General features: G+C 46.2%; 3 protein-coding genes and 1 long non-coding RNA gene across 19 annotated transcripts; 2 read left to right on the top strand and 2 right to left on the bottom strand.

Moving 5' to 3' along the window:
• Nucleotides 1-28,118: 28,118 nt before the first annotated feature.
• LOC117203660 (uncharacterized) lies at nt 28,119-36,249 on the bottom strand. Its single transcript, XR_004486514.2, has 4 exons — nt 36,135-36,249; nt 34,523-34,795; nt 31,564-31,788; nt 28,119-28,428 (listed from the first exon to the last, which is right to left on the bottom strand). It is a non-coding gene; the product is annotated as an uncharacterized LOC117203660 (long non-coding RNA).
• A 4,417-nt stretch (nt 36,250-40,666) lies between these two features.
• On the top strand, nt 40,667-108,814 carry SEPTIN6 (septin 6). Of its 16 annotated transcripts, none has more exons than XM_012535196.3 (12): nt 41,437-41,778; nt 47,440-47,520; nt 55,506-55,620; nt 62,968-63,163; nt 81,200-81,386; nt 84,328-84,489; nt 90,374-90,470; nt 93,177-93,345; nt 96,198-96,330; nt 98,820-99,010; nt 101,080-101,124; nt 107,806-108,814. In XM_012535196.3, exons 2-11 carry the CDS (start codon nt 47,461-47,463, stop codon nt 101,081-101,083), a joined length of 1,314 nt encoding a protein of 437 aa, XP_012390650.1. In that variant the 5' UTR covers nt 41,437-41,778; nt 47,440-47,460; the 3' UTR covers nt 101,084-101,124; nt 107,806-108,814. The 16 variants fall into 16 exon arrangements, 14 of the variants coding, with proteins under 14 accessions (XP_049560645.1, XP_033295052.1, XP_012390652.1 ...); XM_012535195.3 differs by having other exon boundaries at nt 104,561-108,814; XM_012535194.3 differs by having other exon boundaries at nt 41,439-41,778; nt 105,795-108,814.
• Nucleotides 108,815-115,828: 7,014 nt separating this feature from the next.
• Nucleotides 115,829-129,949, top strand: NKRF (NFKB repressing factor). Its single transcript, XM_004275808.4, has 3 exons — nt 115,829-116,528; nt 125,788-125,918; nt 126,969-129,949. The coding sequence occupies exons 1-3, from the start codon at nt 116,263-116,265 to the stop codon at nt 128,924-128,926; spliced, it is 2,355 nt and encodes a 784-aa protein (XP_004275856.3). The 5' UTR covers nt 115,829-116,262; the 3' UTR covers nt 128,927-129,949.
• Nucleotides 129,950-132,789: 2,840 nt separating this feature from the next.
• Nucleotides 132,790-142,362, bottom strand: UBE2A (ubiquitin conjugating enzyme E2 A). Its single transcript, XM_004275810.4, has 6 exons — nt 142,124-142,362; nt 141,904-141,984; nt 141,485-141,510; nt 135,517-135,606; nt 134,427-134,515; nt 132,790-134,083 (listed from the first exon to the last, which is right to left on the bottom strand). Exons 1-6 carry the CDS (start codon nt 142,165-142,167, stop codon nt 133,955-133,957), a joined length of 459 nt encoding a protein of 152 aa, XP_004275858.1. The 5' UTR covers nt 142,168-142,362; the 3' UTR covers nt 132,790-133,954.
• Between the last annotated feature and the right edge of the window lie 503 nt (nt 142,363-142,865).

Below are 142,865 nucleotides of genomic sequence, written 5' to 3'. Positions count from 1 at the left end.
TAAAAAAAAATAGTAGAGGGGCTTCCCTGGTGGCGCAGTGGTTGAGAGTCCGCCTGCCGATGCAGGGGACGCGGGTTCGTGCCCCGGTCCGGGAAGATCCCACATGCCGCGGAGCGGTTGGGCCCGTGGGCCATGGCCACTAAGCCTGCACGTCCGGAGCCTGTGCTCTGCAATGGGAGAGGCCACAGCAGTGAGGGGCCTGCGTACAGCAAAAAAAAAAAAAAAAAAAAAAAAAAAAAATAGTAGAGGGCTTCCCTGGTGGCGCAGTGGTTGAGAGTCCGCCTGCCATTGCAGGGGACACCGGTTTGTGCCCCGGTCCCGGAAGATCCCACATGCCGCGGAGCGGCTGGGCCCGTGAGCCATGGCCGCTGAGTCTGCGCGTCCGGAGCCTGTGCTCCGCAACGGGAGAGGCCACAGCAGTGAGAGGCCCGCATACAGCAAAAAAAAAAAAAAAAAAAAAAAGTAGAAATTTATTTTTATGTCCTGGATGCCCAGTTTTTTCATGTAAACTTAAAGAAACTATGACATACATATAGAAAAGTGCACAAATCACAAGTGTACAGCTTGACAAATTTTTACAAACTGAACACACTTGTATAACCAGCAGCCAGGTCAAGAAATAGAATATCGGGAATTCCCGGGCGGTTCAGTGGTTAAGACTTGGTCTTTTCACTGCCATGGCCCAGGTTCAATCTCTGGTCGGGGAACTAAGATCCTGCAAGCCCGGCGGCACAGCCAAAAAAAAAAAAAAAAAAATATCATAGCACCCAGGAGTCTCCTTTGTGCCCCCTCCCTTTCATTACCCCTTTAGTTCTTATTGCTGTGTAATGAATCACCCCAAAATGTAGTGAAAATGACCATTTTTTTATGCTCATGGATTCTGTAGGTCAAGAATTCAGACAGGGCACGTGGGGATGGCCTCTGGGGATTGTCTGGGAAGACACGATGGCTGGGGGTGACTGGACACCTGGCGGCTGAAATCTGGAGATGTCTTTCCTCATGTCCATCATTTTATGATGGCTGTTGGCTGGAACTTCAGCTGGAGCTGCTGGCCAGAACACCTATAGATGGCCTCTCTATGTGGTCTACGATCTAGCATCACTTCCACCATACTATGTTGGTCACTCAGATTCAAGTGAAGGAAACGCAGACTCCTCCCCTCAAAAGGAGAATTTCCAGACATGTTTCAAAACTGCCACAAAAAGTAATCACCATCTTAATGTCTACCGCCATTGATCAGTTAAATAGATGCTTAGATTTTAAAGATCTTGCTAATCATTATAGCTTCATATCATTATTAGCTAATATATCAAGGCAAAGTACACACTTAAAGTGAGTTTATTAACAAAGTGGACGTGAACCATACTTTAATTAGCTTTCTTTTTTTTCAAGTTGAACTTCTCTTTTTCTTTTCATTCCTTTTTTTTTTTTTTTTGGCTGTGCTGCACAGCTTGCAGGATCTCAGTTCCCCGACCAGGGATTGAACCCGGGCCCCAGCAGTGAGAGCGCAGAGTCCTGACCCCTGGACCGCCAGGGACTTCCCTAAGTAGCTTTCTTGATGTTTTCTTTTTCTTTCTTTCTTTCTTTCTTTTCTTTTTGGCTGATTTCTTATCAGAACCAATTTGTTCATTGTTATTTTTATTTTGGAATGGGGCTGATGGAAAACTTATACTAGGAATGGGAGATGAATCAGTTCTGCCACTTTCCTGTTGCCCACTTGTCCTTGTATTCTTCATAGTATCTTCATTCAGGCTGTGGTTTATTTGTCGGAATCTTTTCAAGCCAGTTTTCCATTTGGGGAGGACTGGTTTAGTTAAAACCAGATGATATAATCTTCAAATTCACAACCCAACACAGACATTGCAGAACTTTGCAATAGGCTAAAAATAAAACGAAAGAGGGTGGACGCCACCATCACACCCTTCTGTGTTGTGAAATTCCCATTCCTCCTTCAGGATACCCATCAGCAGCCATGTTACAAATAGACCAAATGAGGGTGCCAGTGTCACCGCATGTCTTGGGTACATTACAGTTTAATTTCTTTTATCCTTTTGTTACAAAATAACTTTAAATAAAAGTTGTAATATTTTCTTCCCACACCTCAATGAATCACCTTGTACTCCTCACTTTAGAGACAACTGGTTTATTGCGTTTGTTCCATTTTACAAATGAGACAACCGAGGTCCCAACAGGTGAAGAAACGAATTCGAGGATACACAGCTAGTACGTGATGGAGCCAGTATTCGAACAGGTCTGTTTGGTTCCAGTGCCCACGCCCCCTCTATTACAACCAAAAGATTCTGGCTGGTTCAGTGACACAAAGTTTCTGGTTTCAGACACCAGAGGGAGGGAAGACTAATGATCTTACTCTCCCAGCTAGGGGCACGTTTCCCTCTGCATGGTCTGTGGCAGAGTAGGGGTCAGGCTTAGAAGGAGGATACTGGCAAAACTGGGATCTAACCGCCAGTCATCGGGCACTTACTATGGGCAAGACCCAGAGCCGAGCACTGAATCCTCCTCACGGCCCTGTGAGAGAGCTCCAAGTGGTACGTCCATTTTTCAGATGACAAAATGGAGTAGGTGGCCCTGCTGGCACTCCAAGCCGAAAATGGAATGACTCCCAAACCTGGGCTCTTAACCAATACACAGTGTAGCCTCTAGTAGACAGTGCCAGGCACTGTGCCAACTGCTTTTCATGTATTATATCTCATTTAACTCTCACAACAGCCTCATGAGAAAGGTACTGTTAGACATTATCTTCATTTTACAGATGCAGAAACTGAGGCTCAGAGAGGTTAGGTAACTTGTCCAAGGTCACCGGGGGCTGCTAGCAAGTGGCAGATCTTCTAGCAGTCTGGCCTCCCTTCCGTCATTGCTTTGGTCAGGGAATGGGCAGAATCTCCCAGAGCCAGCCTTTCTTGCGGAGTCCACATCCATCTGCCAGCATCTCCTCATTGAGCACATGGAGTCCAGAGAGGCCGAGAATGGTGTGGTCTGTGGACAGATGCCAGTCCAACGAGATAAGAAAGGACATTGAGAGCTTGGCAACGTTTACACAACCTTGATACTGCTGCAGCATCCAAGTGCATGATTCATTTTTTAAAAACTTTTACAATAGTATCTGTTCATGACAGATTGGAAATTTAAAAACCAAATAACCTATCTTTCACCACAGATAGTTTGAGAAGCACAGGTATAGACAAATCCTGTCCACTATCCATGCCCATGATCTGTCCCTGTGAGAGCAAGAGTGGTCAGTTCCGAGCCAGGGGAGGGGGTGAGTTGCCTGCAAATGGTTCCCAAAGGATTGTGGGAAAGACTTGGTTCACCCCAAGTTGAACCTGATGCTGAGGGTTTGTGAAAGACAGTAAAGGCCTGATCTTGTTCCTTTTGGGAAGCCTCCAAGAAGAATGAGGCTGTCGGCTTTAAATGATGATGATGCTGGCTTGGAAGATCCAGACTCATTTTTATTTCAAGGGATCCCTCAGGAGTTCTCCAATGACTATCCACCAACAAAGGGCATCAGGGGCTTCCCCGGTGGTGCAGTGGTTAAGAACCCGCCTACCAATGCAGGGGACACGGGTTCAAGCCCTGGTCCGGGAAGATCCCACATGCCGTGGAGCAACTAAGCCCGTGCGCCACAACTACTGAGCCTGTGCTCTAGAGCCCACGAGCCACAATTACTGAGTGCATGTGCCACAACTACTGAAGCCTGCACGCCCTAGAGCCTGTGCTCCACAACAAGAGAAGCCACCGCAATGAGAAGCCCACGCACCACAACTAGAGAAAGCCCACATGCAGCAGCGAAGACCCAACACAGCCAAAAATAAATAAATATATTAAAATAATAATAATAAATAAATACGAATTTAAAACAAAAAACAAAGGGCATCACTGTGACATCCTCCGATCCAGAGATGCCACTGCTGTCCTCAGTTTCGGTAGGCATTGCCATCTCTCCAGATATAGGACATGACCCAGTTAAATGCTGTGGGACAGGACAGGCAGTGAGGCACTGGGAACCAGAACAAGATTGTAAAGTGAGCTTTAGGGGCCTAAGCTAAAGGCCTAGGCAGGTGACCAGACTCGTTTTTCCCTTCCACCTTCTGCCAGCACAGATGCTACCTATCACAGCTCTGCTTCCTCCAGGCAGCTCTAATCCTAATCACTTCCCTCTTCACAGCATCTTTGTTGCCTGTCACACCCAACATTTCATCGTATAGTATCCTGAGTGGTTCTCATATGACTTACATCTCAATTTCTCATCTAGGTTAAAGGTCCCCAAAGCAATCACAGGGGAAAAGGCAAGGATTTAGCAACCAGAACTGAGGCATGATGGGATGTGGGGCTGGGCCTCAGGAGTAAGGGGGCTGCCCAGTTGTCAGAACTGAGGTCTGAAGTCAGGGCTGGTCCAGTAGTAAGGATGACCCCAGGCAGAATCCGAGAATGCTGGGCTGGAACTGCTGACATCCTTCTGAGCTAGAGCCTGGGGCTGGGCTGAGTCTGTAGCTAGAGGGTTGGTTGATCCTCAGAAAGTGGCTCCAGTCATGGAGGGGGAGGAGGAGAGTCTGGGAACCAGGCAGGACCGGAGCCTGCATTGTTCCTTGGCCTCCCATTCAAAGCCCTTTACAATGTGACCCCATCATAATGATAACAGTTAACATCTGGTGAGCACTTCCTATGTGCCAGCCGCTGCTCCAAGTTTACATGTATTAGCTCATTGAATCCTCAAACTAACCTTGTGAGCAGGTTCCATTATTACCCCCATTTTACAGATGAGGAAACTAAGGCACAGAGAAGTTAAGAGGTTAAGTGACTTGCCCAAGTTTGCACAGCTAGCATGTGGTGGAGCTGGGATTCAAACCCAGGCAGTCTGGCTCAAGGGGCAGATGTTCACCCAAAAGCCTATGCTGAAATATTTGCCTTGTGACAGGGGCTTCAATGCCTTAACCTGAAGGATTGCTCGAATGGTGGAGATCTCAGACACGCGGGAGCCTGATAGGGGAGAAAACTCTGATCTTGGAGACTTTAAGTTAGAGACACACTCAACTCTGCCCTGAACCCTAAGTTTCATGGTGGCTACTCTGTGAGACCGTATCTGTCTCTTACATGAGATAGATGAGGAAGAGAATCCCCTGCTTGGGTTTGTGGTATCTTTCTTTTCTTTTCTTTTTATTTTTTTGGCCACGCCACGCTGCGTGCGCGATCGTAGTTCCCCAACCAGGGATCAAACCCGTGCCCCCTGCAGTGGAAACGCGGAGTCCTAACCACTGGGCTGTCAGGGAAGTCCCTGTGGCATCTTTCTAAATGACCCAAGGCCTCCAAGCCATGGCCTTAATGTTTCAATGGCCCTTGTACAGGCTGAGGCTGAGTTCACCTGAACATTGTTTCCGCTCAGATGGGCAGAGCCTGGTGAGATCTCAACTTGAAGCATTTTTGGTAGTATTTTGTATCGTGCCTCTTTGTCATTCATTCTGTTTCTGGAGTTCAAGAAATAGGGCCTGTGCCTTTACTGGCACTGAGTCTATCATCATCTGTGTATTCTGTGGCTTTGGGGAGACCATACTCTGTTTTCTTTCTTTTATTTATTTTTTATTTATTTATTTTTTTTTGCGATACGTGGGCCTCTCACTGTTGTGGCCTCTCCTGTTGCGGAGCACAGGCTCCGGACGCGCAGGCTCAGCGGCTGTGGCGCACGGGCCTAGCCGCTCCGCGGCATGTGGGATCTTCCCGGACCGGGAAACGAACCCGTGTCCCCTGCATCGGCAGGCAGACTCTCAACCACTGCGCCACCAGGGAAGCCCTCTTTCTTTTTTTTTTTTTTAATTGAGGTATAGTTGATGTATACTATTACATGAGTTTCAGGTTTACAACCTAGTGATTCACAGCTTTTAAAGGTTATACTCCAAAGATAGTTACTATAAAAGATATTGGCTATATTCCCTGTGCTGTACAATATATCCTTGTAGCTTAGTTATTTTATACACAGTAGTTTGTACCTATTAATCCACTGCCCCTATCTTGTCCCTCTCCCCTCTCTCTCCCCACTGGTAACCACTAGTTTGTTCTCTGTATCTGTGAGTCTGTTTCTTTTTGTTAAATTCACTAGTCTGTTGTAGTTTTCAGATTCCACATACAAGTGCGATCACACAGTATCTGCCTTTCTCTGTCTGACTTATTTCACTAAGCATGACACCCTCTCTGTCTACTTTCACCTATTGTTAGGGCAGGTATGGGCAGTCCCTCACGACTGGTCTGCTAAGAGCATGATCCCTTTGTTCGGTGTGCTGGGGGTTTGGTCCAGGTTTGTAGAGGGGCAAGGAGGACCTCAAGCTGGGCACGGGCTTTCATGAGAAGACACTGTCCCTGGGTCAGCTCTTCCAGTGGGTGGCTAGGGAAAGGGAGAAGGAGAGAGCATCGCGGCTGGTCGCAGTGCCATTGCTAAGGGATTTGCGTGCCATCTTTGGCAAGCATGTCACAGGTTGCCAATCCCTGGAAGAAAGACAACCCTGCCTGGCCCTGCCAGGACAGTTGAGGGATCAAGGTCAACTGCCTGCTGGGTGCACTAAGACCCTGGAGGCGCCAGTTCAGTAATCCCTATCCCGGGGTGGTTCCCATTCTTTTGGAAGTTTAGCTGCTCCCTGAGGGCACAAGGAAGAACCCGCCCCAGTTTGGCCACCCTTTCCAGTTGGCCAGCTGGCATCATCAGGAGTTCTGTTCCTAGGGTCCCCTGGCAGCCAGTTTGGCAAGAGCGGGCTGGGAAGAATAGTCAGGTGATTTGTTTCCTGTCTGCCAGAAGCTCAGAGCTGCTGGAAATCCAGGCGGATGCAATAACCCGACATGGTTTCATTCATCAAGATCCAGAGGGAGGACACACTCCTTCCGAAGACAGATCGGGCGCACATGCCTAATCTAGCAAGTCGGGCAGGGTTCACATTTCTCCACACATTTCAAATTATAATTAAATGTCAGGGCTGCCTCATGCACCTCCTTCTGTGCTCATAGAACACTTGTTTCTCAGGGGTCCTGGGGACAGAAGATTTTGTAAAGGAACAAAAGAGACCAAAAACACATATACAAGTTATTCATATTTATGAGTGAAAAACGAGTAAGACAACAGATTGGTGAGGCTTCTTTGCCAAGGCAGGAATTGGATTCCAGGCTGCGGGAATGGCAGGACAGCGCCCAGAGCAAAGCGGGTGGGGACACAAGAAGAATATTGTGCTCAGTTTTTGGGACCCATCTACAGGGGTGACCAGCAGTGAAGGGACTTCAGGTGAGAAGTGATTGAAAGTTGGGAATGTTTAGCTGGAAGAGGAGAAGGCTCACAGGGAACATGACAGCTGCCTTTAAAAAACCAGACGGCTGGGCTTCCCTGGTGGCGCAGTGGTTGAGAGTCCGCCTGCCGATGCAGGGGACGTGGGTTCGTGCCCTGGTCTGGAAGGATCCCACATGCCGCGGAGCGGCTGGGCCCGTGAGCCATGGCCGCTGAGCCTGCGCGTCCGGAGCCTGTGCTCCGCAACGGGAGAGGCCACAACAGTGAGAGGCCCGCGTACCGCAAAAAAACAAAAAACAAAAAACAAAACCAGACAGGCTGGCCTGTGGGAGAGAGGAGGGGACTTAAGGCAGAGTGGAGGAGTGGAAAGTGTGGGCTATGGGTTCAGGAACCCTCAGTTGAAGTCATTGCTCTGCAATTTACTAGGCCTGCTCTCTTTGGTCAGTTAATCTCCTTGAGCCTCAGTTTTTCCATCGGTGCAGTGGCTTGGAAGATAATACCTTCCTCCCTGTGCTGTAAGGATCCAGTGAGAGGGGGTCTACAAAAGAGTGCTTGAAATCTGCAAAATGCTTAGCAATTGATATTACTATCAGTCTCTGTGGTCCTGGAGCACAGAGCCTGGTCCAGTGGGTGAAACTGACAGAGAGGCAGACTGTGGTGCAGTACAGTTATGAAGAGGTACCTAACCACTATAGGGGTCATAAATGAAAATAACTGCTTTGGGTAGTAGTCAGTTCATCATCACTGGAGATGTTCAGGCAAAGGCTGGACCAGCATTTTCTGGGAGGCTGTGTGGGGGAATTACTGCATATGGAAGAAAGTTGGAGTAATCACCTCTAAGGTCTTTTCCATCCCTTAGGGTTGAAGATTCTATACTGAGTTTCTGCCAAGACCTGTTGGTGCTCGATGCCATTCCCTCTCACTTACCTCAGGACCTTGCTCCAGCAGTTGCCCTCTCTCTCCTGTGTCATTTTTTCCCTCTCTACTGGATCTTTTCTATCACCACACAAGTATGCTGTTTAAGCTCCAATCGAAGAAAAAGAAAAATGGTTTCCTCTAGCTATTGCCCCATCTCTCTCCTTCCCCTTTTCTAACACTTGCAGAATCATGATCTGCATTTGCTTCCCCCCACTCAGTCTATGTCCTCCAACTCTCTCTTTCACATACTCTCGAAACTGGCTTTTGTCCCCTCCACTCCACCAAAGTTGTTCTTGTTAAGATCACTGTGAGATAATAGAGAATATATATATTGCTCTCTGTCCTGGTTCCTGGCACGGAGCTCCTAAAAACCTCACAATTTCCTAAGTGATAAGAATACTCGGAGCATCTCTTGTTCTAACATCTGTCTTCGACCCCATCCGTGACACAGGGCTCTTAAAACCGTTATAAATTCCTAAGTGACGAGAGCAATGAGGAACATCTTTTGTTCTACTGAGGTGGTTCTGGGTGGGCTCTTGGATGGGGGCTGGTCACCAGAGAGACCAAGCCATGATTAAAATCTTGGGATTTTCAGCTCCTCCCACATTCTCCAGAGAGAGGAGAGGGCCTGGAAATGGAGTTAATCATGGATCATGCCCATAAAATTTATGACAGCCTTCATAAAACCCCAGTTCAGGGGGTTCAGGGAACTTCCAGATTGGTGAACACATCCATACCGGGAGGATGACACATCCCACCTCCACAGGGACAGAAGCTCGTGCACTTGGGATCCTCCCAGACCTCAGCCTCTGTATCTCTTCATCTGGCTGTTCTGTAGCCTTTATCATATCCTTTGATAAACTGGTAAATGTGTTTCCCTGAGTTCTGTGACCTGCTCTAGAAAATTAATCAAACCAAAGAAGGGGGGCATTGGAACCTCTGATCTATAGCTGGTTGGTCAGAAGCACAGGTGATAACCTTGGCTTGCGACTGGCATCTGAAGTTGGGTGTGTGTGGCAGTCTTGTGGAACTGAGCCCTTAACCTGTGGAATCTAATGCTATCTCCGGGTAAATAGGGTCAGAATTGAGTTGAATTGGACACCCCACTGGTGTCCGAGAATTGCTTGTTGGTGTGGGGAACACCCCCCGACACACACACATTTGGTGACCAGAAGTGTCAGAAGTGAAATGTTCTCTCTGTAGGTAAAGGAGACGTACAGGGAAGAAACACACAGTGGGGAAGAACTGGGTTTTTCCCTACATGTGAAGGAAAAAGACTGAGGTTTTCCCTACATGATCATCAACAACTTACATGCTGTCAAATCCAAGGGTCAGTTTTCTCCATCTTCCTGTGACTGGTCCCATCTGCATAACTGACAAAGTTGACCTTTTCTTCTTCCTCCTCCGGGACACCACACTCTCTGGCTTTTCTCCTACCTCCCCGGTTCTCAGACTCCTTGGCAATTTCCTCCTCATCCCCTGACTTGTAAATCGTGGAGTGGCCCAGGGCTGTGTCTTCAGATCTCTGTTCTTTCCTAGTGTTTCCTAGTGGTCTTATCTAGACCATGGCTTTAAATATGTACTGGATATGGTTCTTGCATCTGTATACTGGACAACTCCCACAGTCATAGTTCCACCAGGGACCTCTATCTTTTTTTTAAAATTATTTTATTGAAGTATAGTTGATTTACAATGTTGTGTTAATTTCTGCTGTACTTCAAAGAGATTCAGTTATACATATATATACATTGTTTTCATATTCTTTTCCATTATGGTTTATCACAGGATATTGAATATAGTTCCCTGTGCTATACAGTAGGGTCTTTTAAAAAAAATTATTTTATTTTTATTTATTTTTGGCTGTGTTGGGTCTTCGTTGCTGCGTGCAGGCTTCCTCCAGTTGTGGCGAGCGGCGGCTACTCTTCATCGTGCTGTGCGGGCTTCTCATTGTGGTGGCTTCTCTTGTTGCAGAGCACGGGCTCTAGGCACACAGGCTTCAGTAGTTGTGGCACACGGGCTTAGTTGCTCCGCGGCATGTGGGATCTTCCCGGACCAGGGATCAAACCCATGTCCCCCGTATTGGCAGGCGGATTCTTAACCACTGTGCCACCAGGGAAGCCCTACAGTAGGACCTTGTTGTTTATCCATTCCATATGTAATAGTTTGCTAATCCCAAGCTCCCGATCCATCCCTGTCCCACACTCCTCTCCCTTGGCAACTACAAGTCTGATCTTTATGTCTGCGAGTCTGTTTCTGTTTCGTAGGTAAGTTCATTTGTGAGGGACCTCTGTCTTGAACTCCACACCTGTATAACCAGAGGCCTCCTTGGCATCACCACCCGGATGTCTTGTTGCCGCATCACATTTAGCAGGGTCAGCACCAAATCCTCGATGCCTTCCCCCTAGACCTGCTCCTCCCACAATCCTCTTCATTTCCAAAATGGAGACTCCATGCTTTCAATCACTCAGACCCAAAACCTTGGGGTCATGACGGGGTTCAGGGCAGGCCACCCCCAAATATACCACTTTGGTATATTAATTATTTTGATTTAAAGTTATCTGAGAAACAGCCAGTGCAGAAAGGACCCTATGACCCTCCTCTCTGTCCCCCTGAAAACAGGAAATACACCTCCCAAGGGAAAGGTCCTCTCCCTGCACCAGGAGGTAGAGAGACATCCTTATTGCCAGAGATAGGGAGGTTTCTTCAGTTCTTAGAACAGTGCCTGGCACAGGGTAACAAACTCTGCTTAGTTTTTTCACCGATTAGTACCCAAGTCTAAGTTTCTTTGTCTTGTCAGTTCTTCACACATTTATTGTTTCTTTGTCTAAAAGGTATAAAATCTGCCTGCTTTGGTCATTTCTTTGAGTCTCATATTTCTATGAATTTCTGTAAGTACCAAATTAAAATTTGATTTTCTCCTGTTAATCTGTCGCACTTCAATTTAATGACTAGATCAGCCAGAAGAACCTAGAAGGGTAGAGGAAAGTTTTTTCCTCCCCAACAGTCATTACGCATCCCACAGACAATTCCTCAGCAAATCCCGTCAGCTCTATCTGCAACGGGTATCCAGAGCCCGGCCACTTCTCACTTCTCGGTAAAACATAAATCCGATCAGATAATTTCTCTGCTCAGAGCTGCCCAATGGCTACATCTTACTCCAAAGCCAAAGCCAAAGTCCTCATCTCCAACTATTCTCCCCATCACTCACCCTGCTCTGGGAATCAGTTGACCTTTTTGTTATTCATTTAACATGCCAGCCAAGCTCCTGGCCTGGAATGCTCTTTCCCCAGATGTCTGGTTGACCTGCTCACTCACCTCCTGCACATCTTCTCGGTGAGGCCTTTCCTGACCATTCTATTTACAATTGCAGCCCCTCCTGCCATCCCCTCTCTTTTACTTTCCCTTCTCTGCTTCCCTGCTTTACTTTTCTCCTTAGGACTCATTATCACCTAGCATACTATATGTTTTACTCACTTATTTTATTCCCCCCCTTAGAATGTAAGCTCCGTGAGGGCAGGAATTTTTGTGTTGTACACTGAAGTCTCTCCAGCTCTTAGAACAGTGCCTGGCACAGGATAAGTGCTCAATAGATGTTTGTTAATCTCCCAGACGGACTGGTAAGTGACAAACGCAAGTTGCAGAACAAGAAGAATCAGTGTGATCTAATTTATGTAAAAGAATACCCACAAAGCACCACTCTGTACCTGTATATATTCATGCATATGGATGTCAATGCACGGAATAGGCCCTGGAAGGAGCACACCAAAGCACTAACAGTGGTTATAACTAGGGCTCTTCTCAATGGGCCCAGGAGTGGGAGAGGGGTGTCCAAGGAGATTTTAGTCATATCTGTAATGTTTTCTCTTTTTTTCCAAGGAAAATGTATCCCTGTATTACTTTTGTGGGATTCAAAAGAAATAAAAATGAGTCAATTAAAAGTTATAATTAAAAGTTATATTTTGCAATAGTTTCTGGAAAGTGAACAGAAGAGTTTAAAGGACTCAGTAGTGCTAAAAGCCATTCTCAGGGCTGGGGCATCTAGGAGGCACCCCTCCTCCACTCTCTTCCTACCCCCCCACCCCATAAGACACATGATTTTTGTTTGCTTGTTTGTTTCTTTTGGCCACACCGTGCAGCTTGTGGGATCTTAGTTCCCCTACCAGGGATTGAACCCGGGCCTTCACAGAGTCCTAACCACTGGACCACCAGGGAATTCCTTCTTTTAAAAAATTTATTTATATTTTAGTTATTTTATTTTGGCTGTGTTGGATCTTCTTTGCTGCGCGCAGTCTTTCTCTAGCTGCTGCGAGCGGGGGCTACTCTTCGTTGCGGTGCGCAGGCTTCTCATTGCGGTGGCTTCTCTTGTTGCAGAGCACAGGCTCTAGGCGCGCCGGCTTCAGTAGTTGTGGCACGTGGGCTTCGGTAGTTGTGGCTCGCGGGCTCTACAGCGCAGGCTCAGTAGTTGTGGCGCACAGGCTTACTTGCTCCATGGCATGTGGGATCTTCCCGAACCTGCCAATGCAGGGGACACGGGTTCGATCCCTGGTCCGGGGAGATCCCACATGCCATGGAGCAACTAAGCCCGTGCGCCACAATTACTAAGCCCTCTTGCTGCAACTACTGAAGCCCATGCGCCTAGAGCCCGTGCTCCACAGCAAGAGAAGCCACTGCAATGAGAAGCCTGTGCACCACAATGAAGAGTAGTCCCTGCTTGCCACAACTAGAGAAAGCCCGAGTACAGCAACGAAGACCCAACACAGCCAAAAATAAATAAATAAAATAAATAAATTTATATATAGAAAATATATGTATATACCACCCCAGAATACGCCTCTTTGGCATATTGATTATCTTTACCTGGTTATTTTTTATTTTATTTTTTTGCGGTATGTGGGCCTCTCACTGTTGTGGCCTCTCCCGTTGCAGAGCACAGGCTCCGGACGCGCAGGCTCAGCGGCCATGGCTCACGGGCCCTGCCACTCTGTGGCATGTGGGATCTTCCCAGACCGGGGCACGAACCCGTGTCCCCTGCATCGGCAGGCGGACTCTCAACCACTGCGCCACCAGGGAAGCCCTACCTGGTTATTTTTAAGAAACAGCAGACACAGGTGAAGCTCTGAAAACTGAGTGGAAGTTACCCTTTTGTAAGAGACTTTTACATTTGTAGGGGACGTCTCCAAATGTAAGGATGTCTCCCCCTCTGTACACGCTTCTCTAAGCGTGACTCTAAATCTCTCGAAACTCTTATCAATGCAGAAGGCAATGACTTGAATCTGCATAACACCCTTAATCTGGTTTACTGTTTACTGTGCTTTTCCTGCTAACCTCCCCAAACTGTTTCCCACACCCCCATCTCCCCAATATATTTTGTCTTTAGCTGGAGATGGTATTTAAGATGGCAGCTTGGGCCATTTCAGGGAGTTACTCAGTTTTCCTGGTTATCTCTCACGTGTACAGGAAGCATATATATTATTAAACTTCTGTTTGTTTTTCTCCTGATAATCTCTTTTATTACAGCCTGTCTCAGCCAAGCACCTAGAAGGGTAAAGGGAAAATAATTTTTCCTCCCCTACAGTCTGTAGGGAAAAACCCAGTTCTTCCCCACTGCACGTTTCTTCCCTGTGGGTCTCCTTTACTACTCATGCCAAACACTTCACTTCTGGTCACAAAATGTGTGGATTGTTTTTTTCTTTTTTATAAATTTACTTATTTATAGTAGTGGCACATGGGCTTAGTTGCTCCGCAGCAACTAAGGGATCTTCCTGGACCAGGGATCGAACCCATGTCCCCTACATTAGCAGGCAGATTCTTAACCACTGTGCCACCAGGGGAGTCCCAAATGTGTGGTTTTTTTCCCCACATCAAACAATTCTCTGTGACACCAGCTAGGTGTTCTACAATTTAATTCAGTTCTGATATTGTGTACCAGTGATAGCCTCAGACCCCACAGGTTAAGGGCTCAGTCTCACAAGACTGCCCCCCACCACTTCAGCTGACAGTGGTGAGCCCAGGGTATCACTTCCGCTGCTAGCCAACAGGCTAAAGGGCTATAGGTCTGGGAGGTTCCAATGACCCCCTCCTTTGGTTCAATTAATTTGCCAGAGTGGCTCACAAAACTCAGGGAAACACTTACCTCCGTTTACCGGTTTATCAAAGGATACAATAAAGGATACAGATGAACAGCCCCATGAAGAGATAGGCTGAGGTCTGGGAGGGTCCTGAGTGCAGGAACTTCTGTCTCTGTGGAGCTGGGATGTGTCATCATCCCGGTGTGGATGTGTTCACCGACCTGGAAGCTCCCTGAACCCCCTACTATCGGGATCTTATGGAGGCCTCCTCATGCGGGCATGATCCATGATTAACTCCATTTCCAGCCCCTCTCCACTCTCTGGAGGATGGGGGGTGAGGTTAAAAATGCCAAGCTTCTCATCATGACTTGGTCTTTCTGGTGACTGGGCCCCCATCCAGGAGCCCTTGGGCAATTTGCAAAAACTGGGCCCTCTTCCTCATTCTACACAGAGGAGTTTCCGGTTTGTAGAAGGAAGGTGGTAACGACGATAATACCTACTTCTGAGGTTGTGGTGGCAATTAAATGAGTTTTGTACTGCGTGTAAAAGCTCTTAGAACAACGTCTGGCATATAGTAGGTGCTCAGTACAAGGAGGCAGTTATTTTTACTTTTACTGAAATCATCTTTTATTTAATTTACTGGTTATAGGGATTTCCCTGGCGGTCCAGTGGTTAGGACTCCACATTCCCACTGCAGGGGGCGTGTGTTCGATCCCTGGTCGGGGAAATAAGATACTGAAAACGGCCCCCCCCCAAAAAAATTGACTGGTTATACAGCCCTGCAGGAAAGAATGAACAGAGTGGGCTTTGAAGTCAGACAGACCTGGTTTGAATCCCAGCTTGGGGACTTAACGAGGTGACCTTTGTAAGGCACTGCACGGTTCTGTGCCTTGGCCTCCTCCGCTAGATAGGTCATAATAATTACGTCTGCCTTCTAGCAGTGTCCTAAAAATTGAAGTTGCTCCTCCAAAGACAGCAAATGATGCTGGCGTGTGGCAAGCCTTAGTTAATGGGAGCGGGGTTTGGTTTTGGTTTACGATCTCCATTTGGCTGTGAGCTTCCTGTCTGGCCTTGGGCTCGCCGTCCTCTCCCTGGAGCTTGTCTGCTTCAACTGTCATTCAGAGAGTAGTGCCTGGCTCTCCCCTCCTGCAAACCGAGCCACTCAGCCTCGGCACGCCCCTTGGCTCCTGGGAGAGTTGCTGGCCCTGCCCACCCTCTGGCCCCCTTTCCAGCATCTGGGTCACTCAGCTCCTCCGGGGAGGGGACTTCAGCGCTCCTGGTCTTGACTTGGGTGACTAGACATTGAGTGCTAAGTCTATTTGTCACCGAGATGTCGAGATGGCACAAGTGCGGCCACCTTGCCCTGCAGCCCCAGCTCCTAGCTTAGGAGGAGGCGGGAGCAGGGATCACTGTTGTGCCCCCTGCCATTCCCAGTGACAACTCTCTGCTCAGTTCACTGTCACACAGGAGGGTTCATGTGCGGTTTTCTCCAGAGCCTAGACTGCCCTCCCACCCACTCCCGCCACTCAGCTCAGCTTGTCACTTCCATCCCTCAAGCAGCGCCTCACACTGCCATCCCGATACAGCCTCAACGCGACAGCCACTGTCCTGGGCTCACTTCATGTGTCCCTTTGCCCGCGCCTGCTCAGCAGCCATATAGAGGAGGAGACTTCTCCGGGGCAGAAGCACACAGCCTGAGCTGGTTGGACCCCGGGTCCCTGCAGTGTCCTTCACAGGGCTCTCGGCTCCAAGTGGGTCCTCTTCATGAGCCCGCTGGCTGCCAACTGGCCCACTCCAGGGAGGCAGTCCTGCCAAGGGCTGTCCCGATCGTTGTTGTGACAGAAGCAGCTTGTCCCCCGTAGACACATTGGCTTCCATACTCACGGAAGTGGATATGCCTCAGGAATTTGCTTCCTCCACTCCTCGAGTTTTGAAAACTGGCTAAAATGGGCAGCCGAGGAGAGAGGGAAAGACCTTACTGTGATTGGAGCCCTGTGTGACCGGCTGTGTGATCTTGGGCCATCACTTATCCTCTCCGAGCCTCTATTTTTCCATCTGAAAAATGGACATGAAAGGAATGACTTTATTACCTCCCAGGCCTTTTGTGAGAATCGAACGAGATCATGGATGTGAATGCTCTTGGCCAGCTTACAGGTGATGAGGGCTGCTGCTGTGTGTGTGGTGTGGGTGCAGCATTTCCACTATGACGTAAAATGCTGATTTTGTGTGTGTGTGTGTGTGTGTGTGTGTGTGTGTGTGAACAAGTAAAATTTGCCATTGATTCTCCTCTGAAGTACTCAAAGACTTTGCTCAAGCAAGTGTCCCCTCCTGTTCTTACATCATCAACTCCCCCCAATGGAGCATTGCCATCCATATTCAAGCATACTGTGCTGTTCCCTCTCTTTAAGAGAACCACAACCTTCCTGATCCAATATCCCTGTCTACCCACCACTCCATTTCTTTTTTTTTTTTGAAGTACAGTTGAATTACAGTGTAGTGTTAGTTTCTGCTGTACAGCAAAGTGATTCAGTTTATATATATACTTTCCCGTATTCTCTTCCATTATGGTTTATCACAGGATACTGAATATAGTTCCCTGTGCTATACGGTAGGACCTCATTGTTTATCCATTCTACATATACTAGTTTGCATCTGCTAACCCCAAACTCCCACTCCATCCCTCCCCCACTCCCCTCCCCCTTGGCAACTACAAGTCTGTTCTCTATGTCTCTGAGTCTCTTTCTGTTTTATAGATATGTTCATTTGTATCAGATTTTAGTTTTAGTTTTTCGTTTGTTTGTTTCTTTTGGCCTAGCCTTGAGGCCATCCATGTTGGCCATCATGGCCATCCATGTTGCTGCAAATGACATTATTTCATTCTTTTTTATGGCTAATATTCCATTGTGTGTGTGTATATATATGTTTCCATATAGTCTTGGCTATTGTAAGTAGTGCTGTTATGAACATAGTGCTGTTATGAACATGTACCTTTTCGAATTAGAGTTTTGTCTGGATATATGTCCATGAGCCCACCCCTCCATTTCTGTGCCCTCTTTTGCAGCAGGACTGCCTGGATTTCAAATTGTCTTCTCTGGCAGTCTCTACTTCTTTACCTCCCGTTGTCTCTTGAACACATTCCAATAACGTTCATACCCCACCAAGCCTCAGAATCTGCACTTGCCGAGGCAGGACGGGCTACACCATTTGCAGGGCCCAAGGCAAAGTGAATACGTGGGGCTCTCTGTTCAAAAGTGTATTTTTTCCCTACAGTTATCGTAACAAATTACCACATGCCGGGTGGCTTAAAAGAACAGAAATTGATTCTCTCACAGTTCTGGAAGCCGGGAGTCCAAAATCAAGGTGTCAGCAGGGTAGGTTCCTTCTGGAGGTTCTGAAAGAGAATCCATTCCTTGTGTCTCTTCTAGCTCCCAATGGCCGCAGACAGCGCTTGGCGTTCCTTGGCTTATAGATTCGTCACTCCAATATCGGCCTCTATCTTCACCTTCTCTGTGTGTCTTTCCCCACTCTCCTCCCATTAGGACATCTGTTGCTAGGTTTAAGGCCCACCCTAATCCAATCTGATCTCACCTCAAGATCTTTACCTTAAGTACATCTGCAAAAACCCTTTCTCCTAATAAGGCCATATCCGGGTGGACATACCTTTTGGGAGAGGGGTCATCATCCAACCCACTGGAAAAAGTTGCTTAAGAGTTTCCAGATGGCGACAGAAGAGCATTAGACTAGCGCAAGACCCTGCTGAGAGCGGACTGTCCAACTGCACAGGTTGCGTGCCCGTGAGGCAGGAGCGTGCCAAGGTCATCCACGGCCTCCCTCCCTGCTGTCAAGTCCAATGGTGAGTTCTGAGTCCTCATCTTACTGGAGCTCTCCGGGCATTTGATGCAGTCCATCATTCTGTCCTCTCTTCGACCCTTGCTTCCCTTGGCTTCTGGGACAGCAAGCTCTCCTGCTTTTCCTTTGATCTCATTAGCCAGTCAGTGAATCCTCAATGCCTTCTGCTGGCTCCTCCTCTCAGCATCCTCTAGCACCTGGAGATTGCAGAGCCACAGGGCTCTGGCTTTGGACTGCTTCTCTCTGTGCATTCCCTCCTTTGAGGGTCTCATCTGGTGTCAGGTTTCTAAATGTCCCCCCTGCTGCTCTGAACCCTCCTCTGGGTGCTAGACAGACAGATTCAGTTGCCTGCTCGACAGCTCCCCTTCGAGGTCTAATAGGCCTCCCAAACTCAGCACGTCTAAACTGGAGTCCTCCCCAGCTTTCCCCGAGTCTCCTCCGCATCACTTAATGGCATCTCCAGCCTTCCAGTTGCTTGGGTGAAGACCTTCGCATCACTGTAATGTCGCACTTTCCTCTCATAACCCAACAAGTAGTCTCAGCAAAAGCTCCCCATCCCACTCAGAGGGAGGTCTCCACTTCTTGCTGTGCGTGGCTCACAAGGCCCTCTGTGATCGGGTCCTCCTCTACCTCACCCACCCCATCTCCTGCTAACTTCACCCCGACCTTCACTCCCTCATGCTGTTCTAGCCCTCCCCCACCCCACCTGCTTGTTCCTTGATTATGCCAAGCACACTCCCACCTCAGGGCCTTTGCACTTGCAGTTCCCTCTGCCTGGCGTGATCTTTCTCCATTCATTCAGGATCCTTTTGCTCCCTCACTTCATCCAGTCCTGTTCAAATGTCCCCTGACCACCGTGTCTAAAATGGCACCCTCTGGTCTCTCTCTCGTCCCGTCCCCTGCTTTATTTTTATCCCTTTTGCTCTGTGTCAATCTTTCCAACTAGAATGTGAGCTCCATAGGTTTAGGGACTTGTTTTTTTCACTGCCATCACCCCCACTACTAGCGCAGTGTGTGACACACACACACACACACACACACACACACACACACACACACACACATATTTGGCTGCGCTGCACGACATGCAGGATCTTAGCTTCCCAACCAGGGATCGAACCAGTGTCCCCTGCAGTGGAAGCGCAGAGTCCTAACCACTGGACCTCCAGAGCTATTCCCGTGGCACACGTATATTGAGTCAAAGAGTGACTCAATCTGACCATGTTGCCCTCCCAGCTTAAAATCCAACAATGCTCCTTCACACCTAGGTGCCTCTGCGCATGTTGCACTCTCTTCTCGGAAGGTGCTTCCTGCTCCTAGTCTGCCTGGAAAACTCTTATTCATCCCTTAAGACCCAACCCAGCTGTCAGCAGCTTCGTGAAGCTCCCATGTCTCCAGGCAGTTAGCCAGTCGTTCCTCGTGACCCTGCGGCATCCTGTACAAGCCTCAGTTAATGTCTGAGTCTCATGTGATTGGTCTGTCTGTCTTCTCCAGTAAGCGGTGAGCTTCCTGAGGGCAGGCGCTGGGTCTTCTCATCCCTGTATCCCCAGAGTCTAGTCCGGTGCCTGCACAGCTATCAGTAAGTATTTGGAAAAGGTTTGCTGTCTGAATGAATAAATGAACCAACAGGTGAGGGAAGAAGGGAATAGAAAGGAGGGAAAGGGGGAACTATTTCTATCTCAGTAGGTGTTCTCAGGGTTCCTGGGAGCCCTGTTCTCCAGACTAATCCTGACACGCTGCCCTCATCCAAAGTTTCTAGAAACAGGTGCTAACCTCTCTGCCACAGTGATTTAATTTCCACCACCTCCAAATTAGGACCCACGATCTGACAAGTTTAAGCATGGGTTTTAGAGACAGTAAGACTGAATTCTTGAAATCTGTCACATGCAGGACCTATGGCTATTCAGGTTTATTTTCTGGTGAATGTGACCAAGAATCAGGGCTTGTGGATCTAATATATATTTGCTAGAGATTATTTGAAAATACAGGTACGTGCAGGGAAAACCCACCCACAATCCTACATCCTAGATGCTAAACATTGTTACTATTTTGACATAACTTCCTCTGGCATGTATGTAGGCATCAACATATGTGCATGTGTGTATATGAAACATAATATATACCTGTAAGTGCATATGTGAAATACATGAATGGAATCTCCCTGCACCTTCCATATCATACCAATGGATCATACTGTAGCAGATGCCTGCCCACTCTCTTCATTCCATGAGTAGCTGACAGTTGGGTGTCCACACCAGACACCCCAGGAGTCCTGGCTCTGCCTAGACTCCCCATGCTGCCCCCACCTACAAGCAGGACCTCTAGATGTGCCAATGTGCCCAGAGGGCCAGGGCCAGCTGTGGGTAAATAGAGCAACGGGGGGCAGAACCAGGAGCTGGGGTGACCCTCCCACCTATTCCCCAGATCCTTCCTATGAGGTCCAGGAGCTGAGGCAGGGGATGGAGGGAGAAGACATTTCCACAGAGATGGAAACTGGGACCCTGCTTGGAGAAATCCAGCAGTGGGGGGCTCTGCAGCCTGAACTGTCAGAATGCTGTGTTGCCGTGTTGCTTTTTCCAGACATTTCTGGCGTATCATGCTGGATGGTGTAAGAGACACTCAGATTTTCTCCTCTATGTTAAAAAACAGGCAAAAAACCAGTAACAACAGTCTCCCTCAATCACTCTTTTTCCTTGCCTCTCCCAAGGTAACACCTTTCCTAGAGGGAAATTATGGGAATAAAAAAGATGGTTAAAGAAGATGTGATACAGGGACTTCCCTGGTGGTGCAGTGGTTGAGAATCCGCCTGCCAATGCAGGGGACATGGGTTCAATCCCTGGTATGGGAAGATTCCACATGCCACGGAGTAACTAAACCTGTGAAGCCACCACAATGAGAAGCCTGGGCACCGCAACGAAGGGTAGCCCCCGCTCTCCGCAGCTAGAGAAAGCCTGCACACAGCAACGAAGACTCAAAGCAGCCAAAAATAAGTAAACAAACAAATTAATTAAAATATGGTGTACATATATACAATTGAATATTTCTCAGCCATGAAAAGGAATGAAATTGGGTCATTTGTAGAGGCGTGGATGGACCTAGAGAGTGTCATACAGAGTGAAGTAAGTCAGAAAGAGAAAAACAAATATCGTATATTAACACATATATGTGAATCTAGAAAAAAGGTACAGATGATCTTATTTGCAAAGCAGAAATAGAGACACAGACGTAGAGAACAAATGTATGGATACCAAGGGGGGAAGGGGGGATAGGAGGAATTGGGAGATTGGGATTGACACATATACACTATTGATACTATGCATAAAATAGACAACTAATAAGAACATACTAAAAAAAAAAAAAGAACATACTGTATAGCACAGGGGACTCTACTTAAGACACTGTGGTGACCTAAATAGGAAGGAAATCCAAAAGAAGAGGGGATATATGTATATGTATAGATGATTTATTTTGCTGTACAGTAGAAACTAACACAACATTGTTAAGCAACTATACTCCAATAAAAATTAATAATAATAAAAAAAGATGGTTAGTTGTTTTTTTTAATAAAGTGGAACCTGGGGGTAAGAACTTGGCTGGACACTAGGGGGCAGCAAAGTGCGCCTATTCTTGGAGGAAGACAAGAAAGCCTTTCACATCCAGCCGGTAAGGGGAATCAATCTTTAGCCATATAGCAATAATGGCTCAGGCACTGAATTTACAAATGACTGGCCATCACCCACTCCAGCGTCAATATTTGGAAAAGAAATAAGAGTTTAAATCTCAGCTGAGCCACTTAGGATATGCCCTTGGGCCAGTCGCAATCTTTCAAGTTACTCATTCTTTTATTTATTTATTTATTTTTGACTGCGTTGGGTCTTCGTTGCTGCGCGCGTTGCTGCGCGCGTTAGTTGCGGTGAGCAGGGGCTACTCTTCGTTGTGGTGCACGGACTTCTCATTGCGGTGGCTTCTCGTTGCAGAGCACGGGCTCTAGGCGCGCAGGCTTCAGTAGTTGTGGCGCACAGGCTCAGTAGTTGTGGTGCACGAGCTTAGTTGCTAAGTGGCATGTGGGATCTTCCCGGACCTGGGCTCCAACCCGTGTCCCCTGCATTGGCAGGCGGATTCTTAACCACTGCGTCACCAGGGAAGTCCCAAATTACTCATTCTTAAACTAGGGATACCTGCTTCCCAATATCACACCTTCTTCATATAGTTTTCTTGATAATTAAGTGGATTAACTAAGGTAATAGATAAAATGCTTGGCATAAAGCAAGTGTTCATATGTTAAATATTATTATTACCGTATAAAGAACCAAGGGAATAGTTATTCGAATACCTATTATGTGTGAAGCACTTTGAATCCTTAGAGCAATCAAGTGAGGAATGATGACAAATTAAATGAGAGAGTGAATGACAGATTAGAGGTTAAAGAATATGGCCAAGGCCAAGTAGCTAGCAACAGTAATAGCAACTAATGCGAAGCAGGCACTAATTATGCGCCAGGCACTCACTGTTCTAAGTTGCATGAATTATCTCACTTCTTACAGAAGTCCTCTGGAGTGGGTACTATGATTATGCCCATTTGTCAGAAAGGGAAACTGAGGCACGACAAGTAACTGACCCAAAGTCACTGCTTTTCCCTAAGGTTGGCTCTGTCTTCTTGATCTCCAATTCCCAAGTAAACCCTTATCAAATAATCATCAACGGGTATCTATTGTATGCCAACTATTTACAAGACATCGTGTTGAGCACAGTGAAGACTTGCACTGTTACTGAGGAACATAAAGGAAGACCTGAATGTTTGGAGGGAGGCACCATGTTCAGGAATGGAAAGACTCAATATCATAAAGATGTCAGTTCTGGCATACAGAATTCATAGTTATGAGATAATAAAAAATATAAGTATTGGGCTTTGACCCGGTTGCTGGCACAGAGCTTCTGAAACCCTGTAGTTTCCTAAGTGAAAAGAGCAGTAGGAGCATCTTTTGTTCCAATATTTGGTTTTTAACCCTGGTTTCTGACACAGGGCTCCTGAAACCTTTGTAATTACCTGGGTGGTAGGCGTGTCTTTTCTTTTCATGGGGCGACTCTGGGTGGGCTCCTGGATGGCTCCTAGATGGGGGCTGGTCACCAGAAAGACCAAGCCATGATTAGAAGCTTGGGATTTTCAGCCCTTGTCCCCCATTCTCTTGAAGAGGGAGAAAGGCTGAAAATGGAATTAATGTTCAATCCTGACTATGTGATAGAACCTCCACGAAATCCCAATAGTATGGGCTTCAGAGAGCATCCACATTGGTGAAGAGCTGGAGATGCCGGGAGAGTAGTGCACCTGAAGAGGGCATGGAAGCTCCACCCCCTTCCCACAGAACTCGCCCTGTGCATCTCTTGCATCTGGGTGTTCATCTGTATCCACATCATATCCTTTAATAAAACTGGCAAACGTAAGGAAGTGTTTCTCTGAGTTGTATGATGAGCTGTTCTAGCAGATTAATTGAACCTGAGGAGGGGGTCATGGGAACCTCTGATTTATAGCCGATTGGTCAGAAGCATAGGTGACCTGAACTTGCAATTAGCATCTGAAGTCGGGGTGGGGGGCATCTTTTGATACTGAACCCTTAACCTGTGGGATCTGACACGATCAAATTGTATCAGAACTGATGTGAGGGAGTTCCCTGGTGGCCTAGTGGTTAGAATTATCTGGGCTTTCACTGCCATAGCCTGGTCTGGGAACTGAGATCCCACAAGCCACCTGGCACGGCCAAAAAAAAAAAAAAAAAAAAGAATTGATTTGAATTCTCAGTCACCCTGCTGGTGTCCAAGAATTGCTTGTTGGTGTGGGGAAGCACCACCCCCCACACACATTGGATTTGTGTCCAGAACTGAAATAATAGCTAATGAGGGTTTAAAAAAATGTTGTGCCAGACTGTAAATACTGTTTTGCAATATTTTTTCGTTTAACATTATATCTGAGTTCACGCCCTTTCAGTGCACATATAGATACACATACAGAGTCAGCGCTTTCGAAGGATGTATGTCAAACACTGGTAACCTCTAGGGATGAGATTAGGTTTGGAGATGACTGATGAAAGGGAACTTTTACTTTATTCTTTTGTTTTCTTTTTAAAATAAGAGTGGGGGGCTTCCCTGGTGGCGCAGTGGTTGAGAGTCCGCCTGCCGATGCAGGGGACACAGGTTCGTGCCCTGGTCCGGGAAGATCCCACATGCCCTGGAGCAACTAAGCCCGTGCTCCACAACTACTGAGCCTGCGCTCTAGAGCCCGCGAGCCACAACAACTGAAGCTCGCATGCCTAGAGCCTGTGCTCCGCAACAAGAAAAGCCACCATGATGAGAAGCCCGTGCACCACAACAAAGACCCAGAGCAGCCAAAAAAATAAAAATAAATAGAAGACATTTAAAAAAAAAAGAATGGATTCATGTAGGATGGACCTAGAGATTATCATACTGAGTGAAGTAAATCAGACAAAGACAAATATCATATGATATCGCTTATATGTGGAATCTTTAAAAAAGGCTACAAATAAACCTATCTACAAAACAGAAACAGAGTCACAGATGTAGAAAGCACACTTATGGTTACCAAGGGGGAAGGGGGAGGAGGGATAAATAGGGAGATTGGGATTGACATATACACACTACTATATATAAAATAGATCACTAATAAGGACCTACTGTATAGCACAGGGAAATCTACTCAATACTCTGTAATGACCTATATGGGAAAAGAATCTAAAAGAGAGTGGATATCTGTATATGTATAACTGATTCACTTTGCTGTACAGCAGAAACTAACACAACAGTGTAAATCAACTGTACTCCAATAAAAATTAATTTAAAAGAAAAAAAGAATGGATTCATGTGTTACTTGTGCCATTAATAATAAATTTACATTTATAATATAATGATACAATCTTAGTGAATGGGAATTGGAATCAAAAGGGTTTGCTGTCCTTCTTAGAATGTTCTAAAATGTCAAGGCAGTTGCTTGTGTTTAACTGTGAACAAATAAAAATTTATTGTTTTGTACTAAAAAAAAAAAAGGATGACTCCTATGATTCTGATCTGTGTGACAGGCTAAATGGTGGTACCATGCTCTGAGAGGTGGGACACTGATGAAAATCAGGTTGAGGGTCAAGAGCAGGGAGGAGATGATGTATTTGTTCTTGAATTTGTTGAGTCTGTTTCTTTTGAAATATCTAAGTGGCAATGCCAGACGGGCACCTGCATACATGAGGCTGGAGCTGGACAGTTTGGGCTGGAGGTGCAAATATGTACTATATTGGACATTGTCCTTAACAATACTTTTTAATAGTCAGCAGAAAAGCATTTTACATGACTCTTTATTGTAATGATCAAAAGTGGAAGGTATATGGCCTTCCCTGGTGGCGCAGTGGTTGAGAGTCCGCCTGCCGATGCAGGGGACATGGGTTCGTGCCCCGGTCTGGGAAGATCCCACATGCCACAGAGTGGCAGGGCCCGTGAGCCATGGCCGCTGAGCCTGCGCGTCCGGAGCCTGTGCTCCGCAATGGGAGAGGCCACAACAGTGAGAGGCCCGCGTACCGGAAAAAAAAAAAAAAAAGTGGAAGGTATAACATTAGAAGTAAAACTCAGGGAAAGTGATCCTGCAAAGGTGACCAAATACACAGGTTTCAAGTGCTCTAATTTGACTGAAGAAGAGGACTTAGAGTACCCAGGAGAGTGAATGGACATCCAAGGTGTCTGACACGAAGCTTGCAGACCCAAACATGGCCTGGGAAAGGGGGAGTTGTTGTTTGTGCCTGCCTGAGATTTTTAGCTAAATTAACTAATCTAATTTACTTAATAACGAATACTTAACGGCTTTTATTATATGTCAGTACTGTTCTAAGCATTTTATAAATTTTAACATATTTCATCCTCATAATAACCCCCTAACATAGGTAATCTTATTATCATCACCTGAATTTTACAGGGAAAGAAGAAATTGGGGCACAAAGAGGTTAAGCATTTTGCCTAAGACATATAGCTAGCAAGAGACATACTGAGATTTAAACCTAAAGGGTCTGGCCCCAAGGTCCATGCTTTTTTAAAATTTATTTATTTTGGCTGTGTTGGGTCTTCATTGCAGCATGCGGACTTCTTAGTTGCAGCATGTGGTATCTAATTCCCCGACCAGGAGTCGAACCCATGCTCCCACTGGACTGGGAGGGAAGTCCCCATGCTTTTTTTTTAAGGCCAACGCACATGAATTAGGAGGTCCCAACCAGCTTTTTTTTTTTTTAAAGTATTAACTTTTTTTTTTAAATTTTATTTATTTATTTATTTATGGCTGTGTTGGGTCTTCGTTTCTGTGCGAGGGCTTTCTCTAGTTGCGGCAAGCGGGGGCCACTCTTCATCGCGGTGCGCGGGCCTCTGACTATCGCGGCCTCTCTTGTTGCGGAGCACAGGCTCCAGACACGCAGGCTCAGCAGTTGTGGCTCACGGGCCTAGTTGCTCTGCGGCATGTGGGATCCTCCGAGACCAGGGCTCGAACCCGTGTCCCCTGCATTGGCAGGCAGATTCTCAACCACTGCGCCACCAGGGAAGCCCCTAACCAGCTTTTTTAAAGGACTTTAAAAAGTTCTAAACATGGAAAAGTTCACTTGTTATACATGGAGCGCCTGCTTCGAAAGGCAAATAAGATTTAAACAATGTATTCAAGCCAAGAGAAATTTGGTGGGCCCAGCTGTCATTGCCACATACCTCATGCCATGAATTTTGCAAGTCCAGTTTACCACATGATGGGATGGAGAAAGCAATGAAGATTATGAATTTCCTCTGTGCTCACGCCTTTAATCATGAGCAGTTTAGGAGCTGTTTAGAAGAGATTGATCCCAAGTATGGTGATTTACTGAGCTGCCATCTCCAATCAAGGACTTTTTGGAATGAGTCCCCAAGTCCAATTTGTTAGACTTCCAGTGATTCACAAGCTTATATTTTCTTATGGATGTGACAAGACATCTGAACGCATTGAACTTGAAACTGCAGGGGACAAACAAAAGCTCTGTTGATTTGTTCAAGGAAATGCAGACTCCAACTGGACATGTGGATTGGGCAGATGGTGACTGGAAATCCCTCATTTTCCATCGCTGAGCCTTCTTGAGTTCAAGGCATTCATAGATTTTGAAGAGTTCTGCACTATATTCGTGGAAAATAAGTCACAATTGTGCGAAGATCCCTTCCCTGGGTGCAAGGGGAGGGGTGCAGAGGAGAGTTTAGACCACAGGATCCTGAGAGCCCAGGACTGGAGGAAGGAACCTCTTACCTTAGGCCAGATACGCAGAGTCAGGAATCTGTAAGCCAAAACAGCAAGAGCAATAACAGCATGGTCAGAGGCAGCTTCCAGGCCTGGGCCATGCTTGGCTGGTGCCAGGAATTGTTGATTGTCCTGTATTTCGTGTAGCCCGGTAGGATGCAGAGGGCCCAGGGGAGTTTAAGGCACAGTGGTGAGGTGGTCAGAAGAGGCTGATAGGTTTTATTTTTCTCTAGTATAATAGGATTTTTCCTGGCCAATGCCACGCAGCATGAGGGATCCCAGTTCCCTGATCAGGGATCAAACCCGTGCCCCCTACAGTGGAAGCACGGAGTCTTAACCACTGGACCGCCAGGGAAGTCCCTCTAGTATAATAGTTTTTGTTTTTTGGGTTTTTTTTTTTTGCGGTACGCAGGCCTCTCACTGTTGTGGCCTCTCCCGTTGCGGAGCACAGGCTCCGGACGCGCAGGCTCAGCAGCCATGGCTCACGGGCCCAGCCGTTCTGCGGCATGCGGGATCTTCCCAGACCAGGGCACGAACTCCTGTCCCCTGCATCGGCAGGCGGACTGTCAAGCACTGCGCCACCAGGGAAGCCCTAGTGTAATAATTTTAATGAGATATAATTCACACACCACACAATCCATCAGTTTCATAGGTTTTGGTGAGGACACACAATCCTTTATTTTCATAAACAAACAAAATATACTTTATTTTTTACAATTTTATTTATTTATTTATTTATGGCTGCGTTGGGTCTTCGTTGCTGCGCGCGGGCTTTCTCTAGTTGCGGCGAGCGGGGGCTACTCTTTGTTGTGGTGCGCAGGCTTCTCATTGCAGTGGCTTCTCTTGTTGCAGAGCACGGGGTCTAGGCGCACGAGCTTCAGTAGTTGTGGCACACGGGCTCTAGAGTGCAGGCTCAGTAGTTGTGGCGCACGGGCTTAGTTGCTTCGCAGCATGTGGGATCTTCCTTGACCAGGGCTCAAACTCGTGTCCCCTGCATTGGCAGGTGGATTCTTAACCACTGCGCCACCCTGGAAGCCCCAAAATATACTTTAAAAGACAATTTTATGACTGTCTTGGGAGTACAGGCAGTATTAGGTTGTCATTTATTCATTTATACATTGCTTACAACTAAATTATCAAACCCACTACTAGTGTGTGTCAACGTTCAGCTCAGTGAACTGGATTCACCCAGAATTTTGCAGGTGAACATTATCCCAACGTCTTAGGTTGGATGGCCAAGCTCTAGACAAGGTTAAGTAAGGTCCTCCTGATGCAGCTGAGGGTGTGTTCTCTTTCTTAAAACTGCCAAAATTGAAGCCCGCATCAGGAGTCTGTCTCTGAAGTCAGCATAAGACAGCCCCAGACTGAATTAGGTCTCACTGTTCCAGGTCATTTTGTTAAGTGTCAGTGTTCTACTCTTATTATTGAATCAATCAAAACTGACCAATGACCAACAACAGACTTACAAATGTGCGCTTTTGAATGAATACAGTTGGCTAAACTTTTGGGGGATGCTTTTGTATTACTGTCTCTACAGTCCATATAGTTGACCAGCCAACAAGCCATATTTCACTATTACTATCAATGTATGTAGCCTGTACATATCTCCCTCTTTTATCATGTGACCTACAATGGAAAAAATGTGGATGCCACAACCCAAGCAAACTTTCCTAAAATTTCAGTTCTCTTATTTAGATTTGTGATCAGAACTACATGGCAGGGGACTTCCCTGGCGGGCCAGTGGTTAAGAATACACCTTCCAATGCAGAGGATCTGGGTTTGATCCCTGGTTGGGGAACTAAGATCCCACACGCCGAGGGGCAACTAAGCCAGCAAGCCACAACTAGTGAGCCTGCGTGCCGCAATGAAGAGCCCATGCACGGCAGCTAAGACCCGATACAGCTAAATAAATAAATAATTAATTAATTTTAAAAGAAGAACCGCATGGCAGGCCATTTAAACCTGTCATCTCTGATAATGGCTTAGCTAGTATTTTCTCTCTGTTGTTTATGGAGGACTGATCCATTTATTTTGGAAACCTATAGAGGAGGTGGTTGGTAGATATTCTGTTACGAAAATTGAGAAGCTCGACCTCTGGTCTCACCTAAATGGAAGGTCATATGCCTTCTGGAGGTGGGCCATGAAGCTACTTATAGTGAAGCCCAGATCTTCCTCAGGAAGCTACTTTGACTATTTGCCAACAGGTCAAAAAACACTCCGTTCTGTCCCTGAGTTCTACAATATGGAGCATGACATTAATCAATAACCTGCCATAATCCTAGCAGAACCTCTGTACTATTCCAGCTCAGCAAAGGTCACATATGTCCCCTCTAAGGAGTGGGAATGGGGCATTCCATATAAAAGCAAGCTTCCAGAAAGGGTGTTTGTCCTTTCTGCTAAGATCTTACCTGCACTTGAGGCATGCTTATTTTTGCCTTGCTTACTTTTTTTCAAATTTTATTGAAGTATAGCTGATTTACAATGTTGTGTTAATTTCTTCTGTACAGCAAAGTGACTCAGTTATACATATACATATTCTTTTTCATATTCTTTTCCATTATGGTGTGTCACAGGATACTGAATATAGTTCCCTGTGCTATACAGTAGGACCTTGTTGTTTGCTTACTTTAAAAAGTACTTGCTGAGACTTCCCTGGTGGCACAGTGGTTAAGACTCCGAGCTCCCAATACAGGGGGCCTGGGTTTGATCCCTGGTCAGTGAACTAGATCCCACATGCATGCCGCAGCTAAAGAGCCCGCGTGCCGCAACTAAGACCCAGTGCAACCAAATAAACAACTAAATATTTTTTTTAAAGTACTTGCTCTTCAAAGTCCCCACGCCCCATGTCTCTGCAGGAGAATGAAAGGTTCTTAATTCTGGAACCTACTCCCCCACCTGCAATATACACATCCATGCTCACCCTTTTTTTTTTTTAATTAATTAATTTAATTTATTTATTTTTGGCTGCATTGGGTCTTTGCTGCTGCGTGCGGGCTTTCTCTACTTGTGGTGAGCAGGGGCTACTCTTCGTTGTGGTGCGCGGGCTTCTCATTGCGGCGGCTTCCCTTGTTGCGGAGCACGGGCTCTAGGTGCGCAGGCTTCAGTAGTTGTGGCTCGCGGGCTCTAGAGCGCAGGCTCCGTAGTTGTGGCACACGGGCTTAGTTGCTCCGCGGCATGTGGGATCTTCCCAGACCAGGGCTCAAACCCGTGTCCCCTGCATTGGCAGGCAGATTCTTAACGACTGTACCACCAGGGAAGCCCCACCCTTGGTTTTTGACTCTAGCTCAAGATAATGGACTCACACCACTGGAACCCACCTCTGAACCTTTGCTGACCATCTGGCATTTCTCCACCCATTTCTGGTTACTAGTGTTTTCTTCTTAGACCTCAGCTTGATGAGATGATCATTGCCTTTGTCTTGTTCGCCCAACTCCTACTGCCATTCAGGCCTCAACTTAGTTATCACTACCTCTGGAAAGCCTTACTTAATTACCAGAATTAGGTCCCCATCCCCTGAGGGCCCCGTAGCACCCAGTGGTTCTCTTTATCACGTTGTATTATAATAGCCTGTATGTCTTTCCCTCCACGCCCACCTAGACTGTAAGTTCCATAATAGCACTTGTTCACTGCTGTATCCCCAGCGTTATGTACAGTGCTCTGTAAACCTTTATTGAATAAACAAATAAGTGAATTCATTCCACTGGCTTCCCAACCCTGGAAACCCTGGCCGTATCCATTTTTTTTTCTTTTCTTGCGGTACGCGGGCCTCTCACTGTTGTGGCCTCTCCCGTTACGGAGCACAGGCTCCGGATGCACAGGGCCAGCGGCTGTGGCTCACGGGCCCAGCCGCTCCATGGCATGTGGGATGTTCCCGGACCGGGGCACGAACCCGTGTCCCCTGCATCGGCAGGCAGACTCTCAACCACTGCACCACCAGGGAAGCCCTGGCCGTATCCTTGACTTGATCCTGCAGCTGGTGATTGACACTATGGGATGTCTGATTTTAAGTAACATGAATTACCCATGAGCAGGCTTGGTTGAATTAGCTGCAAGTCAATATGGCCTGAGGTGAATGAATCTACTTTATCAAGTTATTTAATATTGACCAGTTGAGTATGGAAAATATGTGCTAAAGTCAATGGTTACAATTTTACTTTACTTACTTCTATTAGGAGCAAAATACTAGGTCTGATTATCTCTTGAGGTCCTTCTCGGCAGGTGATGATAGAATCACGTCACTAGCTTACTAAAAGTCCCTGAATGTCTTATTTGCCGTGGTAGGGAGAATATCTGTGCAGGTGATTGAAACGCAGATTCAAATTATTGGAGTAGAAATTTTAAAAGAGAGGGCAGGCTCTTGGCAAGTACCTTCTGTCTCAGTATGATATCTGAAATAATGAGTTGAAAAGATGAGGTTAGAGGTGTTACCTGGCCACCAGAAGAACTCACAAGATGGTTAGTACCTTGGTGGATTCACTAAGAGCCACAGTCTGTTCATCACCTTTGAGATTTAAAACACCTCAGCCTCAGGAAAGCTAGTTCATGAGAGCCAATTTCACATAAATCAAAGCAGAGGGCCAATTTACTAATTCACAAAGAAGGGCAGAACACCAAGGGAAAAAATCATAAAGGGAAATACTGATAGATTTTGACTGTACAAATATTTTAAACTTCTTTCCACAAAAGTCTGCTATAAATAAATGACAGTGTTAATATCCATATATATAAAGAGCTCATATGAATTAACAAGGAAAAAAGTGTTCCAGTATAAAAGCAGGCAAAGGACACGTACAAGAAATTGACAAAAGAAAAAGGTAACTGATAAATATTTCAATGCTTTCTGCCGTTGGTGGTGTGCTGGAGCCTACTTGCAGGGCTTGAGAACGCACTCACATTGAGAGCTTGAAATCAGTTGTGGTGAGAATATTTACACCACGGAAATAAGCAAATGCTGCATATCAGGGTTGCTTTTTTCTTTTTTTTCCTTCTCAGAGAACCAGCTGTCAAACATTTAGCAGCACATTACTGCACATCTTCTATCACTCTCTCACCTGGATCCTTTCCAACAACATTCAAACCTTCGCAGGTCTTTTCTGCCATCTTTAAAGAAACTCCAACCTCCCACATCCTTCTCTAGCTACCATCTCTGTTTTCCTTCACAGCCAAACTTCCCCAAATAACTGACTATATTTCCTGAATCCATTTAGTCATTTCCCAATCGTTCTTCCACACGCTCAAGCCATTTTTTGCCACCATGTCTCCCCTGAAACAGCTCTTGTTGAGCTCAATGACCTCCATGGACCCTAAAGTCTGTGAACAGTTTTCCCTTACTTCCTTTGACCTCTTGGCAGTATTCAATTCTGTTGACGACCTTCTTGAAATCCTCTTGTCCTTGGGCTTCGGCAGCCCATGATCCTGGTTTACCTCCAACCTCTCTAGTTTCTCCTTTGCAGTTCCCTTCTCAGGTTCTTCTTCTCGAAATGCTGGTGTTTTTCAGGGATCAGTCTTGGGTCCTTTCTTTACTTTCTCCCTAGGTCATTTCATTTATTCCCATGGCTTTACACACTACCTATACACCAATGACTTCTAGATTTATAGCTCTGGTCCTGGCCCCTCTTCTGGGAGCTCCAGTTGCCTACTCGACATCTTCCCCTTCAATGTCTCAAAAGCATCTCAAACTCAAGCTAATCCCAAACTGGAGCCAAAGACTTTCTCTCTCTTCCTCGAACCTGAGGTTCTCCAGTGTTCCCCATTTCAACGAATTGCAGGACCATATAAGTCAGAAACTTAAGAGTCAACTTCGGCATATCTGTCTTCCTCGTCTCCCACATCACCAAATCTGGGTTGTCTTTACCTTCTAAATAGCTCCCCAATAAGTTCTCTTCTCTCCATCTCTACTTCTACTGCCCTAGTACAAGCCTCCATGATCTTTCAGCTGGAAGACTAAAAAAGCCTCCTAACGGTTTTTTCTTTTTTTCTTTCTTTCTTTTTTTGGCTGTGCCGTGCAGCATGTGGGATCTTAATTCCCAGACCAGGGATCGAACCTGTGCCCCTGCAGTGGAAGCTCCGAGTCCTAACCAGGACCGCCAAGGAATTCCCCTAACTGGTTTTCTGCCTCCATTTTCTTCTCTTCAATATGCTCTCCATACTGAAGCCAAGGAACTTTTCAAAACACGAGTCTGATCATGCCACACTCCTGTCACAAACTCCTCAGTGGCTCCCATTGCTTAGGGTAAAAAAGTCCAAACAGCTCTGTACAATGGCCAAGGGCCCTGATTATCTGGCTCTGTGCCTATGTCTGCAGCCTCATTTCATTCCCCTCCAGTCTGTCTGTACTCCAGGAACACCAGCTTCCTTTCCGCTTCTTTTTTTTTTTTTCCTTTCCGCTTCTTGAACAGAGCCTTCGAACATGCTCTTTCCTTTGCCTGGAATGCCCTTCTCACTCCCGTCCTCCCTTCACCTAGCTGACTCTTATTTAATCCGCAGATCTCGATTTAAACATCACTTCCTCCACGAAGCCTCCTACACTGACAAGCTAGACTAAGTCAAATCTGCACCGCCCCCCCAATAAGTATGTCCTTAATTGCTCTTACTGCAGTTTTATTTCTTCATTTTATGTGTGTGATTATTTGATGTTTGTCTGTCCTCCCTACTAGATCATAAGCTCCATGAAGGCCAGGACCAAGTTTGTTTTTACTCACCAATGATCTCCAGCACCTAGTCTAAGACTTGGCACACAGTGGGTTATCTATTAATATTTGTGAGATTAATGAATCAGGGATCCCTGTGTACAGAAAATACGTAAAACTAAGCCAGCTAGTATTTCTCCTTTTGTTATATCTTCCAAGAAGCTAAGAATCCTATTTAAAGCTTAATCATGGCAATTATATCAACCCACTAGATTCAGCATATCTGAATTCTCCTTTTTGATACCGATGTTCTATTCCCAGTTTATTGATCCATAAAATCTGTTTTGGAATAAGACGCTGTGCGTGTGTGTGTGTGTGTGTGTGTGTGCACATGTACGCGAGCACACGCCTACATGTGCACATGTATATGAATGCAAAGCTAAATCAATACCTAAATGCAAAGCATTGACAGATTGATAAAAAAAGACTTCACCTTAACCGATGACTAATGGTGGTGATGGTGAGGCCAGTATCTCACTGAGTGTCGTTACCATCTTGATTCCATCTATGTGGCTCATTTCAATCCTTTCACAGTGCTGGTGGCTCATCTGTGGAAGACTGCAGGGTCACTGGGTAGAGACCTTCTTTCTCTAGATTCTGTACCATGTCTAGGGGCTGTGGGTGAATGTCATTCAACTCACAGAACTTATTGTCTTTTTAAACCTTCTTTTATCTCGTGAAATGTAACACATATCCCAAAGAGTTCCTAAAGCAGAAAGATAAAGCAAAAATCAATATTTATAAAGCAAACACCCATGTGATCACCACTAGGTTAAGAGCTAGAGCCCTGGGGGAATTCCCTGGCAGTCCAGTGGTTAGGACTCGGCGCTTTCACTGTCGTGGCCCAGGTTCGATCCCTGGTCGGGGAACTGAGATCCTGCAAGCCGCACGGCGCAGCAAAAAACAAAACAAAAGAAAAAGAAAACAGAAATAGAGCATTGTATTTATTGTCTATGCTTCATATTGGATACTGCCTTAAGACACATTTGTTATTTACTATTTGACTTTTAGTGCATATATATCTCGTCTCCCCAGTTAGACAGGAACTTCCTTCAGAACAGAAGCCATACCTCATATTTCTCTCTACCTCTCCCAGTGCCTAGTGCAGTGCCCTGGTAGGTACACAACGCATTTGACATGATTACACATCTTAGACTAACTCTGTGATTCTGGGAAGACCACTGAGGACTAATTGTGGTGAACAAGAATTGTTTGAGGGGGACTTCCCTGGTGGTCCAGTGGCTAAGACCTGGCACAGCCAAAAAGAAAAAAAAAAGAATTGTTTGAGGAAACACAAGATTGTATCATTTGTCTAAGTCTATGTGTACAAATCAGGGTCTAAGGACAATTAGTATCCCTGATATGGGCAGTGTGCCCAGCCTTCTCTTGAGTTCTGGCTCTTGCCCAACAGAGAAAGCCAGCCTAGGACTATGGCAGTAGCCTCCTAACTGGTCTCCCTGTCTTTGGTCTTGCCCTCATTCAATGAGTTCTTCTGTGGTGACTCAAGTGTGCTGTGTAAACATAGATCTCACTGCCATGTCACTGCTCAATAACCTTTACATGGTGGTTCTCCAGCTGCGATGCACCTCACAACCACCTGGAAATCTTCTTACACACCCATACTTCTACCAAACAAAGATTCTGTCTCGGCAGGTCTGTGGTGGGGTCTAGGCCTTGGCCTCTATAAGAAGCAGTAAGGGTGATTCTGATGCAGCTCAGGTACCGTCCACCAAGAAACACTGCTGCAAAGGCTCTTTATTCCCTACAGGGTGAAACCTCAGCATCCTTAGCAGGGCACACAAGGCCCTTAATGGGTGGCCCATTTTAAAGCAGACTCTCTTCCCTCCATGCTACTCCAGTCCCGTGTCACTGTCACCATCATTTCTTGCCTGAACTGCTACAACAGTGTTCTGGTTCCTGAGTCCTAATCGCTTCAATTGCTCTCTGCTCCAATCTTCTCCCCAACCTGGAGCCAGAGTGACCTTTCAAAATTGCAAATGTATTCATATCGCCCCCCTGCTCAAAACCCTTCGGTGGTTCCTCACCATCTAATGGACAGTTTCTCCAACTGGTTCAGGTGGCATGGCAGCTGGAAGTCATGATGGTCTTTCTAGAATGCCAGGAAATAATTGATATAGGATATCGCATCATATGAAATAGAACACTTTTCAAAAGAACACTTCTGCTAGCAGAAAATACGTCTACATTATGTGTGTGCAACACAAAATCATAGCCACAAGCACAGATGTCCATGAAAAAAAATAAACTGTTGAATTAAGCATAATCAGTCTTGGGATTGTCTTTAATATTCTTTTGCTACATGTTCATTCATTTTGTTGCTTGCTAGCAGATAAGAAGGAGCATCTGTCAAAGACTGAGCAAAACTTTATGGTTAAAAAAATTAAAATAGAGAAGTTTCTACCCATTAACTGATTTGTTTTTCACTGTGCGCATCCGTCTCATTTGCACCGGGCCTGGTTCCAGAACGAGCAGGCGTTGTCCCTGGAGAGCACAGCTCGAGAATCCCTACTCTGGAGCATGAAGGCTAAGCTCTTTGGCATATGACCAATGTGCCCCTTCCAGCTCTGACCCCACCTTCTCTTCCAGCCGCATTTACAACCGCTCTCCTCTCCTCCACCATTCCCTCTGGCCAAGAGTTGGAATTCCCTAAATGTTCTGTCCTTTTCTTCTGTGGTTTTACATATAGTGTTCTTCTACTGTTCCCCCCACCCCTTGATGGCCAGATAAGCTACTACTCTTTCCCCCCACCCCTTGATGGCCAGATAAGCTACTACTCTTTCTTCAAGATTCAATCCAAATGGGTCTTTTTTTTTTTTTTTGGCCACACCGCACGGGCATGTGGGCGCTTAGTTCCCCGACCAGGGATCGAACCCACGCCCCGGAAGCGTGGAGCCCCAACCACTGGACCACCATGGAAGTCCCCAAATGGGTCTTGAGGTGCCTTCCCTCACCTCTCTGGGTCTCCACCTCTCCAAGGTCTTGCTCCTGACTGATTATATCACTTATCACGTTACTGGTTGTTTGTGGAACCATCATCTGGCACCTGGCCTGGGCGCTCCCTCAGGTCATGGCAAAGGTGCTTGTCACCCATTTTTCTTGAGTCCTCTGGCACTGAGCACAGTGGCTGATATGCAGCTCATATTTGTGGAATGAAGAGTAAAATTTCAAAGGAAGCAAAGTTTATCTTTAGAAACTTCCAGCTCCCTACAGGGGTCCCCTCTCCATCTTTCTGGTACCTCTTCTCCAACCCTAGGCACTCTGTACTCTCATGCTGCCCACTGGTAGAAATCCACCAGGATCTGCCATTATCGCTACAGCCCAGGCTTCAGAATTTTCCCTCAATATCCTGCCAAACTTTACCCAGTCCTTTGTCCCATCCCTCCATGGCTAGATTTCAGATAAACCAGTGGTTCTCAAACCTTAGCATAAATTAGAATCCCCTGGAGGACTTACTTATTCAAAGGGTCCCAGTCCTCAAGGTTCTGATTCAGTAGGTCTGTCTGGCCTGGGGCCTGAGAATTTGCATTTCTAACTTCCCAGGTGATGCTGAGACTGCTAGACAATGACATATTTTGAGAAGCACTGGAATAAAATAATGTAAAGCCAGGGGCGACAGGTAATGATGCACAAAGGAATCCTTACTTCATCCTGACTCAGCCCTTCACTGAGTTTCTGGTTCTATCAGCACTGTCTGCATTTGGTTAATCTCAGATCATTTTCCCTCTGCTTCACCTTGTCCTCTTCCTCCAGCTTTCTGAACTTACTTTTCAGATGCTTCTCAGAGCGTCTCCACTTTAGACCAACTCTAGTATCCTCTTTCTCCTTTCATAAGGCCACAGTTTCAGGACAAAGCCCTTTGCTGAGCTCTTAGCTCCACTTCACTGCCCTCCTCCCCTGCCCCGTCCCCTTCCCCCATCCAGTCTGAGCACCCCCTGCCCCAGCCGTCAGGGTGACTTTGCTAAAGCGTGACTATAATTAGGCCCCCTCCTATCTAGCAGGGAGGGCCATTTCACCTCCCCGGGGAGTCCGGTTCCACAAACAACATTAGCAAATTAATGACAGTCACCTGCTGGCCTGGGGAAGTCGCTGCTTGCTCCAACTTCCTTAAGGACAGTGGAAACACTGAAAACACCACATTTACAGGCTTCCGTTTATTCATTCACTCAACAAACATTGAGCACCTGCCAGATAACTGTGCTGCGCCCAAGGGACCCCACCAGGACACATCGAACATGAAGACATGTTCATGGCAGGGCCTGAGGGTCCACAGTGCCTCTTCAGGAAGGGGATCTTTTGGTCCCACTCATCAACAGGGACAGACATTCAAGAAAGCAACTGACCACTCGTCAGTTGGTCGGAGCAACTGACTCTTGCCTCGGCCCTCCCGTGTCTGCCCCGTGCCTGGGCAAGTGACCCAGCACCAAAGACAAACCCAGCGAATTTCCAAATTTCTTTGTTTTCATTTTATTTTTTTCCCCTCCCTCCCTCCAAGCTTCTTTGTTTAAATAAGTATTATAATCCACAGCATTCAGTTACTGGCCTCCTGCATTGAGTCAGGTAAGGTATGTAAAGCCCAGAACGCAGTGAGCTAAAACCTCTCTACACATACGCACACAGCCACTGACACACACATTGACATGTACATACTAACACACACACAATACCGGCACGCACACCTTCTCATACATACCAACACACACCAAAAATTCACACTGACACACACACATCGACACAGACACACTCACTGAAACACACACACTGGCAGGTACACAAGAACAAATACAAACATAGGAGTAAGCACATGCCAGTACACACACACACTGACATGCACTGAAACACACAGACACAGCTGACGCACACTGACACAGACAAATGCACGCCTACTCACACATCAACAGCAACCCGCACCCCACGGAAACCGGGAAGCCCAAGCCCCGGGAGGCACTTGCAGACCCAGGTGACAGGTCTTGGAGGGACCAAGGGGTTGAGGGAGACTTGAGTTACACACTTGGTTCCAGTCTGCGAGGTCTAGCGTTTTGGAGGCGGAGGCCTCCGCGAGGTTCTGAGGGTCCCTAGGGACAGGTGGGCAGAGGGGGGCACACTGGCGGGGCACCAAGGGTTCCCCGCTAAGGTACCCCCAGCGTTGGGCCGAAATGCACGGAGCTTTGGGGAGCGTGGAGCGCTAAGGCGGGAGGGCGGTGCTGCTGGGGGCAAGCAGGATTCCCCGGGAGCCCCGCAGTCAGCCAGCCCAGTTCTGCTGGGCCCTCCGCCGGCTCGCCGAGGCTCCGGGTATCAGCTCTCAGCTCTGCTTTCCAAATGTGCGCCTCTCGTCCCGCAGTCACCCAGATCCCACGTCCGGGTCAGAGCTAATGAGCTCCAGCCCCTCCCCGTCCTCCATGCCCCAGTCTTTGCAGGGAAGACCTGTCTCCCTGCCAGACACCCAGTCTGGAAGCGGCCAGTCCCCTCTGACTCCCCGCCCCCATCCGGTCCCGGCCCAACCTTACAGCGGTTCCTCATATACAGCCCTGCGCCCGCACATGGCTGCCACCCCAATCCATGGCCTGGCGCCTCGCCCAGGCCCTGCCCCAGCGCCCTGGTGGGCCTTGGAGACAACAGCCGCCCCTCTTCTCTGCCACCACCATCTGCCCTGTGGGCCTGCGCTGTCTGTCTACAGAACTCCCCTGTACTGTCCCAGATTGTGCCAGGCCCTTCTCTTTCGGCGCCTCCTAGGTCTCCAGCACAGTTGGCACCTCCAATACTTGGCTCTTCTGTCCCTACAGTCACCTCTTGATTGTGTCTCTTCTTTCTTCTGTATCCCTCCTCCCAATCCAAGTCCTCTGCCCGCTTGTTCAGGAAATGCTTAATTGGGCGCTTGGTGGATGCCAGGCCCCGAACTAGGCACTGGGGGACGCATTTTGCGGAGTCCTTGTTCTCAAGGTTCACACGCACGTAAAGAGCTCCCTGAGACAGTGTGAGCAGCACTGTCCCGGCAGGTGGACAACGCCAGGGGAGCGCTTCATATGGCCACCCCAATTTCTCTGCCTTCCCCCCTCCCCGCGCGCACGGGCCTCTGGGTTGGGTCCCTTCTCCTTCTCTCTCGTTGGTTCCCGTTTTTCTTCTTTCCTCCCTCCTGCCCCCGCCTCAGCCGCTCCGCCTTGGGCCATTTCCCACGCTGCATCCCAGCCCCCTCGCGGGCCCAGCTTTCTCCCATGGATCTGTCTCCCCCCGCGGTCCCGGGTTCCACTCGAGGGTCTGAGTTCCTCTCCGAGACCAGGGCACCTGTCCTCTTAAGGAATGGAGTAGAGTGGATTGTCCCGCCCGCTCGGGCCTCGGGCACGCCAAACCTGCCAGGGTTCGCCTGTCACTAGAAGCTAACAAGGGGCCACTCCCAGGAGAGGGGGTGCGGGGCGACAGGCCGGAGACGGGGAGAGGTGCCGAGGGCAAGGGAGGGGACCCGCGGTGGCGGTGGGCCGGGAGGAAAAGGAAAGCAGGCGGGCAGAGCCCTGCCTTCGGAAGGTCTCCTGCACGCCGCGGCCGCCTAGTCTCGGGCTGACCCAAGGTTAAGGGGAAATCAGGGTGCGGGACAGAGTCACCGGAGGCAGCTCCGCGCTCCTCCCCAATATCCCCTTCAGTTGAGCTGGGAGCCTTCAGCCCCAAGCCCCTCCTCTGAGACTCCCCGTTAGTCCAGGCACTACGAGGGAGTGAGTCGTCTGAGCCTCCGTTCACACGCTGAGCGTCTAGGGCTCGGTGGGGAGAGGAGGCGTGGGGTCCGTTTGTATGAAGTACCCAACGGTGGTGAGCTCGGAAATGACAGCCCACAGCACCCGCCGCGTGGAAACCCCAGGGCAGAAGGGGCGTCTCGTCTCAGGACCGCTGGCCTCGGACTCCGCAGGTCACAGCTCAGCTGCTGGGCCCGCAGTGCGGCTCCCCCCAACCGCCTCCTTTCTAAGCTCCACCGTGGGGCGGCAGGTGCCGCAACTCGCCCCCGCCCCAGCAGCACTCCCGGGCCGGGATGGGGGAGGTGAGGGGAGGTGTGGTGGAGCAGCGAGACTCCAGCGGCGGGCACTCCCCTCCAAGCACCCAGAGATCTCGGTGAGGAGGAAAAGGGGGTACAGGGGGCGGGGATGAGGGAGAGGAGGACCGCAGGGCTCAGCCGCCGAGTTGTGCGCGGCGGGGGCGAAGGACGGGGGCTCCCTTCCAGCCTCCAGGGTCTGGGGACTCAGGGATGTAAGGCGAGAGCAGGGGGGTGTGTGACAATTCAGCAGAGGTCGGGACGTACCACGGAGCCCAGTGGCGAGGGGGGGGCAGAGGACGTGGTCACCGAGGGGAGCCCCTGCCCCCCTTCGCAAAGGCCTACAACTGAGGCTGCAGGGAGAGCCGGAACTAGGCTCGCGGGAGAGGGAAGCGGCGCGTTAAATCCGCCCCCTCCCCGCACCCCACTTCCGAGGGGGTGGGCGATAGAGGAGAGGCTGGAGCCGCGGTGAGGGGGCCCCTCCCTTGCACCTCCCCCCACCGGACTTGGTCGCGCCCGAAGTGTAACACTTTCTCTTTGTCGGAGGAGCTCAACGGTTTCCTGTAGCTCGTGCTGAAGCTCCCGTTGCGGAGGCGCCGGTGGCAGCCCTGGCGGAGGCAGGAGCGATGGCAGCGACCGATATAGCTCGCCAGGCGGTGAGTGCGGGGCGTGGGTGCCAGCGCCGGGGCCGGGGGCCTCGGAAGGGCCGAGGGGACCTGGCCGCCGCCACCTCCACCGCGAGGAGGGCAGTGGGCAGCGTCCAGGAGCCAAGGCGCGGGGTCAGCGACTCAGTCCCCTAACCTCCCGTCCCCCAGAACCGTGGTGGCTGGCGTGCGGGTGGGGGGCCTGGTCCGGGTTGCGGGTCAGCGACTGAACTTGCATTGCCCAAGAGCTGCAGTCGGCGCCGCCGCCTCCCTGGCTGCAGCTGCGGCCCCGCCGCTGGGGCGTTGCCGAATGAATGGCCGCACTGGCCGCCAAGCCCTCCGGGTCCCGGCACGCTGGCCTCGCTCCCTCCGGCTGCCGGGCCGCGCCCCTGCGCCCCGCAGCCCGCCGGGACCCGGGCCTCCTCAGCCAGAGGGGCTCGGGGCTGGGGTGAGCCTGGGGCAGGAGGCGGCGAGTGGTGAGGGGGGCGGGGAGGTGACTGGCTGGGGTAGGGTTTCTCCATATGCATTACATATGTGACTGCGTCTGCGTGTGTATCACTGTGTGCGTATGAGTGCACGCGCGCGCGCTCCTGCCTCCCCGGGCGGGCGGCGGTGCCCGGCTTGTCTGTGACCCTAGATGAGTCCGCCAGTTTCTTGGAGTGTGCTCGCCTCTCTGGTGCTTGTCCCTGTGTCCGGACGCTTCTCTCGCCGTCTGCTTGTGCTGTGTGCCTCTGGGTCCCATTTGTGCGTTTTGTGGGGTGCAGTCCGCTGGCCTGTAGGTGGTTGGCTGCGTACTTTGGCGTGTTTCTGAGCACCTGACCAGGGTTTTGCGGGCCTCTGGGCAGGGAGATCTGTCTCCGGTGCGTGTTCAGCGTAACTGGCTTGTGTGCCAAAACCTGTGGAGCTGGCTTCTTGTTATGGGGACTAAGGAAAATCAGTGCGACGTTTGCAAAAGCGGTGCCCTCTCTCTCTTTTTGTTGGCAGCCGACTCTGGAAAAAAAAAAAAACCTTCATTTAACGAACTGAAGTTTTCCAGACTGGGATGTGCAGAGAAATTATACTGAAGTGACCCGAGGCTCCATGTTTGTTTTTTTAGACCAGAAGTTTCGTTGCCAAGGGAGGGGATGATTCCATTTGAGGGAACAACCTAGTCTTTCTATTCATCCATGGGTATCTGGGATTTTAAGAAGCCCACAATTACCAGCACCCTGAGGTGAGGAAGGAGAGTGAAGTAGAGGAAGGTCAGATCCCATGACACTACACACACACACACACACACACACACACACACACACACACACACACACAGTAAACCTTGTGGCTTACTTATTTAAGGAAATACTCCATGCAATGCAATTTCAGTGCAAAAAATATACATAGCCTCTAGGTATTTGGTGTAATTGAAACTGATTTGTTTTCAAGATCTGAATCCAGAGTCTGGTAGCATTTCCTCTCCAGGAAATGGATACATTTATTCCATCCTCTTGTTCTTGTTTGGAAGGGCAAGGTGATTTCTTTGGAACCTCCCCCACCCCCCTGAAAGACCCCAGCATGGAGCTCCTTATGCAGTCATGATGTGGAAGGACCAGCAGAAGATGGGAGGCAGTGCTCTGTGATAATGGAATCTGAGAGAATTCTCTTCTCCCCAAGATTGGCACTGTAATATGTATTGCTTTAGTGTTTTGAGGGTTCCCAGAGTACCTTTCTGCTCCTCCATTATCTGCATTTTAGAGATGGCATGCCTTAAGTAGAGGACTTAGTCTCCTGGATTACACTTGCTCCATCCTTAGTGACCAAGAAGGACACTAGTGATTTTTCTTGTCAGCTAATTAATTTGCATCGACCTGCCCATACTCTCTCACCAGTCCCCCTAACCTGAATTAAGATTGCAGGCCCGATGTAGCAAAGGGGAACATTCCAGAAGGTTGTGTTTCACCTCCGGCAACCCAGAGATCCCTTTGTTCTGCAAATGGAGGTGGGGGTGATTTAGGGCCACTTGGTTTGCTTTGGTTGTTTCCAGTTTGCTCTGGCGGGCCTTGCCCTACTGTATGATGAAGAACATAATTGTATGCCAGATTCTGAAGCTGAAAGAGCAGCCCGAGCACTTGAGACCTTGTTATCGTGATAAATGGGTTTCTGGGAAAACTGACGTCACTCTCCATGCCCCCCTCCCCCAGCCAGTGAAGCCCTTGTTTATGTGTCATTTGTCTCTCTGCCTGCCTTTGTGTCTGCAAGAAGTTGTAATTCACCGGGGGAAGATGGAATTAACTCGGGAGGCCTTTGGACGTCTGGCTGCTGATTGTTTCTTCCTGGGAACTAGTGTCCAGGATTTGGGAAAAGAAGACTGGAGACTAAACCTAAGTGTGCCTGGCTTAGGAGTTCTTTTTAATGAGCTCTGAGACATGGTGCCCTGCAAGTAGTGCTCTGGTGTGTGTGTGAGGGATGGGCTGTCCTTTCCAGAGTCAGTTGAGGGTCACTGGCTTGTAAGGTAACATCATTAGTGACAAAAACAGACCTTAGAGTTGCTGGATAGGATCCTTATTTGGGCATGCATGCAACTTGGAAGTTCAGCTTTTGTGTACATAATACAATCCCATCCCATCTGAATGAACACCACAAAGATTCTGTAGGACAAAACTGTTTCTTCATCATGTCCACAAGTGTTTATTTGATTAACTGCTAAATGTCCAGCACTATGGCTGGCTCCGGTCAACTATACCAGAAAAAAGTAGTAGACAGAGTTCCTGGCTTTTACGCTTATTGCAGTCTAGTTGGAGAGGCAAATTGTGGACACGGTGAAATAATTAGAGAACTATAGAAGATTCTTGGGATGTTTCCATCCCCAACCCCTGCCTGTGAGGTGGCTTGGGCTGCTGTTAATATATACTCTGAGAGGTTCCATGACTTGTCCAAGGTAACTTGGCAAGGCACGGTGCAGCCAGGTAATGGTCTTTCTCCCTAAAGGAAGAGCTTGCAGGGCCTAACGCTGCCCTAGCTGTGCTGGTCCTGGGGCAACTGTCCCGGGGCAGCTATCCCAAGGCAACCGCCTATAGGTGGCTGCACTCTGGTCTTGCTATCAAATGACACTTAACCTTGATTCCCGTTGAAGTGCCCTGCCTCAGCCATCTCCCCACCTCGCACTAAAAGTCATATGGTGCCCCAAGCAGGGAGAGGAAAACCCCAATATCCACCCATACCTCTACTGTGAATACAGCACTGAAGAAAATTTGCATGGCCCCAAATATTAAAAATTCTTGAATCTAGGTCGTGGGTATATGAATGATCATTGTACTATTTTCCAGCTTTTCTGTGTGTTTGAGACTTTTCAAAATTAAAAGTTGGAGGGAAATTACAATGTCCGCCCTCCTCCCCACAAATGCACATGGCCCCTGCCCTCAGGGAGTTTACAGTCTAGTAGTGGAGGCAGACACAAATAATTATAACTATCTTTGTGATGTGCTGCAGAGGAGTGCTCCTGCCCGTTAGGATAATGCATTACAAGGGGACCTGATCCAGCAGTGGACAGGGGCGGTGGGTGACAGGAAAGGCTTGCTGAGGGTTTTAACTAGGAAAAGGGTAGGTGTGAAGATGGGTGAGATCTCACTTCTGCTCCCAGGCTGGGAACATTTCATTTGTTAATTCACGCACTTTTATTTTCATTCATTCCTTCAACATGTGTTTATTGGGCACCGACTCTGCCAGGCCCTGTGCCAGGTGCTGGGGATATAGTGGTGGCCACGGCACACACGACAGCCCTCTCAGAGCTTCCCCGTGAGAGGCCGGTATAAGCCCCATTTCCTCTTCATATCCTAAAACCTGGAAATGTGAGTGTTCGCGGCATTCTTATTACAAAACTGCATTACAGCCAAGCGATTTGTCTGTATAGTATAATGAGATTTTGATCTGTAGTCATGTGCACAGCATTTACTTTGTAGAGTCTCTGCTGTAAATTTTCTATTAATTGCTGGCTTTGTTACCCAGTATGGCCCCTCCCTTTTTGTGCTGTAAGGGAGCGAACCCGTTGCATTAGCCTGAGCAAAACTAATTAGAAAGATAAGTCCCCTGGATAAAGGTATTCCAGAACTCAATAGGACTGATTTCTGGACTTGCATGGGTTTCTGGATTATCGGAGCCTTGGTTTTGTATTATCGTGCGCAATTGAGGAGCGCTTTCAGTTGCATTTACGTTAAAACCACATTCCAGAAAGAAAGAGACAGAGAAAAGAAAAGAAAGAAAAAGAATACCGTAGATAAGTGTAACATGTCTCTTTCAATGATCTCAAAACGCTTCCATCTGTATGATTTCATTTTCCCCAGCAGCTTCCTGGATGAGTATTACTGTTCTTTTCATTTTATGGGTTCAGGAAGACCAAATGACTTAGTCCGAAGTGTTACTGCTGGTCAGTGGATGAAGCAATGAAACACCTTCCAGATGACACAGATTCGTTGTTTTTTTTTTCAGATTCGTTTTTATATTAAAAAAACTCTGGCCTTTTCATCATGTTTCCAAGAAATAAAAATCCTGCCATGTCCCCTCTTCCCCCTCTTTTCACTGCGACCCCCCCACCCCCACCTCAGTATACTCATGGAGGTTGAGAAGAGTATACTTGGGTGCTTTGAAGACTCTGATGTTAAAAAAGATTCTCAGCTTAAACCCCAGATAGCACAGTCATGGCTATGTGGGCTTTCTTCCTTCCTTCCTCCCCTCCCTCCCCTCCCCTCCCTTCCCTCCCTCCCTCCTCCTCCCTCCCTCCCTCCCTCCTCCTCCCTCCCTCCCTCCCTCCCCTCCCTCCCTCCCTCCCTCCCCTCCCTCCCTCCCTCCCTCCCCTCCCTCCCTCCCTCCCTCCCCTCCCTCCCTCCCTCCCCTCCCTCCCTCCCTTCCTTCCCCTCCCTTCCTTCCCCTCCCTCCTCCTCCCTCCCTTCCTTCCTTTCCTTCCTTCCTTCCTTCCTTCCTTCCTTCCCTCCCCTCCTCTCCCTCTCCTCCCCTCCCTCCCTCCCTCCCTTCCTTCCTTCCCTCCCCTCCCCTCCCTCCCTCCCTCCCTTCCTTCCTTCCTTCCTTCCTTCCTTCGTCCCTCCCCTCCTCTCCCTCTCCTCCCCTCCCTCCCTCCCTCCCTTCCTTCCTTCCCTTCCCTCCCCTCCCCTCCCTCCCTCCCTCCCTCCCTTCCTTCCTTCCTTTCTTTCTTTCTTTCCCATACTTTAAATAAAAATCTTGGAGCCACCAGCCACGTAATGATGGATTATTTTAAGTAACAACTGGAGGAGGCGCGCAGAATAAATTTGAAACACAGACCCTTCCTCCTCGGTGTGGCAGGAGGAGGCTTCTGCTGCCTGCACAGAGGAAGGACCACATGCTCGGGAGGGGGAGATAACGTTCCCGCTTCTGCAGTGTCTTCTCATTAGAGGCAGCCATCTGCTGAATTATGCAGCACGCTCTCCGCTGGCCCTGCAGTGGGGTCATCCCTTCCACTCACTTAAAGGTGACTGGGCAAAAGATTCACGGGCCTTCTCGGGGACAGGACCCAGGGCTCAGGTTTCTCCTGCCAGGGCCCTCTCGGGAGCAGAGCTCTGCGCTTTCACGGCCCTGATGAGGTGTGAGGTCGTGTTCAGTTTCCTTTTGCAGCAGAGGCCCCCAGCTCTGAGCACTGGCGCTGAGGCAGGAACTGGGTTTTTTCAGATCCCCTTTAAATGAGACCAGATGGAGGCAGAGGCAAATTCAGGCTCCCCAGAGGACAGCTGGGCGTTCATCCAGAGGCCTGTGAGTAAACCTTTTTTTTTTTCTCTTTTTAACAGATTGGAGATAACAATGACCAGAACACCTAGGAAACTCTAAATGGCCTGATTTGAAGGGAATCTGTCAGGCCTTTGTGGGAAAGTTGACCCACCCTGGGCAAGGGTCACCCCTGGCTGAGGTGGAGCTATTTCACCTAGAATCTGGCTGGCTGGGTTCGGGAGCCCTGGGGCTCTTGAGCAGAGGCCAGGCTGAGGCTCAGGCTTGAGTCAGCAGTGAAGGAAATGGGAGCTAGAGGTGGGAGAGAAGATGCAGAAGAGGGGCACCAGCGTCTCCTGGCCTCCACCGCCTCAGTTGCCTTGTGTGGGCCAGAGGCGCCTTGGTGAGCCCACGGGCTTCTGGGTCATTTTCCATGACCCTTCTCCTCCCGACTGGCATCAGCACAAGCCCAATGTCCCAGAATTCTAGCAGCAGAAAGAAATCTATGCGCCACTTGAGTCAGCTTTTCCATTTGAGAGCGGCGGTCTGCTTGACAGGGCCCTGGGTCCCAGCACCACTCTCTGCCACTAAATCACTCTGTGACTCGGGACAAGTCACTTCCTGCCTCTGAGTCTCTGTTTCCCTTTTTGTCAAATGCGCGGGTTGGATTAAGTGATCCGTAAGGGTGTTTCCAGCTCTGACATGGTCCACTTCTTGTGTTTCCTCCAGCCTGATTTCTTTTAGGTCCTTGCCTGCTTCTGCTTCTGCTTCCAAACGAGGTGGCGGAATTTAACTCCACCCCTTCCCTGCTTTGACTCCTTGAGCTGGGTGGGGAGACGGCTGTAGAGAAAGCAAGTCTGTGCTTTTAGCTCAGCAGGGTCTCTGGAACTGGAATAGAAACAAACAACCCTTCGCATATTGTCTGTCCGTCCGTGTAGGTGTATATAGCTATTGACTTCCTATAAAGGTACGTGACAGCTGAATTTTTGTCTGTTGAATCCCCTTTTACATGCACTAGGAGAGCTGGCTATCTAATAGAATCCTGCTGTGAATCCTTCTATAGAATGAAAAGCCACTCTGGAATTGATCCGGTGTATTAAAATCCAGAGTTCCATCTATTGGATTTGCCAAAACTGGGCCTTCTCCCTGTATGGTGAGGATGGTTTCCTTTGTGCTTCGTCAGGATCCCCTAAGCTGCTCCCCCACTGAAAGGTACTGGGGCCCCTAAGGGGTGCTGCTAGCTTTGGCAGGTTTTATTTCTCCTCCGAAAGGCCCCCAGATTTCTCTCTCCCAGTTCAGGGCATCGCTACTACTGTCAGTTTCCTCTCAGCTCAGCTTAATTGGAGCCAGGGAAATCGTGACGTTTGATGTGTTAGGCATACTGGAGTTGTTGTTGTTTTAACCTCTGGGAACTTAGCAGTGCTCTTGTGGTTCTTATGGCTGATAATATGGGATAATAAGTGGCATTCACTCCCTTGGTAACACCAGAGGTAACAGATAGGGCTATCATCCACCTGATTGTTTCAGCAAGACTTTTTGCTGCATGTTTCAGGGTATGTGATTTGACTTTGACTTCTGGTTCACATGAATCTTTATAAGAATAAGGCATACTGTATAATAATGTTATATTGCATATAAATATGTTATAATAAGAAGAATAATAAGGTTTTATTGTGTTATTGGGAAAATAAATGTTTTATATACAATAAAACTGCCAGAAAGCTGAATACTTCACCAAATTTTCTGGTTATCTGTACATAAAGCAACTTTTTGGCTGTAACTAAAGATTTTGCTAAAATATCTGAGGCCACTTTCCTGCCTAGGAAAGTATCATCATAGAATCTTAAAAAAATAATATTTTAATTATGATTATAAAAGTAAAATATGGGACTTCCCTGGTGGCGCAGTGGTTGAGAGTCCGCCTGCCGATGCAGGGGACACGGGTTCGTGCCCCGGTCTGGGAAGATCCCACATGCCGCGGAGCGGCTGGGCCCGTGAGCCATGGCCGCTAAGCCTGCGCGTCCGGAGCCTGTGCTCCGCAATGGGAGAGGCCACAATAGTGAGAGGCCCGCGTACCACAAAAAAAAAAAAAAAAAGGTAAAATATGCCTACTGTAGAAAATTTGGAACAGAAAAGCAGCAGCTCCTACAGCCCCTCCAAGCCAAAAGCAACCATTCTCACCATTTTGGTATATATTCTTCCAAGTTTTTAAAAATGCATGCATACTTTTTTTCCTCATGATTGGGATGATCTTGTATACACAGTTTTTTATCTAACAGTATTTGGTGATCATTTTCCTATGCCATTAAATATTCTTAGAATATGTTTTTATCAGCTGTTTAATATTCCATCATGCATCATTGAACTATTCATTGAGTTTGAGCGTCCTGAAGATTTGCAGGGTCTCTCAGAGATTGATAGTCAGAGCTGGGGAGGGAGATAGAGGAAGGGAAGGTGTGAGAGATCGGGCCCACCAGTAAGTGACACATGGGGCTGCCGGAGATAATCCTATTTCAGTGTTTCTGTCCTTTCCTAGCATCTTTGTGCCAAGGCCAGAGGAGAAAGTTAAGGACAAGCCCGGTCTTTGGCCATGAGTTCCAAACTTTTTGTTTTGATCTTGTCCTTCAGAATGACAGCTACTAACTTGGCCACCCCGGTTTTAAACGGAGGCCAGAAATTCTCCGTGGACACAGATGCGCCCTCGGTTTCCGGAGGCTTCCTACATGGCTTGCGTCCTGTGCCACAAAGGTTGGAAGGGGGGAGGGGGGCAGTGGTTGCCCACTTGGGTGCTTATGGGACCCTTTATTTTCAGAATCACAGCAAGGGGAAAACGATGCACAGCTGGAACTGCCCTCACTCGTACTTCATAACACGAACCTCCGACTATTCAATTAAAACGCGCAATCGGTGTGTCCTCGGGGGAGGAGGCGGAAGAGAAAGCGTTGTTTCTGCCTGTGATATGAAATGTGGTATATAACGTATTTCAAGACCGCAGGTGACTGCAGATGAGGAGAAAACAGGAAACGTAATTGGGGAGGGGAGTGGGGCCTCTCCCAGTTCTCAGGAGCACGCTTTCATTTTTGCCTGCCTTTTAGCTCCTCTCAGACGCTGCAGCCTAATTACCCCTGCTGCAAAGCTGAGCCAGAACTCGCTTTTCGTGTATTAAAAATGGTTTTTAAATTACACAGGTAATGTGTGAATACATTCATGCTGTAAAAGAATCAAACAATGCAGAAGCACACTGACTACCCCCCGAGGAAGCCCCTAGTTCCAGTCCCCTCCCCTGAGGTACCCTGAGTTCTAGGTGTGGTGGGTGCCTTTTTAGTCCCCTTTCTCTCACATACATTTAAGTGCAAATACACGCAGAGGTTTTTTTTGCATATATGGTCTCATACTGTGCTTATTGTTCTGCAGTTTCTTTTTTTCTATATTATAATATGTCTTGGAGATATTCCGATCAGTACTGCATTCTTTTTTTAAATTATTAGACCTACTGCATTCTTTTTTTAAATTATTATTGGAGTATAGTTGATTTATAATGTTGCGTTAGATTCAGGTGTACAGCGAATGAATCAGTTATACATACACTTATATCCACTCTCTTTTAGATTCTTTTCCTATATAGGCCATTACAGAGTATTGAGTAGAGTTCCCTGTGCTATACAGCAGGGCTTTATTAGTTAACTATTTTATATATAGTAGTGTGTATATGTCCATCCCAGTCTCCCAATATATCCCTCCCCGCCCTTACCCCCTGGTAACCATTAGTTTGTTTTCTACCTCTGTGACTCTGTTTCTAGATCTACTGCATTCTTCTTAATGGCTGAGGAATATTCCAGAATATTATGTACCATAATTTAGTTAACTGGTTTTTCTGTCACAACATATGAAACACCCGAACGAACTTTTTGGCCAACCTAATATTTTTTCCCCATTGTCGGACATTTAGGGTTTTTTTTCTAGGTTTTCAGTATTATAAATAATTCTGTAATGAGTTTCCTTGTACTGTACGTGGACCTTTGTACAGGCATGTGAGTCTCTGTAGAGCAGATCCCGAGGGGAGGTTGCAGGTCACGGGAGGTGGGCCATTTAACATTTTGGTGGCTGTGACCTTTCTAGCCTCTCAGTTCAAAGCGTCAAACGTGGCACCACCTGCTACTCAAGATGATAACTTAAGGTTTTAGTGTCAGACGTCCTGGGCCAAGTTGCCAGTTCCATCTCCTTTTGTGCACTTTGTAATCCAGGGAACATTCAATTGACTGCAATCAAAGCAGTCAGGACCTCAATTAATCAGGCCACGTTAAGGAGAAAGAGGAAAGAGATAAGCTATCGGAGGTTTAGAGAGGGAAGAGGGAAGAAACTTCCAGGGGCTGTCCAGGGGTCAGTGTCCATTCAGCCCAGTGTCCTGTCGTTTTCACCATTACGTATTTACCTCTGAACAATGAGGACTGATGTTCATAACGGTGACCTTGACATCTTCTAAGATTCATCAAAGCAGAAGTGAATGGTGCTCGCTAGGCAGGATTTCCTAAAGCAGGAACTGCATATACAAATTCATTTTCGAAGCTTTCTCAACTACAAGGATTGAGACATACAGTTTGCTGCTTAAATCTTGATTAGCAAGAAAGACGCATTACCCAGATTCCATGTTCCCTAGTCCCCAAACCTTCCAGTTAACTTAGGTGTATTGGACACCGGGTAAAAAGATACAGAAGAAAAAAGGATTCTAAAAGTTACCAGTGGACTTTACCAAATCCAGACCAATGGTCGTTTCTCTGTAATTCTTCCTGACTTCAATCTTGGCCTCTGGTGATAGAAAACTATTGGGTCATCTCTTACTTTTCTGATCATCCCCCCACCCCTTGGAAGAATTCTCTTCATCTTCCCATTCCTTACTTGTGGGCATTGCTTATATTCAGTCCTTAATTCTTTTCTCCCTGTACTGTCTCTTGAAGAACACATCCAGTTTCATACGTCTCACTGCTAAATTTATATCTCAGTCCTGAATTCTCCCTGAGCCTACAATCCCATATTGCTAAGTACTTAGTGGGTAGATGTGTCACCATAAAATCAAAACTATCTTGTTTTCTTTAGTATAGAAAATGCTTTTACAAATCCAGAAGAGAAAGACAAGCACCCATTTTAAGAAAATGGACAAAGACGTGAATAGTTAACTCGCATATACATAGACACAACACACATATGTAGTTGAACAATAAAAAAAGTTCACTCTCACCAATAAAATGCAAATGAAGTTACATGATGCCATTTTGCAGTGATTCAATTCACAATGGTTAAAAAGCCTCAAACTCAGTGCTGGTCTAAGTATGTGTAAACAGACACTCTCGCATACTGGCGTTAGAAATAGACATTTGTAATATTCTCTGTTGAACGATTTCTCGGTGTGTACCAAAGTCTTTCCAATGTGTGTGGCCTTGCACCCAGCAGGCTTTAATTCTAGGAATTTAGCTTAAGGAAATAATCAGAGACTATGCAAACCTGTAAGAACAAGAATTATTACTTATAATGTTGAAAACTTGGAAACACGCTAAATGTCTAGTAGTGGAAGACATTTCACTGGTTGAGAAAATGTGGTAAATTCCCACAATGGAATTCTATGTGGCCAAAAAAGTAATGTTTTAGAAGTATACTTAATTACTCAAGAGAACATCCATACTATATTAAGTGTCCGGTTATTAAGCCAGGTGATGAAAAGGAATATACAGGATTATCCCTATTTTGTAAACAACAAAAAAAGAAAAAAAGTATTATATATAGACTGTAGGGAAATACATGTAAATACTAATAGTGACTGTCTCTGGAGAGTGATATTATGGGTGATTTTTATTTTCTTCTTTATAATTTTCCATATGTTTTAAAATTTCTACAGCGGACATGGATTACTCTTATAAAAAACCTGATAAGTGTAATTTTAAAATAATGGCTATTTAAAACTAGAATCTTCGACTTTTCCGCTAATGCACCCTCTCCTGGCTTCCCTCTTTCTGCCCTTGGTGCCATCGATCCAATCTCCCAGGCGCAGGACCTTGCAGCCTTACAGCTTTGATTGCTCCCGCACTCTCTGCCCAGTCATTCACCGAGTCTCATCCTTTCTTTAGGACGGCTCTCAAATTTGTTCCTCCCTCCTGAGTCCCAAGTCAGATCAGTTCACTTCAAGCAGCATTTATCGTCACAGTGCCTGGCTGTCACTCTGCCAGTTCAGCGTTATTGGAGTCCTCTCCTAATATGTCTTCCTGCCCCTTCTCCCGCTCTCCTCCCATCCATCAAGCGCCCTGCAGCTGGAATGATCTTTTGAAAAGACTACTTGTGTCATGGCCCTTCCTGCTCAAAACACTCAAAATGCCCCTTTTAAACCCCATTGCCTAGGGAATAAAGGCCATACTCTTTCTTCTGCTATTTAGGGCTCTCACAGCACTGGGCTAGGTGGGAGATAACTGTGGGCACGTGGGAGGTGCTTGGGTGAGACTTGACAATGAAATAAATCTTTAAGAATAAGATGTGGAGTTCTCCCCGCTGCCCTTCACTGTCTTCAGTTTGAAAATTCCCTTTCCTCATCTTTTGGCACTTGGACCAGACGCCCTGGAGCACTTGAAGTTTCATGGTGCTGAATTTGGACACAGGAAGAGGCAGCCGGGGGTGATGATATATGGCTCAGGAAACCTCAACTCTGAGTCCCTCCCAATTTCCGATGCCTGCTGAGTAGGAGACTCCATCGAGAAAGCATATTGGCTCTTAGGTTTCTGTCTCCCCTGCAGTCTTGAGGACCAAGAATGAACAGTGGGAAACTTACATCTTTTTTTTAAAAAAAATAATTAGTTAATTAATTTTTGGCTGTGTTGGGTCTTTGTTGCTGCGCGCGGGCTTTCTCTAGTTGCGGTGAGCGGGGGCTACTCTTCCTTGCGGTGCGCGGGCTTCTCATTGCGGTGGCTTCTCGTTGCGGAGCATGGGCTCTAGGTGCGCGGGCTTCAGTAGTTGTGGCATGCAGGCTCAATAGTTGTGGCTCGCAGGCTCTAGAGTGCAGGCTCAGTAGTTGTGGCACACGGGCTTAGCTGCTCCGTGGCATGTGGGATCTTCCCAGACCAGGGATCGAACCCGTGTCCCCTGCATTGGCAGGCGGATTCTTAACCACTGCGCCACCAGGGAAGCCCCTTACATCTTTTTTTGATTGCTTTGATAAAAAGATGGCGAAAAGGGTGAGGGAAAGCAAAAGGGGGTGAATGTAGCCCTGAGTGATGCAGGCCACTCATAAAACCCAGCTGTCTTCAGGTACCCCTCTGGGGCCCAGAATATACCACCCAGGACTGAATGATGGCATATGGTTGTCTGTTGAGACTACTCCACTGGAGGGTGTGGGGTGAGATATGTGAGGGTAGCAGTCTTGCCAGATGGCAGTCACGGGCATGAGGGATCTTTAGTTGTGGCATGTGTGTGGGATCTAGTTCCCTGACAAGGGATCAAACCTGGGCCCCCTGCATTGGGAGCGAGGAGTCTTACCCACTGGACCACCAGGGAAGTCCCAAGAAGAGAAATTGCTTTTTGAAGTCCCTTTGTCGTATTTACTGAACACTTATACATATTCCAGGCATTGTACTAAGCTCGTTACATGTGTTGGCATATTTGAGTCTCCCAATCATCTGTAAGGTAATATTATGTCATTTGACAGATGTGAAAGGAAACTGAGTCTCTGTGAGGAGAATTAACCCAAGGCTGGGAACCTTCTCATCCCCTGACCTCCCCCCCCCCGCCCTCCCACCCCTTACAAGCCGCCTCTGTAGTTTGCTGTGTCTGGAACTATGTGACGTTCATTATGGAGCCTCAAGGATGACTGTACCCAAGAATCCATGATTTCTAAGCGAATGGGTCATTTTGCTTTGGATCAGGGACTAGCTAAGGGGAGATGGGCCCCAGTGGGTGTTAATTCCTAGCACAGAGAGCATTTGGATGGGGAAGTGAGACCCAGGTTGCTTTTAAGCACATTTTCATTTTCTCCCCTCCCTCCCCTTCCAAATTAGGGTGAAGGTTGCCGAACTGTCCCCCTGGCTGGACATGTGGGGTTCGACAGCTTGCCCGACCAGCTGGTGAATCAGTCAGTCAGCCAGGGCTTCTGCTTCAACATCCTGTGCGTGGGTGAGTATTTCCATAGCAGGAAATTCTATTACAGAATATGGATCCTTAATGGCTGGGTGTGGCTCTGCAGGTCATTAGGTTCAATAGTGTGTCATTCTGATCTATTTGCAGGAATTTTTCTGCCCCTCTTCTTCTTTTGTCCCTCTGCTTGTTTTGGTGAGCAGCTGGCTGTAGTTACATTTTTCCCTGCCCAGACCAGAATGCGGGGCCATACCTTGGGGGGAGCTGAGCTGCGTGACACCCAGTGGAAATTCTGTAAGGGAGCTGGCTGGCTCAGCTACTCTTATCAGGTTTGTTCTGACTGCAGAAAATAGGAGCCAGGGCAGAATTGGGAGGGAGGTAATGGCTGTGGAAAGATGCCTGCTTACCAGCTGTGGGCAGTGGGTTGGGTCTGTCTGTTTCCTCTGCAGCCCTGCTGTGCTTGGTACAGTTTGAGCTCTGTGCAGGCACCACACAGCTGTGTGCCAAGTTCTTTTTATTCCCTTTAAGTGTATCTGTGCCTGGACCTTTAGTCTCAAGTGTGGGAACCATGTCTTAGTCACCTCTACTGTGCTAATTACAGCACAAAGAGAGTTCAATAATGTATGTGAAATGAACGCATGAATTATCCCCGCAGGAACCACTCACTACATTTCTCAAACACTTTCCCATGTTAACAGTTTGGGTCCTTACTAGGACTCTGGGAAGTGAACAGACCAAGTGGCATTCATATCCTCATGGAACAGACGGAGACCAAGAAACTCGGGCGGGGGGGATAAAGGACTTAGCTGAGGCAACACAGAATAAGTGGCAGAGCCATGACAGGGACCCAGGTCTGCCTGACCCTTTGTCCCTCCCACTGCTTTGGTAACCGCTGCCAGAGACATCTCTTGAGAATGCAGAGGCACTTTGGAAACTGTCAAGCACTAGTCAAGCAAGTCTCAGGAACAGCGGTTCCTTGACATTCTTTGAGAATCTCTCCTTAGACCTTAAATAATCCCAAATTTGCAAACACGATCACAGTGTAAAATTTTCACTATACAGTGCAGTAAGGCGTACCTGCATATTTTTAGTGACATACCTCCAAACCTTAATGATTCTATAAATACCATAATAATGGCAGTTTTCATGCCCGGTCGGAACACTCAAAACACTTTTGCTAATTGCCTTTTCCTGTTTTTGTACAGAGCATACGGGGAATTCATTCATACTGAGGGTGTGAACCACTACTGAATTGGATATTCTACTCTCTAATGTAGTCTAAAGTTCTGTTTTGTAACTAAGGTCATTCATTTTCTTGGACTCTGTTTTTTCTTCTCCCTCCCTGGCACTCCTCAGATCATTTTCTGTCGGAGAATTAGCTACACACTCGAGGACAAGTAGAGAAAACAAAGCCACTTCTAAGTATGGTTGACAGGCAGTCAGCTAGGCTCACTCACTAGTGAAATGACTCACTCTCACGCACCAGCTTTGGAACCTATGAGATGAAAATATGTGCTTCACGGATTTACATATCGTGGGCCTGAGAGTCCAGATCTAGGCTGTTAATTCTTCAGATGCCAAAAGTCTACCCATGGTTACGATGAGGTGCTATTAGGAGAGGGATACAAAATAAACAGCAGTCATGGTGATCGACATCAAGATCAAATACCATCACGTCCAGTATTAGCACTGCCAGATCTCTCCCATCTTTGGCTGATGGTCAACTTATTTCACATAACATTTGATTACTGAAAAACTTCCACACAAACATATTGGAGTCCCTTGGCATTCCTCCCAGAGCTCCGGGTGACCTGCATTGAAGCTGAGGGGATGAGAAGTGAAGTGACAGGCCCACCCCCATCAGCCTCTCAAACCAAGTGCAATTGGGTGGGCTAGTAAAGCTTTAGGAGGGAGGCCGCATAGGTCAGGATGGCTCTCTGAGGGCGGCAGCGTAGGGTAGTTGGACATGTGGTCCACAGGCTCCCCTAGGGCCCGGAGGAAGAGGCAGCCAAGCTCAAGGCAAAGTGAGTGGGAGAAATATTTCTTTATTTCTTTATTATTTATTTTTATTTTTGGCTGCGTTGAGTCTCCGTTGCTGCGCGCGGACTTTCTCTAGTTGCCGCGAGTGGGAGCTACTCTTCATCGCGGTGTGCAGGCTTCTCGTTGCGGTGGCGTCTCTTGTTGTGGAGCACGGGCTCTAGGCGTGCAGGCTTCAGTAGTTGCGGCTCGCAGGCTCAGTAGCTGTGGCTCGCGGGCTCAGTAGCTGTGGCGCACGGGCTTAGTTGCTCTGCGGCATGTGGGATCTTCCCGGACCAGGGGTGGAACCCGTGTCCCCTGCATTGGCAGGCGGATTCTTAACCACCGCACCACCAGGGAAGTCCCAAGTGGGAGAAATAGTAAACCCCTACCCACCCAGGCATCGTACATATGCAGCTGCTTCACTGTGCACCTGCGGGCATGGAGTCGCTCAACTGCCCAGGACAGACCCTCCAAGAGGGGAAGGGTAGAAAGGAGACCCTCACACCCAAGGAGTGACCTCCTCTTTCTCTCTCTACTTATGAAGTTTCAGGAAAGGGCTGCTCTAATAGCTCCCCTCTTAGCCGTGCAGGTGCACCCCTTGGATGCACCCGCCCAGGCTGGTTAACTGCACTCCCCATCCCTGATCCAAAAAAGCCTGCAACTCATGCATCCCCCGCTCTGGCTGGGCTCAGAAGCCTGTCATTGATCTGAACCCACAATTTGGGCCAAAGTCACAGGCGGCTTACGGTGGCTCTAAGGCTGCAATCTCAGCCCAGCCGTGGGACTGGGTAGCGTCACCGACGTGGCGAAGGATCCATAGCTTGGCTGCTGAAGGTGGTCGTTTCTCTCGCAGGACCTTCAGCGACCATACTTTCATGCCTACTGCCTGTGCATAACCGTCAGCTTTACTCCCTTAATGACGATTATAAAACGGTTCTGTTTGGGCATAGAATATGTTTCCCCAAAGGATTTTCTTTTCTTTTCCGATAGGGCATTTTAAGTGTAAAATTATGGTAACACTGGCTTTGGTTATTAACAGAGATCTAGAATATTTTTATCACCGTATTGTTTATTGTGGTGCATAAGTGCGCATGTGCATGCTGGCATGGAGAGGGAGAATTTTTATGAATCAAGAGCGTAATTTATACATAAGGGCACTGATGATGACACCTACGATCATTATTTTTAGAGGGCCAGGCACATGGGTGTGAGCACATTATGGCTCCTCTCCAACAGACGCTATGGTTGACAGTAATTACCGAGTGGGCTGAGGTCCCCCTCCTGTTCTAAACAGTCTACTAGCCCACTCCCAGTCTACTAGCTTAGCTTTGGAAATCACTCGGATCCCAGGATTCTAGATATAGCACAGGAGGCGTTGGAGGAACGACTAGAGTCAGCAGTGCAAACGTTCTGCTGGGAAAGAGCCCCAAAGAGACTCAGCCCTCGGAATGTGCCAGCAACAGAGAATGCCTGACGAGCGCGAAGGGTCATAAGGCTAATATTTACTTTGAAACTGCTCAGGATTCCAGGCTCAACTAGGCTCTGTTGAACTTGGAAAAACAAAACATACAAGAGAAGCAGGATTGAGGCTCAGTGCAGGAGGAGGGGAAGGGCAGCTAGCATTCTCTCAGGGTTAGGGAGCGATGGTTTCATCTCTCCATCTCTGGGAGAGGCAGCCGTCCACCTGTCTGAGACAGGCTGCCAGCGGTGGTGTGCTGGTCAGCGTCAAACCACCCACTCTCAGGAGAAGAGTTGCTGTGGTTTGTAGCATTTACCAATTTTTGTGCTGTCATTATTCCCACCATAGCTGGTTTTAAGCTGCCAACATGACATCACTGCACATGGGCTTGGGAAGAACTGCAGGAAGCCGGGCGAGCCGGCTCCAGCACACCCCTGTTTGCTAGGTCTCTGCAAGATCAGGAAGAAGTAGAGGGCAAGGTCACAGAGCCAGGCAGGACCTCGTCCCCATCCATAGGCTCCCTTGGCCAACAGGAGTTCCTGGAGAGTTCCCTTTTGGACACCTTCCGGTTGAACTCAGAGACGTTTCTCTTGGTTTATTCCAACATTCGGAGCCGGAAGAGACTAGCTCCTGATCATTGCTGTATCCCCGGCTCCTAAACCTGTGCCTGGCTCCTATTAAAGGTTCTAAATATTTGTCGAATGACTGAATGAAACAACATATCACACCTATGGGACACACTAGAACATGCATGGGCTCCAGTGTCAGACTGCCTGCGGTCAAATGCTGGCATTGCCACATACTACTTTTGTGACCCTGGGCCAGTTTCTTCCTCCACATTTTATAGATGAGGAACGTGACGTGCAGAGAGACTGAAGAGCAGGGGCACATTCACACAGCTAGGAAGTGGCTCGGTTAATCCATCTGTAAATTAAGGACAAATAGTAGTATTATCTAATACACAGTCTTACTTTAGGGAATAAATAAGGGAATATATGTAAGGTATTTACAGTGGTGCCCACGTAGTAAGTGCTCCAGGAGCAATAGCTGTTATTATTACTACTCAAACCTGCTCATTTTATGGAAAAAGAGACTGGAGTCCAGAGAAGGGGAAGGGCTAGGCTTAGGTCAACCTGCCTGGGACTCTGCATTTCATCACTTGCAAGGACTTAATTGCACAAGGTACCAGAGGATGCAAATGTTAACAGCAGATGAGGAAAAGGGCTTAAGCTTTTCTTTGTCACAGTGGTTTTGAACTCCCGGTAGAGAGGTCAACATCAGACTAGCCCAGGGAGTATAGCTTGAAAAAGCAGATTTCATATTGCATGTTTTAAATTGAATTCTTTTTTAAAAAGCTGGTGTTTCCGGGATCCTATCTACATTAAGTCAAGTGAGAGGAAATCCTCTGGGCTGGTGGAGATGACTTAAAAAGGGTTAAGAAACCCCGCTGTACACTCTGAGGAGGGAGGAGGAGAGAGAAATTGACCCCTCAGGACTGTTCAGGTTTCCTGCTGGAATCTAATTGCCAAGTCCCTACCTTCCTGCAGGGGTGTGGAATCTGCTGACCTGATCTGAGTTGAGCCGAGAGTGGCTCCCCTCCCCCGCTCAGTACCGGGCCCAGGACAACATCCCAGGCTCAGGCTGGGTCTGTGGCAGCCATCCAGAGAGAGAGAACTCCCACCCCTCCCCGCCCCCAGGCTCCACATTGATGGAAAACTGGAACGGGACAAGCACACTTGATTTTCTGCCCTCTTCTCATGCTGCATTTATCACAATTCCCTAGACACCCGCTGGGTCTTTTCTTCCAGACACTCATCATTGAGCATCTAATTTCCACAGCCCTTTTGCACTGGCAGGCGTCCGGGTGGTCATTTTCTCCGTTGCCCTGCCCTGCCCGGCCCACCCGGCCTGCCTTTCTACAGCTGCGCAAACAGGGCGGGCCCTTGCCTCTGTGGTACTGCTCCTGAGGCCTCTGTGTGAGCCTCTTGCTAGGCGCTCCGGGGAGTACCAGAAGTTGCCCATCCCCTGCTCTCTGGGAAGTCTTAGGATCAGGGAGTCAGGGAGCCAGCTCTGGGTGCTGGGGAGTCAGGGCCCGCCACGATCTAGGAGCTGCGGGGCGTTCAGCAAAGAGCTCACAGAACGGGAGAGAGGGTCTGAAAGTGGGGATGTACATGGACACTGTATTAGGCATGGACAAAGACCGGCGAAAATGTAGCTTAAGCTTCAACGCCCAGAGGGAAGGCGAGTTAGGGAGAGGCAGCCACCCTGTGTTCCCGTTTCAGAGGTGCCGGCCCCTTTCCAGTGGAGCGGCACCCGCACCTTGGGCGGGGAGGGGGGCGATTTCTTCCGTTGCTTAGCCAAGTCTGCCACTTCCCATGGCAGCCAAGTCTGCCACTTCCCACCTCACCAAGTTTTTCTGGGGACCCAAATACTTCCTGTCCCTTTAGGGAGGAAGAAAAGGGCCTCTTCTGGGAGAGTCTTTGCTGCTAGTAGGTATAACAGACCCTGGCTGGAAGCAGGATCTGTGTGAGGAACCATTTCCCTGCATCCTGGCAATCAACCACATTAGTCAGACCTGGCTATGAAATCGGGCTGGGGAGCCGGGTAGCCAGGCTGAGTTGAATGTTCTCCTTGTTTTCTCTCTCTCTCACACTGATCCCTCCACATACAGAAAGCTCTCAGCATAGACACATATTTTTAAAAGCACCTCCTGCATTCATAGCTCATTATTCCAGATAAAAGAGGTTTGCAAGATGCAAAGCTAGACACACCCAGAGGTGGGAGGGGAGATGGACCATTTACGGTTATGGGTTGTGCAGGTCGAACCCTAGCCCTGGACTGCCCTGCAGATATGTGCTGTCGGTCACAAGAGGGGACCTTCCAGGCCAGGATTGGCCCAGGGCAAACCCACTCCCCCCATTCCCAACTGGGAAGGTGTGTCAATTCCCACATCTCAAGGGTTGTGAGCAGGGAAAGGGAGAAGAGGGGTGATGATAGCGCAACAGCAGGGTAGCCCGGGTCTTCAAAGCGCAGTCCTTGGTTCCTGGCAGTGACTTGACATCCTTTGCGTCTCTCAGGAATAACCTCCACAAACCTTCACCAGTCCCCGCAGCCCTTCCCCGACTCGTTGCCCTGGTGCGAAAGCCAGTGGTTTTGAAATTCCAGGGGTTTAATTTATTAGTATCCCGCAGCCTGTTAGTTAAACAAACAACTGACTGGCTTGTTTGAAATTTAAAGGGAAGAATAATTTGTGGCCTGCTAAATTCCCTCTCCATTAGCTAAAAATGGTCTCCCCACTGGGATGCGTATCTGGGTGCTGGCTGGGCCTGGCTGGGAGAGGTGGGGACTGAGAGGAGAGGATACTTATTTGATGAGGGACTGCTGTCCCTTTCTTGTAAACTTGAAAATAGCCCTTAAATTTTTATTATGAAAGCTATACACGTTCCTTGTAGAAAACTTGGAAAATAGAGAAAAGCATAAAGAAAGAAGTGAAAAGCGCACATAACCCCACCACCCAGACATGACTGTTGGTAAGAGTACATTGTACGCCCTTCCAGTGTTTTTCTAGGCATAACTCTACCTCGCCATCACTGCCTTTAACACGGTTTCTTTTTCTGACTATAAAAACAATGCATACTCAATTTTCAAATAACACAAAAATATGAAGACTAAAAGAAAAATGACCCCAGTTCCACTATCCTGAGATGACTGCTGCTAATATGTTGGTGCAGCTCCTTATACTCTTTTCCACTTAACTGAGATCAAATAGTCCATGTAGTTCTACGTGCTCCTCACTTAGTGTCTTACCGTGTACATTTTCCCATGTCAGTGAATATGCATCCGAAACATGTGTAATGGCTGCGTGGTCATTGTGTGAATGCATCATAATTCATTCTTTTGTTTTTCAGGAGAGACAGGTTTGGGCAAGTCCACCCTCATGGACACCCTGTTCAACACCAAGTTCGAGGGGGAGCCAGCCACCCACACACAGCCGGGTGTCCAGCTCCAGTCCAATACATATGACCTTCAAGAAAGCAACGTGGGGCTAAAGCTCACAATTGTTAGCACAGTGGGCTTCGGGGACCAGATCAACAAGGAGGACAGGTAAGGGAGGCGGTGGGGTGGGGAGGCTACTGGGAGGCCACGGGGAGGAGCTCACCACTGGGGTCCCGCTGGACCTCTCAGATGATGCAGGCAGGCAGCAGAGAGCTCACTAGCGCCGCCTCCGCCCAGGGTCCCTGTCTATTTCAGTGTTCTACTCCACACGCTTTGCCAAAAGCAGGATGTTTTTCTATTCCATTCGACAGACATTTATTGAGCCAGGTACTGCCGTGCTCCAACAGTCTAAAAAGGAATGACCTTGTCTCTGCCCTTGAGGCGAAGACTCACGGGAAACCTGGTCTTAAACAAACAAGTTCCTTTGAGTGTGACCTGCTCTGTAAAGGACAGGGTACACAGAGGTAAAGGACAAGCTACAATGAGAACGTGAAGGAGAGAACAGTCAGCTCCATGCAGGGAGGTCAGGGAGGCCTGCACAGAGGAGGTGCCCCTGAGCTGGCCTTTGAAGGGTGAACGATTTTGCTGGACAGACCAGGGAAGGTTGGGAACCCCATCCCGGGCAGGGACAGCTGCTTGTACAGAGGCAGAGGGATGTGGAAGACTGTGGCATGTTCTAGGGGACTGAGCTTGCTCTGTTTGGCTAGACCAGGGGTAGAGTTACTGTGAAGCTAGTGAAGCTTGTTTCAGGGCCCGCAGCTGCTCACGCACCTCCAAAGCCCTGGAACTAATTTCTAGTCATTGTGTTGTTTGATCTTTCTTGGAGGGCCCTTCAAATCGTGTAAACCTAGGGCCCCGCAATGCCTGCTGTGCCCCTGGGCCGGTGCTTGGCGTGAGCTGGGAGAAAAGTGAGGGGAGATGAGCCTGAAGAGGTAAGCAGGGACCAGATCATGGAGGGGTTTGTAGAATGTGTAGCTAAGGAGCCACTGAAAAGCTTTATGAAGTTGAACGATGTAGTCGAATTGGCCTTTGAAGAGGGGGCTTTGGGATAGTATGGGATGGGCTGGAGAGCAGGAAGACCAATTAGGAGACTGTTGGACCAATTTGATCGAGGCCAGCGATGACACAGGTGCTGAGACAGGGAAGAGGAGACAGATTTGATAACTACTGAGTAGGTAGACTCAACAGGACTTGGGGGTTGGGAGGGCAAAAGAAGAACCTAGAATGAGGCTTGGATTTCTGGCTTTGGAGGGTGGACAGATGGTTGGCAGCATTCAGTAAGAGTTACCATAAGAACCAGGTTTAAGAAGAATCAGCTCTGTTTAGGAAGTGTTGAGTTTGAGCTGCCTGCGGACTGTAGAGAGAGGATAGGCAGCTGAATATGCAGGATTAGAGGTCAGGAGAGGGTCTGCGCTGTAAACAGACTTGGGTTATCAAGGTATAGGTGATATGTTCCAGCCACAGACACACGTAAGATCATCCAAGGATTGGAGCCGAGTGAGATGAACGCTGGGCTAAAGATAAAAACCTGAGGATGTTAAGTCAGCAGATGGAGGAAAAGACATCCTGGAAAGAGACCGAGCTGGAATAAGCAGAGAGGTAGGAGGAGAGACTGTGGGTGGTTGAGAATGGTGTGCCAGTGAGGGCTGGAGTGAGGCTCAGATGAGGACGAGATGAGGGCTGGGTTGAGGGAGGGGGAGGGCGTCAGGCACCGTCTGCATTTAACTAAAAGTCACATGGCTATCACAGGTGCTCTTCACAGAAAAAGTCATTCATCATTTTGAGCAGTGCTCATCCTTTGAGGATTCCCTTGCTTCTCAGATGAACTGTATCCCAAATTCTTCTATTTCTCCCTTAAAATAACAACAGCCATACTCATTTCCTTATAATGAGTAAATATATTTAGCTCCTTAATAATTGAACTGAATTCTGTTTTCCATTTGAAATTCTAGACGAAGGACACCTCTGCTTTGTATAGGCCTGCTTATTGTGCTAATCTTGTTTGGTGGAGAATAAATTAAACCCTGGGGAAAGGGGACATTTGGGTCACAATATGAGTGATTAATCTCAGCTGCAGATTGCTCAGCATCTTGTCCATTAAATTTTTCACAGTTCTCAGTAACATATAGTCAACATATCTAACATTGGAAAACGCCTGCATAATGATGGTTTGGGAGGGCCAAACTGATAGAGCCCCTTAGAGGCTAATCTACTTCTCTTGCTCCCTAGAGGCTAACCTACTTCTCTTATATTTTTAATATCCTTACTGTTTTTCCTGATTATAAATGTGATACGTGCTTATATCAAATAATACAAACTTGCATAAGTAAAAATGAGAAGCCTCCGGGAAATGGGCTGGGGAACAGAAGTGGAGTAAGCTCCAGGGATTTGTAATAAAAAGCCGTGTTTTCTCCATTCTGACAGGGCCATGAGGACATAGATAGGTCAGTGCAGCTGCACTGAAAGAGAGCATCAGAAGGCCCTGCTTTACCCAGGGTGCAGGGGCAAACTGAGAAGAGCAGTGACGAAGGCCATATCCTGAAGGGCACCATTTGAAAACTGCTGAAGCAAAAGGAACTCAAGAGGGAGACAGAGGACAGGCTGGAAAGGGGTGTGCTTAGGAACTCAGGCTTTGGTCTCAGACAGACCTAGGTTCAAATCCCATCCTGCTACTTATTAGCTCAGGGATCTTGGACAAGCGTTTTGTGCTGGTCTCGGCCTATCCATAACCAATGTTGCGGCTGGACCGGCCCTTGTGGTTCTTATTATGATTGCAAGACGCCCTCAGTAATAACCGTCAGGAAACTTGGAGGGGAAAAAAGCGTTTATTACTCACAGGTTCTGGAAAGGACAAGGCACACCCGGGGCTACACAGCGAGGTCGAGGGTAGAGAAAGAGAGAGAGAGCACCTGGGCCTGGGGTTCTGCTTTCATAGGGATCGAGGGTAGGCGGCCTGTGGTTTTGCGGGCTTACTCTTTATTGGTGAATGTAAAACATAAGAGCGGGAATTTAACACGTGGGGAGAGAAAAAAACAAGTGGCCTAAATGGTCAGTTATAGAAATCCACCAATATCTTTAAAACAAGGACGCCTGGGGTGGGGGGGTGGACGGGGCTGGTTCCTTATCTTTCTGTGGCTGGCAGTGTGTTTATTCGTGATAGCTGTCCTTGAAGTAGGTGCCTTTTTGAAGTGGATGCCTCCGAAATCAAAGCTTAAATCAGACACTTGGGTTACAAAAATGCAAGTTACAACTGTCAGGGCTTACACTACAACTAGGCACTTAAATTCTTTATGCCTCAGTTTCCTGTGAAGTGGGGATGGTGATAATACTGATATCTACCCGGAGGGTCATGGGTGAGGCATACTCCACGTGTATGGCATAGGAAACGCTTAAACAGTGCCTGGCACGGGGTAACTAACGAATAGAAGATACTGTTATGATCGTGACTTTTATTGGTAGAAGAATCAAGGGAGAGTTGTATTATGTAGCATATGTGAGGGAATGATAAATAGTGTCCGGAGAGATAAAAACTGAAAAATATCCATTGGGTTTGGCAACATGAAGGTCATTAATACACTTAGGAATAATAATTCCAGGGAAATCGTCGGTAGAAACTAGATTGCCATGAGTGAATGGGAGGTAAGGAAGTAAAGGCATCAGAATAGCAAAAGGAGGGACTTCCCTGGTGGCACAGTGGTTAAGAATCCACCTGCCAGTGTGGGGGACAGGGATTCGAGCTCTGGTCCAGGAAGATACCGCATGGCATGGAGCAACTAAGCCTGTGTGCCACAACTACTGCGCCCGCGCTCTAGAGCCGGAGAGCCACACCTACTGAGCCCTCGTGCCACAACGATTGAAGCCTGTGCACCTAGAGCCCGTGCTCCACAACAAGAGAAGCCACCACGATAAGAAGCCCGTGCACCGCAACGAATAGTAGACCCGCTCGCCACAACTAGAGAAAGCCTGTGCACAGCAACGAAGACCCAATGCAGCCAAAAATAAATAAATAAATTTATTTATTTATTAAAAAAAAAGAATAGCAAACGGAACAGTTGAACAGAAAAATGAGTCCAAGATCAAATTCATGTTTCTATGGGCATTTAGCATTTGTAAGTTAGCAAGGAAAGAATGGACTATTCAAGAAAATGTGGGCTTCCCTGGTGTCGCAGTGGTTGAGAGTCTGCCTTCCGATGCAGGGGTCACGGGTTCGTGCCCCGGTCCGGGAAGATCCCACATGCGGCGGAGCGGCTGTGCCCGTGAGCCATGGCCGCTGAGCCTGCGCGTCCGGAGCCTGTGCTCCACAACGGGAGAGGCTACAACAGTGAGATGCCCGCGTAACACAAAAAAAACAAAACAAAACAAAAAGAAAATGTGCTGGGAAAATAGGCCATCCGTTAGGAAAACATAAGATGAGACCATCCCACACAAACACCATTCACAAAAATAGATTCCAGTTGGATTAAAAACAACTTCTAAAAATATGAGGAAAAAATATAAGAGAATATTTTTATAACTTTGGGGGTAGAGAAGGCTTTTTTTAAAACATCTTTATTGGAGTGTAATTGCTTTACAATGGTGTGTTAGTTTCTGCTTTATAACCAAGTGAATCAGTTATACATATACATATGTTCCCATATTTCTTCCCTCTTGCATCTCCCTCCCTCTCACCCTCCCCATCCCACCTCTCTAGGTGGTCACAAAGCACCGAGCTGATCTCCCTGTGCTATGCGGCTGCTTCCCACTAGCTAGCTATTGTTTTTTTGTTTGTTTGTTTGTTTTGCTGTACACGGGCCTCTCACTGTTGTGGCCTCTCACATTGCGGAGCACAGGCTCCGGGCGCACAGGCTCAGCGGCCATGGCTCACGAGCCTAGCCACTCCGTGGCATGTGGGATCTTCCCGGACCTGGGCACGAACCCATGTCCCCTGCATTGGCGGGCGGACTCTCAACCACTGCGCCACCAGGGAAGCCCACTAGCTATCTATTTTACGTTTGGTAGTGTATATATGTCCATGCCACTCTCTCACTTTGTCCCAGCTTACCCTTCCCTCTCCCCCTATCCTCAAGTCCATTCTCTAGTAGGTCTGTGTCTTTATTCCCGTCTTGCCCCTAGGTTCTTCATGACCTTCTTTCTTTTCTTAGATTCCATATATACGTGTTAGCATACAGTATTTGTTTTTCTCTTTCTGACTTACTTCACTCTGTATGACAGACTCTAGGTCCATCCACCTCACTACAAATAACTCAATTTCGTTTCTTTTTATGGCTGAGTAATATTCCATTGAATATATGTGCCACATCTTTTTTTTTTTAACATATTTATTGGGGTATAATTGCTTTACAATGGTGTGTTAGTTTCTGCTTTATAACAAAGTGAATCAGTTATACATATGTTCCCATATCTCTTCCCTCTTGCATCTCCCTCCCTATTCCACACCTCCACGCAGTCACAAAGCACCGAGCTGATCTCCCTGTGCTATGCGGCTGCTTCCGACTAGCTATCTGTTTTTGTTTTTTTTTTTTGTTTTTTTTTTTTTGCAGTACGCGGGCCTCTCACTGTTGTGGCCTCTCCCGTTGCGGAGCACAGGCTCTGGCTGCGCAGGCTCAGCGGCCATGGCTCACGGGCCCAGCCGCTCCGCGGCATGTGGGATCTTCCCGGACCGGGGCACGAACCCGTGTCCCCTGCATCCGCAGGTGGACTCTCAACCACTGCGCCACCAGGGAAGCCCTAGCTATCTGTTTTACGTTTGGTAGTGTATATATGTCCATGCCTCTCTCTCGCCCTGTCACAGCTCACCCTTCCCCCTCCCCATATCCTCAAGTCCGTTCTCTAGTAGGTCTATGTCTTTATTCCTGTCTTACCCCTAGGTTCTTCATGACATTTGTTTTTTTTCTTAAATTCCATATATATGTGTTAGCATACGGTATTTGTCTTTCTCTTTCTGACTTACTTCACTCTGTATGACAGACTCTAGGTCTATCCACCTCATTACAAATAGCTGAATTTCGTTTCTTTTTATGGCTGAGTAATATTCCATTGTATATATGTGCCACATCTTCTTTATCCATTCATCTGTTGATGGACACTTAGGTTGCTTCCATGTCCTAGCTATTGTAAATAGAGCTGCAGTGAACATTTTGATACATGACTCTTTTTGAATTATGATTTTCTCAGGGTATATGCCCAATAGTGGGATTGCTGGGAGTTCTAAAAATATAGAACTAAAAATATATGGTAGTTCTATTTGTAGTTTTTTAAGGAACCTCCATACTGTTCTCCATAGTGGCTGTATCAATTTACATTCCCACCAACAGTGCAAGAGGGTTCCCTTTTCTCCACACCCTCTCCAGCATTTATTGTTTGTAGATTTCTTGATGATGGCCATTCCGACTGGTGTGAGATGATACCTCACTGTAATTTTGATTTGCATTCCTCTAATGATTAGTGATGTTGAGCATTCTTTCATGTGTTTGTTGGCAATCTGTATATCTTCTTTGGAGGAATGTCTATTTAGGTCTTCTGCCCATTTTTGGATTGGGTTGTTTGTGCTTTTGATATTGAGCTGCATGAGCTGCTTGTAAATTTTGGAGATTAATCCTTTGACAGTTGCTTCATTTGCAAATATTTTCTCCCATTCTGAGGGTTGTCTTTTCGTCTTGTTTATGGTTTCCTTTGCTGTGCAAAAGCTTTTAAGTTTCATTAGGTCCCATTTGTTTATTTTTGTTTTTATTTCCATTTCTCTAGGAGGTGGGTCAAAAAGGATCTTGCTGTGATTTATGTCATAGAGTGTTCTGCCTATGTTTTCCTCTAAGAGTTTGATAGTTTCTGGCCTTACATTTAGGTCTTTAATCCATTTTGAGTTTATTTTTATGTATGGTGTTAGGGAGTGTTCTAATTTCCTACTTTTACATGTAGCTGTCCAGTTTTCCCAGCACCACTTATTGAAGAGGCTGTCTTTTCTCCACTGTATATTCTTGCCTCCTTTATCAAAGATAAGGTGACGGTATGTGCGTGGGTTTATCTCTGGGCTTTCTATCCTGTTCCATTGATCTATCTTTCTGTTTTTGTGCCAGTACCATACTTTCTTGATTACTGTAGCTTTGTAGTATAGTCTGACGTCAGGGAGCTTGATTTCTCCAGCTCCGTTTTTCTTTCTCAAGATTGCTTTGGCTATTCGGGGTCTTTTGCATTTCCATACAAATTGTGAAATTTTTTGTTCTAGTTCTGTGAAAAATGCCAGCGGTAGTTAGATAGGGATTGCATTGAATCTGTAGGTTGCTTTGGGTAGTAGAGTCATTCTCGCAGTGTTGATTCTTCCAATCCAAGAACATGGTATATCTCTCCATCTATTAGTATCATCTTCAATTTCTTTCATCAGTGTCTTATAATTTTCTGTATACAAGTCTTTTGTCTCCTTAGGTAGGTTTTTTTTTTCTTAGGTAGGTTTATTCCTAGATATTTTATTCTTTTTGTTGCAATGGTAAATGGGAGTGTTTTCTTAATTTCACTTTCAGATTTTTCATCATTAGTGTATAGGAATGCTAGAGATTTCTGTGCATTAATTCTGTATCCTGCTACTTTACCAAATTCATTGATTAGCTCTAGTAGTTTTCTGGTAGCGTCTTTAAGATTCTCTATGTATAGTATCACATCATCTGCAAACAGTGACAGCTTTACTTCTTCTTTTCCGATTTGGATTCCTTTTATTTCTTTTTCTTCTCTGATTGCTGTAAACCTTCCAAAACTGTGTTGAATAATAGTGGTGAGAGTGAGCAACCTTGTCTTGTTCCTGATCTTAGTGGAAATGCTTTCAGTTTTTGACCATTGAGGATGATGTTGGCTGTGGGCTTGTCATATATGGCCTTTATTATGTTGAGGAAAGTTCCCTCTATGCCTACTTTCTGCAGGGTTTTTATCATAAATGGGTGTTGAATTTTATCAAAAGCTTTCTCTGCATCTATTGAGATGATCATATGGTTTTTCTCCTTCAATTTGTTAATATGGTGTCTCACGTTGACTGATTTGTGTATATTGAAGAATCCTTGCATTCCTGGGATAAACCCCACTTGATCATGGTGTATGATCCTTTTAATGTGCTGTTGGACTCTGTTTGCTAGTATTTTGTTGAGGATTTTTGCATCTATGTTCATCAGTGATATTGGCCTGTAGTTTTCTTTCTTTGTGACATCTTTGTCTGGTTTTTGTATCAGGGTGATGGTGGCCTCATAGAATGAGTTTGGGAGTGTTCCTCCCTCTGCTATATTTTGGAAAAATTTGAGAAGGATAGGTGTTAGCTCTTCTGTAAATGTTTGATAGAATTTGCCTGTGAAGCCATCTGGTCCTGGACTTCTGCTTGTTGGAAGATTTTTTTTTATTATTTATTTTTGGCTGCGTTGGGTCTTCATTGCACACGGGCTTTCTCTAGTTGTGGTGAGCGGGGACTACTCTTTGTTGTAGTGTGTGGGGGCTACTCTTCGTTGCAGTACGTGGACCTCAGTAGTTGTGGCTCGCAGGCTCTAAAGCGCAGGCTCAGTAGTTGTGGCACACGGGCTTAGTTGCTCGGCGGCACATGGGATCTTCCCAGACCAGGGCTCGAACCTGTGTCCCCTGCATTGGCAGGCGAATTCTTAACCACTGTGCCACCAGGGAAGTCCTGTTGGAAGATTTTTAATCACCGTTTCAATTTCAGTGCTTGTGATTGGTCTGTTCATATTTTCTATTTCTGCCTGATTCAGTCTCAGAAGGTTGTGCATTTCTAAGAATTTGTCCATTTCCTCCAGGTTGTCCATTTTATTGGCATAGAGTTGCTTGTAGTAATCTCTCATGATCTTTTGTATTTCTGCAGTGTCAGTTGTTACTTCTCCTTTTTCATTTCTAATTCTATTGATTTGAGTCTTCTCCCTTTTTTTCTTGATGAGTCTGGCTAATGGTTTATCAATTTTTTAAATCTTCTCAAAGAACCAGAATTTAGTGTTATTGATCTTTGCTTTCATTTCTTTTTGATTTATTTCTGTTCTGATCTTTATGATTTCCTTCCTTCTGCTAACTTTGGGGTTATTTTGTTCTTCTTTCTCTAATTGCTTTAGGTGTAAGGTTAGGTGTTTATTTGAGATGTTACTTGTTTCTTAAGGTAGGATTGTATTGCTATAAACTTCCCTCTTAGAACTGCTTTTGCTCCAACACATAGGTTTTGGGCCGTCGTGTTTTCATTGTCATTTGTTTCTAGGTATTTTTTGATTTCCTCTTTGATTTCTTCAGTGATCTCTTGGTTATTAAGTAGTGTATTGTTTAGCCTCCATGTGTTTGTATTTTTTACAGATATTTTCCTGTAATTGATATCTAGTCTTATAGCATTGTGGTTGTAAAAGATACTTGATATGATTTCAATCTTCTTAAATATACCAAGGCTTGATTTGTGACCCAGGATATGATCTATCCTGGAGAATGTTCCATGAGCACTTGAGAAGAATGTGTATTCTGTTCTTTTTGGATGGAATATCCTGTAAATATCAATAAAGTCCATCTTGTTTAATGTATCATTTAAAGCTTGTGTTTCCTTATTTATTTTCATTTTGGATGATCTGTCAACTGGTGAAAGTGGGGTGTTAATGTCCCCTACTATGATTGTGTTACTGTCGATTTCCCCTTTTATGGCTGTTAGCCTTTGCCTTATGTATTGAGGTGCTCCTATGTTTGGTGCATAAATATTTACAATTGTTATATCTTCTTCTTGGATCAATCCCTTGATCATTATGTAGTATCCTTCTTTGTCTCCTGTAATAGTCTTTATTTTAAAGTCTATTTTGTCTGATATGAGAATTGCTACTCCAGCTTTCTTTTGATTTCCGTTTGCATGGAATATCTTTTTTCCATCCCCTCACTTTCAGTCTGTATGTGTCCTAGGTCTGAAGTGCGTCTCTTGTAGACATCATATATGTGGGTCTTGTTTTTGTACCCATTCAGCCTGTCTGTGTCTTTTGGTTGGAGCATTTAATCCATTTACATTTAAGGTAATTATCGATATGTATGTTCCTATTACCATTTTCTTAATTGTTTTGGGTTCGTTATTGTAGGTCTTTTCCTTCTCTTGTGTTTCGTGCCTAGAGAAGTTCCTTTAGCATTTGTTGTAAAGCTTGTTTGGTGGTGCTGAATTCTCTTCCCTTTTTCTTGTCTGTAAAGGTTTTAATTTCTCCATCAAATCTGAATGAGATCCTTGCTGGGTAGAGTAATCTTGGTTGCAGGTTTTTCTCCTTCATCACTTTAAATATGTCCTGCCAGTCCCTTCTGGCTTGCAGAGTTTCTGCTGAAAGATCAGCTGTTAACCTTATGGGGATTCCCTTGTGTGTTATTTTTCCTTTGCTGCTTTCAGTAATTTTTCTTTTTCTTTAATTTTTTATAGTTTGATTAATATGTGTCTTGGTGTATTTCTCCTTGGATTTATCCTGTATGGGACCCTCTGTGCTTCCTGGACTTGGTTAACTATTTCCTTTCCCATATTTGGGATGTTTTCAAGTATAATCTCTTCAAATATTTTCTCAGTCCCTTTCTTTTTCTCTTCTTCTTCTGGAACCCCTATAATTCGAATGTTGGTGCGTTTAGTGTTGTCCCAGAGGTCCCTGAGACTGTCCTCAGTTCTTTTCATTCTTTTTTCTTTATTCTGCTCTGCAGTAGTTATTTCCACTATTTTATCTTCCAGGTCACTTATCCGTTCTTCTGCCTTAGTTATTCTGCTATTGATCCCTTAGAGAAGGCTTTTCTAATCATGACACAAGATCCAAAAGTCATAGAAGACTGACAGATTTAAATTTGTTAAAATTTAAAACAAAACAGAAACAAAAACCTTTTTCTTGTGGGTGAAAAGTGTCGCCTGCTTTTTCAGTAAACAAAGGATATTGAGGCCATCAAGCCAGCAGCCACTGAGGCCACCTGCAACAGTGCACCCTGCGGGGACTCAGAATGGATGGAGAAAAGCAGGATACTGGGCCTAGATAGTTAAGATGCCTGTCAAAGGCATGATTTCAGTGAGCCCAGCCAGACTCTTGTCTCTTCCCATACATAGAAAAGTGCTACATTCATTAACTTGAGATGTCTGGTTTTCTTTAATTAACAGTAATCTTTTGATGTTCTGACTACCTGGTTTTTGTTGCAAAAACCCCTGTATATCCTGGCTCCTCCTTTACCTCTTTGGAGCAGTCCCTCAGAACTCTCTGAGAAGCTGTCTTCTGGGCTTAAGGCCTCAGTTTTGTCCACCAAATAAAACATAATTCTCTACTTTTAGGTTGTGCATTTTTTCAGTCAATAGTCTATTGAAACATACTATAAACAAAAGTAAAAACAAACTACAGATGGGGAGAAAATATTTGCAACCTGTATAGCAAAGGATTTTTCTAAAATGTAAAAAGAGCTTCTACAATTCAATGAGAAATAAACAAGTAATTGACAGAAGGGGAAATGTAAATGGCCCATCAACATATGAAATGATTGTCATTCAACTTCATCAGTGAGTAGGGAAATGCAAAATGAAACAATGAAGTATTTTTTTCATCTATCAGATTTGCAAAAATAAAACATAAAAATATAATATCCATTAATACCAGGTAATTTTATTCATGTTGCTGGGAGTATAAATTGACACAGATTTTGTAAAGGTCAAATTTGATGGTATCTGTTAAAATTTTAAATGTGAATATCTTATGATCCAGCAGGTCCACCTTTAGGAATATAGCCTAGAGAAACAACTGTACATGTTCATAAAAAGCATAGAAAAACGATGTTCACTGCAGCATTGGTTATGGAATGAAAAAAAATTTTTAAACAGTCTAGATTTCCACCAATAGGGCAACTAAATGATCTATAGTACAACCATACCATGGAACTGTATTTGGCAGTGTAAAAGAATGAGTTAGATCTATATATACTTACATAAACATGTTGTTAAGTGAAAAAAAGAAGTTGAAGAATGATACACAGATCATGACGCCATTTGTATAAATCTGCCCCTTCCCAGTAAAACAAACATTTCTCTCTCTGTTTATAGAAGCAGAGAAAAAAGTCTGCAAGAATAATCAACAAACTAAAAATGGTAACTACTATTAGTAGTTACCTCTGAGGAGGGTAGATTAAGTACATGTATTCTTTGCATAATTAAAAATAAATTTTGGGGACTTCCCTGGTGGCGCAATGGTTAAGAATCTGCCTGCCAATGTAAGGGACACGGGTTCGAGCCCTGGTCTGGGAAGATCACATATGCCGTGGAGCGACTAAGCCCGTGTGCCACAGCTACTAAGCCTGCGCTCTAGAGCCCACATGCCACAACTACTGAAGTCCGCGTGCCTAGAGCCTGTGCTCCGCAACAAGAGAAGCCACCACAATGAGGAGCCCGCTCACCGCAACGAAGAGTAGACCCTGCTCGCTGCAACTAGAGAAAGCCTGTGTGCGGCAATGAAGACCCAATGCAGACCCAATTAATTAATTTAAAAACTAAAAAGAGTTGAAAAAATTTAAAAAGAAGCAGATAAAGTGGATATACATTGCTCCTTTAAGAAGCTTTTCTGAGCTGGGAAAAAGATAAAGCAGTGTATGGAGGGAAGCAAGAAGGTCACAGGTGAGTTTTATGAGGATGGGAGAGATGACAAGGGCTTGAACAGGAGCAGAAGCTTCCAGGATGGAGAGGAGGGGGCAGATGTGAGAGATAGAAAATAGTAACCAATTGATGCGGGAGATCTAGTTCAGTTTATAAAATACTAAATGCCTACTGTGTGCCAGGTACAGTGTGAGGTGCCAGGGCTACTGAGAAATAAGACACAGTCTCTAGTTAAGGAGCTTGTAGTTGAGTAGAGGGGGCAAATATGTATACAAACTCTACATAATGTGGTAAGTACAGTAACAGAGGTATGTGGAGGGGGCCTGTGCGCACAGGAAGAGCAGCAGTCAAGCCTGGTGGCGGGAGTATAGGGTGCAGGTTGCTGAAAGGGGAGAGGAGGTGATCAGGAATGACTGGGCTAAGTCTTGAAATCTTGCAGGATGAGTACAAGCTAGTGAACTGGCTTAGAGTGGGTATTCAGTACACATTTGTTGAATGAATGAATGAATGATATATACATTGATGGGAAAAAGAAAATAAACACCTCTAACTTTTCATCATTTAAAACCCAAAGTATCCAACCCCCAGACATAGAAAACAAACTTATGGTTACCAAAGGGGGAAGCGGGGGAGGGCTAAATTAGGAGGTTGGGATTAACAGATACACACTACTATAGACAAAATAAACAACAAGGACCTACTGTATAGCACAGGGAACTATGTTCAATATCTTGTAATAACCTATTATGGAAAAGAATCTGAAAAAGAAGATATACAGTATAACTGAATCACTTTGCTGTACACCTGAAATTAACACAACATTGTAGATCAACTATACTTCAAACAACAACAACAAAAAAAAACCCCAAAGTATCCATTGAAGGTTTCAACTAGGATGCTGGTGAGGGTGGAAAACAGTCTACAGTGCGTTGAGGAATGAACGAGAAGTAAAAATAAATAAATGAGTAGATTATTCTTTCATCTACTCCATCCATGCATTAAATATTTATTGGGCACCTGTTACATGCCAGACCCTGTGGTAGGTGCAGAAAAGAAACTTGACTGTTAAGGGAAGAAAAGACACAGGGCAGTAGTTGGGGAGAAATGTGTGGTTGAGGAGGACTGGGCTGTGGAAAGATCTTTCTTTTTGGTCGTTGTTGTTGTTGTTGTTTTGCGGTACGCGGGCCTCTCACTGTTGTGGCCTCTCCCGTTGCGGAGCACAGGCTCCAGACACGCAGGCTCAGCGACCATGGCTCACAGGCCCAGCCACTCCGCGGCATGTGGGATCTTCCCGGACCGGGGCACGAACCCGTGTCCCCTGCATCGGCAGGCGGACTCTCAACCACTGTGCCACCAGGGAAGCCCAGATCTTTTTTTTTTTTTTTGAGATGAGGGGAGACTTAAGCCTGTTTATAGGTTGCGGGGAGGGAGTAGTCAGTAGTAGGTGAGGAGCTGATAGATGAAGCCAGGTTCTCAAAGAGCCTGAAAGAAATAAGATCAAGTACACAAGGGATGGTGGACCTTGAACAGGATGAGGGACCCTTCATCCTCAGAGACCAGAGGAGAACAGGGAAGGGGAGGGAGTGAGGTGGGTTGGGGCAGTGTGAGCCTGGTGACCTTGATTTTGTTGATAAAGTAGAAGATAATACCCTCTTGTGAGAGGGAAGGGGTCGTGAATAAGTTCTGAAGCTTGAGGAAAGTGTTGAAAGTTTGGCATGGTCAATGAAAGCAGTAGGAATGGAGCCAATCAAGGCCGGGCAAAAGGATTGTCGTGCTGTTTTAAAGGCCTATAGTGAGGTTGGAGGCCAGGAATTTGGGTACCAAGACCCAAAGGTTTTTGTTTGTTTGTTTGTTTGTTTAATATTTATTTATTTATTTATTTTGGCAGCGTTGGGTTTCAGTTGTGGCATGCACGTGGGATCTAGTTCCCTGACCAGGGATCGAACCCGGGCCCCCTGCATTGGGAGCGCAGAGCCTTACCCACTGGACCACCGGGGAAGTCCCCAGGACCCAAAGTTTTGTGATTGCTTCGAGTCAACTTCAACAGCAGTGGTGTAGGAGCAGAAAGCAGATCCTGAAATTTATTCTGCCCAGCAGGTTTGCTAGGCAGGGAGGGTAGAAAGCAGGGGTGTGGTGGGAGATGAGTTGATAAAAGAGCGTTTTGGACAATCAGTTATGGGGGTCAGCCTGGGCCGAGAAGGAGATGAGGCCAGGAGGGGGTTGGTATCCTGTGAGATAACGGAGAGGTCAAGGTACCAGAGGATTCTATGAGGTGAAAGATCAGGTTTAGGCAGACTGAAAGCATAGGAGAGCTGGGAAGTTGTGCAGTGGTGGTCAGATAGTGGGGCGTTAGAAGCTGTCTTGGGTGAAGCTGGCCTGGCAAATGCTTTGATGTGTAGGTGGCTGAAGTAGAGGGAGCTGGAGGTTGGTGAAGTTGAGGCGATCAAGGAATAAAGAGGCTGAAGGTTGATGGCCTGTCCTCAAGCACATTGCAGTCACCAGAACAGGGAGAAGGACGGGGTCAGGCACCACCAGAAGAGGATGGAACAGGCCTCAAACGGAGACAGTTTTTTACACTGAGGTAGAGGAGTAACGCCCTAGAAGTGGCGCTGAGGGGCTACCTGAATGCCCACACACTGAGCCCAATGTACACAGGTTGTGGGAGAATAAGAAGCCTACACAGGGGGCTTCCCTGGTGGCGCAGTGGTTAAGAATCCGCCTGCCAATGCAAGGGATACGGGTTCGATCCCTGGTCCGGGAAGGTCCCACATGCTGCGGAGCAACTAAGCCCGTGCACCACAACTACTGAGCCTGTGCTCTAGAGCCCGCGAGCCACAACTACTGAGCCTGCACGCCACAACTACTGAAGCCCGCGTGCCTAGACCCCGTGCTCCACAACAAGAGAAACCACTGCAATGAGAAGCCCGCGCACTGCAGCGAAGAGTAGCCCCCATTCGCCACAACTAGAGAAAGCCCGCACGCAGCAACGAAGACCCAGCACAGCCAAAAAAAATGAAGCCTGCATAGGAGGGGGCTGCCAGGCAATGGGGTCCTCAGGGTTGCGGGATCCTCACGGTTGCAGGGTCCTCAGGGGAGAATTGGGTTACCAGTAGTGTGAAGAGGTAAGGCAAGTTCTGTGAAGAGAAAGATGATATAGGCCAGCACTTCTCAAACTTTAAAGTTGCATACAAGCCACTGAGGCTCTTACTAAGATGTAGATTCTGATCCTGTAGGTCTGGGTTGGGGACTGGAGAGTCTTGATTTCTAACAAGCTTTCAGGTGACCACAGTGCTGCCTATTCAGGGACCACACTCTGAGTGGCAAAGAGGTAGGCAGTTTTGTTTACCATGGTTCAGGGGTTTCAGAGCGCACAGTGGACACATTTTTGAGGGGTGATGAGTCCATGAGGAGAGAGTGGAATAGCAGTGAGCATAGAGGGAAGAGGTGGCTGGAAGGATGGAGTAGATTAGGTGTTGTCACTCTGGGCACTGTTCCGGTAGACCTGACCTTATGGTATCTTGGCTTTGATGGCTGAGATGGTGCTGTTCAAGTATAATGTCTGTGACCAGGCCTTCTGGGTTTCTAGCAGGGGAGCTTCTGACAGCTGCGTTTGCACTGAGGACTGGCACGTGGGAGAAGGAGACTGGGATGACTTCCGGGTGTCTAGGAAGTAGATAGGAGACAGTGATAACTGAGGCCATGGGAGTGACCAGGACCACGCAGGGCTAACGGGCATGTGATGTGTAGAATGACAACAAAAGATGGTCCAGGGGCTTCCCTGGTGGCGCAGTGGTTGGGAGTCCGCCTGCCGATGCAGGGGACGCGCGCGGGTTTGTGCCCCGGTCCGGGAAGATCCCACATGCGGCGGAGCGGCTGGGCCCATGAGCCATGGCCGCCGAGCCTGCGCATCCGGAGCCTGTGCTCCGCAATGGGAGAGGCCACAACAGTGAGAGGCCCGCGTACCGCAAAAAAGAAAAAAAAAATGAAGTAAAAAAGTTATGTAATGGAGGGAAAAAATGTAGCAGTGCCATAATTAGATCACTCAAGTAAGCCTGTCACCTGAAAATTAATTGGATAAACCTAAGGGATGTATCCCCCCGCCCCCACTCCTGATTCTTCAGGAACCTCCTAAGGATCTCTGCAACCAACAGATTCTTTGATGCTCTTACCCTTCAGAACAATTGTTTGACTCATGGGGTCAAAGGAAAAAGAAAGGACTATATTTTTAGATTTTTCTCTGAGGCTCCAGAGGTACCCAGCATCTGGCGCTCTCTGTATGTAGCTCTCAGAATCTAGAATTCTGTGATTCTTTTTAAAAAAGCTCTTTTGCCTTCTCTACTAGGGGGATCTTTCAAAAAGGCTCACGGTGGGAGCTGCTGCTCCTCCTTCAATCGTGTTCCCTTCCCACAGTGGTCTCTGCAGACTCCCTGTCCCGGGCCGGATGCTAAACCTCTTCCAGCCTGAAGGGAGAAGCCCTGGAGGGAGGGGCAGCTGACAGACAGGGAGATGAGAACAGAGGCAGGGCGGAGGCTAAGATGACCTAGCTAGAGCAGGAAGAGGCTGCAGGGGTGGCAGGAATGGCCTGGGAGAGAACAGAGAAGCTTCCCAGGACAGATAGGAGACTCCCAGCAAGACTTGGAGCCACACGGGAGCGCCGTGCCTGGAGACTCAGTGAGCTGGGGGGTGGGGCGTGTGGAGTGTGTGTGTGTGTGTGTGTGTGTGTGTGTGTGTGTGTGTGTGCGCGCGCGCGCGCACATGTGTTAAGGTTGTGCAGGCGGGACTATCTTTACCAAATTTTGTCTGAATACGTAGATTTTAAAGTCATGACCTTAGAGGAAATGAGAACTGGAAAAATATCTGGACCTTAGGGGAGCCAAGTGGGGAGCGCCTCGAACCCAGGAAGATTGAGCAGAACCCACTGTGTTCTGGAAGATTCCCCAGCAATGGGTCAAGGAGAGGTCCTGACCACCACTGGGTACCAGCTTGAGTATTAGGCACTGCGGGGGAGACGCAGGAAGTGGAGACATGAGCCCAGCCTGGTGTGCAGTCAGCCCATCCACAGATACTGCCAGTGGGCTCCACACTGCATCGGGGCCCCATGGGGGCAGAGAAGGGCCCTTCACTGTCCCTGCCCTTCACAAGGACACAGTCTATTTGAGGGAACACTAATCCTTGTGAAGCAACAGTAAGCGATCCAATAGCATAATTCTTTTTCACACTCCTGGGTCACAGAAGGGATTTCTGGCATAACTGGGGAATTGTGGAGGAGATGGGCATTCATCCGAGCCCTGAGGCCTGGGAGGGCAGGATTGGGATGAGAAGAGAGAAATGCATATTCTAGAGAGAAAGCGCGCTGACGGGCATATGGTTGGCTCACGTGGGGACCAAAGAGGTGGCCAGTCTGAAGGAGTTGGAGGCCCCACTGAGAGGAGATGGAGAAATCCAGCTGGATGGGGAGAGTCGGATTACCAAGGACATTTGCAACTTCTAAAAGAGTTTCGAAGCCTATCAAAATGCAGGTTTTTGAAGTGGTCTGGCCATTCCCCTACTCTCTCCTTTAGCTACAGGCCCATTGTGGAATTCATCGACGCCCAATTTGAGGCCTACCTGCAGGAGGAGCTGAAGATTCGCAGGTTACTGCACAACTACCATGATTCCCGCATCCACGCCTGCTTGTACTTCATTGCCCCCACGGGTCATTCCTTGAAGTCTCTGGACCTAGTGACGATGAAGAAGCTGGACAGTAAGGTACCGAGGCCTGGGAGGCAGGGACCAGGGCAGGCGGGAGGCAGGGCAAGCTGGGCTCCCTCCTGCTGGTCTCTTGTGCAATGCAGATGCCAGAGCTCAGGAGAGGTTTTGTGGCATCTTCATCCTTCCCTTCATTCCCTGTCCCTCCATAAAGATGGTGTTGATTGACCCAGCACCTGAGTTGTATGCTTTGCGATGTTTTCCCAGCACTGGGCATGAGTCTCCCCTGAGCTGTCTTTCTGCCCTGATCCCTCTTGGGAATAAAGGTGGATGCAAGCAAGACGGCTGTCTGGGTCTAGGGCCTTAGGCTTTGGCGATGCAAAGGTGTTTTTCCTTTGTCCTGATGTTAACTGACCTTTACTCGAATCAAACATGCAAACTTGACTTCAAAAGTTACTATTCTTATTATCAATAATAATTTTATCATAGCAGCTAACATTTTTTAAACCCTTATTATATGTCACCACTGTAAAAGTACCTCATGGAGTATCTCATTGAATCCTCACAACAACTCGGTAAGGCAAACACTATCATTACCTCCCATTTTATAGAAGAGAAAACTGAGGCTCTAAGAGGTTAAGTGACATGCCCATTGTCATATAGCCAGCTCCTGGCAGAGCCTAGATTTGAACTCAGATCTGTGGCACCAGGTTATATTGCCTCCATACCCAAGGAAGATGGCTGTGGGAATCAGGCACATCCTGCTTTAAGATAAACTGAAAAATGCAAGTCCCACATCCGATATAAATTAGACAGTGATTCTTCACGTTAAAGAATTATTGGCTGTGCAGAAGAGTCGACCACAGGATTCTTTTTCTTTCTTTTCTTTTTTTTTTTTTTTGCAGTACGTGGGCCTCTCACTGTTGTGGCCTCTCCCGTTGCGGGGCACAGGCTCCGGATGCGTAGGCTTAGCGGCCATGGCTCACGGGCCCAGCCGCTCTGCGGCATGTGGGATCTTCCCGGACCGGGGCACGAACCCGTGTCCCCTGCATCGGCAGGCAGACTCTCAACCACTGTGCCACCAGGGAAGCCTGACCACAGGATTCTTTAAAAAGCCTAATTACTAGTACGTTTCCTCCCCTAACATTTCATATGTGTCTGGCACTGTGATGAGTACTTTATAGGCATTGTTTTTATTTCCTCCTTCCAATAATCCAGTGTGGTGGGTACTATTATTATCCCCATTTTACACAGGAGGAAACTGAGGCACAGTCAAGTAGCTTGCTCCAGGTCAGACAACTTGTAATGGGTCTGGGATTCAGACCGAGCTCTCTCTGACTCCAGGGAATTTATTTTACAAAAAAAAATCTACTTTATATGCAGTTGTTTAGTAGCACATTCACTATAAAAACGGAGTTTCAGCTAGCATCGAAATAGGAGCAGTTTTTCGTTTTTCACAGCAGTGAGTTCACTGCCCACGAGTAATGGGCCGCTTGGGAAGTGTCGCCACATCCTGCATGTCTTGAAGAGGGTAGCAGAGTGATGCGGCTGGCGGCCTGGCGGAAGAGCTGAGTTAGGTAGGCCTGTGTTTACAACGTGCCAGTGGGGGACGTGGCGAAAAGTGTTGCCACCTTGCCAAGGGCTTCGGTCCCCACGCCCCAAGGCTTTAAGGGAGGTACCTCCAAGGTGCAGTCTTTCTTTGACCAGCACCTGAAGCTGCAGTGTCAGCCTTGAGAGGCGCTCCTGAGGCAAAGAGCAAAGGAGGTGGGATTTGTCTTAAGTCTAGAGCTCTTTTCAGGGCCCAAGTACCATCCATGCCAGCCCATTGGAGTCTGCTGGCAGGACCACCTGTGCTTTCTGTGTGAACTTGAGCTTAGCTGTGCTGTGTCTCACTCAGGCATGTAGGTTTCTTTACCCTCCAGCAGTAAAAGCCTTGTCACTTCTTGGAGGTATTTCAAGGATTGAGGTTCAGGTGGATTGAACTTTGGGTAGCATTAGTCCTTTCTCCTGCTGTCCAAAATTGGGCATTTGTACCTACTTTCTTTTTTTTTTTTTGCGGTACGCGGGCCCCTCACTGCCGTGGCCTCTCCCGTTGCGGAGCACAGGCTCCGGACGCGCAGGCTCAGCGGCCACGGCTCACGGGCCCAGCCGCTCCGCGGCATGCGGGATCCTCCCGGACCGGGGCACGAACCCGCGTCCCCTGCATCGGCAGGCGGACTCCCAACCACTGCGCCACCAGGGAAGCCCTGTACCTGCTTTCTTTATGCAGAAATTAATCATGAGACTCTGGCAGTATAACTCTTTTTGGCTAAGTCTCAGATCAAATTGGTAACACAGGGTCATCATCACGTAAGTGGGTAGGTTCATCAGTGTTTGCTGCCAGAAAGAGGGCCAGGTGTGCATCTTCACAGAGCCCTGCCCTTCTTCCCTTCGCATGTGGTTCCTTTCATACTGGCTGGGGCTAGCCTGCGCCGATGGGCTGGGACAATTTACTGTTAGCAAGGAGTTGCCACCTCTCCCCTTGTCCACTGTCGATTCCCAACTCTCACCTTTGTGCTTCAAATCACCCAAGCAGTTCCCTTGATATTAAGATATCACATAGCTCATCAGTTTGGATCTGAGCTGGCAGGTTAAGACTGTGGACTTAGGAATAAGGCTAAACTTGGATGTGGATCCCAGTTCTGTTACTTACCTGCTCTGTGGCCTTGGACAAGCTCCTTAGCCTCTCTGTGCCTCAGTTTCTCATTGTGGTACTAATACCTCCTGGGAGGGTTTTTTGTCAGGGTTAATTGTGTTAATTCTTGTAAAGCACTTAGTTCAGTGCCCAGCAAACAGTAAGCACTCATTGTCGTATATTATATTGCTGTTTGGCCATGGAGGTGGCCAGTCCTGGACTACTGTGTTGAGCTGCTCCCTCTGGTAGCTGGTAGAAGTCCTAGGTCGTGCCGCTATCAGCTGCAGATTACCAACAATGACGCCGCTTTGCTCCTCCCTTCTCTAGGTAAACGTCATCCCCATCATTGCCAAATCAGATGCCATTTCTAAGAGCGAGCTAACAAAGTTCAAAATCAAAATCACCAGCGAGCTTGTCAGCAATGGAGTCCAGATCTACCAGTTTCCTACAGACGATGAGGCGGTGGCAGAGATCAACGGAACCATGAACGTGAGTGGGAGTACAGGGCTTCAACTTTCTGGCCATTTGCTCTTTATTATTATTTTACCAAATAGCAGTCAGACGTCACCATCCATCTTAGTGTAGTCAACTTTCATTATCCGAGTCTCGGGGATTCAGACTTCTCCTTCCACCCTCCTCTCTGATGCCACACTGGTCTAGGCCAGGCAGCCCCCATGGGACTGCCGGCAAGGCAAACGGTCCTTGTCTCTGACCAATTGATGCGGCGAAAGAAGGCAAGGCTGAAAAAGCTGGCTGGCTTTGGAGACTCGAGGCTAATCTGTACTCAGATAATCAAGCCCTTTGCCCCTGGGACATGTAGCCTCCAATTTTTCTGGTGACTAGAGAAATGTTATTTTTAAATTTCAGGGTTACGCTCTGCTTTATGAAGTGTGAATGAATTGAAGAAAAAAACCACAACCAACCGCTTGCCATCTTTCCTCTCACTCCCGCATTCCCCCTTCTTTACAATGTGTCGACGCCGTTGCCGCGAAATCGTCAATGTTGTGATTTCAAGGAGACAGATAATAGCTTGCAGAAGGCCTCTGCTTTGGGAACAGATTTCTTTTTCTCTGTTGAGAGGCATCAGTTTTTCCTAATGACATAATGCCTGGGTATAGCCAAACTCAGGAATGCCTTGTAATAAAAGCCATTTTTAGAAAACTTTCCTGCTGCCGCCACCCCCGAAGTTATCATTAGAGCGTCAGCTGCCACCTCCTATGAATCGGCCAACAAATTAGCATAGCGGGGCAGCAAGTCACTGTCTCGCCTGACTTCCTGCCCATCAATACACCCGAGATATGTCTGTGATGAGAGGTCCCTCATCATCTGTGACAGAAATCTGGCCCAAGGGTAGAGCTGTGTGGATTGTGGGAGGTGGAGTTGTAGCCTCTCTGACCCGTCATGAGCATTAAAAAAAAAAGATTAGTGTTTATCCTCTCCAGCAGTCAGGGCGTTTTGATGGAAACTAGCTTCTGTCATGATGAGAAAACCTGAAAGGGTGCCTAGTCTGCAAGAAAATTGGAGCCTAGAGAGAAGCGTCATCAGGCACTGATGTCTGGAAGCGCCTAGTCACCTCAGAACAGCAGGCCCCATAGATACCTTCTGAACGTGGATTCCATAAGTCACTAGGCAGCTTTCAGGCTTGTGGCTTGCTTTGCTAAGGACAGATAGGGGCGAAGAGTCCTCAGCAATCTCAGGGCATCACACAAAACGACCTCTGGCTGCATTGTGGGTCGGGAGTGGCAATCCCGTTGGGCTCTGCTCTCAACTTAGCTCTGGGCCCTTGCTTGGAGCTCGGGCAGCCTTGGCCTCAAGGTCAGAAACTTCCCGTGCTACGAAGCAGCAGTCCTCAACCATGCTGTTTTGGCTGTGAAGGGGTTCTGGGTCCTTTCTTACATTAGTCCAGTGTTTCACTTTGAAAAACTAAATTTGAGTGGGTTCCGGGTTAGCCCTATAACAGCATCACTCAGCACTCATCCCCTTGCATTCCCCCAGGCTTTTTTGAGTGGGAAAGACGGGTGGCTCACAGCTAGCGTGCCTGAACTGGGCATGTGCACGGGAGGGGGCGTGCATGTGAACGCTGTGTGTTACATGTGTCGTGATGGGGGAAGGGTGGGGAGTTGCTGCTATAAAATATATACACAGGTTTGCTGAGCCTGCCTGCCACTGGAGCAACTGTGTCAAACTGGGTCTTCGGACAAGCCGTGCATATGAAGCTGCATCATCAGAGAGCCGGGCTTGGCTGGTAGGAGGAATGGGTGCTGGCCTTTCAATTCTGAATTTGACTCTAGCCTCACAGCCTCGGCCACCCCAGCCAATTGTCATGGGAACTGGATTGGAAGAGGGGAAGAAGCCTCTTGCCCAAGTGCAGAAGAGCCCCCAGTCATCCTGCAGCTCCCCACTAGGGACTTTCATGGCAGGAAATGAGAGTCGTGAGGTATAGCCTTCCCCTGGGCTTCTGGGTGGCTCTGAAAACCCTTATTTCAGCTTGAGGGGCAAGAGAAGGGAGGGAGAGGTCTTGTTGCGTGCTCCTTTCCACCTATGCTCTGAGAGCTCTCAAGGTTGTAGATTTTAATGCTTAAAATTGCTGTGTGGTTCAGATCGAATGTTGTTCTTTGAATGCTTCAAATCATGGCCAGGGACCAGGGACTAGGCCCAGTTACTCGACTCGGCTCAGTCAGTTGGCTGCCTATGAGGTCTTGGGTTTGGCCCCCGCAAAGGCATTTGGGCCCAGTGAGAGCGCATGGGTGACCGGGAGGGTCACAGGGAGACCCATAGGCACAAGCCTGTCTCCTCCTGAGGCAGCAGTGCCATTTCCATTGTTGGCACATACTTTTGTGGGCATCACCACCAAGGGTTGACTTGAGAGAATCAGACAATTCTCGGTCACTGGTAGGAGCCTAGAATGGAGGCCAGCATAACCGGCAGAACGACTGGGAAATACTGTCCGCCTGGGAGGAAACCACACCCATTCGGGATATTACCAGATGAGGGATAAACGGTGGTCCTGACACTCTATTTCACGAGGCTTAGGGGGATGGTCATCTAACCTCCCTAGCAGAATGGGTGTCGTGGAACCAGAATACAATAATCATGCCAGTTGGATCATCAAACACTTTAAAATGTACCGAGAGGAATTTAAGGTACATATGAGGCTGCAAAGGTAGTGAGTCTGGGAACAGACTCCCGGGAGGAGGCTGAGACTGGGGCATCCGAGGTCTCTTGGGCGAGAGAGGGTAACACGGAGTCCCCTTAGGAACTTGTCCAGGTTTCAGCAGCTGCGCCGTCTTGCATCTCCCCTCTCCTCCCTGGGCCCACACATACAGAGTGTCAGCCCTGGAGGTGGGGTTGGTTGGAGGGTTTACCTTTTCCCTGCTCTGCTCGACTCTATTCTGGTTTTCAGAGCCATCAGTGTCTCAAGAGCAGCATGGTTAAAGCTGAGCTGACTTCCAGCCCTGGGTGGTTGGGAGAGGCTGGCGGCTACAGCGCGGTGTCCTCACTGCTCCCTGGGAAGATCTGGGCACGGGACTTAGGGACCTGGGCAACTCAGTTAACTTTTCTCTGCACCAGTTTTCCAAATCACGAATGGGGTTTATACTAACCGCCCTGTAAGCCTGTTGTAGAATCGAATGAAATCTGCCTGGGAGCACTTGGAAATGATATCCTTGCATGTACTTATCAGGACAGACTTTGACGCCAGTTGCAAAGGAGTGTGTGTGAGGCCTCAGGAGCGCTCTGGAGCTGCCGTGGCAGGGGCTGTGTGTCTTAGAGCAGGGAGGGATAAAATGACAGCAGTTTAAGGAGGAGGGAAAGTAAGTGACCCTGGCATTCTAACTAACAATGTTTTCTGGAGAGAAAAATAACAGTCCCAAGGGAATACTGACATTTTTTTTTTTTAATTCCTTTATTCTCGTCTTGGATTTTGTTTTCTTTTTTTTGCTCTTAAGCCCAGAGAAGTACTTCCCACTTCACATGCCCTCCTCCTCCATCACTTTCAGCCGAGAGCCCAGGATGCGTGAGAATGATGCAACATCTCCTCCCTCGGTCTCGCCCTCTGCTATGGCTGCCCCTTCGTGTGACTGAAGCTTTGGGCTGTCTGCAGGAGGGGCAGCCTTTTCCTTGAGAGTGTTTGGGGGTGGATTTGAGGCTCCCGATGTGTCTTGGGTCTCTGAGGGGGAATGAGTTGTGTCCAGATGACCCCACCCCCACAAAGCCAGCTGGCAGAGGTCACAGACGCTCTGGCACTTAGGCAGAGTTTTCAGGATTTCATTGCCCCCCATCCCATGCTCTGTATGTCGCACGCCCAGTGATCCTCGTGATCGGTCCCCTACTAGGACTGATGAAACATTTCCCACCTCCACCCATCACCCACCTTCCATATCCATAACCTCATCTTTCCCTCTGTCCTCTGTCCGCACTTTGGGGACAGTCATTGAAGTGGGAACACCTGAGAGGATCATTGGAGAGCAGCTGAGAGGGGGTGAAGGGGGAGCTGCTTCAGCTGGATAGCCAAGCACCTCGGGGGGGTTAGCAGGTGTCCTGGGGCTGAGCTCCTGACTAACGCCTGTGTTCCTCCACTCTGAAGAACATTCTTGGGGTGCAGAGTTAGAGGAGAATGGAAAGGAAGGATTGGCTGTGAGATCAGATTTCAACTGCCTCTTACAATCTGGCCTTGCATGGCCAGTTCACCCCCAGGGTTTAGAGTGTTCCCCTCATCTGCTGCTCGAACCCCCCAAAAGGGAGTGGTAGACCAGCAGGGGTGGGCTTTGAAGTCAGAGAGACCTGGATTCCGCCCCTAGCTCTGCCTCTTACTGCGGTGTGGCTGCTGGCAAGTCATTTAGCCCTTCCGGACTTCAGTTTCCTCTTCTATAAAATGGGGATAATAAGAATACCTACATCCTAGTGTTGTAAAGATTCAGTGAGATAATACAACGTAGAGCACCTGGTATGTGGGAAACAGAGCTGCTGCTAATATCAGGTCCATAGCTCCCAATCCCGTTAGTACGATTGCTACTACCTACTCTGTGAAGCCTGCTTTGACTTCCCACGGAATTAGCTTCTCCTTCCTCTGAGTTCCTCCAGCCCTCAAGCCTCTGTTCATAGTCTGGACCTTGACTGTATTATCACTGTTGGTGCGTCTTTCCCCTACCACACTGTGCACTCGCCAGGGGGAGGCTCTGAGCTTTTTCGGCGTTGTATTCTTCTTAATGCCCGGCACATAGTAGGAGCTCAGTAAATATTTGTAGACTGGATGAGTGAGCAAGTGGGTCAGAATATCTGAGATTGAAGCCTGTTTCTCCAAGCAGGCTAAGAAAGCTTGTTCCAGTGGACTTTTTCCTTCTCTGTGTAAAGCCCTTTTGGCTAAAACTCCACCCAGGATCACCTGGTTTGTAAACAGTATTTATTCAGTGCTTCCATTTGGCCGGTGGTGACTCAGACTTATAACCTGGCCGGCTCCCTGTGGAATGGGGTGCAGTGCCGGTGTCCCAGGTCCCACGCTACCAGATGGGGGTGGCTGCCTCTCCTCCAGGCCTCGCTCCTTGTTACCCCCCTCCCCTGCAAGCATTTGTACTTTTCTTTCCTCTGCTATTCCTGTGGTCGTGCCACTGCCATTCAAGGAGTATTTATTAAGCACCTACTGTGTGCAGGGCACCAGACCATACACTTGAGCCCTTGGGCATATTCTGTCTTATGTGATTTGGGGTATGTAATTCAGTCTTCCCCAACCAGAGTGTAAGCTCCCTGAGGGCGAGAGAGTGTGTCTTCTACTCCTTTTGCTTCCCTTACAGCCCCTGACACAGAACCCCGCACAGGGATGGGCACGTGGGTAAATGCTTGGGGACTTGACTTCTAGGCTCAAGAGCTCAATGCGAGCTCTTGCTCTGGGGAAGGAGCGTCCATGTCAGTCAGCAGTGTGGTCTCTGTATGTGCCTATTCTCGGCGCTGTCACACGCCGGGAAGGGGGGGGCAGTGATCCCAGCCCCTTGGTTCTCCTTTAGTCTCTCTCCACACATAGCCCCCCTCATCCCACTCACCTGCGCTCCAAAGGCTCTTCCCCTCGGCAACTGTGAAGACTGACCAGCTGGCTGATCTGTGTATCTGCTTATTATCCTGCTTACTTACTGTCTCTGTTCCCTACGCACTCGGCCGTGTCCTTGTTACCTTCGATTGTGAATTTCTGAACAGCAGGAGCTTGGACTAGGCCTGTTCTCCCTACACAGCTCGGGAGCTTAAGAAAGGTCTCTTGATAATGGCGACAGCGAGGGACACTGCAGCTGGAGCGCCGAGGCCCCGGTGATGACCAGCAGCTGAACTGGGGGTCGCTCAGTGCCTTTCCCCAGAGTTCAGAGCTTTTGTCTGCCTCCCGTTCCAGGCCCACCTGCCGTTTGCTGTCATTGGCAGCACAGAAGAACTGAAGATAGGGAACAAGATGGTGAAGGCGCGGCAGTATCCCTGGGGCACGGTGCAGGGTGAGTGAATCTCCAGGAGGGGGGCTGTGCTCAGGGATCCCCTTCTGTCTGTCTCTTTGCTTGTCCTCAGCCCCTGTGTGACCAGTCCCTAGCTTGTCCCCAGTCTCTACTCATTCAGCTTGGGCCTCAAACATCTGTAGGTGTTGCCAGCAGGCAAACTCTGGCTCCATACCTGGATTCTCTGCGGTGAGCAGGCTCTCTTTGTCTGTAATGGAGAAAGCATTCTTAAAACAAAAATAAATGTACTTGGAGTAAGGTAGCAAGGAGTGTGTGAGAAAGCATGTGTACTCGCCTGCGTGTACCAGGAGACCGACAACAGTGTCCACAGCAGCATTGTTCATAATAGCAAATAATTAGAAACAAGCCAGATAGCCATTAAAAATAGATTGGGAGAATTGTGGAATGTTCAAATAATGCAATATTATTCAGCAACGAAAATGGATGGACTTTAGTTACATCTACAGCAATGCATCTCAGAAACATAATGTTGAGCTGAGTAAATCATAGAAGAAGACAGGCCGTATGATTCCATTTATACGGATTCCAAAAGTAGATAAAACCAAACTTTAGGAATTCATGCATATATGGTAAAACTATAAAGAAAAACAAAGGAAGGATAAATCCCCAACTCAGGCTAGTGGTTAAGTCTTGTTGCAGGGAAGGAGAGGCATGAGATCAGGGACTCAAAGGGACTTCTAGGGCCCTGGTAACGTTTCACCTGGGCCATGGATACATCGGTGTTCTTTTTTTTTTTTTTTAAACCTTTAAATTGTACATTTCAAGCACTCTTTTGTATGTATGATTATTTTGCAAATTAAAAACAGACGTATTGCCTACGGGCTCAGGAAATTTCCTTTTGTGGTCTGCCTGACACACATTATGTGGTACTAGTTCAGTGGATAAGGCCCAGGACATTGCCATGGGTGTACGAGGTGTCTGGTCCTCCGAGTCTCCAGCCATACGCTGGGTGGCAGATGGCAGGGGCACCATGTGTGAGAGGGTGGCTGGTTTACTGTAAACTCATTCCGGCCACTGAGCAAACAACCAGAAGCTGGTGGGAAGTTGTCCACATCACATCAAAGGCTGGCAGGCTCTGGGGCACGCCAGACACCGTCCGGCGATAGCTGGCTTTTCCGCGGGTAAGGACAACGCTGGTCATCAGAACCATGCTAGCTTTTGGTCTTCTCTACCATTTGGGTCTGGGGATGCTCCTCCCAGAACATTTGCAAATGCTTTCTGGACCAACAGTCCCACCCTGGGAGTGAATTTTGGAGTCTGAGAGACAGGAACCTGAGGTGAAATGAGGAGAAGCTAGCAGACGTGGTCCCAAGAACATACTCCGATTCAGACCACCCCACACCCAGCCAACAAAGGGGGTTTTCCAAGTGTTTCTTGTAAGTCGGAGTTCGTGGTTCTGTTTGAGTGAGAGAAGCCATGCATTGTCTGGGCCTTGCAGAGCCTTGGAGTCACTCCTTGTGACTGGCCATCAGGGACCACTCTCCAGGGATGGAGGAGGAGATTGTCCTGAGGAGTTGCCTGACTTAACGCTGATATGTTCTATGACAGCGAGGGGCTTTCTCCCAGAGGCAATGTGTTTTAGGCAAAGGGGTTATGTGAGCTGATTTGGGCTTTGGAAAGATTGCTCTGATGACCGCAATGCAATCTGCTGCAACCCTGCCCCACCCTGTCATCCTCGTGTCCCTCCCTGTCCCCACGACCTTCTCCCAGACCCGTGAGACAGAATCTGGGGTAACTGTGCCTGTTCATCATCTCAGATGCTACTCTTTTGAGGAGGGGGCTTGTTCACTCAGGCTGGAAAGTGGGGCCCACTCTGTCCTGGTCATCATTGCTGCCATCAGGCCATTATCCACCCTCTGAAAACACCTCCTTTGAAGCTTCTACCATACAGATGGGCCACACCTGTGGTCCACATCCCTCCTTGTCACTGTCATCTATAGATGTCCTAGTTCTTCTCCCTTATCCTTTGACTTTGGCACCTGGTCATAGCCTTTGTCTCTCCTTTAGAGGACCTGGATTGCAATCCTAACCCTGTGACTTCTAGTTGTGTAACTTTGCCTGACCTCATTGAGATCTTGCAAGGATGAGTCCCTTATCTGCCTGTTTAATTCCTAGCCTTCCTTCAAGAGTCATCTTAGGGGTCGGTCATCTCTTCGTTGAAGCCTTCACTCTCCCTGGAGTTCTCAGGCCCCCGGGCTTTTCTGGGCTTTTGTTGCACCTTGGCTATATACCTCCATGTTGGTAATTTTTGCATTGTATTATGTTCTTCCACTAAACTGGAAGCTCCTACGGGCAAGACTCCATGTTTTTGAATTTCCAGTGCCTCACACGATCCTGGGAACAGAAATTTTGCAAGTATTTATCAGATGGATGGTTGAATGTGCATTTGCCATCATCCTAAAAGTGGTGCAGAGCAAACATTTCTGTGAATGTCTGATGGGTGAATTTGGGTTGAGGTGCTAATGAATGTCTTCTTAGATATTTTTATGGTATTGCAGTTTTCCATTAGTGTCATTCTTGTAACTTGTCATTTGCCTTTTTAGTAGAAAAGCCAATTAGGAGGCAAAATTGCAAGCTCTATATACACAGATTGAAAGGCGATGTCACTGTTAGACATTTCCCGTCTCATTTTGTCCATTTCTGCTTCTTGTGACCTTCCTTTCCAATACCCCAACCGCTGCTGTGCAGTTGAAAATGAAGCCCACTGCGACTTTGTGAAGCTGCGGGAGATGCTGATCCGGGTCAACATGGAGGACCTCCGGGAGCAGACCCACAGCCGGCACTATGAGCTGTACCGCCGCTGCAAGCTGGAGGAGATGGGCTTTAAGGACACCGACCCCGACAGCAAACCCTTCAGGTATCTCTCCCACCAGCCCGGCCCAGCTCAGCTCAGCGCACACGATGCAGGGCGGGGCGGGGGGGCGGTGGGGAAGCCTCGCCCTGGAGAATTCACAGGGGAGGTGAGACACGGGTGCCCAGACCTGGAGCCACAGGGCTAAGTCGCTCGCCACTTCCACTTGCCCGTCCCTTCTCTGCCTCGGCACACCTGCCAGGGGGAGCTGTGGCAGGACGGGCTTGGTAAGCATTGCTGTCCTGCTTATAAGGGTGGGGGCAGGGAGGAGGCCAGGGGATGGGCGAGGCCGATTGTCTCGCTGCCACAAGCATTCACACGGCAGCTGCGAGCCCTGAGCCCGGGCCTTGTTCCGCCACGTGGCAGTTTGTGTCTGGCCACTGCCCTACTTTCTACATCAGGCTCCTTCTGCTCTGTCGGGTTTCCAGTCTGTTCTTTAGCCCCCTCCCTGTTATCAAAACCAGATGGGACCAGGCAGCAGTCATTGCACAAGTGTTGATGAACTTCCGGCTCTTCAGTCGCTGTCCTTAGTGTTTGTGTTCAAGGGCAAGTTTTGTTTTGACCACAGGATGTTAATAATCATTGACATTTCAAATCAGAACCAAGATGCTTTCAGAGAAGAGGAATGTTTTTGAAAACATTGCTTCAAATGCTTTCAAATAACTATGCTGATGGGAGCTATATGTTTAAGTGTTTGATCTAGATGCATGGTGTGTGACGTAAGCCCCACATTGTAAATTACCATGTGGTGTCCTTTATTGGAGCTCAGGTCCCCTTTCAGGAGCTGTCAGGCCTCCATAAGCAAGTTAGGGGGATGCTTGTGGGATAAGATGGCCTTCAAATGGCCTCTGAGATCCCACAGTACTTGTTCACAGCAGAAAGCCCACCTGGGGGCAAAGCATAGCCATTCCTTTGGGGATGCCTGGTTCTGGAGGGGCGAGTGAACGCCCCTTTCATGGACAGGGGCTGCCGGAGCCCCTGGAGTTGGAGGAAAACATGCTGGTCTCTCTGGTGGGCGTTGCCTTTGCTTTCTCCCTCCTTCCCTTCTGACAGCTTTAATCTGCACCTGCGGGGGAAGAGGTGTCGTCTAGTCCCCTCCCCTCCTAGGTCGCCTCCAGCCTGACTACCTCTGTTTCCCGCGTCTTTGCCCTCTGCACGTTTTCTCTGCTGGCTCCTTTCCATGTTGCAGGCAGACATTCTCATCCTAAAGAAACTCTCCCTCACCCTGCTCCTCGTCACCAGCCTCCGCCCTGTCAAGGAGTTTGGCTGTGATGGGAAGGGGAAAGAATTGTTCCGTGTTTACTGGCTTCCGCCTCCACTGCACCACTGAATGCAGACGCCTCTTTCCAAGGTCAGCAGTCACATACTCACGGCCAATTCCACTGTGGCCTCTGAGTCCCATCTCTTTTTAATCTCAACATAGCATTTGATACTCGTCCCCTCTGCCTCCTCCCCGAAATTCTCTCCGCCGTTCGCTTTTCTAGCACTGGTCTGGCCGGTTTCAGTCCTCTCGCGCGCGCTGCTACTCCTTCAAAGCCTCATCGACAGGTTCATTTTGTTCAGCTTCTGCCTTTCCCCGTTCTTTCTGATGGCCTCTGCTCCTTTCACTCTCTATGTTCTTTGCAGCTGGTTCTTTCTACTCTCACAGCCCTAATTACCACCTAGAAATAGATTACTCCCAAGCTAACATCTTACTTTTGAGCTCCAAACCCAGTGATCCCACTGCTTACTGGATATTTTCACTCGGCTGTCCCATAGAGGATGTACCTGAAACTCAAGCTGTCTCAAATTTAATTCATCTCCTTAAACGTACTCCTTCTCCAGTGTTCCCTGTCATAGTACATAGCACCACCATCCACCTGGTTGCCCAAGTCGAAAAACCAGAATCATCTTTGACTCCTCCCAAGTCCTGGGAGTTCTGCTTCCCTCGCTTGTCTCCCATTCCCACATTCCTTCCCAGCCCTTGACGTTAATTAAGATCCTGTCATTTCTTACTTGGATTGTTGTTACCTTCACACAATGCCCAGAGTGGTCTTTCCCATTTTCAAAACGTATCAAGTCAGCCCTGCTTAAAACATCTAAGTCTTAACATGGCATCCAATGCCTGCTCTCTCCTGCCACACTCAGGAGCCTCGTCGCCCACTACTCCAGCCAGGTGTGCCATTCCTTCTCCACATGTGCCCTTCCACAGGCTGCCCTCTTCGGAGCACACATCCTCTTCATGTTCACCAGGCTAACTCCTATTTCTTTAAAGCTAAGTCCAGGCCGGGGGCAGGGAGACTTAACCCAGGCATCTCCCACTAGACTGTGAGTTCCTTGGCAGGCACAGTGGCTGTTGGCTCTAGATATTGAGTGACTAGCATAGTATCACTTATTTCTGTGTCCAGCACATGGTGGAGTCTCATCAAGTGTTTGTTGAAATCGTTCATCAATGTGATCAGTTTCAGAGCCAGGACCTGGCAGCATAGTGCAGGTGGAAGGACCTAGATTATGAGACGAAACCCAGCTTCCGGTCTCAGCTCTCCCTCTAACTAGCTGTGTGATCTTGAGCGAGTCACCTCACTTCTCTGGGCCTCTCTCTTTATCTGTAAATCAGGGAATAGAAGCAGATGTTCTAAGTCACTCCCAGTTCCAGATATCTCTCGGGTTCACCGGGGTGGCCCCATAACCCCGCAGCACCCTGTGACCCTGCTGTCACGTGCCAGTCCAGGTGCCCACAGCTCTGTGCTTCTGCTTTTGCACGTCCCACAGAATTGAGGAAGAGAGGGTGGGAGAACCCAGGGAGGATCACTGGGGCCAGTTTTCAGTGAACAGGAGCCATTCCAAAGGCAGGGGAATTAACCTGACCATGTTCGCAGCTTACAGGAGACGTATGAGGCCAAAAGGAATGAGTTCCTAGGGGAGCTCCAGAAAAAAGAAGAGGAGATGAGACAGATGTTCGTCCAGAGAGTCAAAGAGAAAGAAGCTGAACTTAAAGAGGCAGAAAAAGAGGTAAATGTGAGCCTGCGTGCCAGGTGGGAAGGAAAAGGAGGCTGAACTTGGGCAAGACAGGGGTTCCTGCCCCAAGAGAGCAGCTGGGGGAGTCTTGCAGCCTCCGGGCAGGAATGGGGCGCAGCATCTGTCGCCGTGCCTTGGCTGGCACAGAGGAGGCTGTGAGATCTGTGTCTTCTCCATCCCTCATTCCCCAAGGCCGGGATGTTTTCTCGTTCTCTGTTACTTAGTTCACTAGAGCCGCACTGTCCCATAAGGTAGCTGCTAGCCCATGTAGCTATTTAAATTTAAATGAATTGAAATTAAGTACAGTTTAAAACTCAGTTTATAAGTTGCATTAGCCACATTTCAAATGCTCAACCCTCATGCCACAGAAAGTTCTATTGGGCAGCGCCACTCAAGAGTCAAGACCTGACCTAGCCCCTCGAGGTCAGGGGCGGGCTGATATTCCCCCCCCCTTTCTGGGAGTTCAGAGCCCAGTAGGGACAGTTGATCACTTTCTTCGCAGTCCTGCTCCATCCTGCTTGCCCTGAGGGCCATGGGGAAAGATGGTCCCAGGGAGTCCTAGGTACCTTGCTGAGTCCTAAACCAGTGACAGCTGCTGCATTTCCCCATCCACTTGAATATTCTATTCCATTTCATGCTAGCATTAAAGAAACATTGGTGCGGCTCTAGCAAGTTTTTAAACTAAGGCTTGATGGTCTGTCTGGAGTTTCCATTACTTAAGCCGTGACTAATAGAGTAGAGTGCATTTAGCCCTCTAACCATTGCCTTGCCTCCGAGGTCCCACTACCGATTCCCCTACTGCTGCCAGATTAATTGGCCTCAGGCACAGTTTTGGTCACGTCAGCAACTGCTTCAGCTCTCTGGGCCTCGAAACCCATAAAGAAAGGAAGCACTTAATTACTTCCCAAGCCTCTTCCTCTTTTAATCTGCTGTCCGGTGTTATTGCCAAAGCCCATGGCAAGAGAATTGACTTCATTTCAGTTTCACTTTTCAGAAGAATAATATCACCCAGTACTTTTAGGAAGACAGGTGAGGGGATCTCAACGATAAAGAAAATTAGTGAAAGGCCAGTGAACAAAAGCCAGGCGAAAGCAACTGATCAGCAGAGCTTCCACCACCAGCCTGCCCCAAGTGACTAGCAAAAGCTGGTTTACACAGCAGGTCTGTCATCCACCACCCCTTACTCAGTGACAGTCCCAGATACCTGTAGGACACGTGACCTCCTTCACAGTGTACTGTGAGTGCTTCAGAACCCTCCATTCCCTCCTGAATCCTCAAAAGAAAGTGAAATGATGCTTGGGCTGCTCTTACTATTCAGGGTAGTTTATCACATGCTAGTTTGTTACCACCTACACCCCTAGCGCTCTGATCCACTTATCACAGTGGCATGCCAGAATATTCTTGCTCTTCTCCTTTGGGTCTCTGGCTCTATTCAGGGCTAGTTAAGCCTCCCCTTGATCAAAGCTGAGGTTTCCGCAATCATCCCATTTTCTAAAATTCTTTTATCTCCTTCCATGTCCAAGAACAAGTCTTGTCTTTGACCAGCTTCGGCACTGCTGAAATTTTCTCTGCAACTCCCCATGATCTCCCTGATTGGAGGGAATAAGAAAAGCCAGGGGCCCCTTTCATACTGAGAGAGATGTCATTATATAATCATCTAAAGAATGAGTTGAAGGACTTCCCTGGTGGCGCAGTGGTTAAGAGTCCGCCTGCCAATGCAGGGCAGGGGACACGGGTTCCATCCTTGGTCCGGGAAGATCCCACATGCCACAGAGTAACTAAGCCCGTGTGCCACAACTACTGAGCCTGCGCTCTACAGCCGACGAGCCACAACTACTGAGCCCGCGCACCTAGAGCCCGTGCTCCGCAGCAAGAGAAGCCACCGCAATGAGAAGCCCACGTACTGCAGCGAAGAATAGCCCGCGCTCGCTGCAACTAGAGAAAGCCTGTGCGCAGCAAGGAAGACCCAGTGCAGCCAAAAATAAATAAATAAAAAGAATGAGTTGAGCTTGGGCAAATTCCTTAACTTCTCATACCTTCTATTTCCTTATAAAATGCAGACAATAACAGAATCTACCTCATAGGGTTGTTGTGATGATTAAATGAGTTAATACATATAAAGTGCTTATAAAAGTCAGTGCCTGGCCTATAATAAGCACTCAATAAATGTTCTGTATTATCACTGATGTTATTTTTATCCACATGTAGTAACTCTCGGGACTCTTTTAAATAAAATGCTTGATTAAGCAGAATGCACGGTTCCCTGACCATATTCCGCAGCAGAAACACAAAGGTAAGATGGCAGAAGGGAACTGTCCAGAACATGGTGCCCTTTGGTGTTATCATAGCCGTCCCTGGCAGAAATGGCTCGTCAGGTCCCAGGGTCCTGAGGGTCGCAAGCCTGCCCATCCCCCCCCCACCCCGGGCTCAGCTGGGATCTGCTCACAGGGGGTCTCCCCAAACTCCCTGTGCTTCCCTGCCAGCTGCATGAGAAGTTTGACCGTCTGAAGAAACTGCACCAGGACGAGAAGAAGAAGCTGGAGGATAAGAAGAAATCCCTGGATGATGAAGTGAACGCTTTCAAACAGAGAAAGACGGCAGCCGAGCTGCTCCAGTCCCAGGGCTCCCAGGCTGGAGGCTCACAGACTCTGAAAAGAGACAAAGAGAAGAAGAAGTAAGTAGTGGGCTGCTCTGGGGCGAGGGCCTCTCTCCCCTCCTGCTCATCCCCTCAGGGCGGTGACCGAGGCCAGCTGTGGGCTGATCTCGGTGTCCCCACTGGACCTTCGGATTCCCTGAGTTTGGGGAGCTGAGAGTAGGGGAGGGCGGTGTGTGGCCCCAGAGGCCCAGCCCCTCTGCTCGGCCCGCTTGGGAAAACCCTGCAAACTCAAGGTAGGAGGAGAGGGAGGGAAAGGGGGACGAAAAGCAAAAGGAATGTGAGACAGGAGAAAGAAGAAGGGAGGAAACAACGAGAAGCTGCAAAGTTACAGGAAAGAGATGAACAGAAAGAAGTGCAGAGAGAGGGTAGCAGGAGCCTCCGGGCACCCTCTTTCCCCCGGAAGGCTGGAGCCGATCCAGCTCACAGGCCTCTGCTCGCTTGTCCTAGGTCTAAGGTGGTTCACCTCTCCATGCCTGGAGACCCCCCCCTCGCCCCCCCGCTCAGTTCTCACGGCTGCGGCCAACAGGGTTCAAGTGCTGCCGCTGAAGGCTGCAACCTGGTCCTGATTTCTCACCCCTTCCCGTCCCTCCCTCTTGGCTGCTTTGTTGTTCCCAGCCTGGGGTACCGGGGACTTGGTGGGGAACCCTCAGATGCTAGTATCCTCCGCGGGCACCATCCTCCACACCGGGGATGACTGTACAATCCATCTGTCTCCCCTGGCGTTTGGTGAGGCAGGATAGCATGAGCTCTTGGTTACCATGTGGGTCAGTATCCCTGACCCAAGCCCAGGCCTTGCTTGCTGAAGTTATCCATCCCTTATCCCAGAACCAGAGAAGAGAAAAGCATTTCCGACGGGACCTGTACAACACCAGGAAAACATCCGGTGGTCCCTTGCGCTCTAGTTGTTTGTGCAGTGTGACTGGAGGAGCCCTCATTTGCAGTGTCAAGCAGTGTCCTTACTAAAGCGGCCTGAGGATCTGAAACATGTCCCTGGTCATTGCCTTCTGTTCTTAGCCACTTGTTGCTGGACTCAACTATTGGATATTTGCCAGAAGGCGGAAACATCCTTTCTTCTGTGCCTGACTTATCAGTTAAGGATAAAACAGTATAACATTTCACCAACAATAAAATACAACAGTAAAATAGCTTATATTTAAAGGCACTCAGTTTTGCCATCTGAATATTCTTTTTTCAAAAATATTACTTGGGTATTTTCACCAATTAGTCCAGAGATTTTTTGTTACTGAATCTCACAGTCTATATGTCAAAGTCACAGACTAACTTTTTGTGGTATTACCTGATAGATAAAGTTCAGGTAGCCCGAAAAAAGCCTCTTTGGGCGCACTGTATATTAACTGACTTGTGTTAGTTGCGCGGCAGGAATGGATTTCTATTTTTAAGATCAGAAAAGTCTAAATTTGTCTTCCGGCCTTCCGTAGTCCTGTGGTGTTTGTTAACTCAGTCCCTGGGGCAGTTTCATGGCCTGCTGGCAGGAATTAGGAGATTCATTTGTTGGGACCCCACTGACACTCAACTATAAATAGTCCCTATTGAGCTGTTCAGTGGAAGTTCCTCCCAGACCAGGCTTTCTCCTCGTTGCCCTCAATTAACTGACTGCCACCCCACCCCCAGGCAGAGGACCCCAATAAGGGGTCCTCTTCTGTATTTCCAGATATATAAGTGGCCCCAGGTGTGGGCTTCTTATGTAATTCCCTGAACAGTTGGCTAACCTCTGGAAGACCCATCATTAGACCTGTGTCACTCTTGTCCCGTCGTGATGATGGGGGGGCGGGGGTTGAGGGCGAAAGTAGGGGTAGAAGCATTTCTTCTTGAGAGATGGTGATCGGATCTAATAGAGTCACATACTGAGAACTTCCTTTGGCTGCCCTTAAAGAGGTTAAGAAAGAGTACCGGTGTTTCGGGGGTCCCTACCAGCACACCCTCCCTTCTTCCCCTCCCCACTCCTCCTAATCTCCTCTGACCTCTAACTCTTCATTGTTCATGTCAGCATAATATTATGTTTGATTCATAATATTTGATTTCTCCCCAAGCTCACTCCACCTTCATCAGCTTTTACTGTTTTACAGTTAACTCTGCTGTTTGCTGCATGCTGCATGAGACCCAGGGTCCCGGTAAGCTTCATTAACTCTAAATAGAACTGCCAGTGGCTTCTAGAACACGTCTCCCCGAATCCTACCCCCTGCCCAACACACGTATCTAATATCAAAGAAGCTGCTTCGTTGTTCTAGCTGGTATTCTCTTGTGACTTATATTATGAAAAAATAGGCTGGTGTGATTTCAGGTATACATGTGGGAATGTTTGCCTTCCTGATTATAAGTGGGGTGTTTTCAGACTTTTGCTGCTAGAACAGCTAGGTAGCATAGGTAGATCCTGTGATCAATATTTGAAGTTTCAATTTTGGCCATTTTTTTTCTAAAGGCGCCTTCATCATTACTTTCAAAATTAACTAAACTGCTGTGACGAGGGGAACTGTTGAGTTCACAAGCCCTGTTCTGCAACGTCACGGTCAGCCTTGGCGCCCAGGTTTGGGAATGTTTTGAGCCAACGGAAACTTGCTTCTCTGTTTCCCTCTGGTGGCTGTTTCTTACCTGAGGGGTTCAAGTTCTCTAATTTCGTTTGGCCCCCAAAACTATAATAAAAGTGGAAGAAAATGAAGGTTCTCAGATATTATAGAATATTTAATTCTACAAGTACCAGCTTCATGAACACCTTTGATAAGTAGGTAAGCAGGTAACCGTTGGTAAGATGGATTCCTCAGGGCTAGGTGTTGTGTCTGCAGAAGTGAATAAAGCAGCCCCTGGCATCACATAGTTTATACGTTGGTTATAGCGATGATTAAGTTGCTTCTATCTTTTTAACTAGACTCAGGTAGTGAGTGGGGAGGAACATAAATATTTTAGATCTAACATAATTAGGCTTATTACCATTGTTAAACTTTACCATAGAAACTTTCAAGCAGGAACGAAAGAAGAGAGAGGACAGTACAATGCAGCCCCATGTACCCACAACACAGCCCCCAAACAACTGTCAGCATACGCCAATCCTGTCTTATCTATTGCTCCAAACCGGCTGGATTACTGCAAAGCGAAACCCATATCATTTCATTTGTAAATACTTCAGCATGCATCTCTAAGAGCTCATGACTCTTAAAAAAAAAAAAAAATAACGACAACGCCACCATTATCACACCCCCAAAATGAACAATTCGTTCACATAAAATTTCTAGTCAGTGTTCAGAATACCCCGGCTGTCTCATAAATGCCTTTTACATTTGCTTTGTTTGGGTCAGGGACTATAAAATATTGAGAAGACTTCTCCCCACTCACCCATGGAACTTATGATTTAAATGGAGAGCCTGCTGTTAGTCAGCGAACTAATCGCTGCAGCTACTGCCCTGGGGACTTTGGGCAGCTGGCAAAACATCCTACTTTCAGGCAAATCCCGAAGAGGAAGTCCATAGAGGCTTCTGAAACATAAGGCCCGTGAAATTGGGCCAAAGGAAACAACCCGAAAAGAACAATGAAATGATTTATTGTCTGGCTTAAAAGCAAGTCTCGGCGCCCTGGTAGTTGACTTGAATGAAACAGCAGGTTTCCACCTAGGAAGACTCACAACTCCGAGAGTGTCTGTCCATGGCTGCAGTCCCAGTGCCCAGCACAGAGGCCGGCACTCAGTTCATGTGTATTTTCTTTGCCCCCCCCCCCATTTTCAATGAGGACAACAGGAAAGTTGCATCCTGTTCAGTTAGATTTCAGTTAATGAAACCCAAATTAACGCTCTTTGACACAATTTGGTTCAGCCTTCCCAGAGTAAATCATTGGTAATGGCCATTACTAAAATGAGTCCTGGCAAAACTATAATTAAAGCCATACTTTCCAAGTGAGAGGCAATTGGCAAACAGTGGGAACAGCCAACCCCGACCCTGAGTAGGTTGGCTTTTTCTGGCATGCTCCTCGCCAGCACACCACAAAAGCCGTTCCAAACCAAATAGGGGAAGGAGGCCTTGGCTCCCTGGGGTCTGAAAGCAGCAAAGGCAACCCGTCCATCCCCCAAAGCCCTCATTTCAGGGGTGGATCACAAAGGCCACCCCTCATTAACTAGAGTGCAGGCAGAGTGAGGCTTACTGTTCCTTGCTGGTTTTGAAATGGCTTGAGGCACTGCTGGCAGCTGTCTGCAGTTGCAAGAGAAATCCTTCCTCTGTGACCCGCACACAGTTGCAGGTGCTATGTCTCAGTGGTTGCTGGCCCCTTGACCCTTGGTTGGGGGTGCCCAGTGCATGGACGGTACACACATATCAAAATATTTCAGCCTTCCCGTGCAGCCCAGGACATAGGCTGTTGCAGTGTTCTATAGGTTTCTCTTCCCCTAGGAAGTGGACAAAGAAGAAAAATAGAGCTGAGCATTTGTATTACATTTTCATACTATTCAAAGTGTTTTTCCGTATGGTGCCTCATTTCCACATTACAACAGTCCCGTGAGGTAGAGGAGAAAGGGCTAATCTTCAGTTGACAAGATGAACAAATGGAGGAGTGGGGAATTTAAGAGACTTGCCAATGCTCACACAGCGAGGAACAAGAATGCAACACTCCTAGTTCCTGGTATACACTGCCATCCACGTGAGTGTGTGTGTGTAGGTGTGTAGGTGTGGATGTATCCACTCCGAGGAAGTGACTGTACAAACATACTCAGCATATGCTTTTAACTGTCCCTCCCCAGTATCTTTATTTAATGAGATAAATGTGTTCAGGTAAAAAATAACCAGGGGCTTAGATCCACAGGCAAGGAGTTCTCGGGGACACTCTGGCGTGAAGGAAAGAGTCTTGATCAAACAGCCAAGGGATTCAGGTGCTGCGCCTCTTGGTTGTGACTTTCTCTGTGACCTCAGGCAAGTCCGTTGGCCTCACCGTGTTTCTCAGCCTCCTCATATATCAAACTTGCGTCACAAGGATGAAGTTTAAATGGGAGAAAGTTCAAAGTGCAGTGTGAACACAAACCAATAATGGATTTCCGTAGTTCAGGTTTTTAGGTGACTGTGGTCGGACCCTAGTGCAGAGCCCAGTTACTGCCCCCAGACACGTCTCGAACAGATCTTGCCCCAGGGGTACCAGGTAGTGGACTGGGACTCTCCGAAGGTGAAACCTCTACCTCCTCTGCTTTCCCTATGGGGCGAGGCACTCAGTGGCTGAGAGCCTGGCGCGCTGTGCCGTGGCCTGAGGCCACCTGGAGATTTGCTAAAGGTATTCCTCTACAAGGTGTCTGGGTGGGGGGCACTAGTGAGGACCTAGGAATTAAGAAGAGAGAAGTATTCTTGTGGCTGTTGATAATTGTTTTGCTAGCTAATGCCACTGTGGTCGCCACTCAGAGGTGTGTGGGTGAATGAGAGAGAAAGCATGTTCCCAGAAGCCAGTGCAATAAGGACTTAAGACCATCTAACACAGCTATATTCTAATTTATCCATTAGTCATCAAGACATTTTCTTCTACCCTTTTTTTTTTTTTGACATTAATCCATCCATTCATTAACCCAACTTCTGTTTTCATTTTCAGTTTGGGCTTCCTGTAGACGCCCTTTTCCTGTGCAACAAAGCTGGGCTTCCCTGTCTCTAATTCCCCCTTAACACATCTGTGGGCACAGAACCCGTGCCCTCCCCTTTCTTCCTGCCAAGGTTTATAGAAGCCGGAGAGTCTGAGGACGGCGTCTGGCCTCTGGTCAAGAAGCCATCAGTCACGTGGTTCAAAGATGCATCCTGCATTCCAGTGCCCCTCCCAGCGCCCCCAGCCGGCCACTCCCCACTCCATCTTTGCTGGACTGTAACATGTTCAGGGGTCCCACCTGCTCTTCTATACCACCAGCTTCCCTGGTCCAACTCTGGCTGCTGCTTGTTGCCCTGAGGTATTTGCATCCACCATGGCTGGGTGAGCACCAGTCGGCACGGCTTTCCCCATTAGTCCGCAGTCACTTGGCTTCCCCAACCATCCCTCAGCCCCCAACAGAAGAGCCGCAGCCTCTTCTCAGAGGGTTCCAGAAGGAGAATCCTTTGGTGCCTTCTCCTCCTGGCCTGTCAGCCCAGCCCTTTCCAGTTTTGATTCACTCAAAATAATTGCACTCAAGCTGTGTTAAAAACCTGGAACGAGTTTGCTTACAGCCAGCCCTTCCCAGACAACACGACTGCTGAAGAAAGTAGCATGAATTTCCCCCCTCTGTTACTCTGAGTACCCCACAGATGCAGAAGGCAGAATAAACCTGTATATTAGTACCAACCTAGTGTCTTAGGGAATTGTTACGAGGTGTCTCAGCATCTCCTCTGTAATTTCCCTTAGGACGCCACACCATCCCAATAAGGCAGGGCCAGTAGCAGGTATAATCATCTGCTGTCACAAACTGCTAAACTGAGTGGTCAAAGAATCAGTTTTGCTCTGATGAATCTTCCAGTCTATTTGGTGAATGTGATGATGAGTTTCAATCTGTATTTTGCGCGTGCCCCACAATAAGAAGAGGTGAGACTGTCAGTTGGAGAGGAGAAAAGAAGTGTGCCTTGGAAGGTCCCTAACTTTGTCTCCAGTCTAAGAATTTGGTATTTTAAAAATCTTCCAGCCCTGATTTGTATGATGGGGCCCATCCGATAGTGGTTTTGGGAGCCCCTTTGAAGTTGAGAGCCCTCCATTGTCAGGGCCATGAGGCACAGTGGCCTTTGGTGTTTGGCCAGTGAGAGAGTGAGAGCTGGAGTGACCTGGCAACGATCTGTGGCTAACACGCCGTTTCTCTGCCCTTCCTTTGCAGTAATCCATGGCTGTGTACTGAATAGTATTCCCCGCTACAGCTGGACTGGACTCCATTTAGCCTTTTAAGCCAAGGTTCCTATTGTAACTGACAGCTTTCCTTTGGAGCGCCAGGCAGCTGGGTCCCCTGCCCCTGCCATGTACTTCCACTTCAAGCCCCACCTCTTCTTTTGATTTCTGCCTCACAGTCCCACTGGCACTGACCATGACCTTCTTTTTTATTTTTGAGGGTTTTTTTTTTTTTTTGGTCACTTTCTTTCAAAACACACAAACAAGGCTATGTGAAATTTTCAGGCCTTTTTGAAGTATTGAGAATGGGAAGGGGAGTTCTCTCTTCAATAATAGATAATGACAGGAAGCAAAAAGCAGAAAAAAACGAAAAGCAAACAAATGCACACACTTTATCTTTTCTTGTTGGCAAAGCAAGAGTGCAGTTTTGACATGTATTGTTTGGTGAGTCACTGATTGGTGAGTGGCCAGAAGCAAGTATGAAGGTGGTGCTGCGAAAGCATAAGCTAGTTTCTTGAGAAAATCCAAGTCACACCGTGGAGCATTTTCGGAGACCCTGTGCTCGGAGATTTAAAAAACAAAAAAGCTTGGGTACTCAGCCAGTAGCTCAGGGAGATGCTAAGCTAGGGCTGTCAGGTCTTGGGAAAGGCTGCTTATTTGTAGCTTTGATGTTTCTGTGACCAGTTTCACGGCTGCTTCCCAAGAATCCCAAACATAAACAACGAATCGGTCTCCATCCGCTGTAATTATTTGCATTACAAATCGGAGGCTCCCTCATTTGCATTTGTTTACAGATTAACTGCTTGAGGCTTGAGGAGCTCTGAAAACTTCAAAAGGTATTAGAGCCACCCAGCCTTTGAGAGACCTTCAGAGACTAGGCAGGAATTTCGTATGAGGGGAGACATTTTGGTCCAGAAGACAGATAGGACCCACTTTCTTGTAAGAGGAAATTGAGGCCCCGAGAAATGAAGGGACTTGCCAGATGCCCCAGTCCTGTTTCATGGCAGAAGCCAGGCTAAATGCAGTGTGTCCTGAGTCCCGAGCCATTTTATAGATGGACTCAATGTGTTCATGTATGTTCCTAGAGACAAGTCTTTTGATGTTCCAGAGAAAATGAATAGTTAGTATTAGAGGGCCTTTGAGGTTTTTATCCCATAAGAAAATATTCGAGGATGGGGTGGGTAGGGACAGGCAAAGCAGAGGGCTCTAGGCCAGCACTGAGCACTTCCGCTGACGATAAGAGTCACAGGCACCTGTTAGCTGCTCAGCTTTCCTGGGAGTCTGGAATGGGGCGTGCGGACGGATGTTTAACAGGTGCCCTAGATGATCCTTGTCATCAAGGAAGTTTGGTAAACAAAAATCTACCTTTAGGAAGTCAACCAAGGCTATTAAAAGAATTAAAATGCTTATTTTATTGGGTAGCTTGTCTCACTGTAGACAGAAAGGTTTTCTTCCTTCTTCAGTGAAAAGACTTTTTAAGTGGTACAGTTATTACTATTTTAAAAAATACCCTAAGTACTCTGTTTACTTCTGGTGAAACAAAACCAGTCGTTAGAAATGGTCTGTGTCTGGCTCCACGCCCACCCCAGCCGAGACTGGGATAGAACGGTTTTCTTGAAAAATCCCCATGTGTACACACACACCCCCCTCATGTCTCTTAAGCCAGAAGTTTGCTTTTCCTAGCTGCAGTACAGATCACTTTTTTGTTGTTTATGTTTTTTGTTTTAATTATTTGGCATTCACATGTGGCTGTTAATATGTGCTCTCTCTCTCTCTTTTTGTTTTAATTAAAACAAGAAGCTTTTAACTGGTGTGTGGTGTTCTTAAAACCTCAGCACATTTCCCTGTGGTGATGGCCCATCAGCGACCCCATTTCTCACCTGTCTTCTCCAAGTATGCTCTGTGCTACCTCACACTGCCTACTTCCCTCACCCTGTCTTATTCTGAATATCCTTTTTCTTTAGCTAATTTCATGTTTTCTTTCTTTCTCTCTCCCTCTCCAGCTTTTTTTAATCTTGTCTTCAGCAGCTGCACTAAGTCTAAAGGAGAAGACTGCCATTGTAGAAGAGTTAGGGTTCCATATTGTCTCAAATCAGAAACCAACCAATTCCCTCTCCCTCCAAAGTGCGTGCGCATACACACACACCACACAACAAGTGTTCATTGTGTCCCTGTGTCCAGGCAAGACGCTCTCTCCCGACTTACGTGGTATTTTAAATGGAAGTGTCTTGTCCTAACCTAACAAGGCATGCAAAGAACCATCCGAGCTGGAGAATGGACCAAATGTAGCCTCAGAGAGACAACTGCAGGACGACTCACCCAAGTGTAAGTGACTGAGGCAGGAGACCTCAGCTGTGGGTGTGGAAGTACTGTTCACAAGTTTTCGTTTGAGTTTTCTGTTTTTCTTTTTAAACACCAATTCTCTGGTTCAATGGGTTGACTGTCTACAGCCACTATTAAACATTTCTGAATATGGATGAGAAAGTCGAGCAACATTCATGTCTTCTTCAGCATTCACAGACCTTCTGCAGACCCCCCAGCAAGTGGGGGAAGTGGATCTACTAACTCTCAGGTGGAGAAGGGAGAGTCGGGGGAGTTTAAGCTTAGTGAGAGCAAAATGACTCCGTTCAACCTTCCAAGGCCAGTTGGGGTTTTGAGAGAAGTTTCTGCTCAACTTGGGATCTGGAGGGAGAGCTTTGATGTTGATAAATCTGCCTTGAATTCATTGGTTTAACTTGCATCAAAATACCATGTGAGTGTGCTCATTCCCATATATCCCTACAACCATTGCCATTCCACTGTTCTGTGTCTCTTGAGAGAGCCTCTTTGCATGTTTTCCAGAGTCTGTTTTTCCTTTCTTCTCCTTTGTTCTTTTTGCTCAGAGATGTGACCAGTCATTGGCCCTCTGGGGCTTTCATTCGCCAGGAGAAACATCCCGAAACCAGCATTGTTTAGCTTGATACCTTTCTAATGTCCATGTCAATTTTCAATAAAATTCAAAGAAATGCTCAACGGCTGTGTGATCATTAGGTGATGGGCCCACCGCGGTTTGCCTTAGGAGGAGTGGGTGGCTTCCTTTCAAAGGGGGTGACCGAGGAGCTCAGGGGGGCACCATCAGCCAGTTTGCAACCTTCCTGGGTAGGCTGCTGGGCCTACTCCCCCCACCTGGGCTTGAAATTTCCATGGGGTGAGGTGGAGATGAGCAGGAAGTCCTTTACTTTTCCTTCATTAGCATGGACTTAACTGATGCGTTGAGCTCATTATCTTCCAGGATAATAAATAGATGGAGAAAGTGGAGTTGCCAAACCCTACAGAATAAGATTCGGGTGAGTTTTAATTCCAGAAGGAAAAGAACTCTGCGCTGCATGTCTTATTTAATACTGTGATGTGAGCATCCCTAAAATTCATGGATATGACTTGAAAAGCCTTCTATGGATAGGGTCTCCTAGGGAGGGAATCCTCCTTTTGTCCCTGCCAGCATTAAAGCGGGCAAGAGGGAGAGTGGTCAGTTTTCATAGTTCTGGTCGCCGTCGAGGTGCGGTTTCCTTTCCTCAGCTTCATTTCCCGAATGGCCAGATGCTGGAGACCGGAGGGTGGTGGATACCCTCTTCGAACCGAGGCCTGGAGGCGTCTGAGCGGGTACCGGGGGAAACGACACTGGCCTGCGTCTGCGCAGCTCGCACACTAGGGGGCAGCCGAGCGGGAACAACACTTGCCTGTGACGTCACCGAGCCCCGGCAGGCACTGAGGTGTGGAAAAATACCGGCTGTGGAGCCAGACAGACTTGCCAGCTGTGTATGCTCTGGGGCAAGTTGTGGTCAAAACTTCCCCGTAAAAGAAGAATATCAGTAACTCCCTTGCAGGGTGATTGCGAAGGTTCCATGAGCTAATGTAAATTAAAGATCTGGGTGTTCACTAAACGGAATCCCTGTTAAGGATGGAGTTTCCCCTTTACTAGAAGTATCTTAGGTTCTTCCAATCCACGGTTTCTCAACCTCAGCACTATAGTCTTTTGATGCCAGATAATTCTTTGCTGTGGAGGCTGTCCTGTGCACTGTAGCATCCCTACCCACTAGATGTCAGTAGCACACTATACCATCCCATCCCCAGCTGTGACAACCGAAACTGTCTCCAGATAATGCTAAATGTCCCCTGGAGGGCAAAATCGTCCCAAACAGAACCATTGCCCTAGGGCAGGGGCCAACAAACTTTTTCTGGAAAGGGCCAGCTGGTAACTATCTTAGGCTTTGCAGGCCACGTGGTCTCTGCAACTATTCAACTGTTAGCTATAGAACAAAACCAGCCATTGATAATATGTAAAAGGATGAACGTGACTGTGTGCCAATAAAAGTTCATTTGCGGACACTGAAATTTGAATTTCACGTGTGGGTTTCATTTTCACATGTTCTGAATTATTATTATTTTGATTTTTTCCAACCATTTAAAACGTAAAGACCACTCTGAGCATGAGGGTCATAGAAATGCAGGCAGATGGACGGGATTTGGCCTGTGGGCCACGGTTTGCTGACCCCACCTCTAATGCATTTTGGTGCTTGTTGATATCGAGACTAAAGGTGTTAGAAGTGACTGGCTGGGGACTTCCCTGGTGGCGCAGTGGTTAAGACTCCACCTGCCAATGCAGGGGACGCGGGTTGGAGCCCTGGTCTGGGAAGATCCCACATGCCGTGGAGCAACTAAGCCCGTGTGCCACAACTACTGAGCCTGTGCTTTAGAGCCCGTGCTCTAGAGCCCGCGAGCCACAACTACTGAGCCCTCATGCCACAACTATTGAAGCCCACGTGCCTAGAGCCCGTGCTCTGCGACAAGAGAAGCCACTGCAGTAAGAAGCCCAAGCACCGCAATGAAGAGTAGCCCCCCCCACCCCCCCCACCCCCGCTCGCTGCAACTAGAGAAAGCCCGCGCACAGCAATGAAAACCCAACGCAGCCAAAAATAAATAAAATAAATTTATTTTAAAAAAAGTGACAGGCTGGTCAAAAGAAATCAGAAATGAAGACAAATGGCTGATGTTTTAATGCGAGTTAGTGGGGAAATGGGTTTGATTAACTAAAATTTGCATATAGTTTCGCTAGAGCATAGATGGGGGCAAGGGTCTGCTGGGGCTCTGAGAGCCAGTTGCTGGGGCCCTGCTGAGCAGTGAGAAGGCCAACTACTTCTAGGGACAGAACCAGGCCGCTAATACCCTCAAAAAGGCTGAGCAAACTGGGCTCCAGTTGTAAGCACTGAGGTTAAGCAGTGTCCTTTTGTGTTCAAAATGCCCCGGCTCGGGGAGATTCATCCCTTTGCTAAAAGGACAGATTTCTTGCAAGGCCATTCTTTTAAAATGACGGCGCCTCTTGAAAGACTTCTGCATTAGAACAGTTAATACCTCACGTTGGCTTTGCCACCTGGACCTACTACCTTCCGTCAATGTCCAGCCAGGTCCTGTACTATCTCTTAGCTTGTTTGGCTTGGACTTTAGAAAGTCCCTGCCCTCAGCTCAATACCTATAAAAATTATATATATATTTGTTATGTATAGGATTGGGGTCAGACTTCTTATCTTGGTTTTAGGCTCAATGAAATTATTTTTTCTTAATCAAGTGATAAGGGTGTATTGGACACCACCCGTGAATTTGGTCCAGTGCCCTCTGCTGTGGGGGATACTTTGCATGAGATCAGTTAGACACTGCTCTTGAGGAACTTACAGACTGGCCCTATCTTATTTACCCAACCATACTTTCCAATACTTCCTAATAGCCGTTTCCATTCCAGTCCATTCAGTCTCTGCACAGGCCTCTCCCTGAATTATGCAAACTATTTGTTGACATTATCTGAAATATCCTCTACTGATTTAAATCCTGCCTTTGAGGCTCAGGCCTACCTTCTCCTTGAAGCCCTTCTTGACCCCATTCACCTATCTTGATCTCTTCTTCCTTTTCTAACCTCCTGGCTGAAATTTTCTAACCTTCTCTGCTTCTCGTTTGAGGGACTTCATTCCTAAAGAGAGGTTAAACTTCCTAAGGGTAGGAACATCATTTCATAGCCCCCCAGAGGGCCAGGAGAGTGCTGGACACACAATAAGAAGTGATTAAGAGGTAGCTAGATTGAGATTCTTAACCAATGTAGGGAACTATTGCACTTCTGAAACATTTAAATTTGAAATTAAGCTACAAGAATAATACCAAGTATACCCACATCCTCTTGACCCAGATGCACCAACTGATAATATTTTGCCCCATTTGCTTTATCATTTATACTCAGGCTCTCTCTGTATCTAGATAGATAGAGATACATAATATTTTTTTATGAACCATTTGAAGGTAATTTACATGTATCATGGCCCTTTACCCCTAAATATTCCAGTGTGTACTTCCTAAAAATAAGGATATTCTCTTACATAGCCACAGTCACCAACTTCAGTAAATTTAATATTGTTACACTGCTTTAATCTATTGAATAGTATACTTTACAGCAATTTTTCTTGTCATATAAGATTGGCTCTAGGATCACCCATTGTGTCCTGTTTCTTTAGTCTCCTTTAATCTGAAACAGCCTTTCTTCGTCTTTCCATGACATTGATATTTTTGAAGTCCCATTTAAAAAATAGACTGTTCTCATTTTGGGTCAAGGTGTTGCCCAGTGTCTGCACTATATAATCACTGTTTTTTCCCCTTCTTTGCTACTAGTAAACAATCTGTGAGGAGAAAGTATAAGTCCATGCAAATATCCTACTCCTCACCAAACATTTCCCCCTAGATTTAGCATCTATTGGTAATTCTTGCCTGAACCAATCTACAAAATGATGATTTTCCAACTCCAGCATTCCCTTCATATTTACCAGTCAGCACATGGTATTCTGTTGTAAGCAAAGGCCCTCCCTTCTCTCTCATTATTTCTTTATCTACTTGGTATCACTGTGGACTTATGACTTCCTATTTTTTCAGTGGCTCATAACTGTCCTTAATAATTTTTATTTTATTTATTTATTTATTTATTTTTTTTGCGGTACGCGGGCCTCTCACTGTTGTGGCCTCTCCCGTTGCAGAGCACAGGCTCCGGACGCGCAGGCTCAGCAGCCATGGCTCACGGGCCCAGCCGCTCCGCGGCATGTGGGATCTTCCCAGACCAGGGCACGAACTCGTGTTCCCTGCATCGGCAGGCGGACTCCCAGCCATTGCGCCACCAGGGAAGCCCTTTTCCTTAATAATTTTGGTGCTCAAATTACCGGGATTTGGCCAGCTCCTAGCTATTGCTTTTAATCCATTTAGTAGCCATTCCTCAAGAGGCTATTGTAGTGCAGAATACTCTGGTCAAGAACTTTTGGTGATCTAATTTCTGGGATAGTTTATGAGGGTGGTGCTTAGCCAGGTTCCCCTCCTCTCATCACGCACTGGCTTCCCCACGGGAAAGGGCAGGGAAGGAAGCTCAGAGCTGTCAGACTCTGTGTGTGTGTTTCATGTAAAAACAGTGGCAGGAGCCTGTGTTAGAACAGAGAAGGATGATGGAGGGGAGGAGGACAGGTGATTACAGGAGATTTCTGGATTGTTTTAGGATGGCAATGGCTGCTGTTATCAGAGCCCCCTCCTACACCTCTCTTCAACCATTATTCCGATAATCTACTTCTGCTTAGGGGTTTCAATTCCTGCTCACTGAGAAAACATCTGTGGCTTGTGAGAAGGGAATAGGCTGAGATAGGTTGGCTGAAGGCTTTTTTTGATCAGAAGGATTACCAGGGAAAGGTCATGGAGAATCATGGGAATTTTTGTTTTGTTTCCTAGAGATGAAACTGCTTATTCCATAGCAGGATTTACAAATGGACTCCAGCTATGGCTGTTCCAGAGCAAATGGCCTCTAACATCAATTTCATTGCCTTTCACTCTGTAATCCAAATTCACAAGTCAGATTGGAATTATTTGTTCCTGTATGATGGAAGAATTTTCATCCAAGGTGAGAGGAAGGCATTTTTATTTTCTCAACTCTTTTTCTAAGAAACCTGTATATTTTTTTAACACTATGGTCTTTTGGTATAATTATCTGTACTTCTTTTTAAAATTTATTTATTTATTATTTATTTATTTTTGGCTGTGTTGGGTCTTTGTTGCTGCACGTGGGCTTTCTCTAGTCGTGGCGAGTGGGGACTATTCTGTTGCGGTGCGCGGGCTTCTCATTGCGGTGGCTTCTCTTGTTGCAGAGCACGGGCTCTAGGCACGCAGGCTTCAGTAGTTGTGGCTCTCGGGCTCAGTAGTTGTGGCTTGTGGGCTCTAGAGCGCAGGCTCAGTAGTTGTGACTCAGTTGCTCCGTGGCATGTGGGATCTTCCCGGACCAGGGCTCGAACCCGTGTCCCCTGCATTGGCAGGCAGATTCTTAACCACTGCGCCATCAGGGAAGTCCCGAAAGCTGTGTATTGATTGCAATGTTGATTTTGATGAAAGTTGGCATCTTAGGCTGAAATTAATCTAACTGTAAAATTACAAATCAGCTTAAAGTGTAGGCCCCAAGAAAATGAATTTCACAAGTTTGGGACAACAGAAAGAGCCTTCATTCATTCAATCATTCATTTAATTCAACAAATACCTGTGGAGTTCCTACAGGAGCCAGGTATAGGTGCTGAAAGCAAGACAGATGAGTTCCTTGTTCTCATGGGGCTGTCACGGGGGGTGGGGAGGAGTCAAATTTTTTTAAAGTTCAGAAGGTGGTACACACTGCAAAGAAAGAAAACACAGAGCAATGCAATGGCAAGTGACTGGGGGAGCACTGGATGATGAGTCAGGTGACCTAGATTCTGATCTCAGCTTTGCCGGGAATGGTCTCTACAGTCTTCAGCTATCATTACACCTCTCTGGCCTTATTTTTCTCACTCATGCAATGATGATTTGAGTTTATGGTCTCTACGCTTCCTTTCTAGTATCATGTTCTTTGATTTGATGGTTCAAAGACTGTCATTATTTCAATAAACATGAATGCCTATCAGAGTCAAAGACAGCACTCCCTGTGTAATGGGAGAGACAGGCATGGAAATAGATCATTATGAAACAGTGTGAACAATGCTGTAATTTGCTCTTCTCAGTCCAACACATCCCTACACATAAATGTGTCACATAATGAGAAATACATCGTTAAACAAAAGGGGACAGTGGGTCAAAGCTACCTCATCCAACGGTCCTGCTGCCGTGGGACACTGAGTTCTGTGCAGGACTATTTCTCCCCACTAACACTATAATCAGTTCCAGGACAACAGAGAAAACCCAGTTTCTTTTCCCTTTGTATTGACTATACTGAGCACACAGTAGGTGCTGTGTAAATTCCCGCTGACAGACACTCATTAACTACTTTCATAGCACAGATTGGCAGACAGGGATTGAGGGATTGGGCTGGAGCAGAACCGCGCGTCTAGTAATAACGTTTGCCTACAGAGTGATTGAGCCATTTGCTGCTGTGCAGCTTTTAACCCTCTTTTGGGGGCTTCTTTTGCATTTTGTAATATTCTGCACGTTTTAAATTGATACAGTTAATACAGAATTATTTGAAATCGTGATCACTACTGTGTAAACACGATGCTTGTCAACAATTGGGACGCAGTATGGATGATAAAAGTGGTTGACTAGAGAAGTGGCGCTGTGGATGATTTTCTAAGTATTTCGTTTTTAGTACTACTTCACAGTAAAACACAAAGCTAATCCTCTGAAGAAAAGGCGCCTCGGAGAGCTGACATTTAAAAAATAAAAAGGGTAAAATACATTTCAAACCCAAGTCCCTCCCAAAGTACACGGTCCCACTGTCAGAAACCCAGGGAAAAGCATCAGGCGAGCTACTGCTGCCAAGAATCACCTGTAAGAGCCTTCCAGGGACTTAACGGAAAAAGGTTCCCAAGCCTCAGAGAACCTTCCAAAAATCCCCTTCCTGGAGCCCCGCCCCCCGCTTGTTATCACAGTGCGTCAAAGGCCCGTAGTCGTCAGGGAAGGGGAAAAAACGTACGTCGCGCGAGACTCAGCGACGGGATTTCGAAGTTAGGGAACAGCCGCGGCGCAAGCGCACTGGCTTCACAACCTCGGGGCTGCACGCGGGTAGGTAGACTAGAGGAAGGGGAGCAAAGCGTGCTGGTGTCTTTTTTTTTTTTTCCTTCCCAGTGCAGTGCGTGAGTCTGCGGGTAGCCGGAGGTGCGGAGCGCGGGGCCTGGCTCGGCCTCCCCGGCGCGCGTGTGATTGCGGCGGGTGCCCTCCTCCTGCTCCTCCACGAGTTGGAGGAGTGCAACGGGCGTGCTCCCCGGTTGCCGGGACGCGAGCTGGTGCTCGCCTTTTCAGCGACTGCCCGTCACGCACACACTCCAGTCCCCTGAGAGTTGGTCTTCGCGCCTCGGCGCGCCCCTCCTCACCCAGCCCCTCCCACCGATCCCCGTTCCCGCTCTCTCCTGGTAGCGAGTCGGCTTCATCCCTGGGGTCCCTGCTTGGGGGCGGAGAAGATGGCTGGCGGACGTCTGCTGTTGGGGGGCGACTTCCTGTCGCCGCCGCCGCTGCCCCCCCTCCCGCCGCCGCCGCTGCCGCCCCTCCCGCCGCCCCCGCCCGAGCCAGTGCTGGAGCAGTGGCGCTATAGCCACGAAAGTGACTGGCAGTGGGCTCTGCGGCGCAGCTTCATCTGTCGGCACCTGCACAGCTATCCCGGGGCTGCCCTAGACCAGCTCCTCGCGCTCTCCGCTGCCTGGACCAACCACGTTTTCCTGGGCTGCAGGTGAGGAAGGTGTGAGGGTCGAGTTAGGGACCCGGGTTGGGGGGGAATCGGCGATGAGGGTTGGGATAGGGACGGGGGGGCGGGTATGGATGAGGGCTTAGAGACTGGAGATTTGGAGGTGCTGGAGGACTCCAGAGGGCTCACTGTTGGCCTGGGGGGGTTGGCCGAGCTAGGTGGCAGGGGATGACATAACAGCTAGAAGGGTGCGGGGATCGCGGGAGCGGCCCCTCCAGGACCAAGGATGGAGATAAAGAAGCGCCTGGGAGAGGATTATTGAGAGGTGGTCATTGTGATGGTGCTTTTGGACGGCGTGGGAAATGACGAATAGCAGAACCTCGGACCTGCGTAGGACCTTCCAGGGATGCGGTATCCGCAAAGAATATTCAACAGTCGGGGCTTTGAGGGTCTGTGGGGGGAGGGGAGGGGGACTCTTTGGTTCTAATTCTAGTCTCCTCCTGACTGGCCTCCCTTTCCATCCCCGTTAAATTAAACAACACCAGCCCCTCAGCTGGGTTGTACTGTCTTCTCCTGGGGAGGCGGTTTGTATGAGGTCTCTCAGCCGCAGGGCCCGCCTTCCTGTAGATTTGCGCATAATGTGTATGGATGCAAACAAAGAAATGGATATATCTGCTGTAAAAAAGGATTGCCCTCATTTCCCCTTCATTGTGATCAGAAGGATTAACATTTGGCCTCTGGGTGAGGTTTTAGGTATGAGTCCCCTACCCGCCTTTCCTAGAACCTGGCCTGTGTTCTGAACAGGCCTCTTTGAAAGCTCTTTGCATTCAATGGAGACTGCGGTATGGTTCCAACGCATTTTTTTTTTCTCAACAGACTACTTGGACCACTGTCATACAGAACCCTCAAACAGGCCCTATACTAGACTAATCATTCCTTTGATAGACTAAGAGGCTTCTTTTTTTGACACTCTTGCCTCACGGTGAATTTTTTATTAGGAAGGATGAGAAATTCTGGAAAATGATCAGATCAATTTCAGCCAGTTCAGTTCCAGGAATGACTGTAACAGATATAGATAAATAGGATTGTCTACTGTTAGTGCTTAATTGTTGAACATAGCATCCAGCGTGATACTTTGTTTTGCTTTCATAACACAAATGTGTTTTTTTCTACTCTAGGTTAGTGTAATTTCTGCCTCCAGAGATAATGATTATTTCACTGGAGGAACTGGTTGCAACTGGGGAAGCCTCAGTAATTAATCAAGTCAGATAAATCTAATTGACCTTCACTTAACAATATTATTCTGGCAGTAGAAAAGGTACCTTTATCCTGTAATCATAGATCTCCTTAATATCACAGAAGGCCATGGGGAATCTGAATCCTTAAAGAAAAAAGTTATAGGTGAGGAGAATAACCATCCTTTGTGTTAATGATAAATCTTACCTTCCCATAAGAATGTGAGCTCCTTTGGGGAAAGGGTTTTTGCTTTCTTGTTCACACCTTTATCCTCAGTGCCTAGAAGAGTGCCTTCTTCATAATAGCTGCTCAGTAAATATGTGTGGCATGAACAGATGAATACAGCTTTGTAATGTACAAAATACTTAAAACATTTATGTATCTCATTTAATACAACAACCTTAGAAATTGAGTGGTATCTCGTTTTTACAGCTAAATCAACGGAAGCCAAGAAGTTAAGTGACTTTTCCAAGGTCCCATAGTTGGGGCTGGGACCCAAGTCTTCCGATGTTCTTTGCACTGAGACACAGCTGCTATAGGGAAGGATGGACCAGGAGTGAAAGCAAGTAACGGACATAAGTCATTATTATTTCTCAGGATTTCATCCCAAGAACAACAGCAGCCTTGAGCATAACTAGGGCATTAAAAACATAAACCGGGCCAGTGATAGTGTTAAAAGCTCAGGCATCCAGAGCATTTGTGTGTATGCACTCACCCAGGCACATTTGTGTATAGTATATATCAACACATGTATTGTCATCATGTTGCATTGTAGTTAAGTCAATTCAATCAATACAAGAATTGCTATAACATTATCCAGTAGCTTAACTGAAGAGTAATGTTTGCATTGTACCTGATAACTTAGATATAGGAGAAATGGAAGAGGCAATAAAGAATCTTGGAAGCTAGGGACCAAGTGCAGTCTTCCACTTTAGGCAGGCTTTATATTAGCTGTCATCTTCAGGTGGGTAAAATCTGTATTCCAGTACTTGTTAATGTCGATGTTGGCAGAGCTCTTGTTTTCTGGTCTATTCTTCTGTGACGGAAGACTCTTCTTTTCTCCCAAGGGAACTGTGGAGTACATGGTGACACAGCCCATTCTACTCTAAAATTGTTAATTTGTTGTTCGAGGCTCATCCCTTGACTTACAGAACAGATTATAAACAGTAGCAAGAAGGGAACTCTTTGCCTTTTGTTTCCCACTCGCAGGACTTTCTGTGTTCTGATTTAGCTGGGGCTGAAAGAACTCCTAGGTTAAGGACATCTTTGAAAACTCCTTGATCATAAGACCAAGCCAGGAGGAGGAGCTCAAATGTGCAGGGAAGCAAACCACGTTTCATTCTTTTTGGTTATAGTGGCGATTGTCAGAGAACAAGTTTGAATATCTTCTTGACTATCTGTAACATGTTTCTCAGACTTAAGCAAGCATCAGAATCACCTGTTAGGCTTGTTAAAACACATTGCTGGGCTCCACTCCCAGAGTTTCTGATTCAGGAGGTGTGAGGTGGGACCCCAGAATTTGCATTTCTAACTAATTCCCAGATAATACTGTTGATCAGAAAATTCTCATCCAGGGACTACACTATAAGAACCGTTGCCTTATAGGATAAAATAAAGCAATGTTTTCCAGTCTGCTTTTTGATCATTTTTTCCCTCATAGTCTAGGCAATGAGGAAGCCCAAATAGCTGAAATTATTTCTCTTCACTTTTTCTTGTCTGCTTCATAAAAGTAAACAACCTGTCAAGATTGTTTTCTGTAGGCAATTTCTAAGATTGTCTTGTGGTTAATGAAAAGTTAGTGCAGTCTTCTAATCAACTACATCTACAGCACTGACATAATTGTTCATATGAATGCCTAGGGACCTCTGCAGTTTTTACTTAAAATTGTCAATAGTGTATGTATATTTAATAAAGCAGAATGTTTGGTTAACTGGAGCATTCAGTTTTCCAATCATTCTTCATCAGTAGTATTAGAAACAGAATCCTGGCCTAATTACCTTTGATGAGATATTAATTAATAGAGAAAATATACCCTAAAATGAAATCAACTTTGCCACCTTGATTATTTGTCTCTTCCTTGTTGATTGAGATTGGTGTTTGGAAGGTAGATGCTAGCTGGGCTCATGTTGTGAAACTAACCTCGCACATAGTAGGTAGAGTGCATCAGTCACCAGCTAATGAAGTATGAGTGGGAGCTTTCAAAAGATGTATCAATAATCTTGGTTTTATGTTATTCACTGACTATGTTAGGAGTCTTAAGAATAGTTTTGCATAAATAATTTTATACTTGGAAATCCTAATCTTTGCTTAGTTTTCAAACCTCAACTTTTTAATTTGGACCTAGTAGAGCAGTTTAATAAATTAAAAAAATTGAAAGCATCTATTACTGAATATTCATTAAATTTCAGGTGCCATTGTATATCATAAGTATACACCTATATGCACGTGTCTTTTTTCAAGAATGTAAGATTCATGAAGTCAGATGTCTTTGTCCATTAGACATCATCTTTTTGTATGCTAGGTATGGTGGGACAGTTGTGATTTCCTAAAGCTTGGAACATAATAAACTATCTTTGGAAACCTTAAAGACTTGCTGGAGCTTTTTGGTTTTCTTTTTTAAGCATTTACAACCAAATGGGTGAATTAACAGACTTAACTACTTAATATGCATGCATCTTAAAATTACTCTATTAGACTTGCCTTACTGACACTTTACATCATGGTCCCACCGTAAGATAGAATACTATATAGCCATTAAAACTCATGTGGTAATGACATGGAGAGAAAGTTTATGACATAGTAAATTAAGAAAAACAACACCCGCCCCCAGCAGATTACAAATCAACATAGATGATCTGATAGTGGTTTTTTTGGGGGTGGTGGGGGGACGTGGTATGGGAAGCATAGAAAAAGGAATAAAAAGTAAACCCCAAAATGTTAGTGAAGTTATCAGTGGTTGGGTTTGTAGGTGCTTTTCTTGGTGGATTCTCTAAAATTTCTGGAGTGAAGGTGTTCCTTTTAAATCCACTACAACAACAACAAAAAATACACTACGGAAAACTGAGTAATGAAAGCTTTACTGCCTTGGCTTATTTCAAATTTGTGGAACCACTTCTTTATCCCCGGGTAGCTACTCTCTGGAGACAGAAATCCTAGTGGTCTTCATAGTAAAGATTAATGCAAAGATTAATATTTGCATTGTTCTTTGAATAGTCAAGTGTTAGGCACTATACGGTCTGTTCCATTATTTTTTCAGCTGGTTGGGCTTCTTCAGTATTATGACTTCCTAATAAAGGGCTGAGAAGACGACTGTGTTGGCAACTAACACAGAGGTTTATTTTTATAGCCTATGGGTGATGTTGAATTTTGTGGCAGATGTAATGAATAGAGAACAGTAAGTAGGTATAATCATTACTAACGCTGGAAGAAACCTGAGAGAAAAAGTGAATGAATGGAGTAGGCCCCAAATGTATCATTCATGAACACTGTATGGCATACATGCCATTTACAGTTGTATACCGTATTTGGAATCAGACTATAATTTAAGGTCTGGCAAATTTTGACTGGAATTCAAGGTGAGTGGGTTGGTTGTAGTACCAATTTTGGTAGCAAGAGTGGCAATACCAGTTTAAGATTTGTAGACTTCATCTCACTTTCATAGTCTTTTGTTTTCATCACCTTGGAAATTGGACTCCCAAATCTTAATGAAAGTGATATATACAATGTATGACGTTTTAGGCGATGTCTTTTGATATTTAGATAAGAGTAAATAAAAATAAAATTACTCTTGGCGTTTAAACACTGGTGCTAGCAGCAGCAGTTATCAGTGGGAAGTGCGGGTTACAACTGGGCTGGCTTCCAGGTAATCTGTCAGTGAAGGCCACCATGTCACTTCTCTGCTTTGCAAGGAAAGACATCTGAAGGGTGTGGAACCTATTGTGTTGAAAATGGAAAATGTTATCCTCCTTCAAGTTCAGAACCTATTCATGTAGAGGTGTGTTAGTCACTCATTTTCAGAACTTGCTTGGGGAATTCCCTGGCCGTCCAGTGGTCCCTGGTAGGCTGGGAAAGGCTCTGAAGGTAGGAAGGGTGAGTAGATCCCCATGATAACCAAAACTTCCCATGAGCCCGTAGTTTTGTTTCTCTGCAGGAAATTGATATTCTGTCAAGCTCCAATCTACTTCATAAAGGAGTCCTTTTAAAAATTGTATGTTTTAAAGCTTTTTATTATGGAAAAATCAAACACACAAAAATAGTTTAGTGGACACCCATGTGCCCATTACTCAACTTCAGCAATTATCAAGTCTGTCATGCTACCCTTCTCATTTCATCTTGCCCCCAGTTTTTTTGTGGGAGACAGTCTAGAGTATATTAAAGAAAATCTTGACATCATTTCTCCTGCAAATACTCTAGTATATATCTGTACCAGGTAATTTTTCATAATACCATTATTCATACTCAACAAACTTAACAATAATTTCTTAAAATCATCCAATGCCTAGTCCATGTTTAGTTTTCTGCATTTGTCTCAGGATACCTTTTTACAGTTGGCTTGATTCACAATCCAAACAAGGTCCACGCATATCTGGTTGATCTGTCTCCTTTAACCTATAACCATTCCCTCTCCTTTTTTTTTTTTTTTTTTTTTTTTTTTTTTTTTTTTTTTTGCGGTAGGCGGGCATTTCACTGTTGTGGCTTCTCCCATTGCGGAGCGCAGGCTCAGCGGCCATGGCTCACGGGCCTAGCCGCTCCGCGGCATGTGGGATCTTCCCGGACCGGGGCACAAACCCGTGTCCCCTGCATCGGCAGGCGGACTCTCAACCACTGCGCCACCAGGGAAGCCCCATTCCCTCTCCTTTTATTTCATGCTGTTTATTTGATGAAGAAATGGGCTGTCACATAGTGTTTCCTTCATTATGGATTTGGCTGGCTATTTTTTTTTTAATATTTATTTATTTTGGCTGCACCAGCTCTTAGTTGCGGCATGCGGGATCTTCATTGCGGCATGTGGGATCTTTAGTTGTGGCATGCGGGCTCTAGTTCCCCGACTAGGGCCCCCTGCATTGGGAGCATGGAGTCTTACCCACTGGACCACCAGGGAAGTCCCTGGCTGGCTGTATGCTTGTGATGGTGTTTAACATGTTTCTAGGAGTTAGGGGCTTGATGAGGTTTGAGTTCAGTTATTTGGTGGGCAAGAACACTTTTTAGATCTTTGTCCTGTCATATCACATCAGGGACACAGGTCTGGTTGTCCAATTTTTAGTGATATTAAGATTATAAAGTTCTCCACCAGCTTTTTTTAATTGAAATTTTTATTGAAATAATTATAGATTCACGTGTAATTGTAGGGAAATAACACAAAGCAGTGCCCTGTACTCTTTACCCAGTTCCCCCCAGTGACAACATTTTGCTAAGTTATTGTATCATATCATAACCAGGATAATGACCTTGTTACAATCCACTGATTCTACACAGATTCCCCCAGTTTTACTAGTACTGGTGTGTGTGTGTGTGTGTGTGTGTGTGTGTGTGTGTGTGTGTGTGTGGTGTGTTTAATTCAATACAGTTTGTCACATGTAGGTTTGCATATCCACTACCACAGTCAAGATATTGAACTGTTCCAGTACCACAAGGATCCCTCATGTTGCGCTTTTATAACCACATCCATCTCCCTCCCACTCATACACAATATTGTGTGTATCAATAGTTTTTTCCTTTTTATTGCTGAGTAGTGTTCCGTGGTATGTGGTACCAGAGTTTAACCACCTGTTGAAAGACATCTGGGCTGATTGCAGTTTTGGGTTGTTACAAATAAAGCTGTTTTGAACATTTGTGTACAGTTTTTTGTGTAAACATAAGCTTTTATTTCTCTGAGATAAATGCCCAAAAGTACGGTTGCAAGATTGTGAGGTAATTGCATGTTTAATTTTATAAGAAACTTCCAAGTTGTTTTCCAGAGTGTCCATACCATTTTACATTCCCACTAGCAGTGTACGGGTGATCCAGTTTTTCTGCATCCTTGTCAGCATTTAGTATTGTCACTATTTTTCACTTTAGCCACTCGGATAGGTATGGAGTGATATCTCATTGTGGTTTTAAATTGCATTTCTTTGGTGGCTAATGATGTTGAACATCTTTTTGTGTGCTTCTTTGCAATCTGTATATCCTCTTTGGTGAAATGTTCTGTTTATATCTTTTGTTCATTTATATGTATGTGTACACATATATATGTGTATATACACATATATGCCCATTATATATATGTATATATCTTACTGTTGCATTTTGAGAGGTCTTTATACTAGATACTAATCTTTTGTCAAGTGTGTGGTTTGCAAATGTTTTCTTGCAGTCTGTAGCTTGTCTTTTCATCCTCTTCATGGGGTCTTTTGAGAACAAAAGTTTTTAATTTTGGTGAGGTCCATTTTATTAACTTTTTCTTTTTTTTTTTTTTTTGCGATACGCGGGCCTCTCACTGCTGTGGCCTCTCCAGCTGCGGAGCACAGGCTCCGGACGCGCAGGCTCAGCGGCCATGGCTCACGGGCCCAGCCGCTCCACGGCATGTGGGATCTTCCCGGACTGGGGCACGAACCCGTGTGCCCTGCATAAGCAGGCGGACTCTCAACCACTGCGCCACCAGGGAAGCCCTATTAACTTTTTCTTTAATGGATCATGCTTTTGGTGTCAAATGTAAGAACTCTTTGCCTAGCCCTAGATCTTGAAGATTTTGTCCTGTGTTTTTTGTAAAAGCTTTTTAGTTTCACATTTTACATTTCAGTCTGTGATGCGTTTCGAGTTAATTTTTGTGTAAGGTATGAGGTTTAGGTTGAGGTTGTTTGTTTGGCTTAAGGATACCCACTTGGTCCAGCACCATTTGATGAAAAGGCTGTCCTTCCACCATTGGATTGCTTTTGCAGCTTTGTCAACAGTTGAGCACATTCGTATGGGTCTGTTTCTAGGTTCTTCTCCATCAACTTTTCATCTGATAAGCTTAGCAGCCATTGATGATCACTTATTGTTGCATTATGGGTCGCAAAATGGTAGTAATCTATCATTCCTTCATTTATTAGCTGGAATGCTTCTGTAAAAGAGATTTTCCTCATCAACTCTCTAGATTCTCTGAGGTACAGTCTGTACAGGAAAATGCCAGATAAATGCTTGCTTTCATTACCTGCTTTTGGAATAATGTTTTGATTCCCTACAAAGGTGACCAATAATGAGTTTGTAAGTATTATGAACTAATGGATTTTTTAAATATTTGATGTGTTTCAGTCCACTGTGATTATTCTTACTGATACTCAAGTTGGCTCACTTCTGAGTCCATTTGACACAACCCCTGAGGTCTTTGACAGCTTCCTTGTTTCCAGGCACAAAAATATCTCCCAGGTTCACCTTATACATTTCTTGCCCCAGACTTGGATCCGATGCAACCATTTCTCTCGGGACTCTTGATTCCTTTTGGTGGGAAGTGATAGAAACCACAATCTGGATGTTAACAACCCATCCCTTATTATTTATTTATTTATTTGGTTGCACCAGGTCTTAGTTTCAGCAGGCAGACTCCTTAGTTGCAGCACGTGGGCTCCTTAGTTTCGGACTCCTTAGTTGTGGCATGCACGTGGGATCTAGTTCCCTGAGCAGGGATCGAACCCAGGCCCCCTGCATTGGGAGCGCAGAGTCTTTATCCACTGCGCCACCAGGGAAGTCCCACAACCCATCTCTTATTAACACTCTTAGTACTTCTGTAAATATATTAATGTAATTATTTACACATAATATACATATATGATAGAGAAAAATTATGAGTTTATATGGATACTTTTAGTTCAAATTAAAGATAAGGTCTTCACCTAAATTTCTTGATTTTTATGTTTGTATGTCTCCTAATGATAGTAACATAGTTACTCATTTGATACATAACTATTTTATGGCAGATTCTTCAGTTTTATAGCCAAGACACTCTGTTGGTAAAGTCCTGTGGGAGCAATTATAAGACGGGTCATCTAGAAACTTTTTCAAAAACTGCATTCTTATCTGTTTTAACTGTAGATTATATTAATTTAAATAGGTACAGCCCACGCTTGATGGAAAAAATTCTCCAAATGGCTGAAGGTATTGATATTGGGGAGATGCCTTCATATGATCTGATGCTGTCCAAACCTTCCAAAGGTCAAAAACGTCACCTCTCAACATGTGATGGTGAGTATACTTATTTCTGGAAGGTGGGATTTGAAGAAACAGTGTGGCTTTTTTTTAATGATATGAGTGTGGTATATGATTTTAAATAACATTGGTAACTTTGGATCTTACACAAATGTAAAATTTTAACTTTCAGTTTATACATTTTTTTTTAGGATGCTAAATAGAACTGAAAACTAAGAATACTGAACTCACCCTATAATGCTGTCCTTGAAGTCCGTGCCATAGAACCTCCCTTTAAATAGAACAACCTTATACTCTAGATCATTTGAGCATCTAAGTAACTAAATCCTCTTGGATGGGTCCAGCGTGGACCAATTTTCTACTAAACAGTGTTATAGGGAGAAAGCTCTATTGTCTGGTATAGCCTCAACAGAGTTCTTCCATAGCTTTAAATTTGATATCCTCCATAAATCATTAGTTTCCAGCTGTTCTAGAAATAAAATATAGCAAACACCTTTTTGTGCAGAATAGGTCAGAACTAAGATTTTGAAGTTGAAAACCTTTGGGATCTTTTGACAATTTTTTTAATTTGATTTTTCAGTCACAACCATGTAAAGCACCATCACAGAGTCAGTCACTTCTGGTACAAAAGAGAGGCTTTGTAAATGCCTCTGCTCATCATCTCTGTTGCATTAGAGCCATCTGTTCCGTTTGCAATCCTTAAGAAGGGAGCTTTTCAGCACAGGTGGTATGAGATCGTAGTGGAACAACCTCTCACTCGGTACACTTCACCTGTGCTTTAACGCATTAGATGTAGAAGCATCTAGCAGTCATGCATGGTGGTGACCTGCATACTCGAGTCAATGGCATATTTTCTATCAGGTCTCTTCCCTTACACATGGAAAGACAGGGAGCATCCCTCCTTATGCTGGAATCTTACATTGACATTTGAGTACCTTCACCTAAATGACCTGAAGTTTTTGTGATGGGAAGTATCTTGTACCAACAATATAGTTTGCGAAAATAATATGGTTGGTACTATTTTCCTGCTTGGTTCTTTTGAAATATTCCTTTTTTAATGAATTGTAAATTTCACTCCTTCTATAGGTCAAAATCCTCCTAAAAAGCAAGCCGGTTCCAAATTCCATGTGAGACCTCGTTTTGAGCCTGTGCATTTTGTAGCTAGTAGTTCAAAAGATGAAAGACAGGAAGATCCTTATGGCCCTCAAACAAAAGAGGTAAATGAACAAACACATTTTGCCAGCATGCCAAGAGACATCTACCAAGATTATACTCAAGACTCTTTCAGTATACAAGATGGAAATTCTCAGTACTGTGATTCATCAGGATTTATTTTCACAAAAGACCAGCCTGTAACAGCCAACATGTATATTGACAGTGGGAACCCTGCCCCCAGCAGCACATCACAGCAGGCAAACTGCCAGTCAGCTCCTGAGCCTTCACCATCACAGACGTTTCCTGAGTCAGTGGTAGCCGAGAAGCAGTATTTCATTGAAAAATTAACAGCAACTATCTGGAAGAACCTTTCTAATCCAGAGATGACCTCTGGATCTGATAAAATTAATTACACATATATGTTAACTCGTTGTATTCAGGCATGTAAGACAAATCCTGAATATATATACGCTCCTTTAAAAGAAATCCCTCCTGCTGACATCCCCAAAAATAAAAAACTTCTAACAGATGGTTATGCTTGTGAAGTTAGATGCCAAAATATCTACTTAACTACAGGTTATGCTGGCAGCAAGAATGGTTCCAGGGATCGAGCTACTGAGCTAGCTGTAAAACTCTTGCAGAAACGTATTGAAGTTAGGGTTGTCCGACGGAAATTCAAGCACACGATTGGAGAGGACCTTGTGGTGTGTCAGATTGGCATGCCTTCATATGAATTCCCTCCAGCTCTGAAACCACCAGAAGAGCTGGTGGTGCTGGCTAAAGATGCTTCCGGGCAGCCGATTTTTAATGCTTCTGCCAAACACTGGACCAATTTTATCCTTACAGAAAATGCAAATGATGCGATTGGTATCCTTAACAATTCTGCCTCATACAACAAAATGTCTGTTGAATACAAATATGAGATGATGCCAAATCGTACGTGGCGTTGTCGAGTGTTTTTGCAAGATCACTGCTTAGCTGAAGGTTATGGAACCAAAAAAACAAGTAAACATGCAGCTGCTGATGAGGCTTTGAAAATCCTTCAAAAAACACAACCCACTTACCCATCTGTCAAAAGTTCACAGTGCCAAACAGGCTCTTCACCCAGGGGATCTGGGAAGAAGAAAGATATAAAGGATCTCGTAGTTTATGAGAATTCTTCAAATCCTGTGTGCACGCTGAACGACACAGCTCAGTTTAATCGAATGACAGTTGAATATGTCTATGAAAGAATGACAGGACTCCGATGGAAATGCAAGGTGATTCTAGAGAGTGAAGTAATTGCAGAAGCAGTTGGAGTGAAGAAAACTGTCAAATATGAAGCTGCTGGGGAAGCTGTGAAAACCCTCAAAAAGACCCAGCCGACTGTCATTAACAACTTGAAGAAAGGAGCTATTGAAGATGTGATTTCAAGAAATGAAATTCAGGGTCGCTCAGCAGAGGAGGCTTACAAACAACAAATCAAAGAAGATAACATTGGAAATCAGCTGCTGAGAAAGATGGGTTGGACGGGTGGTGGTTTAGGTAAATCTGGTGAGGGCATTCGGGAGCCAATCTCTGTCAAAGAGCAGCATAAGCGGGAAGGGCTTGGTCTTGATGTAGAGAGGGTAAATAAAATTGCCAAGAGAGATATTGAACAGATCATCAGAAACTATGCCCGCTCGGAGAGCCACACGGATTTAACCTTCTCTACAGAGCTGACTAATGATGAGCGGAAGCAAATACATCAGATTGCCCAGAAGTATGGTCTTAAGAGTAAGTCTCATGGGGTGGGCCACGATAGGTACCTGGTGGTAGGTAGAAAAAGACGGAAGGAGGATTTACTAGACCAGCTCAAACAGGAAGGCCAAGTGGGGCATTACGAGCTTGTGATGCCTCAAGCAAATTGAGATCTTACTAATTTATTTTGTAAATACCTAATGAGGCAGAGTTATGACTTAAAGAAATGCTACATGTTCTGGTTGCAGAGTATATTCATTCTTAAGATGTTTCACCTTGTTCATTTCATATAGTGCTTTATTAGATATTGGAACTTGAAGAATTCTGTCCACTTGTATTAGCTTAATCCAGCAGATAATATTGTGCAGTTACTGTTTGTGTCTTTGATATTGCTGTGTCCCTCAGATTTTAGTAGTTTGTACAAAGCAAGAACACATATCCAAATGGAATTTCACCTCGAGAAAGAAATTCCCATTTTAAAGGGCATAGCACAGCAATTTGCAACAATATGTAAAGTTGATATTGACTACAATAAAACTACAGTCTTAATTCCAGACTTCACTGAAAATGTCAGGTCATTTTGTATTATCTATTTTCATCTTTATGTGAAGCCAGTTATAGAATGTTTAATAGTAAATTGTGCTGTACGTGTAAATGTCCTTACCAACTAAATGATGTAAAACTTTCTTAAAGTAATTTTAGTGTTCATTTATTTATAACTTCTACCATGTGGTTTCCAGAATATTGGAAGTGATATACTGTATCTTGTGATATATGAGTGTTAACAAATTCTAGTCTTCACGCTGAGAGAGCACTACTTAAGAGAGCAATTGAAAAGTTCCCAAAACTTTGATTCAGTCTGAAGAAAGGAAGCTGGAACTGTCTGTTCTTGGTGCCTTGCAGAGAGACTCGCAGCAACTCTCCGTTATAGCTTTCACATGATTTGGGTGTATAGCACATCCAAGGTGGCCACAGCTGTGGTGGAGCTTGGTAAAAGACTGAAGATACATTGGTGCTTTGATGAAAAGGTTAGTTGGCTGGTCCCTCTCTCAAAAAGCTTATTTAGCCCCCAAAGCCAACTTTGTAACATATTTAAAACTGCTATTTTCGCTTATTTCTGGAATGTACAAAAAACTGTATAAAAAGGATTAGTGTATGCTTCCTGAATAAAAAGGAGCCAAAGTTGATCAAAATGGTGGTGTGCTTGTTTCTGGGAAGCAGCCTGGTAGCGACACTTTGGGTCTTTGGAGAAAGGAAGTGGCGTTTGCACAAAATATTTCAACACTTAGAGCACATGTGGATGAACATAATGACTTAGCAGATACGAACAGCCAGTCAGCCACCCATCACGTTTTCTCTGGGGACCAACCTGCTGGCTGCAACCAAATCTCAGGCTGTTTACTTTTACGTGATTTTGTTTTTGTATCTCAGATAAATCAAGTGTTAATATTCAGAGATAAATACTGATATTGATAAACACTTCCAATGACTTCATATTTAGAACAATTAGGTTGTTTACAGTGTCTTAAAACATTTAGCACCAAAGTTGACATGTAATTGGCCCACAATGAACAATTTCCTTTCCCCTCTTATTTATATTTTACATTAAGCAGCTGTCCATTGTAGTTAAATCAGTATTTTAAAAATATAAAGGGATTAACTTTTATGCCTGGACCTCTGTGACTTTTAGTCACCTACAGTGATTAACACAGTAAGTGATGTTTGCTTTCCACTAACTCTTTTGTCCTGCAGTATATGGCCTTTCCTAATGTTGGTAGGAAGGGAAATGAGGTGTGCATTTTATTTCGGCACTTAATGTTTTAACAGTGGCAAAGGGAACTAAGCTAAAATGTTTACAGATTTTATAGGATTTTTTTTTTTACCTACAAGTCTCATGCCAACTCTGAGAAGCTGTGGTTCAATTAGTGTTAGAAAAGCCAGGCTTCAACTCTCTTGGGTAAGAGTGGCTTTGGGGATTAAGGAGTGTGAAAACTCATTTCTCTACATTTCTTTTCTCTTCCCAAAATGATTTGGGGGCTGGAGGAGTAGGGTAGTGTTACACAAATCTGGTTTATCTATATAAGTTCAATAGAACAGAATATTAATATAGTTAAGCTCTGAAATAATGGGGCCAAGTGTGTATTTGGTTCTCGATTGGAGAGTCCAGATTTCCTAACTTCTTAGATCTGCTTTGGTATAGATGTGGAATTAGGGTGAAGTCATTTAACTCTTGCTTGAGAATAAAGAATGTTGAGAAATGGGTTTGGCAAAAATGAGCTGCTCACAACCCTGCTGTTCTGTTTTGTCCCCTTTTTGTTGGTTCTTGTATTTTCCCTTTCTTTGAGATGGCAGTCGTTTTAACCCAGTAACCTTGCTATAAAACCTGCGCAGGTACATGAGCAGTTTTAAGTTTTATTTGAATCACTTAAATATATTATACTGAGGAACTAACTCTGCTTTCAGTTATATTTATAGCTTTGAGGCTCACAGACCTATTGTTTAGATTTTTCCCCTCCCCTTTGATTAGAAAATGAATAGAAATTTCCTACATTCTGTTGGGATTCTTTTTAGAATAGTATAGGTGCATTCACTGTGCTATGAGTAACTCCTGAAGCTGGAGATCGGTCCTAAAGAAAGGACTTTAATTACAGCTTTGGTTCTTCATCATACCCTCTTTGCCACACCAGCAGGTGCAGAATTGAAGGTTCAAGTTCAATTCTGCCATTTAAAAGGGGACCTCACAAATCTGGTTTATTGTTGTTATAAATTATTGTATGCAGGCAGCCTGTGGCATTTGTTTAAAAAAACTGTAAAGAAAAAAGCCAAATCAGCATTAAACTTTGAAATGAATGATTTGTGGTGCCTTTGACCATGGATATGATGCTTTGGGAGGTCAGCTTGTTGACGCCGTTGTAAGATTTTAAAAGGATTATCCCATGAAAGCAATTGGGAATAGTGTTTCTCAGGAGGTGTACAAAAAAAAAATTAAACTTGCACATTCCCAATCTCACCTTAATTTTTTCAAGTATAAGTAACAGTGTCAATATTTAAGATACCCAGCCACAGGACTTCCCTGGAGGTCCAGTGGTTAAGACTCAGTGCTTTCACTGCCGTGGACCCGGGTTCAGTCCCTGGTCGGGGAACTAAGATCCCACAAGCTGCACAGTGTGGCAGAAAAACAAACAAACAAAAAAAACAGAACAAAAAAAAAGATATCCAGCCACAGTAGGATGAAGAAATTTATGTAAAACTAATCTGCCAAATAAAGACCAATTTAATGTCATTCTACTTTGAAGTAGAAATGGACTTAAGAGAAAGTAAGTGCATTTAAGGATGTTGCTTCTAGGTGAAACTAACCAGTTCATGTGTTCAGTGTAGGATGAGCTCCCTCATGTTGAGGCTCCTTTAAGTGCCATGTCTTAGAGGATGTATGGGTACATACACCATAAGGACTTAATTTCAATTAGCGCCCACCCCCCCCTCCCCAAGAAGTGAGTTTCCACAGTCACTGTCCTTGTCTCTAAAATGAGATAGATTGCTCCTCAGAAGAAAGCAGAGTTTTGTTTAAACAAGGTAACATTGAGGATACCTGTACTCCCAAGCTTTACATGAGACTTAAAATACCATTTTATTATTTAGTTTGTTTGTTAAGCTAGGGCTTTTTTAAGGGAATGTCAGGATCAACAAGTTAGATCTTGGTCTCTGAGGATGCTGGTAAATCTCCCGGTTACTTCTCCCCCCTTACCACAATTTCGTTCCCTCGATTGACTGTAATATGTGCTGAAGTAACTTTGTTTTACCTAATAGATTTACAATCTGTTAGCATGTTTAAAAAAAGCATTAAACACTTATGACTGAAAAGAAAATACGTCCTCTCCAGCAGTATCTACTCTTCTCCCTCTCCCAGAATCTGTATTTTTGCTTTTACCATGATTTTTATTTTAAGGGGGGGAATGAGTAGACATGAGAGTCCAATAAATTCATACTAAAAGTTCATACTGAGCTAAAATATAATTATACCTTGACTACAAAATTTTAAGGTTATTTTTATTTACAAGTTTTGAAAAATGTACATTTTTTACATGGGTTACTTGTGCAAAGTTAAATTCAGAAGAGTGATAAATGCACAAAAGGTGACAATGGAACATCAGACAAAACAAGCTTTGTCTCACACTGCTACTTAAAGGTACTGTCAATCTGAAAGTATAAATATCCAAAGAAAGATTACAGACATTGACTTTAAGGTTCTTATAATACTGAAAGGGAGGAAGAAACTAAAGCATGCAGCATTAACAGAGGATTTGAGTGGAAAATAGTTTACCACAGACATGTTCCCTTCCTTGGGTTAATTAAAACTCTAAAAAAAACAATGATTATAAATTTGTTCATCTAGGGTAGCACTGCTCCTTTAAAAGGATTAAAGGATCTCCAACCTTCCCTAGCTTAAAAACTAATGATTGTTTCCATTCCTCTGCTCCCACACCTCTTTAAAAAGTGAAAATCCAGAAGACTTCAGTATTCTGAATCTTAGCTTGGGTGTGTCCATTGAACACCTTGCAAGGAGAGGAAGTGTCAGTTACTATGCTGCACTCCTTTGGCTGAGCCCTTTAACATTCTCCTTCCTACCAGTACAAAACACAACTCATGTTAGTTTGATATTAGTACCATAGCCTTTTTAGCTTCCATTGCTCTTTCAAAATGAGTGTTTATGTGGATTTGTTTCCCTGTTTTCTATAGGCCATATTCCAAAAATTCACTTCTAAATCCAACAGAAGTGAAGGACCAGCCAGGGTGAAACTCTTCAATAATCATTCTGTTAAAAATAACATTCTGGTCATCAAGCTATGCATAAGCACCACTTGTAAATTCATTCATTTTAAAAGCTTAGTGTAAAGTACAGTAACACAATACTGCCATAAAACTGGAAATGAGATACAACAGAAAAGGAATTAATTAAGCATTAGTGACTTTTTGCACGTAACCCAGGTACAGTACATTTGATCTCATAGAGGGTGTTTTCTGATGTTTAAGGAGAGGGTAGAAGGGGTAGGAAAAGCCTGGCAAGGGAAGATGGAAACAGCACAACAGCTATTTTGCTTTTAATAAAGTAAATGTAATGACACTGATGAATAGGAAGGTGACAAACACATCAATATATATTTTTCTTATGACCAGCTGCTTCTTTTCCTGCACCCGGGTCAACAGTCACGCCAGCTCTGTTCTACTATCGCAGAAACACGTTTTTCATACTCCCGCTTGTTCTCCTGGTACAGCTGAGCAGCCTGGCTGTTTGCTGGACTATTGGGATTGGGTTCATCCAAAAGAGACTATAGAGACAATTTGTAAAAAGTCAGTTCCTCAATGCAAATATACATATACATATGGTTGGCTAAAAACTTTGTTCAGGTTTTTCGTACCATCTTATGCAAAACCTGAACGAACTTTCTGGCCAACCCAATATGTATATTCAACACACTCGAATTGTCCTAGGTAGCAGCTAAATTTGCTCTCTTAGCATAATAGTCTACAGTTACATTAATCTGCTAGTAGCTAGGCAAACGTGTATGTTTTCTGGCGGGTTAGGTCTTACCTACTTTTTACTTATGACTTTCAAAAACAATTGCTAATATAAACATATCAAAGGCCATAGTCACATTAAGGAAAATTCACCTGTATGGATGTTAAAATGGAAGACACATCATATGTTGGACTCCAACGGTTCTGAAGTATGTCCAGACATATACTACCATCTGCATAGACTAAGAGCATAGAAGTAGGTTATGTTAAACATAACAAAACCATTAAGGTTTTAATATCATAGTCAAGACAAACACAGTCAAGAATACTTTGCTTTTGAGGTTTAAAAAAGACTACTTAGCTGCCTCTTAGTTACCTTCCTAAAAGTGTCATAATCACTACTAGTGAAACAGGATGATCAGAGAATGTCAAACATAATCAGTATAAAACTGGAGGATACCTAATGCTTGTTATTCTGAAAAGACTGCCCTGTTATCCAGGAAACCACGCACAATTTTTAAGAGGGTTCCTCATCATTGATAGACTTATGGGAAATTCACTCCACTAAATTTTTAAACTTTATCTCCTATCTGAAATAACTAAGATAGCTCAGAGTTCACAAGGTTTCATTTTGGTGTGAAGATAAAAATATCTGATACCCTGGAAAATACATTATTAACCTGAATAAAAGGCAACTTGTTCTAGGCTTACTACTAGAAAAAAAAATAAAAGAGCAAAATAGTAAGTTAGAATCACCTGTGGCACTTTTCCAATATACCGTATACCTGGACTCAACCACAGAATCTGATATTCAGTGGGTCTGGAGTGGGGCCGGGACATCCATGGCTTTTAAATGTCCCACGCTAATTCTGATCTGCATCCAAAGCTGAAAACTATTGCTCTAAATGCTAGTGAAAATAATCACAACACAAAACTACCCCAATCTGGCCTTACATTAAAAGGAAACCTCAAGAACATCCTTATTTTTGTTTAGTAAGTAAATGATAAAATCATCAAAACCAGGAGGCTCTCAGATTCCAAGCAAAGGCAATGTCCCTTCACTGCTTCAGTTCTAGGACCACAGACCAAGACAGCAACAGACCACCATGAACAAGTTCAGCTTTCAGGAAACAGCAAGATGCCTAGACAAATACTCAGGTGCTACAGACAAATAGGAAATGTGGAATACCTCCCAAATAAACAGTGTAGTAGTTTGAAATACTGTATTAAAAGTGATACTTGCCATTTGGATGAAACATCTTAGAGACAAATCTAACCGTAGGTGGCTTATTCGGATATTCTTCAGTGAATTCTATTGTAAGCTTAAAGGTTCCTGTAATTAGAAAAGAAAGGGTTAAGAAAACCTACTTATCACTTTGTTCGGTAGTACTTTGTTTTTAATACTACATGACTTCTTTTTTCAAATATTATATGAAATAATGCAAAGATATAGAGTAGAGAGGAAAGAGACCAGGTAAGAGATACAGCTCCAGAGACTGCCCTAAAAATGGACAGACACTGTAAGAACCATCACTCAAAGGTGATTTGTTTTCTGTTTTTCCATTATTCTCCCCCAAACTTAAATACAGCCATTTTAAACTCAAAATTACTGCCTGCAGGATAACTTTAGCCACTGTACATTTTGAAGACATCCTTAAAATGACAAGCAACTAGAGCCAAAACGTGGCCTTCCTCCTTGAGAAGACTGAAAGACCTTAATAAAGGCCAATTTTAATCAGCTGTCATCTTAAATGGTGATTTTTAAATGCACTAGAAAGAATGAGAGCACAAAGTTCAAAAACCAATGCTAGAAATACAAATCAGTAATCAAATTATTTTTAAAATAGCAGGAAATAAGAAAAGTGTTCACTGGCTCCTCTTCATGTAATAGCAACTCTATAATGAAAACATAATTGAATGTAAGCCAGAAAAAACTTCACAGTCCCTCTTTAAAACCCTCAAGTATGACTCACAAGCTACTTCACTATAAAACCAACTCAATTATTCACACTAATGGTAGGAATTAATGGCAGAAATAATTAAAAAATCATATTAGATTGCATTCATGTCTCCAGTAAATTTCTTTCTAATGATGTTTACGCTACTATTGAAACAAATTATTTTTCTTGAATATGTGTCAACTAAGGTAGCAGGAGGCCCTAAAGTATACTAAGTTAACAGACTTATTTATAAGAAATGGACAAACTGGATCTCATTCAAGAATTGCTGGGGACTTCCCTGGCGGTCCAGTGTTTAGGACTCTGCGCTTCTACTGCAGGGGACACTGGTTCGATCCCTGGCCGGGGAACTAAGATCCCACATGCCCCACAGCACGCCCCCGCCCCCCACCAAAAAAGAATTGTTGGATGTTGTGATTTGGGGAAATTATTTTCTTCAAAATGTTATTTTTAATTGGGTTTAATAAATTCAAGAAAACAACTGGGCAATTGTTTTTTCCTGACTGAAATTTCTTGAAGTAATCTTAAGGAATCAGTTATTATCTAAGGTGATGCACGTTCCACTATATTACTCTGGTCCATTTAATAAATTACTTATTCTAATACAATAGACCACACTTCAGATAGAGTATAATTTGTTACTGGTTCCTTCGAGTTAGCAATTTATTTCCTCCTTGCTTCCATTCCTCCTTTCCACTTAAGAAAAAAAGACTATAGGGCTTCCCTGGTGGCACCGTGGTTGAGAGTCCGCCTGCCGATGCAGGGGGCACGGGTACGTGCCCCGGTCCGGGAGGATCCCACATGCCACGGAGCAACTAAGCCCGTGTGCCACAAACTACTGAGCCTGTGCTCTAGAGCCCGCGAGCCACAACTACTCAAGCCCGCGTGCCACAACTAATGAAGCCCACGCGCCTAGAGCCCGTGCTCTGCAACAAGAAGCCACCGCAATGAGAAGCCCGCGCACTGCAACGAAGAGTAACCCCCGCTTGCCGCAACTAGAGAAAGCCTGTGCAGCCACAAAAACCCAACGCAGCCAAATATAAATAAATAAATATATAAAAATTTAAAAATGCAACATATGGAGACATATTATATTCCCCAACTATAGTTACTCCCTAAACTTGAAAGTCAGATCTGAAGTTACTATGTATTATAACTAAGGACAAAAAGCAAAATATTTTGGAATGGATAAACATGCTATAGTCCATCAGAACACACTTCACCTTTATCACCACCTGGTCATAACTCTTCCTATTTTTGAGGAAGAAAGCATAGTTCTTTCTTCTCAGTTCTATGATATTATAATACGCAAGAAAAAGTGGGAATGAGTGTTAGTTCAAAACTCTGAGCTTCCTTATGTATCTCAAGTATAAACACATTTGGCTCAGTGTTGATACCCGCTTAAATTATAGCTTAGAGATTTATCATCAAGAAATTGCTCTAAAAAAACTGCTCTAAAATTGGGCAGATTTAATAGCATGCAGAGCTCCCAGGTACTTTAAATTAAAACCATCATTAAATATGATACCTAAAGGTGGTAAAGTCACACAGAAGGCAGGCGTAGGTGGAAACAGTGGAGTGCAGTGGGGCAGAGCAGAAGCTTTGCAGTCAGACAGATCTGGGTTCAAATCCTTGCTTTGCTACTTGCTAGTTATGAAACCTTTGGGGAAACTGCTCAACTTGAGTAAACCTCAAGTTCCTCATCTGTAAAATAGGGTTAATAATAGTACCTGCTACATAACATTGTTGTGAGGTTTAAATGAGGGAAAGATACACAGTGACACAAAATAAGTGCTTCATAAATATTTTAGTTACAGTAATTCTACAGTTTCATATCTCTAGACCCAGCTGAAGGAGGCAAAACCCAAAAATCCAAACTTCACTATCAGTAAGAAAAATACAATTAATGAATTCAAATATTAAATAGTACTTTCTTTCTGACCTACATCAATCACAGTGAAAGCAAGTTGAGTACATACGCTGGTGGCTCACAAAACCCTTGACTTGAACTTTCTGCCTAATGCTTGCCTAAAAGTTCAATAAGGTGGTTACCTAGCTACCAAAGAAGTTAATCAAGTCTTTAAGAAGAGCTCATTTAATATCTTGAGAAGTGAAACCAAGATAATTTATATTCAATGTGAATATAAATTAGGATGTACCTAAATCTTACTCAAAGCACACATTTAAAGGGATATTTCATACTTTTAGCCACCTTAAACAATGAGAACCTCTTTAGTACAACTCTCAATCCAATTTCTGAGGTCCAAAACAAATGTTAAGGAAATTTAAAATCTGAGAATTAATACTACGCAATCGAGACTAGAGCTTGTCCTCTGAATATTTAGAAGGCTAGGCTTTAAAATAATTGGAAACTGAAGCCTCACCATTGTTGTATACAATCTGTACTGATTTTTTTATCTTCCTGAGGAGGTCACAACATTGTAAGGAAAGTATAAATTAATCCATCTATGTATAGGGACCAGGAAAATTATATAAATGAGTTAAATGGCGGGTGTATGGCAATAGGGAGTGATATGGTTAAAGCAGAGGGTGTATGTTCTGCCTGTCACAAATTCAATTTTTTGAAAATATTGTATTGGCCAAAGAAAGCACCTCTGTAGGTGTTTCCTGCCATTTAGCCACCAGTCTGTGACCCCTGAGGAGAAAGCAAAGTACATGTACTTAAAAAATTCTTTTTGGATGACTGAAAAAAGTCTGATTTTTAAGATAATACCTAAATACTCTTCATCATAGGATTTATTTACCTTAAGAACACCCCTAGTGGACTTTGATTCTTTTTTTTAAAAGACACCAAATTCTTAAGAATACATCTATTATGAAAATCAAGTACTGGTATCTTACTGTGTCTATTAACAATTTTCAGATGATGTGATGGAGGATACATTGTTCCTTAACCTTCGTATTCAGCATACATACCAAGATATTTTATGAGGAAGTATTTCCCCCCAATGTTTTGTTTGGTAGTGTAAGCTCTTGGGAACATAGTCCTCTTACCTTCAAGTGTGTAAAGTTAAATCAAATACCTTTAAGAGTTCCTTTTCTTAAAATTTCATCTCTTTAACTAGGGTCTGGCTGTTCCAGAAACCTCCACTACAAATGGTTTACAAGGAAGCAGCAAAAGTAGTTTTGGAGCTGTTGATTTATATAACACATTGGCAACAGCAAAATCAACTATGCCACTTGTCCCTAATTGGGCCTTTCCAGTAAATTCCCTAACTGTAAATAACAGGGATTTTTAAATGGTCAAAAAATTTCTTGTAAACTTGGTCAGTGTTCTAGACACCTGAGAAAGCATCCATGGATAGCAGACTGCTCAAAAGAATGAATGAGAAAAGGGTACTGTCATTTAGCCTGAGTAATTCCTTTCAGCAATGTCAGGGTGGAGATACACATCATCAAAAAAAGAGCCAGTAATGTCAAGGGGGAAGGTCCAGGTAGATAATGGATTCCACAAGTACCTTTTCAACTCATACCACTTAAAACGAGAGAAGCACCCTTGAAATATTTAAGTTGCCAACCCCAGCAAAGTGGTGTACTAGTAATAAAGCTGTGCCCAGTGTAAAGCAGTCTGAGTAAAATCAGGAGGAAAAAAGAAGCCAATGAAAACAAAGCCTGCTGGAGCTAAAGCAAATACACAGCTAATCTGCACATAAAACTTAAGTATGAAGAACTAGCACCAATCTAGTAGAGGAAAATTAAGCTTAGCTAGCTCTTGCTACAGATCAGGATCAGTTCAAATGATTTACTGCACCAAAGTATCAATAGTATGGCTTGAGGATCACACTCCCCTGCTGTCATTTCTTTTTATTGCAGCACTGAAGAGCAGTGATATCCACCCAGTGGGTGAAGGTAGAGAGGAAACTACAAGTATTTAGGCTATTGTCTACAGTCTTCTAGGGAAATGTGAGTGTTTGAGACAAATCATAGAATTGGTTAATATTGACCTACCTCACAACATCTTGTGGTTGGTAGCATCAAAAAGCAAACTGACTTGGCAACATAAGTTTGTACTTAGTAGTTTGCAGAAATGTTTTTGTTCCTGCCTTCAAACTGAGTTATGTGCATATGTGTGTGCATATGTGTACAATATCTCTCAAATGCTACGTGACCAAAGGAAGGTAAGTCATTGAGAAAAAAATAACAGAAAGATCCTTTTCTTTTTAAAAATACCTCAAGATATTAAAGATGTCGATTAGTAGTTCAAATACTTTTAATCATCTTTTTAAATGTATTAAGCTTTCAAAAACAATTAACTACATACACACAAACACACACACACACATAACTGAATGCACTAAAACTATATCAATGTTAATTTCCTGGTTGTACATAGTCATTCAAGATGACTTGTTACCAAAGGGGCGGGGGCGCAGGTGAAGGGTATACAAGGTCTCTCTGTAATATTATTTATTACAACTGCACATGAACCTATAATTATCTCAAAATAGGAAGCTTTAAAAAATCCTTAAAAAGCAACTAACGTGTGTTTTTAAAGGTCAAACCTAAACCCATTAAAAATCAGGTAACTATAAGTACATGTAGTACCTTGAAGTAGGTTGGACACTGGTCAAGACAGTACATTAAGGCTCCCCTCAACTGTGGAACTGCTTTGAGATACTGACCATCAAGTCTTGATAAAAGCACATACTGAAAACTCATTTAAAAATTAGAAACATTATGCTCAAACTGGCTATTAAAGGTGCCATTAAAGACCATCTTAAAGCAGTGAGGCTGACAGGCACTCAATGCCAGACGGTAGAAACCAGACAATTGTGTGCAAGGGATTCTTGCATCCATTCAACATCCAACAAACACACATTAAGCACCTGCTGAACACAGTTCATGCCCTTGTGAAGAATTCTGAATCAAATGGTCCCTGGGGTCTCTGAGCCTATCAGCAAGTGGTTGGGTTGACACTTACTCAGTATCTTGATGGTGGGCTGAATTTAGCAGGATCACAGCCCAAACCTCACAGACCCTTAACATCAGTGGTATGATGCTCCTTTTACTGCCTTACCCAGATTTTTTTTTAAGAAGCAATAAAAAAGATGCAGTTCTAGTCAAGCGGACAATAGCCAGAACAACCTGCCACAGATTGGATTCCACTCAAGCCTTTAGTAGGCAGAGGCTAGGGAGAAGCGGGTTCCTAAGTAGGAGGCACTTCCAGGATGACTGGGAACCCTTTCCCCAGATGATCAGGCTCCTGAAAGGTGGGTAAAGAAACTCTCTTACCATCCTCAAACGGGGTCCCTTCAGGCCTGCAACACAGAGAAAAAACAATCAGTTCCCGCTTCGGGGCTCCCCTCTCCCCGATTCATCTGAGGAGATGGCTATTACGAGCCCTGCTCGCTCCACCGCTGGTAAACCACCGCTTCCCGGGTCGCAAAACCACTACCAGCAGAGGTCTGGGGCTCAGAAATCCCGGGCAGGCCGCCGCGCCGAAGCGGCACCACTCCCCGCCCCGCCCCCCTTAGTACCCCAAATGGTTCCCCTGGCAGCGGGAACCGAGCTAATCGAGGCACAGGCTCCGGGGAGGCGCCTAGGCCCAGCCAGCCCCAAACACTCTCCCTCTGCCCCCGCCTCCGCACCGGGCCGCTCTCGGAGGGCACATGCGTCCCTAGCCCTCGCCGCCACCCGGAACGCAGACTCACCCAAAAATGACCGCGTTCCAAACCATTATGTTGTTCTCGGATGGAGCCCCGCTGACTCCGGCTGGAGGATCCTCCTGCAACCTTCAAGGAAACAGACAGGGGGCCCGAGATCCGGCACCCGCTCGCGCCGCCAGCCGCCCCGCCGCCCGCCCGGCCCTCCGCCGGCCCCGCCCTGCGCCCCGGCCGCAGCCCCCGGACCCCGGCGTCCCGGGCGGGTTACCTCTTGAAGTCCCTCATGAGGCGCCGCCGAGCCGGGGTGGACATGTCTCTAGCGGGGTCAGGGGTGGGGCATACACCGAGCTCTCGCGTCCCCGCGGGCGGTAAGGCGGCCGAGGAGGCTGAGGAAGCTGAAGGAACCGAGGGGGACGCTCCCAGAGGAACTGCACTGCCTCTCCGAAGTCGAGGGTCTGTCTGGCGCCGGCTGAGCACCACCCCTGAGTAGACGGGGGCTGAACCAACCTAGAAGGAAAGGGCGGGGGTGGAACGCCGATCGCCGGACAGGCCGTACCAAGACGGGGCGGGGGGGGGGACGGAAAGTTGCTTAGGTCATTAAACCCGGGCGGGAGGCGGGGGTGTGGTGAGATGCGAGCTGCGGGCCGCACGTAATTGCCTGGAACTCACTAGGATCGGGTGGTGGAAGGGGGTGCACCTCTATTTGCCAATTCTAAGACGAACCCTGGGAAGCTCTTTTCTGTTTTCCTTTTTCTTTTCCCTTTCTTTCTGTTTTTTTTTTTTTTTTTTTTTTGAGATCAGATTAAAGTGAGCACAGTGGCTGAGGGGGGAGAAGAACGATGGAAGTCCCAATCTCGAGATCTCGAGGTGGGAGTGGGTGGAGGCAAAACCGGTTGTCCAAAAGCCGGAAGTCTAGGGGACACACCCCCTGCGGACACGGGAGACTGGGGAGGATGTGTGACTGCTTAAAATGACTGAAAATCCAAAGAATAAATCGACCTCGACTATGA

The sequence above is a fragment of the Orcinus orca genome, chromosome X, assembly GCF_937001465.1.
Source record: "Orcinus orca chromosome X, mOrcOrc1.1, whole genome shotgun sequence".
Taxonomy (NCBI): domain Eukaryota; kingdom Metazoa; phylum Chordata; class Mammalia; order Artiodactyla; family Delphinidae; genus Orcinus; species Orcinus orca.
This window is presented reverse-complemented; position numbering and strand designations above follow the sequence as displayed.

Excerpts from the sequence above, each read along its gene's own strand:
- SEPTIN6 (XM_033439152.2), top strand. The coding sequence starts at position 47,461 with ATGGAGGCAGAGGCAAATTCAGGCTCCCCAGAGGACAGCTGGGCGTTC. Across the intron at positions 47,521-55,505 it reads GGGCGTTCATCCAGAGGCCT|GGTGAAGGTTGCCGAACTGT; the intron begins GTGAGTAAACCT and ends CTTCCAAATTAG. Across the intron at positions 96,331-98,819 it reads TTAAAGAGGCAGAAAAAGAG|CTGCATGAGAAGTTTGACCG; the intron begins GTAAATGTGAGC and ends CTTCCCTGCCAG.
- NKRF (XM_004275808.4), top strand. The coding sequence starts at position 116,263 with ATGGCTGGCGGACGTCTGCTGTTGGGGGGCGACTTCCTGTCGCCGCCG. Across the intron at positions 116,529-125,787 it reads CACGTTTTCCTGGGCTGCAG|GTACAGCCCACGCTTGATGG; the intron begins GTGAGGAAGGTG and ends TAATTTAAATAG. Across the intron at positions 125,919-126,968 it reads TCACCTCTCAACATGTGATG|GTCAAAATCCTCCTAAAAAG; the intron begins GTGAGTATACTT and ends CTCCTTCTATAG.
- UBE2A (XM_004275810.4), bottom strand. The coding sequence starts at position 142,167 with ATGTCCACCCCGGCTCGGCGGCGCCTCATGAGGGACTTCAAGAG. Across the intron at positions 141,511-141,903 it reads TGGAACGCGGTCATTTTTGG|GCCTGAAGGGACCCCGTTTG; the intron begins GTGAGTCTGCGT and ends TCTGTGTTGCAG. Across the intron at positions 135,607-141,484 it reads AGGGACCCCGTTTGAGGATG|GAACCTTTAAGCTTACAATA; the intron begins GTAAGAGAGTTT and ends TTCTAATTACAG.